This window comes from Poeciliopsis prolifica, unplaced genomic scaffold (assembly GCF_027474105.1).
Source record: "Poeciliopsis prolifica strain line A6 unplaced genomic scaffold, Auburn_PproV2 SCAFFOLD080, whole genome shotgun sequence".
NCBI classification, from domain to species: domain Eukaryota; kingdom Metazoa; phylum Chordata; class Actinopteri; order Cyprinodontiformes; family Poeciliidae; genus Poeciliopsis; species Poeciliopsis prolifica.
In genome coordinates, this window is record NW_026562455.1 from 546,920 (window position 1) to 655,000 (window position 108,081).

The 108,081-nt window shown below is 39.5% G+C and overlaps 5 protein-coding genes across 12 annotated transcripts; 4 read left to right on the forward strand and 1 right to left on the reverse strand.

Moving 5' to 3' along the window:
- The first annotated feature begins 4,423 nt into the window (after positions 1–4,423).
- Positions 4,424–12,375, forward strand: s100v2 (S100 calcium binding protein V2). Its single transcript, XM_055021950.1, has 3 exons — positions 4,424–4,547; positions 8,905–9,036; positions 11,679–12,375. Exons 1-3 carry the CDS (start codon positions 4,539–4,541, stop codon positions 11,844–11,846), a joined length of 309 nt encoding a protein of 102 aa, XP_054877925.1. The 5' UTR covers positions 4,424–4,538; the 3' UTR covers positions 11,847–12,375.
- Positions 12,376–19,026: 6,651 nt separating this feature from the next.
- On the forward strand, positions 19,027–40,790 carry sema4ab (sema domain, immunoglobulin domain (Ig), transmembrane domain (TM) and short cytoplasmic domain, (semaphorin) 4Ab). Of its 8 annotated transcripts, none has more exons than XM_055021940.1 (18): positions 19,027–19,220; positions 19,946–20,021; positions 21,545–21,580; positions 22,161–22,235; positions 23,602–23,819; positions 25,521–25,681; positions 27,441–27,500; positions 28,126–28,224; positions 28,626–28,719; positions 29,331–29,489; positions 31,575–31,702; positions 32,811–32,992; positions 34,746–34,890; positions 35,821–36,010; positions 36,130–36,245; positions 37,230–37,393; positions 38,594–38,688; positions 39,411–40,790. In XM_055021940.1, exons 5-18 carry the CDS (start codon positions 23,708–23,710, stop codon positions 40,202–40,204), a joined length of 2,499 nt encoding a protein of 832 aa, XP_054877915.1. In that variant the 5' UTR covers positions 19,027–19,220; positions 19,946–20,021; positions 21,545–21,580; positions 22,161–22,235; positions 23,602–23,707; the 3' UTR covers positions 40,205–40,790. The 8 variants fall into 8 exon arrangements, with proteins under 8 accessions (XP_054877915.1, XP_054877912.1, XP_054877919.1 ...); XM_055021937.1 differs by having other exon boundaries at positions 21,545–21,576; positions 22,028–22,235; XM_055021944.1 differs by having other exon boundaries at positions 21,545–21,576; positions 22,028–22,235; positions 29,331–29,453.
- Positions 40,791–46,359: 5,569 nt separating this feature from the next.
- Positions 46,360–50,434, forward strand: LOC129352780 (fibroblast growth factor 4-like). Its single transcript, XM_055021904.1, has 3 exons — positions 46,360–46,648; positions 47,996–48,099; positions 50,258–50,434. Exons 1-3 carry the CDS (start codon positions 46,360–46,362, stop codon positions 50,432–50,434), a joined length of 570 nt encoding a protein of 189 aa, XP_054877879.1.
- A 3,057-nt stretch (positions 50,435–53,491) lies between these two features.
- ssr2 (signal sequence receptor, beta) lies at positions 53,492–56,669 on the forward strand. Its single transcript, XM_055021962.1, has 6 exons — positions 53,492–53,583; positions 53,946–54,107; positions 55,304–55,402; positions 55,905–56,013; positions 56,101–56,178; positions 56,291–56,669. The coding sequence occupies exons 2-6, from the start codon at positions 53,947–53,949 to the stop codon at positions 56,399–56,401; spliced, it is 558 nt and encodes a 185-aa protein (XP_054877937.1). The 5' UTR covers positions 53,492–53,583; position 53,946; the 3' UTR covers positions 56,402–56,669.
- Positions 56,670–88,568: 31,899 nt separating this feature from the next.
- si:dkey-240h12.4 (death-associated protein kinase 2) lies at positions 88,569–106,477 on the reverse strand. Its single transcript, XM_055021933.1, has 12 exons — positions 106,316–106,477; positions 102,578–102,672; positions 97,635–97,856; positions 97,272–97,410; positions 97,072–97,201; positions 95,589–95,637; positions 95,391–95,417; positions 92,459–92,611; positions 91,548–91,593; positions 91,356–91,445; positions 90,180–90,266; positions 88,569–89,106 (listed from the first exon to the last, which is right to left on the reverse strand). The coding sequence occupies exons 2-12, from the start codon at positions 102,637–102,639 to the stop codon at positions 89,026–89,028; spliced, it is 1,086 nt and encodes a 361-aa protein (XP_054877908.1). The 5' UTR covers positions 102,640–102,672; positions 106,316–106,477; the 3' UTR covers positions 88,569–89,025.
- Positions 106,478–108,081: the final 1,604 nt, after the last annotated feature.

Consider the following 108,081-nt stretch of genomic DNA (forward strand, 5'->3'; position numbering starts at 1 on the left):
ACTCAAATGAAACAACACGGAGTGATAGCTGCTCATAAATAGACTGAGGCTGGTGCTGGCATATACAGTTAGGGCCAGAAATATTTGGACAGTGACACAGGTTTTGTTATTTTAGCTGTTGACAAAAATAGTTCAGAAATACAATTTATATATAATATGGGCTGAAAGTGCACACTCCCAGCTGCAATATGAGAGTTTCCACATCCAAATCGGAGAAAGGGTTTAGGAATCATAGCTCTGTAATGCAGAGCCTCCTCTTTTTCAAGGGACCAAAAGTAATTGGACAATGGACTCTAAAGGCTGCAAGTAACTCAAAAGGCCTTTCCCTCGTTAACCTGTAATCAAGTAAGTAGTTAAAAGGTCTGGGGTTGTTTCCAGGTGTGTGGTTTTGCATTTGGAAGCTGTTGCTGTGACCAGACAACATGCGGTCAAAGGAGCTCTCAATTGAGGTGAAGCAGAACATCCTGAGGCTGAAAAAAAGGAAAAAATCCATCAGAGAGATAGCAGACATGCTTGGAGTAGCAAAATCAACAGTCTGGTACATTCTGAGGAAAAGGAATTGACTGGTGAGCTTGGGAACTCAAAAAGGCCTGGGCGTCCACGGAAGACAACAGTGGTGGATGATCGCCGCATACTTTCTTTGGTGAAGAAGAACCCGTTCACAACATCAACTGAAGTCCAGAACACTCTCAGGGAAGTAGGTGTATCTGTCTCTAAGTCAACAGTAAAGAGAAGACTCCATGAAAGCAAATACAAAGGGTTCACATGTAGATGCAAACCATTCATCAATTCCAAAAATAGACAGGCCAGAGTTAAATTTGCCCAAAAACACCTCAAGAAGCCAGCCCAGTTCTGGAAAAGTATTCTATGGACAGATGAGACAAAGATCAACCTGTTGGTACAGGTTGATCTTGATCAACCTGTACCAGTGTGTTGATGATGGGAAGAAAAAAGTTTGGAGAAGAAAGGAAACGGCACATGATCCAAGGCACACCACATCCTCTGTAAAACATGGTGGAGGCAACGTGATGGCATGGGCATGCATGGCTTTCAATGGCACTGGGTCACTTGTGTTTATTGATGACATAACAGCAGACAAGAGTAGCCGGATGAATTCTGAAGTGTACCGGGATATACTGTCAGCCCAGATTCAGCCAAATGCTGCAAAGTTGATCGGACGACGCTTCACAGTACAGATGGATAATGACCCCAAGCATACAGCCAAAGCTACCCAGGAGTTCATGAGAGCAAAAAGGTGGAATATTCTGCAATGGTCAAGTCAATCACCAGATCTTAACCCAATTGAGCATGCATTTCACTTGCTCAAATCCAGACTTCAGACGGAAAGACCCACTAACAAGCAAGACCTGAAGGCTGCGGCTGTAGAGGCCTGGCAAAGCATTAAGAAGGAGGAAACCCAGCGTTTGGTGATGTCCATGGGTTCCAGACTTAAGGCAGTGATTGCCTCCAAAGGATTCGCAACAAAATATTGAGAAAAAACTTTTTTGTTTGGGTTATGTTTATATGTCCAATTACTTTTGAGCTCCTAAAATGTGGAGTGTTTGTAAACAAATGTGTACAATTCCTACATTTTCTATCACATATTTTTGTTCAACCCTTTAAATTAAACGTTACAATCTGCACTTGAATTCTGTTGTAGAGGTTTCATTTCAAATCCAATGCGGTGGCATGCAGAGCCCGACTCACAAATATTGTGTTACTGTCCAAATATTTCTGGCCCTAACTGTATGACTGCAGAATGAGCCTAGAATTGGAGGTAAGAGCGCCACCTGGAGGGCAAGAAAGGCAACTGAGATGATCTAATAATAGTGTTGAAAAAAGTTCAAATTCATGACATTACACATAAATTTGAAGCATTTTCAAATTTTATTTATTGCTTATGCCTTGAGATCCATACAAAAGGATATTTGAAACAGGAATATCAGGGTTCTGAAATGGAGGTCCAAATCTGTGCACTCAGTATTTGGTTTGGGCTCCTTTTGCATGACCTGCTGCATTAATGCACCGCGGCATGGAGGAGATCAGCTTGTGGCTACGCAAAGGTGTGATGAACTGCCTCATTCGGTTGGCTGCCTTTCATCTTCCTCATGACAACAGCCAAGAGATGTTCTAGAATCTACAAGGTTAAAGGTCAAGGGATTTTATTGGCCAGTCAAGAGCAGGAACTCCATGAAGCAGCTATTGGTGCCTTTGGCAGTATCTGCCAATACCAACTCCTGCAGGAATATAAAATCAGTATCTCCATACAGTCTTGTCAGCAGACAGACTCTGGACTTAAGCCAGCCCAGTGGACCAGAACCAGCTGATGACATGGCGACCCAAACCATCCCTGACTGTGGAAGCTTCACACTAGACTCTAAGCAACACAGACTCTGTGCTTCTTCCTCCAGATTCTGAGATCTTGATCTTCAAAGAAAATTCCAAATATACTTTACTTTAAAATGATGATTTATCCTTATGGAGAACACATTTCAATTGCTTTAGAGTCCAGTGGAAGTGTGCTCTGCATTATTGTATCCAAAACTTTGCATTGCACTTGATCATTGAAACTGTCAATTCACTATTAATCTGAACAGCACATGAAGTTTGGAGCTCCGTCGCTGCTGACCTCTGGGCACCGCAGCATCCTCTGCTCCCGCTCCCTGGTTTTCTTCTTCTACCACTGAATGGCTCAGATGATGTTTTTCTCAAATAATTCCATTTTGTTATGATCCCACTAACTTCTGACAGAAATTACTGGGCAGGTGGCATCCCATCATGGTATCCCTGTTGGGATTCGCTGACATCCTGAGTGCCATTTATTCACAAATGTTGGTCTCATTCAACCAGCATGTAGACACACAGTCAGGACTGAAATGTTTCTATTATGCCTCACAGCTCAATGAAGCATAGCAGTAGCAATTTTTGACAAGTCGTACCTAAACATTGTAATTGGAATTTTTGTAGAAGACATTTTTGTAACAGGAATTGTCATTTGCTGTGTATAAAGTGTAGAATTTTTGGAACACAAATTAAAGTGAATTTGATTAGATTAGCACTAACACTTTGATGTTAGTGCTGTCAGGAAAGAAAAGAAAAAATTATCAGAATGTTTGGTTTGAGTTTCACAAATTTAGTTGAGTTGGTACAACTAAACTATTTGAGATTTGCTTTAGGCTCCTTTCAGTTTTTAAACTTAATTCAGAAATTTGCCCAAATTTATGGATTAATATCCATCCAGATTAAATAAATTCTGGATGGATGATTGATTTTATTCTAATCAATAAAATAGTCAGAATGTTTTATTGGTTACATTCTGTCTGTTTTATGATGGGCTGTAATACACTGTAGAGATTCACAAACTAAATGAACCTAGTCGTCAGCAGGTCATTGTGAAACATTGTCTGAATCAAATTTCCCACCTTTGCACTTACTTCTGAAACACGCCCTGCCATATTGACACGTTTTAACTCATCCTAGGGCCAGGTTACTGTTTACAAGACAAATATGACACTTGAGCTCTGCAAACATCAGTGGTCATTGCTGTCAGTATCCTGTTCTTCAAGACACTGAATTCATAAAAGTCAGACAGAATCTTAAAAACATAATTTTAATCTTTAATTTTGTCTCTTCACAAAATAAGAAAATTTTGTCTCTTCACAAAATAAGAAGATGTGAATTTTTTGATTCACATCAAAAAATCTGATGTGAAATAATAAAGATTATTAGTCACATCTTTATGAACTCATAACTTTGGTCATGAGGTTGATATCTTGGTGCAAAGCCCACATATTCCTTGGTATGAACTGTAATGAGGCAGGCAGGCTGCTACATTCTTGCTGCCAAATTACTTTTCAGTTTAACATCAAATACTCTGACTCCTCGTTGAACTTGGGCTGTGATGGTCAAACCCTTTGGTCATCTAAAGTCAATAAAAGTCAGCACAGCGCCACCTGTTTGTACAGAGAGCAGAGTGAGCTGTGTGAACGAAGTTAGAAAAGCAGACAGAAAGAATGTGGTCTGGCTAGTTCCCTTCTCTCTGTTTTCTGTCTCGGCCTGTCTCCATCTCCTTTTTTATGAGAAAACCTGCAAGCTCAACTTTTAGACATTAGGAAAGCAGTTGGAATGAATTTGGCTCTGTAAAATTGATCAAGATGTATGTCAAACAGTAAGAAGAGAAGGGAAATACCATCCCAAACTTGCAGGCAGTTTTTATGTAAAAAATCCAAAGTCTTCACTAAAGACTTCCAGATGTTGACTGAGTCATGTTGACTGAGAGATGTGGCTGGGATAATTCCTGAAACAGATTTCTAAGTTTACCTTAAGCACATTGATGCATGAGATTATGATTGATAGATTGGAAGGTGCATGCATTTGGTTGCATTGTTGTGTCAGAGGTGTAACCTGGCGGCGTTGCGACAGCTCCCAGCTCCTCCTACCTGCATAGGGAGGATCCAAAAGAGCTGCCAACTGGTGACAGACGCGGTGCTCCACTGACACACAGCAGACTCTACAGGAAGACACTCCGAACAGCCGACATGCCTGGGGTAAGAAACCCAACTATTCGATCACTGCCTGCAAGTTCGCGCTGCATGAAGCTGCTGCTGTTGCTGCTGCTGCTTGTATTCTGTATCAGGGTCTTTGGTGAAGGGGGACGTTGTAACTTCCACACATCTCGGCTCTTTGTCGGATGAACTCGCTGAAAACAGAAGTAGAGAAGCTTTTCAGCGCTGCGGTTTATTGAACTCTTTAAAAGTTTGAAGTCAGCCCAACTTGACAAAGTTTATTTCCAAACTTTTGTTCCGAGTAAAAACTTTCCAGATGTGTGTGTGTGTGTGTGTGTGTGTGTGTGTGTGTGTGTGTGTGTGTGTGTGTGTGTGTGTGTGTGTGTGTGTGTGTGTGTGTGTGTGTGTGTGTGTGTGTGTGTGTGTGTGTGTGGAGCCAGCGGCCCCTCCCTAGGAAGAGGCGACGCAGCGTCAGCCGCTCCTGTAACAACGCGATCCATGCAAATCTTCGTCAGTAATGTGGCCGCTCTGCTGTCCATGGCGGCAGCTTCAGGAATGTTCGTTACTCGGTCGACTTGGAAGCAGGATGTGAATGTAAGGCAGCTCTGTAGGAACCCAGCGGGGCGTATTGCAGGCCTTGAGCGAGCATGACGCACAACGCGGCGCGGCGCAGCGGCGCAGCGGCGCAGCGCAGCTCCTTCCATCGCAGGGCGTCATGCGAGCTGTTTGAAATCAGTAACGACCATTTCTGAACCGATCAAGGAGAAAATCCGAAGATTTTGGGTTTCGAAGTGTTTTCTTCTCCCTGCTGGAGCATCATTTTTTGACTTAAGAATGTCTTTATTTTGAGATTCAGGGCGATTACGCCCTGAATCTTAAAATAAATCACAGAAAACAAACCATGTAAGATTGCAAACTGTATTACATAAAGCTTAAAATAAACTTTGTCAAAAGTCTTCTAATATCTGAATGTCTGAATCACAGAAGTTCACGGAGCGTTGTTCCAGACAACAGACATGGATCTGGGTGTGGCGGACATTAAATGCGATCTGGTTGACCAAACTGATTCACTCAAAATGTTGAGAAGCTGCGTCAAAATAAAGAACATAAGAACATTTTTCTAAAAGGGGTTTGGATTAAGGCAATGGATGTCTGTGCGGAATAAAGGCAGAAATGTGAAACTTTGCCAAAGAAATGCTTCAACAAAAAGCCTGAAATAAAACCAGAAGGTTTGACTGTTAGAAGTTCATGTAACAAGAGCGACTGGAATGTTGTTGTCATTCCTCTGGTTTCTCTTACCTTGAGAAAGAAAATCAGTTATAGAAATGTTTAACATGTTAAAGATGAAAACAAATAAAGTTACTCTGTTTAATTTAGTAATACAGCTCATTTAGTTGGTATCTAATTAGTTTAATTTTAATGTAAAGAGACCTAACAGAAAAAATTCAGTGAGTTAAAACAAATTTTTATGTCAGTAAGTCAAAAAAAGAAAACAGGATTTATCACTTATTTGGAAATTGATCTCTAGGACTGCATTATATTATAAAATTTTGCAATAGTGATTATTTTTTTGATAAATTCCAACAACAATATCAGTCACAACATATGTCTGATTTCTTCTTTCCTCTCCTTCTTACTTATCTTTCTATCACTCTTGAGGCTGTTTGCATATTTAGTAATGGTATTTGTGTCAAGTGTGAGCAACTGCTGATATGAGACAAATATTACATCAATGTGAAAAATGCAAGTTCATAACACCAATAATACCCAATGATTCTGCAGCCAAACAGAATCCTGGGCTTTTGAGAAACTAATTCCATTTTCTCTGCAGCGTTTATGTAGGATTCATGAGTGTAGTCACTCCTTTGTTGCCTGGGTGGATAGTATTGGCTCACTGTGGATGACCAAGGTCAAGAGGAGTATATGTAATAGCATACTGTATGGATCTTTCTGCCCTGTGACTGTACATGTAGCTGTGGGGTCAGAGATCAGAAGGGGATGAAACATCTATTTTACTCAATGACAAGCAGTTCAGTTCTAATATTTTATGTGATGTGTTTTATTTCAAAATTTGTAGGTGATAACACAACTCTTCAAAATAAAATTGAACAACTTCTACTATATTTTTATATGTGAGCAAACGTACAAAAACAGCAAGGACTCAAACAATTATTGGTCGGGTGTGTGCTCTTTGAAGCTCCTTCTAGAAATGGACCACAGATGAAAGTGGAAACAGTTGCTTTCTTCTCCTTAACTTCAGTGGAGACATTTTTTTCTTCTGTGTAATTTAAACATGTGATCAGTCAGTCGGGGTAAAAACTTCATCTAATTTTGGGCATTATGTGACACCAGTGACCCATCAGAGCCTTTAGGTGTTAAAAAGGTCAAATAAGCTTAGCAGTGTTCATGTTATAATAAAAGCTGGTAGTTATTTTGTGTTGGCCAAGAAATTTGAATTCTGTTCAAATTTTGTCGACTCTGAGTGTTCTGTTTCTATTCACTTGATTAAATTAAATAGTGGTGTGCATTCAAATAGACAATTTGATCAGTCAGTTGTTTGGATTTGTATCCATTTGACTTGTTTCTTCCCTAAAAAGCTTGGTCAGCAACCAAGTAGAATGATATTGGTGTAATTTTGTAAATAGGCAACAGTTAATTAACTTTAAAGCTAATCAAATAAATGGAACTCCTGCAACGTTGGATTGATTAAGCCAGTGATGTCCAAACTCAGTCCTCAAGAGCCGGCATCCTTAAGAATGCCGGCTTCTCTCCCTGGTGGGGAGAGAACTAAAACATAGTTTTGACATTCTCAGCATGTCAATGTTCTTCTTAAGCCTTTTAATGAGCCATCATTAAAAGGTACTTTAAACCAGGAAGAGAACTAAAACAGGATGCCAGCCCTCGAGGACCGACTTTAGACACCACTGAGTTAAACAATATATAAAGTCAAAAAATAGACACTGGCTCCTGTGTCCCAGTTACCTTATAGGATAGAAAAGAGTTTAAGACTCTTAGCTGTTTAGTTAAGCTAGTCCAAAACACTGGAAAAAGTTGAAAGGTTATGTAAATGCAACAATTACTGGGAAACATTTAGGAATGTAAGAGCATTTGTAAGACATTGTTTCAAACCATAAACTTGTCCTGTTCAGATATGGCTGAACTACCAGGAACCTCAGTAAACTGAGTTCTTATCTCTGTGTGTCTGTATGCGTGACTCCAAGGAACATCTATAATTTTAGCATCCTTCTTTAACTGTTCATTCATTCATTCAACAATTCATTCAGTGTGTTCAACTTATCTGGTCATGGGAGTGACAGATCCAGGAGAACCCTAACCCTAATCCAGACAGTCTGTCCAGATTATTCTGGGTGGTTCCGAGGGGTTCCCAGACCCAGAGGACTCCAAGTTCCTTTAGTAAGTGTTTAGTCACATCACCAATGCAGGTGTTAAAAGTCAAACAATAATTACAAACTGAGGAAACATTCTAGGACACTCATTCATCTATAGCTCTCTTAAAGGAAAAAAGACCTCCTCACTGTTTGGTACTTTCTCTTAATGTATCTGAGGTTAAATGATTATGCTTCATGGCTCTATGCAACCACACCAGTATGTTCAATAACAGGTGTGTGTAATATTATTTAAGATCAGATCAGTAGGATCGTCAAGCTCTTGAAACTAATCAAAGGTAGCATTAAAACAAAGATTAGCTTCAGCCTTAGTGGGTATTCCATAGCTAATGAAAGCAGTGTAGCTAATGTCCAATTGATAGCAATTAGACATTAGCTAATCAACATGATCAGATGAGACAACTAAATGCACATGTATTCACAGAATGCTGGCTAACATCAGATCAGCTGACTGTCATTTAGCAGGAATGTTTCTGACATTTCAAACAACTATTGTTTGTCCTCGTCTCTGCTCTAGTGGTTTCTGCTCTTCCTCATGTATCCAACAAAAGTTTGAAATAATGACAGCAGCTGGTAAAGATCTACAGGCTTTATGCTATTTATTGTTTATTTGTGTCCTCAGAGACAGTTGTCATGGGAAACAACCTTATTTTCCTGTCTCAGCTTGAATTGTGTCAAATGTTTTATTGGTGTAAATGTTTTATTGGTGTAAATGTTTTATTGGTGTAAATGTTTTATTGGAGCCTTGCAGTGGCCTGTTTTGTAAACTTGATTAACAACTGGTTTTAGTCTGATTATTCTAATAATAAAAGCCAGAGAATATGTTGATTACTTCCAATACTATGATGAATTTTTAAAAAAAGTCAAATCAATCTATTTCACAAACATTTGAAGGGTTTTGAGTTACTGTGACAGTCGTTTCTGTTCACTTACAAATTGTTGTTAAAGCTAAACATAATTAATCTTTTCATTTGATCTCTTTTTCTGCTTAGTATTCAGAGTTGGAGAAAGCCATTAACACTCTGGTCAGCCAGTTCCACTCGGCGTCAGCAGACAACAGTCCAACACTGAAAACAGAAGAGTTCAAAGGTCTTTTGTCCTCCAACATGCCAAACCTGGTGAAGGTAAAACTGCCATCAGCGTGCATGTGCCTCTCCATGTGCCAGATCTGCTGTTGAATGCAACACCTGGGTGTGGCCGCCCGCCTCACCTTACTCAGCTCATATAAAGGCTCAGCAGAATTAGACAGGCAACAGCAAATGAAGACACAGACTCACTCTTCAATCTTCAATTTTCTTATACAAGCAGGAACTTAGTTTATTTTACACATATTCTTTCTTTGATGTGAACATTTAATACAGATAAAAGAAAACTCCAGAAATCATTCTCTTAATGAGAGAATAATTCTCTTTCATTAGACCTGCATTATTGTCAGGTATTATAACTAGGGTAGCACAATATTAGAAAAATGTGTCAAACATGTCACAGTCTCCATGAACTTTAATATTGTCAGCCACTAAAAGTGTATATTGTTGTAGCCATTAAAGCCAATTAGTGCCCATTAGGCAACATACTGATAGCTATATGCAGCCATATGACATATATGACAGTTATTAGTGTAGCATGCCACCAAAAACTGAGTCCAGGCAGCCCTTTGTGATTGGCTATATTGATATTGTAACTATAATTCAATGCATCCCCACTAAACTCTAATTAGCAGGGATACACAATGAAAAATTACATTGTGCATCCATCCATCAAAATTACACTGGATATTGCTGATATCAATATCCAGTATCAATCTCAAAAGGTCTACAACCAATATTATAGAAATGTTTGTGCTATATCTAATAGTGCAAAAAAAGACGGACACACTTCTGATGTTTATCTGCTTCAGCTAAACTTCCCACAATCCTTCGCTGCACCACTTGTTGCATGACCAGACAAATATCACATGACCAACCTCCTCTACCATCCCTCCAGAAACAAGATGGAAATAAATACTGATGGTTAATATTGGTCCAGTTTTATTTTTTGGACTGATACTGATATGTTCAGATGACTAATATTGGCTGATACTGATGTTGGTGCATCCATACTAATACACAGCGTTCTAACTTGTTCCTGAATTTACCTCAGTAAAAACATTTGCTGTTGCATTGTTGAAGTACAACTTGTTAACTCTTGTTAGTTTTAAATATGCCATATAGATAAACATGTTATGTTTCTGTATTTTAAACAGGAAGAAGTGAAGGAAGCTACATTTTAGAACCATCTTAGACTGTTTGCAAAAAGCAGTCCCCTTCTTAAGAAGGTTTCTGTTTTGAAACACTGAACATAAAAACCATTTCATCAGTTGTAAATGCAAGCAGAAAATTTAGGTAATTCTCCAAGCTCTTGTTTCAGACAGGAGAGGGAGTACTATCTTATCTTCTGTTGCTGGATCATTCTTCTCTTTCAAATAAAAAAAACATTATATATATATATATATATATATATATATATATATATATATATATATATATATATATATATATATTTATCCCAGTAGTCATGTGACTCCATGAGATTCCACCATCTCCTTTTCCTTGTGTTATTTACCAGAGACGATTCCTGTATTGAAGTTAAAGTTGATGGTGGTGTTTAGATGAACACTGAAATGTTTTGTACCTTTTGTTAAACTGTTGTATGTGCAGTGGTTTTCATATTAAATCTTTTAGTGATGAGTACCACCACATAAATGTCTAAATGAAACTGGAGAGAAACAAAGGGTTTTTTTTATTAAACAATTTTAACAGCCAAATTTAAGAATAGTCAGCTTTGCTAATGTTTACATCCATTGAAACCTGAGCAGGCCCCTTTTTGGCTCTTAAACAACGTTGTCTTATTAAACAACACTGAATCTCTAACTGTGTTCTGTGGAATCTGGTTCCAAGCGGTCAGTAGCAGATTCTGGACTCATCCTGAATCCTGGGAGCTGCAGCAGGGCCCTCAGGTCCGGCTTAGTAAGACTTTCCCACAGGACCAAGATGGCAGAAATCTGGAGAATCCAGAAACATAAATTGTAACTTTATGTGTTCCTCTTGACTTTAATAGTATGCATTCATTTTGATGATGATAATGACAGAGAACGTGCTACATGAAGGCCAGGCCTTTAAAAAGATACACAACATCCTTTCTGTTTCTCTTGGTTTCTACTGTTATCCTGCTGTCAAAGACACACTCAGCAGGGATAATAAAAAAAATTGTGACATTTCTCACCAGATTCCAGTAACAACACGAGTCATCTACACATATAAGAAAGCCACACAAGTTAGCCTAGAAATTAAGTGACATGTGAGAAGGTGTAATAAATAGTTAATCATTTTTGGGCAAATGAAAGCTTGTGAAATAGGCCTAGAGAGCCGATACACCGGCTATCCTGTTTAGTATGGCTGATTTTGTCCTAATTAATGATATGTAAAAATGTTTGTCACTGCTAAGATAATGGGGAAGAAGAGTGATGGAAAACCAAAGTGCTTTAAGTTGAAAGAATTTGCAGAAAACTTACCCAAAAGTCAGGATCGCCTCTGAAGAGCTTCTGAAAGGCCCAGTACTAGCAGCTTCATTAGTGTGATTGAAAAAACAGCAAACTCAGCTACCTGCTTTTCACACTCACTCCATAACACTCCATTGCTGAAGAAAAAGCATACTGGTTTGCTTTTATGCTGCAAATCTCTGATTGATGGATTAATAATCAAATCTTCACTTTATTCTGTTCATACAGGGCATCAACACAGAACAGGGACTGGGAGAGATTCTGCGGAAGATGGGTGTAGCAGATGGAGAGGGCATCTCTTTCAAACACTTCTGGAGCTTAATCGAGTCAGTCGCCTCCAACCAGCATAATGTCCTCAGTCAGGCAGGTTCATCCTGCAACTGCATCCTCCTGTGAAGGGCAGGCTTTCAGCTCGTCAGCAAGTTTTCAGTCTGGAGTTCAAAAATGGATCTGTCTTTCATACTTTCATTTTAAGCAATATAACAAATGTCCAATATTATTTCTAACACAACATATTTTCCAACCCCAACCATGGAAGGGGTTAGTTATAAAATCATGTTATCATGTCGTAATTATCATTCCCCTGTCACTGTCATGGAATCACATGTTTTTTAGATAAAATACAACTGGAAAGTATACTTCATTAAACAATATTTTAGTAATCCCCAGATTTTTATGTTGTTCATCTGCTGGAGGTGAACAACGTCTGAAGAAAAAAACGTGTGCATCTGCCAGCTAGCCCATCATGCTCAAGATTAACATTGACAGATAACACAACCATGTCATTTTTTAAGTTCAAAAAACGTAACAATAAAAAACTGAAAATTATATGTGTATTATTACATTGTTTTAGCATAAATGTTAACATATCTAGCCACACAAATTGAAACTCTTCTTTGTTTAAAAATAAAAACATTTATTTCAACTTCTTGTGAATTGACTCTTTATTCACCTGTATAGAAAGTCACAGAGAACGCAGAGAATTTTTTTGGAATTCTTTGCGTCCGATCAGTGAACTCACACTCTATACTTCATTAGATGAACAGGCATTTCAAATGTTTATAAGACTTGTACAAATACCGGGGTTCTTTAATCAATATATATGACATATGTTCGGTAAGTTGCAGAGTGAGTTAACCAGACAGACGTTAGAGTCTAATATCTGGGTTTTAATAAAACCAAGGTGGGGTTAAAACTCTCCTGGTAGAACAATGAAAGCAGCAAAGGCCCTCTTTGTGGCCACACCCGTCCTGCTGAATGGGTGCCAGGGGCATTCCACCATGGCAGTTTCATTTCCATATCATGAGCAATTCTGTACCTCACCAGCAGTTAGTTTCTCCTGCCCTCAGTCGGCTTTCTTCAAACTCTGCTTGCTGTTCCACCCTGAACGCTTTACTGGGCCGTCTCTGCACAGCAGAGCCACAGGCCCATCTGTAACTCTGCACTACTGTTGGAGAAATTGTGATATAATTAATCAAATATTCTCATTGATCTTTATAATGTATCTTTATTTTATACTTTCCTTTAAGTTAATCTCATTATAGGATTAAGAATGTTTCTGTTTTGTTGAGTTGCTGGAATGCTGTAAAACTGTTACTGTGAAGATTTACTACCTATTCTGTTTGATGTGTCCAGAACGAGATTATCACGTACAAGATAATTGTGTTGCATAGAAGGAGTGACAAACACAATACACATTCTCAAGGTACTGTCTTTGCATCTCCTGAGGTTACAGTTGTTTGTTGTCTCTGGGGTTGTAAAGTTCAGTTCCTGAGACTTTGGGTTATATGTAAACGACCCATTCTTCCTATCAGGCTGGATGTCGCCCTGGCCATCCGAGGTGACAGACTCGTTGCTTTAAAGATAAAGAAACACAGATCCCTAACACTTAGTTAGGAAATGAGAACTGGCACTGTAGCTGTTTAATGAATTGTTTTCCCCTCCCATTAAAACTACAGTGTCCTTGTGATTAGGGATCCTGAAAACAATAAAAGGAGAGGAGCGGACAAATGTGCTTCAGAGCAGTAGGAGATTGTAACTGGAGCACATCTCTGTCCGAGTAGCAAGAATACTGACTCTTTTGTCTTTTCTGTCTTTGTTAAATATGTTCAACAGGTGTTAACCCTAACACCTACCATTTCCCACCAGAGTTTCTCTGTCTCATGAATATGTGACTTCAGTTCTGCTTCCTCCTAGCTAGTTAACAGCTATCTCATTTCCATATTTGTGGTTCCTGAGAAATCAGCCCCTCATTCCCCAGTCTGAAGAAATTCAAAAACAGCTGCAAGACAAAAAAATAAATAAATTCTATGTATCAATCTAGAAGTCATTATGAAGTTATTTCTCAGGCCTTCCACTGCACTACAATGATCCCAAGCAGAGAACATGAGTGTCTGGCCCACTACAGTTACTGGATGCAACCAAAGTGCACCGTTTGGGGTTCTCTGGGTTCTCTGGGTTCTTAGTTCTGATTTTTCTTTTTTATCCGTTCTTATTGTGATTAGTGATTGCTTTAAGTTAACTTAAAGCTAACTTTAAGTTAAGTCAACTTAAAGCACTAAAACAGAGAGATGATTTTCTGTTTTACTTCTGTCCTTTTCTAGTTTATTCCTTCAGCTTCGTTGTTCATTGTTACAGTTAGATCATATTTTTAGTTCCCATTTGAGTGCTCTCCTTCATTCCTTCTTTCTTTCTCTCTCCTCAGTTTGCCTTCTGCTCTCTCTCTCTTCCCACCTGTGACCAGTTAGGCAAACATCCCAGGTTTATTGTTCCATCTAGTATTTACGCACCTCTCCTGCTTTCGCTCCTTGCTGGTTCCTCATGAACGTCCCGTCATGCCTTTTCTTTTATGTGGTTCCTGTTGGTTTTTATGTTTTTAATGCACTCATGTCTTTATGAAACCAGGAGAATTCATTTTAATAATACAAAAGTACTTACACCAAAAAATGATCAAAACAAAACTTGATTCCCAGTGTTTATTCTTTAAAGACTGCAGTAAAATAATTCCAAAGCCTGTGATAAACATGTCATCATAAATATGCTAACTACTAATCTCCTACGAATTCAGAAGCCATAACAGAAGTTTAATGATAAAGGTGTTTATTTAATGCAGACAGTGGCAGACATCTTAGTACCAGCTGGGTTATAATTCACATTGAATCTAAGCCAAACATATTAAAACTGTGTATTTTAGCTCTCATAGAACAAGGGAGTGCATCCTCTCTTGAGTTTCTTGCCTTCAGGTGTACCACGAAAGTAATCCAGATAAGATGAAAACACATACTTGTTCATGACTTTAATCTTGCCAAATATTTCCAACTCAGTTTGGTCATTGTGATTAACAGCATCCATCATTTGCTTTGATTTAATGTACAGAGAATTTTCCTTTGCAACAACTTGATCCAGCCAGATCCGTCTGTTCTGTGGTGCCAGTTCATAGTTGTCAATAGTGCAACCATAGAATCCTCTCTTCAGGTGGTCAGGCCAGGGCTGATCAGTAATCATGGGGTGGTCATCACCAACAAACGCTGTGCACAGGGCACTGTCAGTCCCTCGAGTGTGTCCCACTTCACAGCCGATAACACTCATCAGAAAAAGTGAGAAGGTTCGGAAATTGCGTACTGATGCTGAAAAAACTGCTGCCATAAAGTAACGACCCCACCTTTCACAGTTATAGGTACACTGCTGGAACTGAAATGTCTGGCGGCAGAAGTCAGTAAATTTGGATGCTTTAAGGCCTTGCTGCAGCTCCAGCAGGGAGGATTCCCCTTGCTGGTCACCAAAAGTCTGACGAAATAGTTCAATTTCAGCTTCATTGTCAGTCCTCATGAACTTTCCTACCAGACTTGCACTCAAGTTTTTTCCATGTATTTTATAAATGCAGTCATTTAGAACATAATACTGTTCTGAGGCCACTTCCTCTCTAGCACTATAGCGGATCTCCACAAGAAGGTCTTGTATGTTGGAGATATGTTTAAGGACAATGCTGTTCTCTTCTGTCACTTCAAGCCAAACAGCTTTCAGATGGTCGTTTTTGGGGATATAATCTGGAGCGCGTCTTTTTTCATTTTCCTCAAAGAACAAACTCCAAGTGAGCCCCTCCAAGCAGTCAATAGAAGGGTACTTTTTGCGCAGCTCCATTGGGACAAACATTTGAGGATATCTTGGCCACTCTAGACTTTTAAAATACAGAACATTTCCTTTATAATTTGGAAATACTGAACCTGCACAGCCAAATGTTTGCCTTGTCAACAGGTCACTTGTTGGGCTGAGTTCAGCAATGACTCTATTGCTGTAGTCATGGGACCTCCAGACACCCCCTTGTCCACTCATTATCCCCCCATCAGAGGAGACTGATATGAGTGTCTTGTGTAGGTGCAGCTTTGTTGCCACATTCAGCGATTGGAGACCTCGAAGCAGCTTCAGGGCAAAGTTCTGGTTATTTCCAAGGTTGCAGCTGATTAGACTGATGGTGTCAATCAGATCAATGAGGGTGTCTGTCTTCAGGCTGGATACCAATCTGGCAATTTCCTCTGCACCATAACCAGACAAGCAGAGTTCTCCTGTGGAAGCCTCTCTACCATGGCCAACAAGTACAATATCACTTCTAATTTTAAGCAAATGACCTCCTCTTAGCATATGCAGTACTCCCTTGTGGTACTTCATCAAAGTGGATGAATATGGATTCCTCTCAAACAGAGAAGTAGCTGATTCAATCACAGCAGGGTCTTCCTCCATTATAATGATAGTCTGGTGGCTGGAAATATGGCCATCTTCCCTAAAGGTCACATGAGATTTGTTAGACAGCCACCTTGTGTTTAATGTTTTGTTTCATTCACAAAATCTATACTTATATGTTGAATGGACTTTGATACAAAGTGGTACTGTTTAAAAATGCAAATCAGTATTTGCATTTTTAAACAGTGCCACTGTTTTACCAGATATTTCCAGATTTAAATTTAAAAAAGACTAGCACTGTCTCATAGCTTACCTGTCTCGGGGGATGAAGCTTGGGTGTGTTCTCTCAAGTTTCCAATCTGAAATTATACATTTAGATGTGTAGTAAAGTATCTTCTTTTTCAGTTTATGGTAAAAAGATGTCAGAAAAGGAAAATGGAACAAAACCTCAGCTGAAATTAAATGTGAAAGAACATAGTGTTCACATCGAGCGTATTTGTGGGGGAAAAAAAACTTTATTTCTGCTCAAAATGATCTGTTACACCAAGTTTAAAAAAACCATAATGACATCTTCTGTTTTACTTTCAGATAGTTAATATTTGCATACCAGTTGTGGTTAGAGCTAAAACACTTAATCGCTCCACATTTTCAGACACCATTTTGAATGTGCAGTTCTGCTCAGGAGCGCCAGAGGTCCTCATTTTGTCAAACTTAAATTGTTGGTCACTCTACTGTTTGGACGAACCGGAGAGGAGCTGCTCAGTCACCTGTGAGTGGAAATCATTTGGCTGTTTCCATGGTCAACGTGTCATTTTTGGTGTAATGTTAAGTCAAAGAGATTTTTTTTCTCATTGTCAACCTGATCAAATTCCTTATAGTAGGATTTTTTTTTTTCGGTAGGAAACATAAAGCTTTAGTGAAAGCACTTTAGACTGCTGTCATGTTCTTTTATATTTTTAAAAGATAATTAAAGTTGTTTAGAATCAATTTATGATAGATTGGAACCAACTACTGCTGTGAGTCTGTGAGGCTTTTTTAAGGATATTATTTAAGGACTGAGATCATTTTGTGATACAGCAGAAGGACGACGACTCTATGTCGTCCTTCAGGTAAGCAATGAGTTATTTTCCTCTCATTTAACTTTAACACACTGTTGTGGTTATAGTGCATGGCAAACAACATTGAAGAATAAGCAGTCCATATGCCTTCATAAATCAGTCTTTATAGGACACATGTGTGATATGTGTTGTGTGACCTTGTATTTGATACATTGAAAGCCCCATTTTCCCAAAAAATATTATTTTGAGAAGACATAACATAGTATTTCAAGGCCCAACAACTAGATCCTGAAAGAAGAAGCAGTGTTTCTACATCAGGCGTTGGTTAAGGTTTAAATTGAATTCAGGGTCAGGGTTAAGCACGTACTGATAACATAATAGAATGCCTGAGTTAGGCTGTAGAAATTAAGAAAAAAAATTAATTGGGATCAGTGCTAAGTATACTTCTTACGTCCAGAGCGTTTGCACTAATCAACTAACACTGGCAGGTGAAAACACAGCATGGTTCCAAAAATGACCTCCATTTACATTTACGGTAAATGTGAATTGATCAAAGGTTTCCTCATGAAGTCATTTTGTTATTGGTTACTCTCATGTTTGCAAAGTCTACATTTTCTAAAAGATTTTATCAAATGATCCAAGCAAAAGCAAATATGAAAAATCAAAACAAATCCACATTTTGTTTATTCAGAAAGTAAAAAGAATCTTACCAGCACTCCACCCCTTAGCTAAAGACAGCAGAACAATAACGGCACAAAATCCATAGAGTTGCATCATGGCACTAGCAAAATGTGCAGCAAAGCTGGTCAGTCACAATGAATTCATAAGGCAGAGAATCTTCAGGTCATGTTGCAATGTAAATTTGGTTAGATATGAATGTAAATGACCAGGTGGCTGTTCATCAGTTAATGTAAAAAAGCTGCCTATTTGCTTATAACATGGCTCTATTTCATGATAGCTCATTTGTTACTTAATGTTTGCGTTTGATTTTGTGATCATGAATATCAAATGATATTGGAGGTTTGAGAAAATTTGTAATCTACAATGATGAAATATTACTGTCTTATTGTCTATTATTATGTCATTAAACTTTATCTGATGGTTTTAAGAAGTTATGAGTATGACAAATTATGTGCAGAGAAAGTGATACATTGGATTCCACTATTTCATTAAATGATATTTTTCTTGGACAATCTATGTACTTAGTAATTAATGAACACAATTAGCTGATGGAAATCTTCTCCACACACACTTTATGCCTCCCTGCCATCGACTGGGCCCTGAAAGAAGAAGCAGTGTTTCTGGGTCAGGGAAGCAGCACTTTCCCTGGGTTAGGGCCATATTTCTAGTGAACATGGGTCACTAGAAATTTGCACATAAAAAGCTGTATGTTGCATCAAAGATTTCAAAATAAATTTGGAATGACAAGGTTATTAGGGTTGCCCTAATAACCTTGTCACAAACTGGCAACCTGTCCAGTGACTGATAGAGACATTGAGCCTCCCAGTTTCAGTCCAGTGTTCCCAATACCAGCACCCTGCCATCTTGCGAGAATAAGCACATAAATGTAAAAGATGGATGAATTTTTAAAGTTATTATGATCCTTGATTCTTTGAACAATTTTTATGACACAGTTTTGTTTTTCTAGTCAGCGGTCTTTCACAAACACCATAGAGGGATTCGTAGTTTTGCTCAATGCCAACCATGAGTCAGCATTTTCATGTTTGACACTAGAAGGGACACAGCCTGTAACCACAAGGCTGTTTCCAGGTCACTGCTAATCCTCTCCAAGCTTCTTTTCTCCTTATTAGCCATCTTACACACTCCATTCCTCACTGCACTCACTGTAAAACTCCTCAAAGTTTTATTCCTTGCAGTGGTTCTTTCCTCATACTGCTGTGTGAACCTTCATTTGGAACCTATTCTGGAATTTCATAGGAGCCATAACTGGGAGCCATGCAGGTGAAAGTGATACGTTGACATTGGGATGAAGTTGAATGGAGAAGTGGCGTTACCTTTGAAAAGAACCAAGAAGGTACTGTCTTCCAACAAAGACCTTTTGTTAGTCGAACACCAACAGAGAGCTGTGCAGAATGGTTTCATCAGCTCCATTACAACAACTCATTTGTGTGTGGAGATAATGAAGGAGGTGAAAATTTAAAGAAACTGCGGAGATATTGTGTGGAGGAAGTCAAATTAATAATTCTTCAGACAACTTTGCAGGAAACAAGCTACTCAACACAAGGTACTCACACATTCAGTTTGTGACCAATTTAAAAACATTGTAACATGTCCTGGACTTAGAAACAAATCAGTACCGAGTAGGTGCTCGTTCTAAGTCTCTATTTATTTTTTTTAATTTTGAGATCTTCAGTTGCATGTCAGCATACATTAGACATGTTTACTGACATGCTGGTCTCAAAGACATACAGAAAAGAAAACCTATAGTTTTTTTATTACTGTACTTTTCCCAAGCTTTCTATTTCTAAGTAAAATCCTCCTAACTCTCCTCATGTCAGGCTACTTTTGACAGAACTTTAACAAAAATGTAAATATTTAAATTAAAATAGCGTTAACTGGGTTTCCTTGATTTCTTAATGCATTTCTTTTTAGATCGGAATAAGATACTTACAGAGACTTACAATTCATGCAAACCTCTGTCATTAGACATGACTTGATTTGCACTGGAGGTAAAGGCGTTGCTATCCTGGCAGGTAAAAGGTGAGAACATTGTTTGACGAGATGTGTTTCCCCAAATAGCAAAAGACCCTAACAGGAAGAGAAAGGCAGCTGTGGTCAAGAGCCCTAAACAACTGACTGAGTCATCTGTTGGACTGTAAGTATTTTAAGAGTTTCTCACCCTTTAATTTCATCCGAGTTCAACTACTTAATCCTGCCAGGGTTTTCATTATGTTGGGGGTTGTTTAGTACACACTTACACTTAGTGAGATTTAGAGTGCTAATTAACATGCGCAGTTTAAGGCTGTGGAAGGATTCCACATCAAGCATGTAGAGAACATGGAAGTACAGAAAGATCTGCAAAAATCTGTCACCTTGAGTCCTGCTTAACCTCTCCATGTTGTCATAGCATTGTCCCACATTATTTTTAGCATCAACCTTACATTACTTAAACTAATATTAATAGTAAAAACAATATCTGTAGCTTACAATGGAAATTGGTCCCATAGAACTATTATGTTTTTGTTTTTTGTGATTTTGTTTTCACGCTTTTGTTGATTCACACTGAGAGATTCATTATCGCCCATCACCATCTAGAACTTACTCCTATTTAGTAGCCGTGAAGAAACCGTCGCATACCCACACACCTTCTGCCTGATGCCACATGTTGATGTGTCCCTGGGGATGGAAAGAACCACATACTTTCATCACTGTAATCAAGTACAATTTGTATGTACTTTTTATCAGTTACTTGTAATTATAATCTGTATTGGTTGAAGCTGAAAACAGAGGATCAGGTTCTTAGTTTAGAGTTAGTTATTTAAAACTGTTTAAGTACTTTTTACTGTTATTTGATTATCAATCTACACTCTTAATTTTACTTGTATTTAAGTAAAATCTTCAAGTGACTGTATTTTAACTTGAGTGCATTATTTTTGTACTCTTTCCACCTCTGAGCAAACATTTAGCGCTCATGACATTTTTTCCTTCAGGAATACTTTTTTTTTATGAAGGTGTCTTTTCTTTTACCTCTGTCAATGCTTTGATATGAAACAGCTTATTGCACATAGTGGCAGAAATATTTTGTGGTTACCACCAGGTTTCAGCTGGTTTCTTTGCTTTCTCTTCCTTTTTGTACATCCCTTTCAGAAAAAAATTGATGTGATTTAGATCTTTTTTCAACACTAAATTCTTTCTGAAGAACCCCAGGAAGGCTCTTTTTGTACCTTACATGAAGAGAGATAGATAATAGCCAGCAAAATAACAAGCAAAACACAATCATAAGTCTGTAACGATGTGTTACTGTTTGTGAGACAAAACTGTCAATAATTTATTACCTTGCTCAACTTCTTGGTTTATTGGCCCATTCCGTGCACAGCTGTGCCTCTGGACTGCAGTGAGAATAGCATGATGTCAGACATCACACCGAGATGAAGGAGAGGAGAGAGGTCGAGGGCAAGAGAAACAAAAAAGTCTGTGGTGTGTCTGCAGCAGTTTTTTTCTACTATTACTGCAGAGGTTTCTTAGAATGTCCTGCCAAAGGGCAAAATATAAAGTGTTCCATTAAATATCTTGTTGTCAAACTATACAAAATCAATAACTTTTTGATGCATAAATTTGACCTGTGAAATTTTCTTGAAAGTAATATTAAAATGTCGTATTGTCTGTCTCGTCTTTCAGGTATCGAAACAGACAGACGGACAGACAGACGGGTAGGTAGGTAGGTAGGTAGGTAGGTAGATAGATAGATAGATAGATAGATAGATAGATAGATAGATAGATAGATAGATAGATAGATAGATAGATAGATAGATAGATAGATAGATAGATAGATAGATAGATAGATAGATAGATAGATAGATAGATAGATAGATAGATAGATAGATAGATAGATAGATAGATAGATAGATAGATAGATAGATAGATAGATAGATAGATAGATAGATAGATAGATTGTGTACACTGAACTTATTGAAAACTAGCGTCAGTTGGAATTAATTGAAAGTATATTTTGTGAAATACATTGAAATGACATTTGTTATAATTTGTGTAAGTAAACTAAACTGAATTGAATAATTCGTTCACAAATGCAATGTTTGGATTTGTAGAAAAAACGCAGCTGAACATCCAATAGCAGGTCTTGATTCCGTCCTCCTCCTGCAGCACGTTCTCAACAACTTCCGGTTTTCCAGCCGCTGTCGTAGCTATCAGCAACTGCAGATACTTTGTGCTCACCGTGGGTAGTTTCGGGCAGATTGACCAGGAGATCCGCTCTGCGGTTTGCTTATGGCTGCAGGTTAACCTCGCAGGATCAGCCAGACAGCAGGAGGCAGCGATGGAGAAGAGAAGAAAAGAGAAGAGAAGAACCACAGTAAGACCAGGCTGAACTACTGAAACATACAGAATGTCACAGCGTTGTTTTGCAATAATAATCATAACAACAATAATTATTATTATTATCATTATAATAAAGGTACAGAAACCACACGGAATCAAATGAGCAGATGTTGTTGGTGTGAAGTTTAAAGGTAGCACTTTGCGCTTAAGGCCTTCAGACTGTGAAGCAACACAGTGATCATCTCAACTCACGTGTTTTAGCAGCTTAACACACTTTATAGAAACGCACAACAATAAATCCTTGTGCTGAGCTCACTGCTTCTAACACTGGACAAGTTTACAGAAAACTTTGTTCCACAGAGTGTTATCTAAAACATCCGCTAGGGGGCGCTCCAGCTCGCTCTGACCAGACAGCCCTACCTGTATTTAAAATAGAATAGAAACATCCTTTATTGAAACTTGGGGAAAATTCTGAGCAACAGCAGCGAAGTGAGCCAGGCAATCAAAGTAAAGTCGTGTGACTCAATATTTAAAAACAGAATAGAAAAAAAACAAGGGCAAAATTTTAACATAAATACTGTGTAGATTGTGAGAAACCTTCATTTTTATTATCACACAAGAAACAGAGAAAGAGTCCTCATACACCACAGTTGCCCAGATGCTGCAAAGCAAGCTGATGCTGCTGCTTGTTTTCCAACTACACGCATATTTTATTAGAATAACATGGCATTTCAAATGTTACCCTGGACTCTGTTTCAGGAGGAATCATCTTGAATGACCATGAAAACCAACTTAAAATGAGAATTTATTAAAGCCAAATAAGTGATCATATGGTTTTGAAAAGACAGAGAAACAACTTACCATTTCAGTGTTGGTCCATCATTATGCTTCTTTATGGCTAACACAGGTTAGCAGCTTCTGGTTTCTTTTCTAGGTCTCTTTTTATCCACCCTCCTCATTTGCATAATGAGGCAGAAATGCATAAAGAAAAGTAATAGAAAATGAGACATGGTAAGAAGAAGAAACACTTGTATAAGAAAAAACAAAAAAATTACCTAATTTTATGCTTTTACTTTTTATTTTGTAAGTTTTGTAATGTCTCTGGAGTGAAATTCCCAACATTCATTTGAAGGTTGTGCCTTTATTCCTGACAAGCAAGTCCAGATGTGAGACAAACTTGTTAACTATTGTATTAAAGACTGCAGGTAAATAAAGCAGCAGCATTAACAGTCATTTTGTAATAATCATGAATAATTATTAAACACAGAGCTTCTGTGCTTCTTCTAAGTTGATTTTACTGATAAGAACATTTTGAACATCATTTTAAACACTATAATAAACAGTAACAATTTAGTAAACAAAACAGCAAATTATGTGTTGTGTCTCTGATTCTGTTGCAGGTCTGAAGATGATTTGAGATTCCAGTATAGCTTCATTTCCTCCCTGCTAAGAATCTGAGGGTGTGTGTGATGGTCATCTAACCCAGTGCTCGCCTTCTGACTGTCCATGTCATCAGAGCCAATGGGCTGTCACTGCCTGCTGCGTCTCTCTGTAACCCTCCTGGCTTTGCTGAGCCCATGCCTGACCAGGCTGACTCCCAGAGTCTCCTTCCCAATGGGTGAGTGAAGCCTCGTCTTTGTGTCCCACATGATTGATGGTCTGATACTGGAAGACAGCGAACGCTTTACCCTTCACCATCAGGAATGAAGCACTGTGCCTCTACGTGAAGTGAAGAGCCGAACAGAGAAGCTGTGTTAGGCACAAACAGTTTAGGGCGGCGTTATTATGTTGAAATGACTTTTTGGAGCTTTGCATCAAGTTATTCCCTCAACAAAATGGAGTGTTCCCTCATTCTTTCATGCATGTTTGAGAAATTGTAGCTGTGCAAAAGTCTGGACCAATTAGCAAAAACCTGGTTGAACTACTCAGAATACAAGCTACTTCTCTGTGCAATGCTGGTAAACACATTAAAGTGTTAATAGAGAAACAATTCTGTGACGACTTCCTGAAACGCAGACTGTTTCGGAAACAGTCTGCGTTTTTAAAGAGATAAGAGCCCAAGTTTAAGGTTTTAAATTAAGATCATTTTAGTTATAAAATCTATTTACGAAGAACTATATAACTGAAACCTACCACTTTCAGAAAATGGAAATCATTGGAATTATGATGGTGAATAGGACAACATTTATCACCTGATACTTAGATTTTAAAAAGCCCAAATCTGCTTTGAGTTAATTTGTTAAACCTGACTTAACAAATTAAAGAGAATGACCCACATCCTGGTCTTATTGCAGAAAACAGGGTGAATATTTTTTCATCTGAGCCCAAAATAATTTACAAGCAGTATTTATTTCTTTTAATAATGTGAACAACTCATTCTACAATGATTTAAACAACCATGCTTTCAGACAAACAACCTAACTTCTTTAAAATTATTGTATAATTTGTTTATCGTTGAGCACCAAAAAAATACTGTAAATTTTTTGTGGTTTTAAACATTTTCTTGTCCAGTGAGTACTTTTGACTTGACAATTTTGGTCCATGTTACAAAATGTTTGGACGCCACTGATGTAGATGAGTTAAATGGACCTTTTAGTGGTTTCATTAAATTAATTGATGATGTTCCATCCAGTAAAACATAGGCTGAATGATAGAGTGTAGTAAACTAGTTACAGTATAAGGGATGAAACAATGTGACAGAATACAGAACTCAAAATGTGTGCAAAATGTCAAAACATTTAGTTTTTCTCTGGAGGCGAGTCTGTACATCAGGATGACATGTATTTCTGTTATATTGATTTCAATATTCCTCATTTTTTTGTTGTTTTTTTCTTTCTTTATAATCACACAACTATCCTGAGCTTTTGTGTCACAGCCATCAGCAATGTTCATCAGGTCTGGACATTGAAGGCAGTTTGTCCATCTAACTGGCCAAGTATATCGCTGAGATGTAGAGCATAAATGCATGACACATCAATTCTAGCAGTTTACCAAATATTGTTCCAAAACTGTTCTTAGTGACACTTACATTGCGATGAGGATTCATTCAATATGCTGTGTAGAAAACTAGCTAAGATTCCATTTTTAAAAGTTTTCCTGCATACCAAGCTGTTGATTTATTGTTCAGTAACTTTGCATCCATCATTTTTAGTCTTTCTTCATCTCATTGATGCTTTTCTGACTTCTCTGACATGATAAACTTCAATATCATGGAAGGTTTTGTTTGGTCTTCTGTCCAGTAAGAGGCCCCATCTGTTGACACCTTAAGCTCTTTTATTCTGTTCTTAACTGAGATGTGTTGCTCTGTGTTAAATGACAGGTAGCCCAGGGAGACGTCTCACCAGCTTCAGCAGCCATGACCTCAGTAACACCACAACCCTGCTTCTCAGTGAGGATGGAGAAAAGCTGTATGTAGGAGCTCGTGATGCGGTGTTAGCGCTGGATGTTGGTCATAAAGACAGTGTCCTTCTGAGGAGCAAGGTGAGGGAATCAACAAAAAGTTCTTGAGGCCGATGTAATGATGTACTTGTGTTTTATAGCCTAACATTTTTTGTGTTTTTTGTTTTGTATTTGTGGCTGCCTCTTGGCCAGGACTCTCTGGAAAAGAGATTTATAATCTCAATTATTTTTCATCCTGGTAAAATATAGATTAAATGAAATAAGATGATCCCTGTTTGTCTGCTGACCGTTGCAAGAACTTATTACTGCCTCTAGTTTTGATGTAGAAAAGTGAAATTGAGGCTGGAAAGTTTCACTCTGTCTCCATATGAATCTCCAACTTAAGTGAGAAGTAAAGAGCCCTATTCTGCAGAAAATGAGAGAAATGTAATTTTTGAATGCCGAGATGGTTTTCATTTACATCCTCTGTGAAAGAAAAAAAAACTGAACTGAACTGTTTATAGTTACCCCAAACACCACTGTCTGGGCCATGAAATATAAAAACAGTTTTACTCAGTTTTTTGTTGGTGTTTTTTTTTCTCCAGGATTTCAAGTTGAGCGGTAACTATATCTGAGCAGGTAGATAAGGAGTGTCTAAAGTGCAATCTAGGGGCCATTTGCGGCCCACCAAAATAGGTAATTGATGCAGATGGGGAATTTTCTTTTCTTTAATTAGACCAAAATTAAGACTGACAAATTCCATTTTTCTACAATGGAATTTATTAAGTACAACACAAAGTATTTGTTTTTAACAACCATGCTTTCTGTTTAATTTGATGGTGAATAGGACAACATTTATCACCTGATACTTAGATTTTAAAAAGCCCAAATCTGCTTTGAGTTAATTTGTTAAACCTGACTTAACAAATTAAAGAGAATGACCCACATCCTGTCTTATTGCAGAAAACAGGGTGAATATTTTTTCATCTGAGCCCAAAAAATTTACAAGCAGTATTTATTTCTTTTAATAATTGTGAACAACTCATTCTACAATGATTTAAACAACCATGCTTTCTGACAAACAAGCTAACTTCTTTAAAATTATTGTATAATTTGTTTATCGTTGAGCACCGAAAAAAATACTGTAAATTTTTTGTGGTTTTAAACATTTTCTTGTCCAGTGAGTACTTTTGACTTGACAATTTTGGTCCATGTTACAAAATGTTTGGACGCCACTGATGTGAGAGAGTTAAATGGACCTTTTAGTGGTTTCATTAAATTAATTGATGATGTTCCATCCAGTAAAACATAGGCTGAACCCCATGTTCAGTTTCCTTTGGGAGTCACAATTTCACCATGCAAAGTCCCACTACAGTTCATGACAAAACAGTGAACCAAAGGCTGAGCTGTTTGCAATGTAACAATGCCAAACACTGGTCACTAATATCACTATGTCATGCAATGCCGCAACATATAAAGAACAACAGGTCAGTGGTGATTAGAGGCCATCCGTTCACCTGAAGCCGAAGCCTCTGGTAATCTGACTCAGTCCTCATCAGCAGTTCGGAGCAGAAACTAAACACTGAGCTGTTTGATACCGAAGGTTCTGGATGGTTTAGGATAATCTGAGATGCTTCAGGTTCTGTTCTTTGAGTTTTTTATTTTAACTGATTTGCTTCTGAGAATTTCTGAAAATGTATGTTTTCTTTTTGTTACTCTTACATTATAGGATCATTGTTGCAGGGAAGCAGCCTTTTCCCTTTTTCCTAAACCAGCAGTGACATAATAATTGTTGCCTTTTGTTGCACTCTCTGGTGATTGATGTGGATATTACACTCATATTGAATCTTGTTTTTTGTAGCTGGACTGGAGCCCTTCAGAAAAAGACCTAGAAGAGTGTTCCATGAAGGGCAAGAAAATGGCAAGTGTTGATTTGCAGTTATGCACAAAATTCCAGTATGGACTATTAACTTTCCGTTTTCATTTAATCCCAAGGTATCAATGATTAAAAACACATTTAAATGATTACAGTGACAGTGTAATTATATCATTCATGTCATTCTCTCCATTCCAAAAAATTACTGACATAAAATATCATCATAATTTTTGAAATCATGACAGTCATATATTTAAATAAAAGTGTGTTAATAGATATAAATGTAACAGATGTGTGTGAGAAAATTAAAATCTCTTCATATTTTCATTCTGACCTTGCATTCTGAAAATGTTATTCCATCAGAGTCCACTGTCGTGACTTCAATAGACTATTTTCACTGTCATTTAAAATCTACAGCTGCAAAAATCATCCAGGCTCATCAACCTGCATACAGGGCTTATATTTTCACTGCACAGGCTCTTTACTGTTTTAATGTGTTCCACAAATTAAAACATCTCATGGCACCCAAATGGCTAGTGCCGTTTGACCATCGCTATAGTAACAGATATAGTGGAGCTCTCATAAGGTTCTGACTGATGGGTTAGTTATCAGTGGGAAATTGGTTTTACAGAATCATCTCAACTCTAACTTTTCTGTTTGGATTTTTAAGGCGGACTGTCCCAATTTCATCCGAGTTCTGCAGTTCTTAAACAGCACTTCCATGTACGCGTGTGGAACATTCGCCTTTAGTCCACGCTGCACATATATTGTAAGTTTTTATGCTGCCATATCTCTGCTGTGACATCAATTCATTTTATTCAGTTACAATGAAGGACAAACCTCTGCAGCTGTTTTCAGATGATTGGATTTGTAACACCATGAGTTTAGAATGTTGACATTTTCACAACATAACATTTTCTGATGCATTGAATTTTGTGTTTTCATATGCAGGTCAGCCATAGTTACCAAAATTACACGAATATGCTTGAACTATTTCACTCCATGTATAATAAGACCATTCTAATACAAGAGTTTTGCTTTTGGAGATCAGTGACATTTTCACAATATTGTGAATGAAGGAAACACGTCCATGTGCAAGATCATCACACCACGATGTCACTTGGATTTCTTAAAATCCTTTAGCTGATGACTTTTGACTTTTGTGACCAGAACTCACAGACGCTCACAATGAGTCTCAACACTGATGAAGGGAGAGGTCGCTGCCCTTATGACCCCTACCAGCGCAACACTGCTATTATTGTGGGTAAGGCAATGCTGCAACTGCTTCACTCTTAGACATTTAACATAAAATCTATCAGTCATTTTTATGGTCTCTACTAAACAGAGCAGACTCTACTCACCTTCTAAAGATGTGTGTGTGTGTTGGAGGTTTTATTGTTTCAACGTTAGTGTTCACTCGCTCCTTTTTCTTTATTCAGACCTCAAGAAATGAACAAATTTAACAAAGAAATCCAGCCTATCATCTACTGTTTTTATTTTACTTTACAGTTGTTAGAAGACAGCACACTAAGTTAGACCTGAGTTAAATCATGTCTTCTTTTATTTATTTTACCAGAAAATGAAGAATATATTTTGCTGAAAGACACAGAGAAAATCAGTTTCTCAGTTTTGTTGACATTGATACCGAATCTGCCTTTAAAATGAAAACAAATCATCAGCTTTTCTCTGACACACTTTGATATAGTAAAGTTGACTGCTTTCCAAAAATATTGAAACTCTAAAGTCAATGAAACCATGCTGCAAGAAAATACGTCTTTTCCTGGTAACTGATGCAAAAATAGTCTATCCTGTAAGAAAAGCATAACATAAAAATGAATCTGGTGTTGGCTACTGTGTATTGTGTGTGCTACTCAGGGGGAGAGCTTTACACCGGCACAGTGGCGGATTACAGAGGGAATCGACCAGTCATCTCCCGACACCTAAGTGAAGGCAGCCGGGTGGACCTTAAATTGGATGACACATTAGGATGGCTGGAGGGTGTGTGCACTGACTCTCATCCTGACACATTTCAAAGTAATGCAGTTGTACTCCGGCTCACTGATAAGTAAATACACTTTGGCTTAACCTTCCAGGATGCTGCTTTGTTGTTATGTGCCAAGTCTAAAGCCAGCTTAGACAGTTTGCAGCTGATGATAGTCTGTGGAATGCTGTTCATTCCAATGGTCTGGAGCAACAGCTTCAACATGTTGCTGATCTGGGTCCAGTCTGCAGCATACACAGGCAAAGGCGTGAAGAAATCCTACTGTACTTTCACAGATTTTTATTGAGTAAAAAAGATGCACATCTGTTCCATCATTTAAAAGGCCAAAGTCAAAGTTCTCAACCTGATCTGTCAGAATTTGTTTAGGTCACAGTTAATGTTTTTTCCTGTCCCACTTTTTACAAAAGGCTGCAGCTGCTTTAACTGTTTCATTATTCTGGTGCCTCAGCATTAGACACTAACAGCATGTTTAGTGTTTGGCTGCCTTTTGCCAATACAGAGCCCCTCTGACTCTGTGTCTCTATGGGGTAGACTTCTGATATAAGGATTTTTGTAGCTAGTTCTCATGCTAATATTTAGAAGTTATGGAAGAAGATAACTAATATTCTTCACCATTTGTTTGGGATCTTTTTGGGGGCAGAACTCTTTCTTCCATTTACTTGACCTGCTATCACTACTTAGCTTTTCTTTCCTTTGGTGGTGGAACTTCAGTGTGTTACAATGGCCAGAGAAAGCAAGTTGATGCATTCTGGTGTTCCTATTGAGTCATTAGAGAAACTCTGTTTTCTGAGCTCAAATGATAATCTGATAATATGTTTATGTTTGGGATTCTGACTTTTTGTCCAAACTGTTTTTCCCTGTTTCATGAGGGTCAATCAATCAATCAATCAATCAATCAATCAATCAATCAATCAATCAATCAATCAATCAATCAATCAATCAATCAATCAATCAATCAATCAATCAATCAATCAAATTTTATTTGTATAGCACATTTCAGCAGCAAGGCATTTCAAAGTGCTTTACATCATAAACACAAAAACACAATGTCATGCAACATAGAATCAACAACACATTGTTCCATCATTACATTTTTAATTGATTACGTTTCAAATCAAACTCTAAACAGGTGTGTTTTTAGTCGAGATTTAAAGGAAGTCAGGGTTTCAGCTTTTTTACAGTTTTCTGGAAGTTTGTTCCAAATTTTTGGTGCATAGATGCTGAAAGCTGCTTCTCCTCTTTTGGTTCTGGTTCTGGGGATGCAGAGCAGAACCAGAACCAGAACCTGAGAGTCTGGAAGGTTGATACAACAACAGCAGATCTTTGATGTATTGTGGTGCTAAACCGTTCAGTGATTTATAAACTAACAACAGTATTTTAAAGTCTATTCTTTGAGCTACAGGGAGCCAGTGGAGGGACTTTAAAACTGCTGTTATGTCTCTATCTTCCTGGTTTTAGTGAGAACAGGAGCAGCAGCTTCTGGATCAGCTTTGATTGATTTGTTGGACAGGCCTGTGAAGACGCTGTTGCAATAATCAATGTGACTGAAGATAAACGCATGGATGAGTTTCTCTAGATCTGGCTGAGACATTAGTCCTCTAATCCTGGAGATGTTCTTCAGGTGATAGAAGGCCGACTTTGTAATCGTCTTTATGTGGCTCGCAAGGTTCAGGCCCGAGTCCGAGGTCATAATAAACGCCCTATTGGGGTTCAAAACACGACAGATTGAAATCATTATGCTTTTAAGCATGAATGTTGTTCTGTTTTTGTAGGCAGTGAGAATATTTTGGGTTTTAGATGCGTTTATGAGGTTCTTTGCAGTGAGAGAATCTGAGCGTAAAATTTGTTGAATTTTGAATCTTCTGTTTTCCTCTTTGCAGTAAACATATTGAGTGTTGTCAGAATTAGAGTTTCTGCCGGAATTATTCTCTAACTTTCTCCATCTCTTAAGCAGCTGCTGGTTTGCTCATTGAAAAGATTAAACAAAAGTGTAACATTAATTTATTTTCCAGAAGTGTTTTAAAATTGTCCCTTAATGAGAACATTTAACATTGAAGAAGAATATTTTCTTCTTCTACATTTGCATACATTGACCTTTTGTATCCTCTTTCCTGCAGATCCAACCTTCATCAGCTCCAAGTTCATTCCACATGAGGAAAAAATCTACTTTTTCTTCAGTGAAGTGGGCAGAGAGTATAACTTCGTAGATAAGTTCATTGTCTCTCGTGTTTCTCAGATCTGCCTGGTAAGTTCAAAGGACTTAGATCATCATGTAAAAGAGCATAAAAGAAAAAAGCAGGAGAAAGGCAGCTAAAAACTCATCCAAAAGTTGCAAAATAGTGAAGATGGAAACACTGAACTCTGACCTTGGGCAACAACACACAGATAATCACAGTGATCACCCAAGTTAGGAGCAAAGAGAGTTGGAAACTTTTGAAACTACTTTGAATAGTTACCTGGTCATGTTGTACTGTTTGATAACTAGATCAACTGGAATGGATGTGTGACTGAATTGTAATGATTTGTTTTTGTGAAGTGCCTTGAGTGCATAGCATTTGCTACATAAATAAACTGAAGTGAATTGAGTTGTGGTAGCTAAGTGTTCAGCTAGAATTTAAATCGATAAAGAGAAAATTTCCGTGGTGATTAATCCAGCAACCAGCAGGCAGTTTAACACCTGCGTATGGCTGTAGAAGCATTCTGCCATTTTTCATACATATGAAGCACTTCTGAACATACAGCCAAGTTTAGAAAAAAAGCACACAGTCTTTGAAGTCTATAGTTTCACTTACCTGGACATAATGAAAAATATCAGAAATAAATCAAATCTAACTTGAAGTAAAGAATGTACTGCCATTGCTTATTGAGTGAAAATTAAATATGAAGCTAAAATGATCATAAAACTAGATTCACTCTTGATGCTTGTATGACAGCAGCCAGGTGGAGCTGATCAAATCCACTTGATCAGGATCTGTAAAAGCTGGAATAAATGCTGTTTGCTCCTCTGGAACACACAGACATGTGTGTTAACATGAAATTATAATGGAAAGACAGCAGGAATAACTTCCCATCAGTGTAGTGAACGGTAAAATGTCACCTAACCGTCTGTAAGTCATATGTACACTATGGAAGGTAATTCCCAAATGGAAAACATTTATTCAGCTCTCAGTCTGATTCTTCCTCATCTAAATGAAATCCAAAAGTAAATGTATTTTGGGATCATATCTAAGCCAAAGCTTAGATATGATCACAATCCAAACATAAAGCACGGTGGCGGGGTGTTAATGATTTGGCTGTGAAATGCTCAGTAGTCTGAATCAACTTTTTCAAGTGTTTTTCCTGTGACCCGTCAGAGTGACGTCGGAGGTCAGCGCACTCTGCAGAGACGATGGACCACGTTTGCCAAAGCTCAGCTTTTGTGCCAAGATGGCAGCGAGCTCCCTTACAATGTGATCCAGGATATTGACGTGCTTCCACCAGCAGAGGGCGCTTCAGTGGATGACACACTGTTTTACGGCATCTTCACCTCTCAGTGGTCAGTGATGCAGGTTCTCTGGCTCCAGGACTGTTTCCCTGGTTACTCCAGGATTGTGGACGGGGCTTCAGGTGGATTTGGTTTAATCTGGTCGACATCCACAAATTAGAGCAGGGGTGCTCGATACGTCGATCGCGATCTACCGGTCGATCGCGGGGAGGTTTTGAGTCGATCTCTGCAGCGGGTGACAAACTGAAGACCTCCAGGATGCTGAGAGCAGCACTTCCTCTTCTGACAGGCTTATCAAAAATATTCACTAAGATCCAAAACGTTTGTAGCTTCATTAAATAATATTAAAGCCTGGAAGCCTGATATCGTAACGGACTGAACGTTTTAACGTAATCTTTGCTCGGCTTGCGGGCGCAGGCAGTTGCCACGGCAACAGATGTGCTTAACGATAAAGAGAGAAAGAGAGTAAAAAGGTGCGAGTGGTTCTGAGTTGATCACCTGTTCAGGTTATTCTACTTTGTTTACCTTCGCTGTGGTTCATCACAGCCGCTGGAGTTTCTGAACGTTCAATAAACGACAAACTTGGACTAATGACCTCGTTCGTTTGCAGTAAACGTCACAACCAACATCAAATAGGACACATATATGTGATTAAATTTTAACAAACAAATGGCTTCCACAATAATTATGTCAAATTACATTAAGATTTGCCTTTACCTCTGCAGAGCTCTTTGGTTCCTCCCATCAGTCTGCAGTTTCGCATATTGACGTCATCAAACCAAATTTCAGATCTACCATAACTGACTGACAGCTGCTGGCCTCAGGTTCACAACCAGCTTCTGACTGAGAAACCAGTAACCTGATCCCAGTGTCAGAATCTCACTGAGGAAGAAACTGCATTAAGCTTTTTATAACTTTATCATTTCTGATATAACTGATGTATATTTGCATAGAAAATTAGTCAATAGGGTTTCATTTATAATTTGTATGTCTTCATGTCATGAGGTAGATCTCAGCCGGCTGGTGAGAGAAAAAGTAGATCTTGGTCTCAGAAGGTTTGACAGCCCTGCAGTAGAGCATCAATTTAATACCCGTTTCAATAGAAGATGATGCAAAAACATCATCCTACTCTTTTAAATTAGTCACTCTGTTAGGCTTTCTGAGTAATTTCAGCTGAGCCACATCAGTTTCAGTAATACAGCAGAAAAGTTTGACATTTGACCTTTGTTTGGAATAAACCAGTTTCTACTTCTTTTTAAAAGGTTTTATTGGCTCTTTATTTGACAGTAAATTGGGTAATCAGAGATAGGGGAAGACATGCAGCAACCGTCACCAGGCTGGGAATCTAATTTGCGACAGCTGTGTCGAGGGCTAAGGGTTGTACTTAACCCCTGCACCACCTCAGTACCCCAGCTTCCAAAAAATGTTTGTTTTTAACCAGTGACCTCACATCATGTCATCAACACCCCATTTATCTTTTAACCCTCCTCAAAAGGCTTACAAGGCCTTTAAGTCTTTTAAGGCCTTTTAAGGCTTAAAGACCTTAAAAGGCTTGAAGGCCTTTTAAGCCACTTTGGGATCAATTTTACACATTGTGCTCTAAAATATATTTTATAATGCAAGATTTTAAATAATTCTCACTGGAGATTCTTAAAAAGTAGATGCCAATGAGGGAAAGTTTGACATCTTTATCAAACTCAGACTTTGCCTTTGTACAAATTTTTATTTAGGAGCTTCTCAAAGATGATTTCTACAGACATCATCATTGTTATTTATTTATTAATAGTTGTTTTCTATAACACAGGACTGTGAGCTCTGGAAGGTCAGCGGTGTGTTCCTTCACTCTGACTGAGATCAAATCCGTTTTCTCTGGGAACTACAAAGTCCTGAACCGAGACACGTTACAGTGGAGCGCAAGAGTCCAAGAGAAGGTGGCAAACCCAGGAGAGGTAAAACAAATCACACCGAGAATCTGATCAATTACTCTTGGCATTTCTTTATTCTTTGAAAATGGAAAACTCACAGGGTAATTTGCATATAAAATGAAAAATGTAAGTCTTGAAGAGCTGTCTTAATTCCAACCTGCAGCACCTTCAGGTTCTTGCAGTGGAAATGCACCTTTGCAGGAACCAGGGTAGTTTTTTTCCCACATCCCAGTTTTATGTCACACATCACATAAAAGTGGGTAGAAATCTTCCCTAACTACAGGTGGAGCTTCGTAATGGAGGGCTGCGAAACATTTCTCACTGGTTTCATCCTCTTAGTATTTTGTTTCTTCCATTTCCAAGTTTAATATTGTATTAGTTATACTTTCTGTTAACTTTAAATAACTCAGCATGAGTGCTGTGTTTTTATACTGTTACAATGTTTTGCAAATTCAGCATTTCAACTAAAATGTATTACTCAGTGTTTGCAATTTAGTACATTGAGAACACAAGCCACTCTATGTAGAAATAAAGGCAGTATGGACTGCAGCATCTCCATGGAGACAGAGAGTTGTGCTCTCATTAAAGCCTTTAAGAGTTTTATCTGGTCAAGTTAAATTAGTTTTTAGCATTTATGTTCTCAGATTAACGTCACTTCAATGTGCAGGGCTGAGTTCAGGCTGGACTGGAGTGGACACACTGCTACTGTGTGAAGACGATGTTCCTACGATACACAACAATATGTAACTCATAGACTTCATAAAGATCTGTGGATTATTCCAAACACATACACAGAGCTCAACCACTCCCAAATTGCCACTGCCATTATATGTAAATTCAGATCCTTAGAAGCAGAAGTGAAGTGGTAATGTTAATTCTCAGGTTGCAATTGAATACAATGATTATGATCCTTATTAAAATCTGCGTCAAAATTTGTTTTTGTGTGTCTGTTAGTGTGGCCTGCACAATGCCTCAGATAACGCACTGCGCTTTGTGAAAGAAAACTTCCTGGCAGAGGACAGCGTGCGTCCGGCTGGAAGACGCCTGACCTTGGTGTCTCGTGAGCACACCTACAGCCACCTGACAGTTCAGAGAGTCCAGGCTGCCAATAAAAAGCTCTACACTGTCCTGTTTCTGCTAACAGGTGAGCCATGAGTCACGACATATTGTTTCCCACTGCCAGAGGAAAATGTTTAAAAGTTTACCGTCATTTCTCTAAGGGTTTGTTTCAGAACACGATTTGTTGCCCTTACTGTCTTCCAGAGTCTGGTCACTTACACAAAGCAGTGCTGCTCCAACAGGGGCCCTACATCACAGAGGAGGTTCAGGTTTTTAAGTCTCCTCAGCCAATCAGGAGCCTGAAGCTGTCTATCCCAAAGGTACAAACTGAGGCACATTCAGTTTTATGTTCAGATTTTTTTCTCATCTATTTTTGGTCATAGACTTTAGCTAGATCCTGTTGAACATCTATAATGTTCACCTCACAGGTCAAAAATATGACCTGTTTGTTTAATAAGAACTTATTGTGTTAATACAGGGTATGCTGTTCATGCACTTTTAAATGCATCACTCATAATGCATTCAAAAGTGCTTAAAAAGTAGTCCATTCAAGTCCCAGCCTAAAGGACCTGAATGGACTGACAGCTACAGTCTCCATGGTGGTGAGACAGCCAGAAGACAGTCAGTTAATATTGCATAAATCCAAATAGACCAACCGAGTGATTGCATTGATGTGAAACTGAAATGACATTCTGCAGGTTGTTTATGGATATCATAATGGAAGAATGTGGCATTCTGATTTCTGACTCTCAGAAAATGAAAATTCCAGTTAACATTGACATTACCTATGGCTGGGCAATAAATCCTCTTTATCGATTAATCAAATTTTCTGTTTATGACGATTTTATTTTTTTTACTAATGCGCTCCTTTTGTTTCAGAGTGATGTCAGCCCACCCATGTCCGCCATCTTGTTTTACAAGCATGTTTTACAGCTTATTTTTAAGCTAAGTTTATGGAGTCTACCTCATGTCTTGAGGTCCATGTAATGAGTCTGTTTGGGTTGCATTGACCATCAGACAATGATCACTTCTGAATGGAGCACATTTACTGATTCTCTGAATTACATGAGTGATGCATCAAATAACTTATTTTTTTAAGTTGGTTGTTTTTCATAGTGTCCTTCTCTAGCAGCTGTTTGCTCAGTGCTTGTTTCAAGGACTTGCACTTATGTTACATGAAGGATCAGTGGCTCTATACATGTTGAAACAGTGACTGGTCACACCAGGTTTGCAGAAACATGACTGACATTATTACTTTGTGGAACAAATGTTGCACTGATTGATTACTCATTGTGTTAATACAGGGTATGCTATATGTTGGAACATCAGAGGGGGTGGTGAGGATTCCAACTGCTAACTGCTCCTACTACTGGACCTGTGCCCAGTGTGTTCTTTCCCGGGATCCTTTCTGTGGTTGGGATGCAGCCAGCAGGGCCTGTGTGGAGGTCTCTGTCGCCCAGACCGCGCTGTGAGTCCCACGCTGCCACCATGAACATGGGCTGTCAGTAGTATGTACTGTTAGGTGATATAGGGAACAACATTTTTACAGCAATTTCATATCAAATTCATTATGTGCTGTATGATGGTAAAGACATGGTAACCATGGAGATTCTATTTCTGGGTAGATAGACTTGTTTTATATGAACATGTAACCTTTACCTAATTCCTCCACAGCACCATTAGAATTAAAAAAAAAAAGATTCAGCCCCAGAGCTTGCTTTAGCCGACAGTCATGACATTCTCTATCTTGACAGGACTTACAAAAAAGTCTCTTGGAGCCATGGCCTCTCGCCAACTTCCCATAGGAAGTCAACTATTTTGGATCAAAGCCGCCATTTTGTGTGTTTTACACATGTTGTATCTGAGAGAACTCCTCCTTCAGCTTTTGGGATCCAGGCTTTGCAATCACTCAGCACATTGGAGACATTGAAGGTCAAAAATTATCAAATGCTTTTGGCTACATCAAAGCATGTGGATGTGGCTAAGTCTCAAATCTGACCATTTGCCATAAAACATTAAGGTAGAATAACTTCCACACAAGTCCCAGCTGCCGGAGACTTTATGTCTGTCATAACCAACCAGCACTGATCACATTCACATGGTCAATTGGTGACATCACCTTAGTCCCACTCCCTTTGAACAACAAGTCACCAGTTTTCCTACTAGTTCTCTTCCTTTTACTCCATGATTTATAAAGATTTGAACCTATGTTCAATGACAATATGAAGCTCAACACTGGCTGCTGGCTGGAGAATCTATGTGGGCACGACTGAATGACTCCAAATCACACATCCATCATCTGATTCGCACCGTACTGGATATGAGTGACCTTTGTTAACCTCTAAAGATGTCAGTGGGATTATATTGGAAGTTGACTCCTGTGCTTCCCACCCCCAGGTTATTTGAACAACAATATCTCCCTGAATATACTAACTCATCTCCACCAGGTTTTTGGTGCATCATCAGGAAGCACTGTGCAACACATTGGTGTGCAGAACCCAGTGGACCGGTGCATGAACTGCGCTTGAGCATTAATGACAGCATATGGGTGGTGTAGCTGGGGCTCCCGTGGTTGCAACAAGAGTGGAGCAGCGCTGAGCTGCAAAGGCTGTTTGGAGCTTTAATTCTGTTAAACATCCACTTGTTGACTGTACTGTCCTCTCTTTAGAAGCCAGGACATAGATGGAGGAAATGTTGAAGAAGCCTGTAACAGTGTTTTATTAACACACAAAACTAAATTTGGACCAAGTAAGATGCCCACAGGTAAGATGCCCACAGGTAAGATGCCCACAGGTATGTGTCACGCTATGAAACAACCAAGTGGCATCTTTGTTCTGGAAATGTGTTCACTGAGATATTTTATGAAACGCAAAACAGTTTGAAATACTTAATGAGAATCCTTTAATCGTGTATGTATGTATGTATTATTATTATTATTTGAAAGTAGGGGGCAGCAGGTCAGTTCATTAGTTCTTACTGTAAGAGTAAGAACTAATGAAATTGGTCTCTAAAATGTACTGGCAACCAGTGAAGGGAAGCTAAGCCTGCAGTAATGTGTAATCTTCTTCTGGTTCCCCTTAAGTCTTGCTGCAGCATTTTGCACAATCTGAATTTGTTTAATTTAGTCAAACAAACTAAAACAACAATGTTTCAACAATATAGATATGTATTGATAAAAGCAAGGGTAAGTTTAACTTTTAACAACTTCAACAGGTGTTTATGTAATGTTCTCCATTACATAAACACCTGTACAGTTGTTTTACATAAATCTGTTGTCGCTTATTAAATCTTTGTACAAAACCATAATAACGGCAAAGATTTTAAACCTTTCTGTGTTTTAAATGAGGGTATTTTATGCGTTAGCCTGCCAGCAGTAATAAATAGCAATAATGCATTCAATCTATGGTCATATTTGTGTTCATCACCAGTCAGTCTGCAGGTTTTCTCTGCTCTGATCCATGACTAAGCTCCAGCCTGTTTGTCAGCCTCGTGTCCTGCAGGTGAGCTGATCTCTGTGTCTCTGAACGACGTGGTGCGGCTGCACTGTCCTGCAGCGTCACAGCTGTCCCACCAGCTGTGGGAGCGTCCAAACAGCCGCCTGTCCTCAGACCTCTACCTCCACCTGCAAGATGGGAGCCTCAGCTTTGTGGCCACCCCAACCACCCTGGGCCACTACCTCTGTCTGTCCACAGAGAACGGCTACCGACAGACCATGGCCATTTATCATATCAAGCAGAAGAGCAGCCCCATGGCTCAGACTCCAACCAGCTCCACCAGGAGCCACACGCGTGCCCAGCCCACCAGGGAGGGACCTAAAGCGACAGAATCCAGACCAACAGGGACAAAACCCTCACTGTCTCTGGGAAACACTCCAGTCACCACTCAGCAGCTTGATAGAAATGTAACTTTGTGGTTGAAAGAATATGAAAATCTGGAAACAAAATTCCGTGATGGGAACCCGCTGCTGTCAGCCCACTGCCCCAGCTACCTGAAGGAGCTGGTGGTGGTCTCTGTTCTGCTGGTGCTGTGCCTCAGTCTGCTCATCACAGTCTCTCTGTATGTTCTCAGACAGCAGTGGCGGAGACAGACTGCATCTGGAATGGTAACTCCAAGCAGGAGCTCTGACCGGAGGACCAGTGAGGAGCAGGAGGCCTTGAGGGAGAATGAGTTTGGGAGCAAAGCCAATGGTCAGGCGCCCTCTGGTGGACATGCCAGTGGCTTTGTTTGTAATGGGAACCTTACAGACTCCACCCAGAACTTGCCAAACACTCCTTTCTGAGCAGCAGCCAAAGAGTCTTTTGAGCTCCTACAGAGCAGAGCACCATGGAGGGAGAATGTTCCAGTAGCAGGGTTCATTTGGTGAGCGCTGCACAGGAACAGTACAGGGTAAAGTTTGACTTCCTGAGTGTTTTGAAGCCTGAGTGCTGCACAAGTGGCTGCCCCACTTGTGCTTTTTCAAGGGAACTTGATCTTTTCCGATACAAATGAATGGTAGTTGGATCGAGCTAAGTCTTTAAACCACATCTGAGATCTGACTGTTAGCTCAAGTCTAATGACACAGGTAAAAACTGTTTTATGAACTGTTAGCAGTTCAACTGTAGGTCAGTAGCTGTTAGAATGCTGCTGAGGTAACAGGGATGTGATGGTAGATGGAGCAGTTGTGATCAGACGGTGTTCCACACCTCACTGATGTGCCTTGGATGCATTTTTAAAGATGTTCAGGTGGAGTTCTTATCACTTTATCTGATTTTCTTTTCATCACATCCTGGACTTTTTTATCTGAGTGATATTCCTAAACTCCTGTTCTGATGACAGAACAGGATTCATCAATAAACCATCAATAAACCTGCTCATCAAAAAACCAACTGCTCTGGCAAAGGAGTGTTTTTGATGCATTCGTCCCAGTGGATCCTGTACAGTCATATCTGTAGAAGAAGAAAGAATCATAAAATAGGATATGTTGTCATGGAAAAAAAAACTTTCCAAGCACTGCTCAGGTAGAATCACTCACTCAGGTTTATTCATGCATTGTGCACAATACAGAGAGCTCATGAGACAAGTTTTTATACAATGATAAGGAAGGAAAATAAGGGGCAAGACGGTCTGGTCCTTATGCAACTGTGGAAAACAACCTTCCAACCTCGTACATGTAAGTCAAATAGTTCTTTTGGTGAGACATACTTCTTTAGAACAAATCTACAAAATATAAAATTGCATCTTCATATGACATGACTAGCAGATACGACCTTATTGTAATTATTCCAGGACAATGTGTAGGAGAAGCATTCTTCTAATCTGTCCTTCATTAATATTCCAATAACTTTTTCTTTGTGCTTCATTTTTTATTGCAAAACGAACTAAGAAAAACTTAAACCAACACTGAGTCACACGAAGAAATATCCATTCAATGCCTACAGAGTTCAGTTGAGTTGATCTCATGTGACATGTGGTGCGTCATCAAACTGTTCCTGCAGTTCATTGTGAGATTCAGGAAGAGAAGGCAACATGGAGGCACACAGCTGAGGATTAGTCACTCTCAGCATATCAGAGCACAGTCTAGCTTTTACCAGTTCTACCTCCTTGTACAATACTTAGTGACAGTTCTTACTAAACTAGCCATTTAAATGCACATAGCTACTAGAATGCTCATTGACTAATAACAACTGTCAATTAATTTCAAAAATACTTTAAAAATCTCAGAGGGAAAATAAATGCAGCATTTTGGTGCAGTCACTGGAGGAAGTAAAAGGCCCAGCATGGTCAGGCTGGAGTCAAACTGCTGGCATGTGCTCACCTGGTTTATAATGTTTGTTTTTGTACATACCCTTCAAGGTCCACAGTGAACCCTCCCCCTGCAGAGAATGTCATGGTGATTTGGCATATGTGTAATTCACAAGCGTACAATAAACACAGGGAGTCTGGAAGGGAGGAACAACTGCTGCGAATTTACAACTTCAGAAGAGGAAGAAAAATGGCTGAGCAATAAATCAATGATATCTGACACAATAGACATGTGATCAGTGTTAATAGGGAAAACATCTGATAAAATATTCATCATATACAAGATACAGTGAATTCTTATCCAGATCCACACAGCATTCTGGGGGATTTAGGGATACCCAGCGAATCAAGGTTGGTGGCATGAACAAACTTACTCACTCTTTGGTTACTTAGCAACAACTTGGTAAGAAAGTTGCACAGCAGCAGTATCAAGTTTTGCACTCAGAACTGCTTAGAAATAAAAAACATTGTGGAATGAAAACTGCATTAAACAGTTAAAGTCACTTTTTAATGCACCAGTTTGGCAATATTTCAGATATTTAAAGCAAAAACTAATCAATAATTACATCAACAATTACTGATATAGCTGATATGAAACATTCTGATACTGTATTTTCCAGATGTTATCCACTGTAATATCTGGAAAATAGGCTGCTACTTTTTCAAACACTTTGAACACAGCAATGTAGCTAATACACATTTTTACCATTGAGTTTCATGCTCTTCCTGCATAATGCAAGAGCAAATTTGTCTCGAGACAAAAGTGACACAGAGCACCAAAGAGAGACAGAGGAAGTGAATGTTAGACTGTTCAATTTCAACAGAGGAAAACGGCAAAATGGTTTTGGTGCGCAGGATTGAGATAAAGATGGTGATCAATGATTTTTCTGGGAGGCTACAGAATTTTATTATGTTTTTTATTAAGCAGCCATATTCTGACCATTGTTTGGAAGATATATTTATAATATGTATTTGTGTGTGTAACCAGAACCTATTTATTTTAAAAGGTAAAAAAGACATTTTTCTGTATAAATAACCATAACAATGTGGACACCTATACATGTACTTCTGTTTTCTTTTCAGTTAGTGGGAGCAGCTGACATTCATGTGGGCTCAGTTGTCCAGAAACAACAGAACTTTCTCTCCTTATATCTTCCTTAATGTTGCATGATTTGGGAGTTCACTCTGCAACGATCGTTTTTTTAAAGCAGTACATTTAACATATTTCATAAACTATTTTGTTAAGATCTTGTTTTGGAAATTCATAATTTTTTTAATGATGCTTTTACAAAAGCTGAAAAGGAAATACATCTCTCACTATTTACTTTAATAGACCTTGGTCATTTTGTATTAGAGGATTCATATGAATCCTTAAAATCCTTGAAAATGTTTGAATTCCAATTAGGTATTTTCAGTGTTTGAAACTGGAAGAATAGGAAGTCTGAGGGTGAAGCTGCCACCCTCTCGACCTGACCCAGATAAGTGGACCCTCTCGACCTGACCCGGATAAGTGGACCCTCTCGACCTGACCCAGATAAGTGGACGGACGGTAAATGTAAATCATTTACCATTCTTTGCTTATTTGTTGAAATTTCCTCTATTATCTACATTAATTAGATTTGTGTTGCTGTTGTTCAGTCCAGAACAACAGCACTGCAGCTCTGTCCTGCTGCCTATTTCCATCCATCCATCCATCCATCCATCCATCCATTTTCTTCTGCTTATCAGGGATCAGGTCATGGGGGTAGCGTCTTAAGTATTTGCCAGATTACTAATCTAGCAGAAACAGTTCATCCACCGACAGTTTCTAATTACACTGTGCTAAAAAAATGGTTAAACCTAATGTCCACTGTGATAGTGGAAATGCGGTAAACAAATAGTTTATCCACGTTTGGATGTTCACATCAATCCATTCTGATGTCAGGGCAATTACCTCATTTTTCTGAAAAAGAACCACTGCTTGCAGTTCATTGTGGGTTTTGTGCTCCTGAAAGTCCACATTCTAAAATCACCTCCAATGAAAACATCTTTAAACAAATTAAGACACTCTTCAAACAACATTGAGTCATACCAAGAAATCTTCACCTTATATCCACATTATTCACAGTTCAGTTCACAGTGACACCAGGTGTTACATGTTTATATCATGTGACACTTGGTGCGTCACCAAGCTGTTCATACAATTTATTGTAAGGCTCAGGAAAAGAACCAAACAAAGAGGTTATGACGAACAGTTGAGAATTAGTCACACTGGACATTATCAGCTGATATTTACTAAATCCCACAAAATGATGTTGATCTTATGGGTTATTTGATTCCTTTGGTCGGGTTTCTCTCTTTCGTTTTGTCAAAGATTATAGGGAAAAAAAGCTTTTAAGACTTAATTGTAAATTAGTAAGTTCAATTTTGTGACTACAATGTATAAATATTACAAGGCAAGAATTCAACAAGACATACGGAGAGTTGGGTAACTAGTTACATTTGCTCAATTATATTTATTTAAGTAACTTTTTGGAGAGAAAAAAAATTATATATGTGTGTGTGTGTGTGTGTGTGTGTGTGTGTGTGTGTGTGTGTGTGTGTGTGTGTGTGTGTGTGTGTGTGTGTGTGTGTGTGTGTGTGTGTGTGTGTGTGTAAAATTATAGGAGTATTTTAACTGTGCTGTACTTTTTTATTTTACTTGAGTGTTTTTATTATGAAGTACTTTAGTAAATTTTCTGGATTCTCCTCCCACTGAATGAAAAAATAAGAAATTCATCAAGACACCCACCTACCGTTTATGTTAAAGTTTCATATCTCTTATTTAGAAAGAAACTGATTTGGGAAAATGTTCTTTTGACTCATTTTGTAATTTTTGTTACTTATGTGAATTATTTTTATTTTGGTCCCTAACATACTAAAATTTCCACTTGACTTTATATTTTGGTCTGTCTGATGATATATTTTTTAAATGCTAAATGATTGATTATCTGATCAGTTATTCAATATTTGAGTAGACCTTTTACCAATTACATCTTCACTCTTGCTTGAGTAATTTCTAGAAAAGCTACTTTTTACTTTTACTTGAGTAAAAATATGTTGACTTAGTGCTGCTCTTACAGTTTTTGGATTCTCTTTCCACCTCTGTATACATGCCATGGTTTATTGAGCCAGGAGAGAATTTTCCCCTCAGAAATTCATATCAATTAACATTCAGCTGACATCTTTATTTATTTTTTATTTTTAAAGTCCTTTTAGACAATGTGTGTGTGAAGTGGTGCTATGTCACAAAACTGCCTTAAAACTCGAGGCAGTTCGAGAGGGAAATAAATTGCATGCTCAACTCAGAAGAAGCAATTTGACAAAAGAATCTCATCAAAAATAACAAAAAATATGTCAGGCAAAATATGTGGATTGTAAACAACAATAGAGAGGTAACATCTAACTTTATGTAAACTTTTAAACACACAAAAATTGATGAGTCAAAATTACTAAAGCGATAAGGTAATGTTATTTGAACAACTAAGGTTTTTTTTTGTTCTAGCTCAGACATAAATATCAAAAGAACAAAACGTGGGTTTTAGTACAGCAGGTCACTAACCTTGCAATAGTGCACTTACATGGTAAGATTATAAGCATTTCACTCTTTCAAATATGTTCTTTTATTCTCTGAGCTTTGGGACAGAAGCTTAACAAAGCAGTACATCTGTTCTGATAAATGTCAACAGCATAATGAAATTTAATGAAATCATTTTAATCACAAAGTTTGTTCTACTTGCACATATAATAGTAATTGTTAGTTTCATCTGATCATTACGTAATGCCAGCGCATATGTGCTGTTGATGTTGGTTAACCCCTTAGCCAGCAGCTGAACGCCTGCATTCCATTTTTACTTCTGCTACACTTTAGAGCATCCTGCACGGTTTCTGTCATAACATATGTAACATTGTGATCATTATAATGATGCATAAAAAAATATAATTTATTGTGAATCATTATCATGTTTAATTTATTTAAAGTTAAGGATTCAGACCTGATTGGGGACTTGCCTGTTTGATCTTTGGACTTGACCTGGACATTTAAAGTCTGATTGGGACTTGACTCAAGACTTGGGTAGAGACTTAAGCCTAACTTGTGACTTGCAAAGCAATGACTTGGTCCCACCTGTGCTATTTATATTTACAAACAGATGATGCAATTGGTTTCAAATGGCGCAAGAGGAGCACCTGGGTTTATGCCATTAGCAGTTGATGTGTTTTTCATCATTACTTTTCCTATTTTAAATGCTTGCGTGTCTGTGTTTGTTTTCTGTCACTACATGTTCTATGTATTTTCACTCTGTGCTTCTACAGCACCTGTGACTCACAGATAAACAACACAGCAGGCAGTATGTGATGTAATGCAGCATGCATATAAGTCCGCATGGTTACTTAGTGTATGACTGTCTGAGGATAAAGCAAAACCAGAAAACACCATACAAATGAAAAACCACATGCAATCACATGGATGTTTAGGGATGTTTCAGTATGCACTCTATAAGTGATTTTCACCATTTAGAAGTCCAGAATTGTAAGAATTTTTTTAGAATATATGCTGGTTTTTATCTCTATTTTTGCCTATAAGTGAAAAACTTAGGCAAGACCTGAGTTGTTTTTACCACTGGCATATAGAGTATGTCATTTCCAAAGTCCAAGATCTCTTTTTTCCTGTATGGGATCTTCTTGAGCAGCTTATATGCCACTGTTACACTCAGCAGGACAAAACAGAGCATTCGCAATGCCAGATCATTGGTGCACAGCAGCAGCTTCACTTTGAACAAAAGAGAAGATGCAGAAAGAGATGGACAGTATCTGCTGGGAATAAAAAGACTTAGAAGACTTTACTGTAACGTGGGCATCGGCTTCCATATTCAGGTCCTACCAAATGGAAAAATAACAGGAGTACACAATGAAAACAAGTACAGTAAGTATTTTTAAACATTTCATGATAAAATAAAGATTAATGTAAGGAATTTGTCAGATAATTTATACATTCTGAATGAATTGATATTTAACATTTTTCATTTTTACATTAATGTGATTTATTTAATTGCAAAACAATTAATTGATTACAGTTGTGATGTTATTTAGAATGAAGGAAATTTGAAATATGTCTCCATATTGGACCGCTTTGTGTCAAGGTGTGGGACAATCTTGAATGTAAACAAACAAAGGAGATCATTTTAGATTTCAGGAGGAACAGGGTTACATCACATCCATCATTGGAAAGGAAGTGGAGGTGGTTAAAGAATAGAAATACCTCAGTGTTCATCTCGACAACAATCTGAACTGGAGACCCAACAGTGAAGTGTCTGTAAGAAGAGACAGAGCAGTCTGGACTTACTGAGGAAGCTGAGATCCTTCACAGTTTGTAGTAAGATGCTTCAGATTGTCTGTAAGTCTGTTGTTGAGTTTCATCTCTTCTGCTGCCACCTGTTGAGGCAGAAGCATCAGAACCAGGGCCCTGAAAAAGCACAGCAACCTGATAAAGACAGTTGGTTTTGTTCTGGTTCTGCTCTGGTTCTGTTCTGGGAATGACTGTAGAGCCTCTGGAGATGATAGTGCAGAAAAGAATTCTTCATAAAATAAAGAAAATTATCGACAGCTCTGACCATCCTCCTTATGAGACTGTCTTATAAAATGGAGTATCTTCACTAGGGACTTCTTCAAATTCATTCCAATAATGACTGCTACAGGAGTTGTTTTCTGCACACAGACTTCACTATCTGCAATAATTCTTTAATTAAATGAGCTACAAAAATATTTCATTTCCTTTTTCATCCCTTAGTTTTTTAATTGTTTATGACATGTTGGTGAAAATAATAAAATTTAAATATATGTCATATAAGTCTTCTCGAGCAAAATGTTTACACAAGTTGTAATAATGTGTGAGGCATATATCTCATGAAGAATCCTTTAAAATAAAATGCATTTTCAGATGTAGTAGATGTGCTTGGTGTATTTTGTAGCTTTCTGTTTAGTAACTCATCAATGAAACTAAAACTTGATGCAGACCCATGCCATCTAATGTTGCAGATTTCAACACCAATCAACATTAATATGTTATCTGTTGCTCTCTGTGGTCAATTTGCTTAAGTTCATTAGTGTACTTCTGCTCATTTTCACAATAATTATGCTGTGAGGTCAATATTTGAGGGACAGAAAATATCACAAACAACTGTTCTTTGTCTTTATTCCAACTTGGGAGTAAGAATTATTTCTGTTCACATTGGGTTTCTCTGTAATCTTTAACTGCTGTTCTTCCCTCCAGGCCTTTTAGAAATTTCTCCAGTGGAAAGAGGAGTTGTGACTTTATATGGGGTCAGAAGTGGTCTGTTCATTGCCATGAGTGACAAGGGGAAACTTTATGGTTCGGTAAGATATGCCCTTCTCTGCTTAACTATAGAGGTTTTGATTTAGAGTATTTGGTGTAAAATATTACTTTAATGTGTAATAAATCAGGCATTGGCAGACCATTAACAGTATGGTATAATTTGTTATCAAGATCCCACTCTTTTGTTTGTTAATTGTTTTTTTTATTTAAAAAAAAAAACAACAACAGATCTTTTAATGGAACAAATAGTTTTTGGCTTTGAAAGTTTAATTGTAATTACATTACATTACATTACAATTACTGTAATTGTAATGTAATTATAAAGATTTATAAATAAAGCTTTATAAACTTTATTTATAAAGCACTTTAAAACAACTACAGTTGATACAAAGTGCTGTACAAAAAATAAAACTAAAAACAAATGAAAACTCATACAGTTTAAAACAAACAAACATACAACGTAAAACTAGATCTCGCTGGAGTTGAAAGCCAAGTAAAACAGATGGGTTTTAAGACAAGCTTTAAAAGCAGCACTCTGGACAGCGGGCCACAACATCTTTGCCAGCGATAAAAGTTTTTCTACATGCCTCTTGCTCTGACTTCAGTTGCTTAATATTTGGAAGAATGTACAACATGAACTGAATGGCTTCATTCACTTCCTCCAATGCCATTCTAAACTACAACCTTCTACAGGCACATGATATTTTAAAAATAGCACAGAAAATCAACATCTTTCTTCACAAGCCCTCCTTCTGTTTGCTGAGTGGTTGACATTCAACCAGAGAAATTGACTTCATAGGAAGAAATCTCAGATGGAGCACTGAAAGGAGATGAGAAATAAGTGGAATTGCTGAGGAAGGCGATGGCCAGGGGAGCTATGCTTCCCTTCTCCATCACACCTGAAACAAATAGTTAAGATTTCAAACTAATTTTGCATCTACCCCTATACACAGATTTAGAAACTTTTACAGGGATCATTTGGAATAGTGGTTATAAAGAGTAGTATAAATTTTAATGATTGTTACATTATTATATCATTTTCATTACTATATCACTATAGCAAATGGTCTGTCAACACTAATGTATGCATTCTGTGGTTTCTGATTAAAATGATTACGTATTAGTGCTTGATTTCCAGATTGGGAGAGACAAGGATGGATAAAATCAGAAATTAATACATCAGAGGAAGCGCTCGTGTCAGACGTGTAGGAGATAAAGGCAGAGAAGTCAGACTGAGATGGTTTGGACATGGACAGAGGAGAGACAGTGAATACAGCAGGGTACTGAGGTTGGACCTCCCAGGAAAGAGACCCAGAGGAAGACCAAAGAGGAGATTTATGGATGAAGTGAAAGAGAACATGAAGGTAGTTGTTGTGAGAGAAGAAGATTTGGAAGACATGGAGACGGCTGACTCACTGTGGCGACACTTAAAGGGAAAAAATTGAAAAGAAAAGAAGAAGAAGTGCTTGGTTCCCAGTTAGCACCTGATAAGTTATTAACTTTGTTGATACTTTGCTCATAAGTAAACTCATAACAAAAACTGAAAACTTATTGTTAAACAGAAATATGTGTCTGAATAGAACATATCTGGCCCTATAATGCAAGAGATGGTACTCTGTCATCTCTGTATCGGTTCTTCCTCTGGCATATTTTATCTCACAATCAACACTTCTAGATAAATATACCGCAGGTTCATTTGAGAAGAAGCATTTTAGAACTAGTGAAATAAAATATATAATACAAATAAGACCAACTGAACAATCTTGACTTAATTACTCTGTTTAATGTTTTCTCAGTTTTATGACAAACGTCAAACAGCAATTCTTAGCACCCACACTGCCCCTGATTCTTTCGTCACATGAAGCCGCCTGAATTATGGAGAAAAATTGTAATACAGTTCTGACAGGTCTTGGTTAAATTCATGGTGGAAAAGTTGTTAATAAGGCTTGACTGTTAACCCTCAGAAAATGTCAACTAGCGACTAAGCCAGATCCCAACAGAGCATTTGTAATATTTGTCATATTTTAAATGTCTCAGATGGACATTCCTTTGGAATTCCTTTTCTTTGCCATGCAATTAAATATTTACATTGTGCGTTGAAGATTTATTTTTTCCACTTTTTAAAATAAAAAAGTGAATGATAAGCAAAAACAAGTTGGAAAGTTGATTGTTGTTTTCTGTGGCTCTCTCTTTACTTAGGGAAGCTACAGAGATGACTGCAAGTTCAAGGAGAACCTCCTGGCCAACAACTATAATGTCTATGAATCAGCTTCCCATCCTGGAATGTTCATTGCCCTCAGCAAGATTGGGAAAACCAAAAGAGGCAACCGTGTGACGCCCACAATGACTATGACACACTTTCTCCCCAGAACATAGTGTTTCTAAGCTAACTTTAAGGCACAGATCTTCCAAGAGAACAGTTTGATCATAGATGGAGATTCTCTACAATCTAAAATGTACCAGGACATAAACATATTGTTCACTGTGAATGATTAAAGTTATTTATTGACAAGGATTGGATTCACATTCCAGAAGCAATGAGAATTTTATTTGAAATACTCAAGGTTAAAAAAAAAATCACATGTAGCATTAACAAAGTAGTTGAACTATGTGACAAATCTTTTTTTGATCTGTCTTTGGCTCACCAGACTGCAATTGAGTTCTCCAGAAAATACAAGACAAAATGAAAGTGTGAGCTCAGTCACAGCACTGGTTTCAGAACACACTTCTTCCTGATTCCGTTTTCACACCAGCAGCATGTGCTTCTGGGTCACTAGCTGGAGAAAGCAGTGGAACAAAGATGTCAAATCCCCAGTGCAGTGGGATTCAAAGACAGTGGCCACGTGGAATGAAAATGATTTCACAATCAAGGTCCACAATTTTTAACAAAAGTCCTGTTTACCATCCACAATAACTTGTGATCTATTGCTGCACAACATCAACCAGAGGATCACATTTGTGTTTCTGATGGGCAAAGTTTCCATCTGTTTTTTTTTTCTTTTTCAGCCTAATTCAGTTTAAAACCTCGATTTAAGTAGTCTTACAAAATTTCTAAGGAAACCCAAAAGATTCCACCGAGTTATTGACTTGCAGCATTGGTTGAGCACATAGCAACAATTGCTTGCATTCTGTCACTGAATTTGCAGCGATCCCTCATACCGAACATGTATGAAGCGATAGTGGAGAGGAAAAATTCCCCCTTTAATAGAAAGACACCTACAACAGAAGCAGAACCAGGTTCAGCACAAGAATCCATCTGCGGTGGCTGACGGGGGTTTGAGAAGACAGAGCAGAATGCACAAGAAGAGACAGATGAAGTGATGAAGGATTACTTTTGATGTTCATGAAAGTGAAAAGTTAACAGGAGGAGAGGGACAAGGATTAGGTGATGGCAGCATTACCTCAGCCATTGTCGTCCTCCGGGAAAATATAACAGCCAAATGGAGTACCAGACCAAGTGTAGCTTCTGTGGAGAGAAAAATAACAGAGAAAACAAAATGTTAACAGGTGAAATAATAGCAAATGATGCAACTGGAGAAGAGCAGAAGAAGAGAAGGAGAAAAAGTTTGGTTTAATATTGTATATTAGATCTATGTATTGTGCTCTAATAGATTAAATCAATGGAAGCATAACCACAGAAGTAGCTTAGGATAACCTGAGCAAGTCTTACTACAAGCTTTATCAAAAAGGAACATTTACAGTTTGGTTATTGAAAAAACAAACTCCAATGGAATATTGAGTGATGGAGAAACAAAGCACAATATTTTTACAAAGAACTGTAAAAGTACAAATAAGCAGACAAAAATGTGATCTAGTGAAAGCAAAAGTGCCACATCAACATTTTACTTGGGTAAAAGGAAGTAAGTACTTGCTTTTAAAATACTGTTGAATGTATGCAATGGTCTAGAAATATGATTAAGTGTGCTTGTAAGTATATTTTTTTAATAAATCAATAGTATGCCAATTTAATGAACAATGCTGCAAATAATTCATGTTTTTATTGTGTTTGCCTTCTGTGACACAGTTCACACTACTTGTGATTCTGTGCATCAAAATTTCAGTGATGACCTGCAGAGTTAAATACTGCTAAGCAAAATAAGAAAGAGTAATGATGACACCTCTGGAAGTTTTTATTTAACCCAAAACATAACCAGTGTGTTATTTTAACTGCAGTAAGCATATTCAAGTAAATATGGTCTGCCTGAGAAAGGGACATTAGACACAAATGACCACAGAATGGGCACTGATCATTTCCACTGATATTTCAACTCCACTTTATCATTAACTCCATAGATGGTCACACCCAACTGTAGAATGAAAAAAATTGTGAAAAACATTTAGTTTCTGACACCATTTTCAAAACTTCAACATGAGAGTTGCTTTTTGAAGTCATCAAACCACTGCTAAAAAAGAACAATCTGGACAAATCACTACTGCAGAATTACAGGCCGACCTCTGACCTCCCAGTCATCAGCAAAGTTATTGAAAAATCTGTTTGTAAACAATTAAATAGTTTCCTCATGATGACCAACTGCTTTAACTCTTTCCAATCTGGTTTTTGTGCTCACCACAGCACGGAGACTGGCCTAGTCAAAGTATTCAATGATATCCATATAAATACGGACAGAGCTGAACCACAGTGCTGGTTCTGTTGGACCTCAGTGCAGCTTTTGACATATTACTGAATCGACTGGAGAGTTGGGTCGGACTCTCCGGTTCGGTTCTCGACTGGTTTGAATCTTACATAAAGAACAGGGATTTCTTTGTTTCAATGGGAAACTTCTCATCAAAAAGGTCAAAGGTCACATGTGGGGTACCCCAAGGTTCAATCTTAGGACCCCTCTTATTTAATATTTATATTCTCCCACTAGCTCAGGTCATAACAGGAAATAATATTAGCTACCATAACTATGCAGATGATACTCAGCTCTACATTATGATGTCACCAGGTGACTCTGAACCCATCCAATCACTGAATAAATGCTTCAAACAGATAAAACTTAAGTTATAAGTTTATACTGGAATTTTATTGAAAGGAGCTATTTAGAGCTTTAAATTTTTGCAAAAGTGTAGCAGAGATTTGGTCAGTGGCACTAAACCAAAGTCATAGGTAACATTTTAAGTTTATGGGTCTCAACAGTTTGTCTCCTGAGAAAAACACGTTTGATGTGCATTACAACTAGTCATTTTTGGTCCTGCAGCTTGAACGCATTAAAAACCTTTTAAACCACATTACATTTTACTGTAACTTTGCTGAGCTCCCAAAATTGTTCCTAAGAAATTCCCCTGTTCATGGTCTCTCACAATAATGGGATAGGATTTACTCCCAAGCATAATTAGTTCAGGAAATGTAGTCTTTCCAATTCGCTTGCGCATTTCCACCGCCTACACAGCAGAGGCGCTGCAGCCTGCACCGGTAATTTTCTTCACGAAGCAACACGTCATGACTGACGCAACACGTCATGACTGAGCTCAGTCTGTGCCACGCTCGCTACTTCGCTTCTGCTGGAGGAAAAACACTCACGGTAACAGTCTGTCTTTAAGTTGTTTGGGTTGTTTTGTAGGTTACAAACTAAAATGTTTGCTAAACTAATCTGTATTTAGCAATATAATTAGTTTATGTAAAGAATGGGTGGTTTAATGCTTATGGTTGTTCCCACACTGGTTGGTCCACGTAAGCATTTCACTGTGATGTTTAAGACGTCTAATATAAGATTTAGAGTTTGCTGTTTTGTCTGGGAATATAGCAGCAAATATAGCTTCTTTTTTTAAATCAAATATTCCAGCTTTTCGTTTTCCATTTTCCCTGCGCAATCTGTTAAACAATCATTCTAGTCTGTTGTTTCTAAGCTACCCTGATGCTTCAATAGAAAGTGTCTTTCTCCAGGATGACCATGATGCTGCGTGTGTGCGTGCTGCTGGTGGTTCTCGCGCTGACTGCCGCAGAGGAGGGCGCACGGCTTCTGGCCTCCAAGTCTCTGCTAAACCGCTACGCTGTGGAGGGCCGAGACCTCACCCTGCAGTACAACATCTACAATGTGGGCTCCAGGTCAGTGCACGGTTATTGCTAGACATAGAACCGCTCTGCGGTGAAGCTTTGACGATTTTAGTATTCTTCTCTCTCATTAAGGTGAATTCAAATACTCATGTAGGCCTCCAAAACAATCGGCTAGTACTAGAACAAACCAGGGCTGAACAATGATTGAAGAACCACTGCTTGAAGAAAGTGTCCTCTAAAAACTAGCAGTTGGTTTGGGAATTGATTTTGAGTCCATGTTCAGAGGTCCAACTAGCTCATCTTTGATAATGCCAGCCCATACCATTACCCTGCCTCCACCTTGCTGGTGTCTGATGCAAAGTGGAGCTTTGTGCCCATTAGGGTCCATCCATCTGGTCTGTCATGGGTCACTTCTTCTCACCAGTCCATAAAACCTTTGACAACTCTGTCTTCAGAGCTGTCTTTGCCCAGTTTTGACATTTCAACAATGTGTCTTGTTCAGTGGTGGTCAGGTTTCAGCCTCCTATGCCTTGGCCATGTCTCTGAGTTCTGAACATCTTGTACTTCTGGAACTCCAGGTAGGTTGCAGTTCTGGGAGATGATGGGTTCCTGGTAGCTGATTCCTCTCAAATCCATAAAATCAACTACAGTCTCGTTCCGGTCATGTCAAAAGTGCTGGAGAAAATTATTGTAGAACTACTGTTGTATTTAAAAAGTAACGGTCTGCATCCTCTTCACTTTGACTTCAGACATAATCATTCCAGAGACTGCGATAAGTCTGCTGCTTGAAAAGGCTAAACAGTCACTTAAAGGGATAAATTACGGGTGAAGTTTTTCTTAACTTACAAAGGACTTTGATACGGTGAATCACAATTTACTAATCTCAAAGCTTTCATTAATTTGTCAGAACGATCATTGTCTTGTTTTCAGTCATATTGGAAAGATTGTGAACAATGTGTTGTCATTAGTAAATCTGTCTTCTGCAAAATTGAAACAAGGATTTCACAAATTTTATGGATGAGATATGGAACTAATAAGGGACATTATTGTTATCATATTACTGTTGTGACTATTAAATACATCTGAGCCAGCTCTTATAAAGTTCTAACTACATTTAACATTAGATTTCACTGAACCTTTATTGCCCCCAACCCTTAAAGATGCTCTTAAGGAATCTCCTGGTTTATTGCCCCCCAATAGTGAAATGGGATTTTCTCCCTTGTGTGTCCCTCTTCTTGTCTCCTTAGTGCTGCCCTGGAAGTGGAACTTTCTGATGATTCCTTTCCTCCTGAAGACTTTGGAATTGTGTCGGGAATGTTGAATGTTAAATGGGACAGGATTGCACCGTATCCTTGAACTGAATTGCTGTTTGTTGCTGCTTGTACAGGTATTTATATTTAATCACAATCCTGTGATTTTATGTGTTTTAGAAACATGGGAACTTGTGGAATAGCAGTTTGATATTGTTTTTGGTGGTAATAAACTAATGTAAACACCCACATAAAACTTTGTTTGACAAAGCTGTTAAAATGCTTTGCTTGGTTTTACACCAGTGACATTTTGATTGAGTTTAATGATTATGATTATCACCAGGTGTAAGAAAAGGAAGCATATCTGCCTTCAGAAAACGTTCTAAGTTACTTTGTGTTTTTCTGCCATTCATTCTTCACCAAATATGTTGAGGGAGGGTCAAACATGAGTAAACTTCAGAAGACAGCATTACTATGTAGAAAAAATGTTTGCTCTTTTTTTTTTATCTGTCCTTACAGACGTCAGAGAGGTTTGTGGTGTAAATCACATGGATGTTCTCTTCATTATGTCAGTTTTCAATTTAACTACAGAAATCAGAGCGAGCAACGTGTCTCATACGGTGGTGTTACGCCCTCTAAAGGCAGGGTACTTTAACTTCACCTCAGCTTCTGTCAGCTACGTAGCCCAGGAAGGAGGACAGGTTGTGGTAAGATCAGATGTCCTTGTGGTGTGGTATGGTGAAAAAAACTATGTTAAATACGAGTTTTATTTATTTGGTTGTTTATTTGTGAAGGTGGGTTACACCAGTGCCCCTGGCCAGGGGGGCATCTTGGCCCAGAGGGAGTTTGACCGGCGTTTCTCTCCTCACTATGTAAGCTGAGCTGGAATTCTTTCCTTGTTAGAAAATATACTGGGCATGTTACTTCTTTGCAATTTTATGCAACATATTTTGTTTGTATTTAACTTGTTTGTGCTTCCGTTAGCTGGACTGGGCTGCCTTTGGTGTGATGACTCTGCCTTCTATTGGAATCCCTCTGCTCCTCTGGTACTCCAGTAAGAGGAAATATGACTCGCCAAAAGCCAAGAAGAACTGAGGACCAGTTCCTGGTTTTGAGGGAGAGGATGTGGGGACCCGTGCCGTACCTAAATGGACAGTACCAAGGAAAATAACAGCAGTACGTCAGAAAAAGAAGCCTAAGAAGAAAAGGAGGGAGAGGAAATGAACAAATTTCCAAAAAGCACCACATCTGTGGTTGCTACTTATCCAGCTATATAAAATCGTGTAATTGTTGATTTTTGTAATCTGAATTTAATGTAAGAATTCCAGAAAGTTCAATTACAGATATTTGTTTTTTCTTCTAATGGTGCCTCTTGTTTCTGCTCATCAACCTCAAAATAAGATTCAGTTCCAAAGTAGTTTGGCCATCATAATGTTCAGATGGCTTTGAATTGTTGGCTTTCTTTGTTCAGGCTTATAGCAATATAAAAAGCTCTTTGTTGAGCAAAAGTTTTTTTTATTTGGGATTGCCATTTATAATATTTTTAACCAGTATGGTGACATTGGGGCAGACTTACTCTACTAAGGAGAGGATCTTCAAAATTTTTCCCGGGACAAGATGAGTTTTTCATTTTATCAGCAGTCTGCTGTTATCTTATGTGAAATAAATTTTTTGAAAGTTTTGGAAAAGGAAAACTGAATTTACATGTTCAAGATTTTCATTATGTGACCACCAAGCAAGGGAAGTAAAGCGATTAAACAATACATACAGAAATACATTGACATGGTTAAAGCATTCACATTTATTTTTCACTCTTGCTGGTTATTCTCTTATTTTCTTGATTTGGATCAAAATGAACTGAAGGGGTGTAAATAAACATGTAGAATAGCATTTCTTGCAGTGCAAGAACATAAAACATGAACACTGAACCAAAACTACAACTGAAGTGTACATACAGTTTTTATGACATAAGTGAATTTGCACTCCCCAAACCCACACACACCTTCAAATCTAACATTTCCTGTCAAATGTTTGCAGTCCTCTTTTCTAATATATTAGTTTTCAGAGGTCAAAATCTTCAGAGCAAAAGCAGCACAAGCAAAAATCTTCCTGCAGAAATGTAGCTGAGTTGATTAACAACAAATTTGTGTGTGTGTGGCTGGTTGACCTTTCATGACCTCTGGAAACATCTTTAAACAAGTTTTCCTCCACAAATGTTTGACTTAAATTTAGTTAGATTTGAAGAAGGTGGAGAGACCAAGTGCACTCAGGTGTTTCTGTGGCAGTGATTGGGATGGACCACTGATGGATCACTATCTGCACAACATGACTTCAGATTCACCAAGCAGAAGCTGCAGGTCTAGACACAGAAAGAAAGAGAGCCTAGTACAATGCACACCAGATAAGGGCTGGAGCATTGGACTGGGTTGGAATGAATAAGCAGAAGATTGAATGTAGTTTTATTTTTTGAAGTTGCATTTAACTAGGAATAAAAACACATTAACCTAAAAAGCACTGAATTCAGCTGCAGTTGTACGTTTGGACTCTTGGAGGAGCCATTTCTTTGTTTTATTTTGCTCTTTCATAAGATTGTGCTTTAGCACAATGTTTGCATGAATACAGTTAAAAGAAGTTTACTTTGTGTTTGTTGCTATTTTTATTCCATCTATATAAACTGCTCACATCTTGTGTCCAGAAACACGAGATGTGAAAAAGTGTAATGTGGTGTGTAGTGTGTAGTGTAGTGTGTAGTGTATGTAGTGTAGTGTAGACTAACACTAAAACATGGAAGGGAGGCTTTCTTTGCAGATGTCATAAACAAAAACATCAATAATGCTCGAACTTTATTTGCAACAGTTGACAGGCTCACAAACCCTCCTGTGACGTTTCCACCTGAATTCCAATCTAATGTTGCCTGTAATACGTTTTCTGATTTCTTTTCAGAGAAAATCCAAAAAATCAGAGGATTAATCTGCACATCAACTCCAAAGCCAGAACCATTGCTGAACCAAAACAAAACAAATACAGAAAAAATGACCCATTTTCAACTACTTCATTATAAAACCCTAGAAGGAATTATAAGTCAATTAAGTTCAAGCTCCTGCTGTCTGGATGTCCTTCCCACACATTTCTTTAAGAAAGTCCTGCCTGTTATTGCTGCTGATCTGATCCAAATCGTAAACTCATCGCTTACATCAGGTGTTTTCCCCCAGGCTTTGAAAACAGCAGTCATCAAACCACTGTTAAAAAAGAACAACCTGGACAAATCACTATTGCAGAATTACAGGCCGACCTCTGACCTCACATTCATCAGCAAAGTTATTGAAAAACCTGTGTGTAAACAATTAAATAGTTTCCTCATGATGACCAACTGCTTTGACACTTTCCAGTCTGGTTTTCGTGCTCACCACAGCACAGAGACTGGCCTAGTCAAAGTATTCAATGATATCCATATAAATACGGACTGTGGGAGAACCACAGTGCTGGTTCTGTTGGACCTCAGTGCAGCTTTTGACACTGTTGACCATGACATATTACTGAATCGACTTGAAAGTTGGGTTGGACTCTATGGTTCGGTGCTCGACTGGTTTGAATCCTACATAAAGAACAGGGATTTCTTTGTTTCAATTGGAAACTTCTCATCAAAGAGGTCAAAGGTCACATGTGGGGTACCCCAAGGTTCAATCTTAGGACCCCTCTTATTTAATATTTATATTCTCCCACTAGCTCAGGTCATAACAGGAAATAATATTAGCTACCACAACTATGCGGATGACACACAGCTCTACATTATGATGTCACCAGGTGACTCTGAACCCATCCAATCACTGAATAAATGCTTAGAGCAGATAAATGTGTGGATGTGCCAAAACTTTCTCCAACTGAACAAAAATAAAACTGAAGTCATTATTTTTGGACCTAAAGAGGAACGATCTAGAGCTATAGATCTAGAGTCAATGCACAGCTTCAGTTATTACAACTAAAACCTAGCGATCAGGCCCGAAACCTGGGAGTAGTGATGGACTCGGACTTGAACCTCCAGAGCCACATAAAGACGATTACAAAGTCGGCCTTCTATCACCTGAAGAACATCTCCAGGATTAGAGGACTAATGTCTCAGCCAGATCTAGAGAAACTCATTCATGCGTTTATCTTTAGTCTCATTGATTATTGTAACAGTGTCTTCACAGGCCTGTCCAACAAATCAATCAAAGCTGATCCAGAAGCTGCTGCTCCTGTTCTCACTAAAACCAGGAAGATAGAGACATAACAGCAGTTTTAAAGTCCCTCCACTGGCTCCCTGTAGCTCAAAGAATAGACTTTAAAATACTGTTGTTAGTTTATAAATCACTGAACGGTTTAGCACCACAATACATCAAAGATCTGCTGTTGTTGTATCAACCTTCCTGACTCTCAGGTTCTGGTTCTGGTTCTGCTCTGCATCCCCAGAACCAGAACTAAAAGAGGAGAAACAGCTTTCAGCATCTATGCACCAAAAATTTGGAACAAACTTCCAGAAAACTGTAGAACAGCCGAAACCCTGACTTCCTTTAAATCTCAAGTAAAAACGCACCTGTTTAGAGTTGCATTTGAAATGTAATATGTATGGATTTGATTTTGTGGATATGTACGTAATTATTATAATTTTTTTTTTTTTTTTTTTTCCTGTTGTGGGCAACGGGGCCCGGCGAATACTCGTGGTTAAACGGACGGCGGAGTCCGGCGGTAACAGGCGCTTAAATTCCGTGTCAAAGGGAAGGGGGAAGAAAAAGAAAAAAGAGGGGAAAAAAAAAACTTGGTATTTTATTCTATGTTGCATGCCTTTGTGTTTTGTGTTTATGATGTAAAGCACTTTGAAATGCCTTGTAGCTGAAATGTGCTATACAAATAAAATTGATTGATGATTGATTGTGTAATGTGGTGTAGTGTGTAGAGTGTAGTGTAGTGTGTAGTGTGTAGTGTGGTGTAGTGTGGTGTGTAGTGTGGTGTAGTGTAGTGTGGTGTGTAGTGTGGTTTGTAGTGTAGTGTGTAGTGTAGTGTGTAGTGTATGTAGTGTAGTGTGTAGTGTGGTGTGTAGTGTGTAGTGTGGTGTGTAGTGTGGTGTGTAGTGTATGTAGTGTAGTGTGTAGTGTGGTGTGTAGTTTGTAGTGTAGTGTGGTGTGTAGTGTGTAGTGTGGTGTAGTGTGGTGTGTAGTGTGGTGTAGTGTAGTGTGGTGTGTAGTGTGGTTTGTTGTGTAGTGTGGTGTGTAGTGTGTAGTGTGGTGTGTAGTGTGGTGTGTAGTGTATGTAGTGTAGTGTGTAGTGTGGTGTGTAGTGTAGTGTGTAGTGTGGTGTAGTGTGTAGTGTGGTGTGTAGTGTGGTGTGTAGTGTAGTGTGTAGTGTGGTGTAGTGTGTAGTGTGGTGTGTGGTGTGTGGTGTGTAGTGTGTTGTAGTGTGTAGTGTGGTGTGTAGTGTAGTGTGTAGTGTGGTGTGTAGTGTAGTGTGTAGTGTGGTGTAGTGTGGTGTGTAGTGTGGTGTGTAGTGTAGTGTGTAGTGTGGTGTGTAGTGTAGTGTGTAGTGTGGTGTGTAGTGTATGTAGTGTAGTGTGTAGTGTGGTGTGTAGTGTGTAGTGTGGTGTAGTGTGTAGTGTGGTGTGTAGTGTGGTGTGTAGTGTATGTAGTGTAGTGTGTAGTGTGGTGTGTAGTGTAGTGTGTAGTGTGGTGTAGTGTGTAGTGTGGTGTAGTGTGTAGTGTGGTGTGTAGTGTAGTGTGTAGAGTAGTGTGTAGTGTAGTGTGTAGTGTGGTGTAGTGTGTAGTGTAGTGTGTAGTGTGGTGTGTGGTGTGTAGTGTGTTGTAGTGTGTAGTGTAGTGTGTAGTGTGGTGTGTAGTGTGGTGTAGTGTGTAGTGTGGTGTGTAGTGTGTAGAGTAGTGTGTAGTGTATAGTGTGGTGTAGTGTGTAGTGTAGTGTGTAGTGTAGTGTGTAGTGTATAGTGTGGTGTGTAGTGTGTAGTGTAGTCTGTAGTGTAGTGTGTTGTGTAGTGTGTAGTGTGTAGTGTGTAGTGTAGTGTGTAGTGTAGTGTGTAGTGTAGTGTGTAGTGTAGTGTGTTGTGTAGTGTGTAGTGTGTAGTGTAGTGTGTAGTGTAGTGTGTAGTGTAGTGTGTTGTGTAGTGTGTAGTGTAGTGTGTAGTGTAGTGTGTAGTGTAGTCTGTAGTGTAGTGTGTTGTGTAGTGTGTAGTGTAGTGTGTAGTGTAGTGTGTAGTGTGTAGTGTAGTGTAGTGTGTAGTGTGTAGTGTAGTGTGTAGTGTAGTGTGTTGTGTAGTGTGTAGTGTAGTGTGTAGTGTAGTGTGTTGTGTAGTGTGTAGTGTAGTGTGTAGTGTAGTGTGTAGTGTGTAGTGTGTGTGTAGTGTGTAGTGTGGTGGTGTGTGTGTAGTGTGGTGTAGTGTGTAGTGTGGTGTGTAGTGTAGTGTAGTGTAGTGTGTAGTGTAGTGTGTAGTGTGGTGTGTGGTGTGTAGTGTGGTGTAGTGTGTAGTGTGGTGTGTAGTGTAGTGTGTAGTGTAGTGTGTAGTGTAGTGTGTAGTGTATGTAGTGTAGTGTGTAGTGTGGTGTGTAGTGTGTAGTGTGGTGTGTAGTGTGGTGTGTAGTGTATGTAGTGTAGTGTGTAGTGTGGTGTGTAGTGTGGTGTAGTGTAGTGTGGTGTGTAGTGTAGTGTAGTGTAGTGTGGTGTGTAGTGTGGTGTAGTGTAGTGTGGTTTGTAGTGTAGTGTGTAGTGTGGTGTGTAGTGTATGTAGTGTAGTGTGTAGTGTGGTGTGTAGTGTGTAGTGTGGTGTGTAGTGTGGTGTGTAGTGTATGTAGTGTAGTGTGTAGTGTGGTGTGTAGTGTAGTGTGTAGTGTGGTGTAGTGTGTAGTGTGGTGTGTAGTGTGGTGTAGTGTGTAGTGTGGTGTGTAGTGTGGTGTGTAGTGTAGTGTGTAGTGTGGTGTAGTGTGTAGTGTGGTGTGTGGTGTGTGGTGTGTAGTGTGTTGTAGTGTGTAGTGTGGTGTGTAGTGTAGTGTGTAGTGTGGTGTAGTGTGGTGTGTAGTGTGGTGTGTAGTGTAGTGTGTAGTGTGGTGTGTAGTGTAGTGTGTAGTGTGGTGTGTAGTGTATGTAGTGTAGTGTGTAGTGTGGTGTGTAGTGTGTAGTGTGGTGTAGTGTGTAGTGTGGTGTGTAGTGTGGTGTGTAGTGTGGTGTGTAGTGTGTAGTGTGGTGTAGTGTGTAGTGTGGTGTGTAGTGTGGTGTGTAGTGTGGTGTGTAGTGTGTAGTGTGGTGTAGTGTGTAGTGTGGTGTGTAGTGTATGTAGTGTAGTGTGTAGTGTGGTGTGTAGTGTAGTGTGTAGTGTGGTGTAGTGTGTAGTGTGGTGTAGTGTGTAGTGTGGTGTGTAGTATAGTGTGTAGAGTAGTGTGTAGTGTAGTGTGTAGTGTGGTGTAGTGTGTAGTGTAGTGTGTAGTGTGGTGTGTGGTGTGTAGTGTGTTGTAGTGTGTAGTGTAGTGTGTAGTGTGGTGTGTAGTGTGGTGTAGTGTGTAGTGTGGTGTGTAGTGTGTAGAGTAGTGTGTAGTGTATAGTGTGGTGTAGTGTGTAGTGTAGTGTGTAGTGTAGTGTGTAGTGTATAGTGTGGTGTGTAGTGTGTAGTGTAGTCTGTAGTGTAGTGTGTTGTGTAGTGTGTAGTGTGTAGTGTGTAGTGTAGTGTGTAGTGTAGTGTGTAGTGTAGTCTGTAGTGTAGTGTGTTGTGTAGTGTGTAGTGTAGTGTGTAGTGTAGTGTGTAGTGTAGTGTGTTGTGTGGTGTGTAGTGTAGTGTGTAGTGTAGTGTGTAGTGTAGTGTGTAGTGTAGTGTGTTGTGTAGTGTGTAGTGTAGTGTGTAGTGTAGTCTGTAGTGTAGTGTGTTGTGTAGTGTGTAGTGTAGTGTGTAGTGTAGTGTGTAGTGTGTAGTGTAGTGTAGTGTGTAGTGTGTAGTGTAGTGTGTAGTGTAGTGTGTTGTGTAGTGTGTAGTGTAGTGTGTAGTGTAGTGTGTTGTGTAGTGTGTAGTGTAGTGTGTAGTGTAGTGTGTAGTGTGTGTAGTGTGGTGTGTGGTGTGTAGTGTGGTGTAGTGTGTAGTGTGGTGTGTAGTGTAGTGTGTAGAGTAGTGTGTAGTGTGGTGTGTAGTGTGGTGTGTGGTGTGTAGTGTGGTGTAGTGTGTAGTGTGGTGTGTAGTGTAGTGTGTAGAGTAGTGTGTAGTGTAGTGTGTAGTGTAGTGTGGTGTAGTGTGGTGTGTAGTGTGGTGTAGTGTGTAGTGTGGTGTGTAGTGTAGTGTGTAGTGTAGTCTGTAGTGTAGTGTGTAGTGTGGTGTGTAGTGTAGTGTGTTGTGTAGTGTGTAGTGTGTAGTGTGTAGTGTAGTGTAGTGTGTAGTGTAGAGTGTAGTGTAGTCTGTAGTGTAGTGTGTAGTGTGTAATGTAGTGTGTAGTGGAGTGTGTAGTGTAGTCTGTAGTGTGTAGTGTAGTGTGTAGTGTAGTGTGTAGTGTAGTGTGTAGTGTAGTCTGTAGTGTGTAGTGTAGTGTGTAGTGTGTAGTGTGTAGTGTAGTCTGTAGTGTAGTGTGTAGTGTAGTCTGTAGTGTAGTGTGTAGTGTAGTGTGTAGTGTAGTGTGTAGTGTAGTCTGTAGTGTAGTGTGTAGTGTAGTCTGTAGTGTAGTGTGTAGTGTAGTGTGTAGTGTATAGTGTAGTGTAGTGTGTAGTGTAGTCTGTAGTGTGTAGTGTAGTGTGTAGTGTAGTGTGTAGTGTAGTGTGTAGTGTAGTGTGTAGTGTAGTGTGTAGTGTGTAGTGTGTAGTGTGTAGTGTGTAGTGTAGTGTGTAGTGTAGTCTGTAGTGTGTAGTGTAGTCTGTAGTGTAGTGTGTAGTGTAGTCTGTAGTGTAGTCTGTAGTGTAGTGTGTAGTGTAGTCTGTAGTGTAGTGTGTAGTGTAGTCTGTAGTGTAGTGTGTAGTGTAGTCTGTAGTGTAGTGTGTAGTGTGTAGTGTAGTCTGTAGTGTAGTGTGTAGTGTAGTGTGTAGTGTAGTCTGTAGTGTGTAGTGTAGTCTGTAGTGTAGTGTGTAGTGTAGTCTGTAGTGTAGTGTGTAGTGTAGTCTGTAGTGTAGTTTGTAGTGTAGTGTGTAGTGTAGTGTGTAGTGTAGTCTGTAGTGTAGTGTGTAGTGTAGTGTGTTGTGTAGTGTGTAGTGTAGTGTGTAGTGTAGTGTGTAGTGTGTAGTGTAGTCTGTAGTGTGTAGTGTGTAGTGTAGTCTGTAGTGTAGTGTGTAGTGTAGTGTGTAGTGTAGTGTGTAGTGTAGTCTGTAGTGTAGTGTGTAGTGTAGTCTGTAGTGTAGTGTGTAGTGTAGTGTGTAGTGTAGTGTGTAGTGTAGTCTGTAGTGTAGTCTGTAGTGTGTAGTGTAGTGTGTAGTGTAGTGTGTTGTGTAGTGTGTAGTGTAGTGTGTAGTGTAGTCTGTAGTGTGTAGTGTAGTGTGTAGTGTGTAGTGTAGTGTGTAGTGTAGTCTGTAGTGTGTAGTGTAGTCTGTAGTGTAGTGTGTAGTGTAGTGTTTAGTGTAGTCTGTAGTGTAGTGTGTAGTGTAGTCTGTAGTGTAGTCTGTAGTGTAGTGTGTAGTGTAGTCTGTAGTGTAGTGTGTAGTGTAGTCTGTAGTGTAGTCTGTAGTGTGTAGTGTAGTGTGTAGTGTAGTGTGTAGTGTAGTGTGTAGTGTAGTCTGTAGTGTGTAGTGTAGTCTGTAGTGTAGTGTGTAGTGTAGTCTGTAGTGTAGTGTGTAGTGTAGTCTGTAGTGTAGTCTGTAGTGTAGTGTGTAGTGTAGTCTGTAGTGTAGTGTGTAGTGTAGTCTGTAGTGTAGTGTGTTGTGTAGTGTGTAGTGTAGTGTGTAGTGTGGTGTAGTGTGGTGTGTAGTGTGGTGTAGTGTGTAGTGTGGTGTGTAGTGTAGTGTGTAGAGTAGTGTGTAGTGTGTAGTGTGGTGTAGTGTATAGTGTGGTGTAGTGTGTAGTGTAGTGTGTAGTGTAGTGTGTAGTGTATAGTGTGGTGTGTAGTGTAGTGTGTAGTGTAGTCTGTAGTGTAGTGTGTAGTGTGTAGTGTAGTGTGTAGTGTAGTGTGTAGTGTAGTGTGTAGTGTGGTGTGTAGTGTAGTGTGTAGTGTAGTGTGTAGTGTAGTCTGTAGTGTAGTGTGTAGTGTAGTCTGTAGTGTAGTGTGTAGTGTAGTGTGTAGTGTATAGTGTAGTGTAGTGTGTAGTGTAGTGTGTATTGTGTAGTGTAGTGTGTAGTGTAGTGTGTTGTGTAGTGTGTAGTGTAGTGTGTAGTGTAGTGTGTAGTGTGTAGTGTGTAGTGTAGTGTGTAGTGTGTAGTGTAGTGTGTAGTGTAGTGTGTAGTGTGTAGTGTAGTCTGTAGTGTAGTGTGTAGTGTAGTCTGTAGTGTAGTCTGTAGTGTAGTGTGTAGTGTAGTCTGTAGTGTAGTGTGTAGTGTAGTCTGTAGTGTAGTGTGTAGTGTAGTCTGTAGTGTAGTCTGTAGTGTGTAGTGTAGTCTGTAGTGTAGTGTGTAGTGTAGTGTGTAGTGTAGTGTGTAGTGTGTAGTGTAGTCTGTAGTGTAGTGTGTAGTGTAGTCTGTAGTGTAGTGTGTAGTGTAGTCTGTAGTGTAGTCTGTAGTGTAGTGTGTAGTGTAGTGTGTAGTGTAGTCTGTAGTGTGTAGTGTAGTGTGTAGTGTAGTGTGTTGTGTAGTGTGTAGTGTAGTCTGTAGTGTAGTCTGTAGTGTGTAGTGTAGTCTGTAGTGTGTAGTGTAGTCTGTAGTGTAGTGTGTAGTGTAGTGTTTAGTGTAGTCTGTAGTGTAGTGTGTAGTGTAGTCTGTAGTGTAGTCTGTAGTGTAGTGTGTAGTGTAGTCTGTAGTGTAGTGTGTAGTGTAGTGTGTAGTGTAGTCTGTAGTGTGTAGTGTAGTGTGTAGTGTAGTGTGTAGTGTAGTCTGTAGTGTAGTGTGTAGTGTGTAGTGTAGTCTGTAGTGTAGTGTGTAGTGTAGTCTGTAGTGTAGTGTGTAGTGTAGTCTGTAGTGTAGTCTGTAGTGTAGTGTGTAGTGTAGTCTGTAGTGTAGTGTGTAGTGTGTAGTGTAGTCTGTAGTGTAGTGTGTTGTGTAGTGTGTAGTGTAGTGTGTAGTGTGGTGTAGTGTGTAGTGTGGTGTGTAGTGTAGTGTGTAGAGTAGTGTGTAGTGTGTAGTGTGGTGTAGTGTATAGTGTGGTGTAGTGTGTAGTGTAGTGTGTAGTGTAGTGTGTAGTGTATAGTGTGGTGTGTAGTGTAGTGTGTAGTGTAGTCTGTAGTGTAGTGTGTAGTGTGTAGTGTAGTGTGTAGTGTAGTGTGTAGTGTAGTGTGTAGTGTTGTGTGTAGTGTAGTGTGTAGTGTAGTGTGTAGTGTAGTGTGTAGTGTAGTGTGTAGTGTAGTCTGTAGTGTAGTGTGTAGTGTAGTGTGTAGTGTATAGTGTAGTGTAGTGTGTAGTGTAGTCTGTAGTGTGTAGTGTAGTGTGTAGTGTAGTGTGTTGTGTAGTGTGTAGTGTAGTGTGTAGTGTAGTCTGTAGTGTGTAGTGTGTAGTGTAGTGTGTAGTGTAGTGTGTAGTGTAGTGTGTAGTGTAGTCTGTAGTGTGTAGTGTAGTCTGTAGTGTAGTGTGTAGTGTAGTCTGTAGTGTAGTCTGTAGTGTAGTGTGTAGTGTAGTCTGTAGTGTAGTGTGTAGTGTAGTCTGTAGTGTAGTGTGTAGTGTAGTCTGTAGTGTAGTCTGTAGTGTGTAGTGTAGTCTGTAGTGTAGTGTGTAGTGTAGTGTGTAGTGTAGTGTGTAGTGTGTAGTGTAGTCTGTAGTGTAGTGTGTAGTGTAGTCTGTAGTGTAGTGTGTAGTGTAGTCTGTAGTGTAGTCTGTAGTGTAGTGTGTAGTGTAGTGTGTAGTGTAGTCTGTAGTGTGTAGTGTAGTCTGTAGTGTAGTGTGTTGTGTAGTGTGTAGTGTAGTCTGTAGTGTAGTCTGTAGTGTGTAGTGTAGTCTGTAGTGTGTAGTGTGTAGTGTAGTCTGTAGTGTAGTGTGTAGTGTAGTGTGTAGTGTAGTGTGTAGTGTAGTCTGTAGTGTAGTGTGTAGTGTAGTCTGTAGTGTAGTGTGTAGTGTAGTGTGTAGTGTAGTGTGTAGTGTAGTCTGTAGTGTAGTCTGTAGTGTGTAGTGTAGTGTGTAGTGTAGTGTGTTGTGTAGTGTGTAGTGTAGTGTGTAGTGTAGTCTGTAGTGTGTAGTGTGTAGTGTAGTGTGTAGTTTGTAGTGTGTAGTGTAGTCTGTAGTGTGTAGTGTAGTGTGTAGTGTTGTGTAGTGTAGTCTGTAGTGTAGTCTGTAGTGTAGTGTGTAGTGTAGTCTGTAGTGTAGTCTGTAGTGTAGTGTGTAGTGTAGTCTGTCGTGTAGTGTGTAGTGTAGTCTGTAGTGTAGTCTGTAGTGTGTAGTGTAGTGTGTAGTGTAGTGTGTAGTGTAGTCTGTAGTGTAGTGTGTAGTGTAGTCTGTAGTGTAGTCTGTAGTGTAGTGTGTAGTGTAGTGTGTAGTGTAGTCTGTAGTGTGTAGTGTAGTGTGTAGTGTAGTGTGTTGTGTAGTGTAGTGTGTAGTGTGGTGTAGTGTGGTGTGTAGTGTGGTGTAGTGTGTAGTGTGGTGTGTAGTGTAGTGTGTAGAGTAGTGTGTAGTGTGTAGTGTGGTGTAGTGTATAGTGTGGTGTAGTGTGTAGTGTAGTGTGTAGTGTAGTGTGTAGTGTGTAGTGTAGTGTGTAGTGTAGTGTGTAGTGTAGTCTGTAGTGTTGTGTAGTGTAGTGTGTAGTGTAGAGTGTAGTGTAGTCTGTAGTGTAGTGTGGTGTAGTGTGGTGTAGTGTGGTGTGTAGTGTGGTGTAGTGTGTAGTGTGGTGTGTAGTGTGGTGTAGTGTGTAGTGTGGTCTGTAGTGTAGTGTGTAGTGTAGTGTGTAGTGTAGTGTGTAGTGTAGAGTGTAGTGTAGTGTGTAGTGTGTAGTGTAGTGTGTAGTGTAGTGTGTAGTGTGTAGTGTAGTGTAGTGTAGTGTGTAGTGTAGTGTGTAGTGTAGTCTGTAGTGTGTAGTGTAGTGTGTAGTGTAGTGTAGAGTGTAGTGTAGTGTGTAGTGTGTAGTGTAGTGTGTAGTGTAGTCTGTAGTGTAGTCTGTAGTGTAGTGTGTAGTGTGTAGTGTGTAGTGTAGTGTAGTGTGTAGTGTAGAGTGTAGTGTAGTCTGTAGTGTAGTCTGTAGTGTGTAGTGTAGTGTGTAGTGTAGTGTGTTGTGTAGTGTGTAGTGTAGTCTGTAGTGTAGTCTGTAGTGTGTAGTGTAGTGTGTAGTGTAGTGTAGTGTGTAGTGTAGTGTGTAGTGTAGTGTGTAGTGTAGTGTGTAGTGTAGTGTGTAGTGTAGTGTGTAGTGTGTAGTGTAGTGTGTAGTGTAGTGTGTAGTGTAGTGTGTAGTGTAGTGTGTTGTGTGGTGTGTAGTGTGGTGTGTAGTGTAGTGTGTAGTGTGGTGTAGTGTAGTGTGTAGAGTAGTGTGTAGTGTAGTGTTTGTGTAGTGTGTAGTGTGGTGTGTAGTGTAGTGTGTAGTGTGTGTAGTGTAGTGTGTAGAGTAGTGTGTAGTGTGTAGTGTGGTGTGTAGTGTGGTGTGTAGTGTAGTGTAGTGTGTAGTGTAATGTGTAGAGTGTAGTGTGGTGTGTAGTGTAGTGTGTAGAGTAGTGTGGTGTAGTGTAGTGTGTAGTGTAGTGTAGTGTGTAGTGTGGTGTGTAGTGTATGTAGTGTAGTGTGTAGTGTGGTGTGTAGTGTGTAGTGTGGTGTAGTGTGTAGTGTGGTGTGTAGTGTGGTGTGTAGTGTGGTGTGTAGTGTGTAGTGTGGTGTAGTGTGTAGTGTAGTGTGTAGTGTGTAGTGTGGTGTAGTGTGTAGTGTGGTGTGTAGTGTGGTGTGTAGTGTAGTGTGTAGTGTGGTGTAGTGTGTAGTGTGGTGTGTGGTGTGTAGTGTGTTGTAGTGTGTGGTGTGTAGTGTAGTGTGTAGTGTGGTGTGTAGTATAGTGTAGTGTGTAGTGTGTAGTGTAGTGTGTAGTGTGGTGTAGTGTGGTGTGTAGTGTGGTGTAGTGTGTAGTGTGGTGTGTAGTGTGGTGTGTAGAGTAGTGTGTAGTGTGGTGTAGTGTGTAGTGTGGTGTAGTGTGTAGTGTAGTGTGTAGTGTAGTGTGTAGTGTATAGTGTGGTGTGTAGTGTAGTGTGTGTAGTCTGTAGTGTAGTGTGTAGTGTGTAGTGTAGTGTTTAGTGTAGTGTGTAGTGTAGTCTGTAGTGTTGTGTGTAGTGTAGTGTGTAGTGTAGAGTGTAGTGTAGTGTGTAGTGTAGTGTGTTGTGTAGTGTGTAGTGTAGTGTGTAGTGTAGTGTGGTGTAGTGTGGTGTAGTGTGGTGTGTAGTGTGGTGTAGTGTGTAGTGTGGTGTGTAGTGTGGTGTAGTGTGTAGTGTGGTCTGTAGTGTAGTGTGTAGTGTAGTCTGTAGTGTAGTGTGTAGTGTGGTCTGTAGTGTAGTGTGTAGTGTAGTGTGTAGTGTGTAGTGTAGTGTAGTGTGTAGTGTAGAGTGTAGTGTAGTCTGTAGTGTAGTCTGTAGTGTGTAGTGTAGTGTGTGTAGTGTGTTGTGTAGTGTGTAGTGTAGTCTGTAGTGTAGTGTGTAGTGTGTAGTGTAGTGTAGTGTGTAGTGTAGTGTGTAGTGTAGTGTGTAGTGTAGTCTGTAGTGTGTAGTGTAGTGTAGTGTAGTGTAGTGTGTAGTGTAGTGTGTAGTGTAGTGTGTAGTGTAGAGTGTAGTGTAGTGTGTAGTGTGTAGTGTAGTGTGTAGTGTAGTGTGTAGTGTGTAGTGTAGTGTGTAGTGTAGTGTGTAGTGTAGTGTGTAGTGTAGTCTGTAGTGTAGTCTGTAGTGTGTAGTGTGTAGTGTAGTGTAGTGTGTAGTGTAGAGTGTAGTGTAGTGTGTAGTGTAGTCTGTAGTGTGTAGTGTAGTGTGTAGTGTAGTGTGTTGTGTAGTGTGTAGTGTAGTCTGTAGTGTAGTCTGTAGTGTGTAGTGTAGTGTGTAGTGTAGTGTAGTGTGTAGTGTAGTGTGTAGTGTAGTGTGTAGTGTAGTGTGTAGTGTGTAGTGTAGTGTGTAGTGTAGTCTGTAGTGTGTAGTGTAGTGTGTAGTGTAGTGTAGTGTGTAGTGTAGTGTGTAGTGTAGTGTGTAGTGTAGTGTGTTGTGTAGTGTGTAGTGTGGTGTGTAGTGTAGTGTGTAGTGTGGTGTGTAGTGTAGTGTGTAGAGTAGTGTGTAGTGTAGTGTGTTGTGTAGTGTGTAGTGTGGTGTGTAGTGTAGTGTGTAGTGTGGTGTGTAGTGTAGTGTGTAGAGTAGTGTGTAGTGTGTAGTGTGGTGTAGTGTGTAGTGTAATGTGTAGAGTGTAGTGTGGTGTGTAGTGTAGTGTGTAGAGTAGTGTGGTGTAGTGTGGTGTGTAGTGTAGTGTGTAGTGTAGTGTGTAGTGTGGTGTAGTGTGTAGTGTGGTGTGTAGTGTAGTGTGTAGTGTAGTGTGTAGTGTAGTGTGTTGTGTAGTGTGTAGTGTGGTGTGTAGTGTAGTGTGTAGTGTGGTGTGTAGTGTAGTGTGTAGAGTAGTGTGTAGTGTGTAGTGTGGTGTGTAGTGTAGTGTGTAGTGTGGTGTGTAGTAGGTGTAGTGTGTAGTGTAATGTGTAGAGTGTAGTGTGGTGTGTAGTGTGGTGTGTAGTGTAGTGTGTAGTGTAGTGTGTAGTGTGGTGTAGTGTGTAGTGTGGTGTGTAGTGTAGTGTGTGTGGTGGTAGTGTAGTGTGTAGAGTAGTGTGTAGTGTGGTGTGTAGTGTAGTGTGTAGTGTGGTGTGTAGTGTAGTGTGTGTGTGGTGTGTAGTGTAGTGTGTAGTGTGGTGTGTAGTGTAGTGTGTAGTGTGGTGTGTAGTGTGGTGTGTAGTGTAGTGTGTAGAGTAGTGTGTAGTGGTGTGTAGTGTAGTGTGTAGTGTGTAGTGTAGTGTGTAGTGTAGTGTGTAGTGTGGTGTGTATGTAGTGTGTAGTGTGGTGTGTAGTGTAGTGTAGAGTAGTGTGTAGTGTGGTGTGTAGTGTAGTGTGTAGTGTGGTGTGTAGTGTAGTGTGTAGTGTGGTGTGTAGTGTAGTGTGTAGAGTAGTGTGTAGTGTGGTGTAGTGTGTAGTGTGGTGTGTAGTGTAGTGTGTAGAGTAGTGTGTAGTGTGTAGTGTGGTGTGTAGTGTGGTGTGTAGTGTAGTGTGTAGAGTAGTGTGTAGTGTGTAGTGTGGTGTGTAGTGTGGTGTGTAGTGTAGTGTGTAGAGTAGTGTGTAGTGTGGTGTGTAGTGTGTAGTGTAAATGTAGAGTGTAGTGTGGTGTAGTGTGTAGTGTGGTGTAGTGTAGTGTGTAGAGTAGTGTGTGTGTGTAGTGTGGTGTGTGTAGTGTAGTGTGTAGAGTAGTGTGTAGTGTGGTGTGCAGTGTAGTGTGTATGTGTAGTGTGTGTTGTAGTTTGTGTGTATTGTAGTGTAGTGTGTAGTGTAGTGTGTTGTGTAGTCTGTAGTGTGTAGTGTGTAGTTTAGTGTGTAGTGTAGTGTGTAGTCTGTAGTGTAGTGTGTAGTGTAGTCTGTAGTGTGTAGTGTGTAGTGTGTAGTGTAGTCTGTAGTGTAGTGTGTGTAGTCTGTAGTGTAGTGTGTAGTGTAGTCTGTAGGGTAGTCTGTAGTGTAGTGTGTAGTGTAGTGTGTAGTGTAGTCTGTAGGTAGTGGTGTAGTGTAGTGTGTAGTGTAGTGTGTAGTGTAGTCTGTAGTGTAGTCTGTAGTGTAGTGTGTAGTGTAGTGTGTAGTGTAGTGTGTAGTGTAGTGTGTAGTGTAGTGTGTAGTGTGGTGTGTAGTGTATGTAGTGTAGTGTGGTGTGTAGTGTGTAGTGTGTAGTGTGGTGTGTAGTGTGGTGTGTATGTATGTAGTGTAGTGTAGTGTGGTGTGTAGTGTAGTGTGTAGTGTGGTGTGTAGTGTAGTGTGTAGTGTAGTGTGTAGTGTGGTGTGTAGTGTAGTGTAGTGTGTAGTGTGGTGTGTAGTGTGTAGTGTGGTGTAGTGTGTAGTGTGGTGTGTAGTGTGGTGTGTAGTGTAGTGTGTAGTGTGGTGTAGTGTGTAGTGTGGTGTGTAGTGTATGTAGTGTAGTGTGTAGTGTGTGTGTAGTGTGGTGTAGTGTGGTGTGTAGTGTAGTGTAGTGTGTAGAGTAGTGTGTAGTGTGTAGTGTGGTGTGTAGTGTATGTAGTGTAGTGTGTAGTGTGGTGTAGTGTGTAGTGTGGGTGTAGTGTGTAGTGTGGTGTAGTGTGTAGTGTGGTGTAGTGTGTATTGTATGTGGTGTAGTGTGTAGTGTGGTGTGTAGTGTAGTGTGTAGTGTGGTGTGTAGTGTAGTGTGTAGTGTGGTGTGTAGTGTATGTAGTGTAGTGTGTAGTGTGGTGTGTAGTGTGTAGTGTGGTGTAGTGTGTAGTGTGTGTGTAGTGTGGTGTGTAGTGTATGTAGTGTAGTGTGTGTGTGGTGTAGTGTATAGTGTGGTGTGTGTAGTGTAGTGTGTAGTGTAGTGTGTAGTGTATAGTGTGGTGTGTAGTGTGTAGTGTAGTGTGTAGTGTAGTCTGTAGTGTAGTGTGTAGTGTGGTGTGTAGTGTAGTGTGTAGTGTGTAGTGTAGTGTGGTGTAGTGTGGTGTAGTGTGTAGTGTGGTGTGTAGTGTAGTGTGTAGAGTAGTGTGTAGTGTAGTGTGTAGTGTAGTGTGTAGTGTGTAGTGTGGTGTGTAGTGTGGTGTAGTGTGTAGTGTGGTGTGTAGTGTAGTGTGTAGAGTAGTGTGTAGTGTAGTGTGTAGTGTAGTGTGTAGTGGTGTAGTGTGTAGTGTGGTCTGTAGTGTAGTGTGTAGTGTAGTCTGTAGTGTAGTGTGTGTGTGGTGTGTAGTGTAGTGTGTAGTGTAGTGTGTAGTGTGTAGTGTAGTGTAGTGTGTAGAGTGTAGTGTGGTGTGTGTGTAGTGTAGTGTAGTGTGTAGTGTGGTGTAGTGTAGTGTGTGTGTAGTGTAGTGTGTAGTGTGTAGTGTAGTGTGTAGTGTGTAGTGTGGTGTGTAGTGTAGTGTGTAGTGTGGTGTGTAGTGTAGTGTGTGTGTAGTGTGTAGTGTGTAGTGTGGTGTGTAGTGTAGTGTGTAGTCTGTGTGTAGTAGTTGTGTAGTGTGTATGTAATGTAGAGTGTAGTGTGGTGTGAAGTGTAGTGTGTAGAGTAGTGTGGTGTAGTGTGGTGTGTAGTGTAGTGTGTAGTGTGTGTGTAGTGTGGTGTAGTGTGTAGTGTGGTTGTGTAGTGTAGTGTGTAGTGTGTGTGTAGTGTAGTGTGTAGTAGTGTAGTGTGGTGTGTAGTGTAGTGTGTAGTGTGGTGTGTAGTGTAGTGTGTAGTGTGGTGTGTAGTGTAGTGTGTAGAGTAGTGTGTAGTGTGGTGTGTAGTGTAGTGTGTAGTGTGGTGTGTAGTGTGGTGGTAGTGTGTGTAGAGTAGTGTGTAGTGTGGTGTGTAGTGTAGTGTGTAGTGTTGTGTGTAGTGTGTAGTGTAGTGTGTAGTGTGGTGTGTAGTGTAGTGTGTGTGTAGTGTGTAGTGTGGTGTGCAGTGTAGTGTGTAGTGTGGTGTGTGTGTAGTGTGTGTGTGTGTAGTGTGTGTTGTGTGGTGTGTAGTGTGTGTGTAGTGTGGTGTAGTGGTGTGTAGTTGTGTAGTGTAGTGTGGTGTGTAGTGTGTGTGTAGTAGTGTGTGGTGTAGTGTGGTGTGTAGTGTGGTGTGTGTGTAGTGTGTGTAGTGTAGTGTGTGTAGTGTGTGTGTAGTGGTGGTAGTGTATGTAGTGTGAGTATGTGTGTGTAGTGTGGTGTGTAGTGTGTAGTGTATGTGTAGTGTGTAGTGTGTAGTGTGTAGTGTGTGTGTGTGTCTGTGTAGGTGTAGTGTGTGTGTGTGGTGTGTGTGTAGTGTGTAGAGTAGTGTGTAGTGTGGTGTGCGTGTAGTGTAGTGTGTATGTGTGTGTAGTGTAGTGTGTAGTGTGTCAGTGTGTAGTGTACGTGTGTAGTGTAGTCTGTAGTGTGTAGTGTGTAGATTAGTGTGTAGTAGTGTGTGTAGTGTAGTGGTGTAGTGTAGTCTGTGTGTGTAGTGTGTAGTGTGTAGTGTAGTCTGTAGTGTAGTGTGTAGTGTAGTCTGTAGTGTAGTGTAGTAGTGTGTAGTGTGTAGTGTGTAGTGTAGTGTGTGTAGTGTGTAGTGTAGTCTGTAGGGTAGTCTGTAGTGTATGTGTAGTGTAGTGTGTAGTGTAGTCTGTAGGGTAGTGTGTAGTGTAGTGTAGTGTGTAGTGTAGTCTGTAGTGTAGTGTGTAGTGTGTGTGTAGTGTAGTGTGTAGTGTAGTGTGTAGTGTAGTGTGTAGTGTGGTGTGTAGTGTATGTAGTGTAGTGTGTAGTGTAGTGTGGTGTGTAGTGTGTAGTGTGTAGTGTGTGTGTAGTGTAGTGTGTAGTGTAGTGTAGTGTGGTGTGTAGTGTAGTGTAGTGTGTAGTGTGGTGTGTAGTGTGTAGTGTGGTGTAGTGTGTAGTGTGGTGTGTAGTGTGGTGTGTAGTGTAGTGTGTAGTGTGGTGTAGTGTGTAGTGTGGTGTAGTGTATGTAGTGTAGTGTGTAGTGTGGTGTGTAGTGTGGTGTAGTGTGGTGTGTAGTGTAGTGTAGTGTAGTGTGTAGAGTAGTGTGTAGTGTGTAGTGTGGTGTGTAGTGTATGTAGTGTAGTGTGTAGTGTGGTGTAGTGTGTAGTGTGGTGTGTAGTGTGTAGTGTGGTGTAGTGTGTAGTGTGGTGTAGTGTGTAGTGTGGTGTAGTGTGTAGTGTAGTGTGTAGTGTAGTGTGTAGTGTGGTGTGTAGTGTATGTAGTGTAGTGTGTAGTGTGGTGTGTAGTGTGTAGTGTGGTGTAGTGTGTAGTGTGGTGTGTAGTGTGTGTGTAGTGTGTAGTGTAGTGTGTAGTGTGGTGTAGTGTATAGTGTGGTGTAGTGTGTAGTGTAGTGTAGTGTGTAGTGTAGTGTGGTGTGTAGTGTGTAGTGTAGTGTGTAGTGTAGTCTGTAGTGTAGTGTGTAGTGTGGTGTGTAGTGTAGTGTGTAGTGTGTAGTGTAGTGTGTAGTGGTGTAGTGTGGTGTAGTGTGTAGTGTGGTGTGTAGTGTAGTGTGTAGAGTAGTGTGTAGTGTAGTGTGTAGTGTAGTGTGTAGTGTGGTGTAGTGTGGTGTGTAGTGTGGGTAGTGTGTAGTGTGGTGTGTAGTGTGTGTAGTGTGTAGAGTAGTGTGTAGTGTGTAGTGTAGTGTGTAGTGTGGTGTAGTGTGGTGTAGTGTGTAGTGTGGTGTGTAGTGTAGTGTGTAGAGTAGTGTGTAGTGTAGTGTGTAGTGTAGTGTGTAGTGTGGTGTAGTGTGTAGTGTGGTCTGTAGTGTAGTGTGTAGTGTAGTGTGTAGTGTAGTGTGTAGTGTAGAGTGTAGTGTAGTCTGTAGTGTAGTCTGTAGTGTAGTGTAGTGTAGTGTGTTGTGTAGTGTGTAGTGTAGTGTGTAGTGTGGTCTGTAGTGTAGTGTGTAGTGTAGTGTGTAGAGTAGTGTGTAGTGTAGTCTGTAGTGTAGTGTGTAGTGTGGTGTGTAGTGTAGTGTGTAGTGTAGTGTGTAGTGTGTAGTGTAGTGTAGTGTAGAGTGTAGTGTAGTGTGTAGTGTAGTCTGTAGTGTAGTGTGTAGTGTAGTGTGTTGTGTAGTGTGTAGTGTGGTGTGTAGTGTAGTGTGTAGTGTGTAGTGTAGTGTAGTGTGTAGTGTGGTGTGTAGTGTATGTAGTGTAGTGTGTAGTGTGGTGTGTAGTGTGTAGTGTGGTTTAGTGTGTAGTGTGGTGTGTAGTGTGGTGTGTAGTGTATGTAGTGTAGTGTGTAGTGTAGTGTGGTGTAGTGTGTAGTGTGGTGTGTAGTGTGGGTGTAGTGGGTTGTGTAGTGTGTAGTGTAATGTGTAGAGTGTAGTGTGGTGTGTAGTGTAGTGTGTAGAGTAGTGTGGTGTAGTGTGGTGTGTAGTGTAGTGTGTAGTGTAGTGTGTAGTGTGGTGTAGTGTGTAGTGTGGTGTGTAGTGTAGTGTGTAGTGTGGTGTGTAGTGTAGTGTGTAGAGTAGTGTGTAGTGTGGTGTGTAGTGTAGTGTGTAGTGTGGTGTGTAGTGTAGTGTGTAGAGTAGTGTGTAGTGTGGTGTGTAGTGTAGTGTGTAGTGTGGTGTGTAGTGTGGTGTGTAGTGTAGTGTGTAGAGTAGTGTGTAGTGTGGTGTGTAGTGTAGTGTGTAGTGTGGTGTGTAGTGTAGTGTGTAGTGTAGTGTGTAGTGTGGTGTGTAGTGTAGTGTGTAGAGTAGTGTGTAGTGTGGTGTGTAGTGTAGTGTGTAGTGTGGTGTGTAGTGTAGTGTGTAGTGTGGTGTGTAGTGTAGTGTGTAGAGTAGTGTGTAGTGTGGTGTGTAGTGTAGTGTGTAGTGTGGTGTGTAGTGTGGTGTGTAGTGTAGTGTGTAGAGTAGTGTGTAGTGTGGTGTGTAGTGTAGTGTGTAGTGTGGTGTGTAGTGTAGTGTGTAGTGTAGTGTAGTGTGGTGTGTAGTGTAGTGTGTAGAGTAGTGTGTAGTGTGGTGTAGTGTGTAGTGTGGTGTGTAGTGTAGTGTGTAGAGTAGTGTGTAGTGTGTAGTGTGTAGTGTGGTGTGTAGTGTAGTGTGTAGTGTAGTGTGTAGTGTGGTGTGTAGTGTGTAGTGTAGTGTGTAGAGTGTAGTGTGGTGTAGTGTGTAGTGTGGTGTGTAGTGTAGTGTGTAGAGTAGTGTGTAGTGTGTAGTGTGGTGTGTAGTGTAGTGTGTAGAGTAGTGTGTAGTGTGGTGTGTAGTGTAGTGTGTAGTGTGTAGTGTGGTGTAGTGTGTAGTGTAGTGTGTAGTGTAGTGTGTAGTGTAGTGTGTAGTGTAGTGTGTAGTGTAGTCTGTAGTGTGTAGTGTGTAGAGTAGTGTGTAGTGTAGTGTGTAGTGTGTAGTGTAGTGTGTAGTGTAGTGTGTAGTGTGTAGTGTGTAGTGTGTAGTGTAGTCTGTAGTGTAGTGTGTAGTGTAGTGTGTAGTGTAGTCTGTAGTGTAGTGTGTAGTGTAGTGTGTAGTGTAGTGTGTAGTGTAGTCTGTAGTGTAGTCTGTAGTGTAGTGTGTAGTGTAGTGTGTAGTGTAGTGTGTAGTGTAGTGTGTAGTGTATGTAGTGTAGTGTGTAGTGTAGTGTGGTGTGTAGTGTGTAGTGTGTAGTGTGGTGTGTAGTGTAGTGTGTAGTGTAGTGTGTAGTGTGGTGTGTAGTGTAGTGTAGTGTGTAGTGTGGTGTGTAGTGTGGTGTAGTGTGTAGTGTGGTGTGTAGTGTAGTGTGTAGTGTAGTGTGTAGTGGTGTAGTTTGTAGTGTGTGTGTAGTGTATGTAGTGTAGTGTGTAGTGTGGTGTGTAGTGTGGTGTAGTGTGGTGTGTAGTGTAGTGTAGTGTAGTGTGTAGAGTAGTGTGTAGTGTGGTGTGTAGTGTATGTAATGTAGTGTGTAGTGTGGTGTAGTGTGTAGTGTGGTGTGTAGTGTGTGGTGTGGTGTAGTGTGTAGTGTGGTGTAGTGTGTAGTGTGTAGTGTGGTGTAGTGTGTAGTGTGGTGTGTAGTGTAGTGTGTAGTGTGGTGTGTAGTGTAGTGTGTAGTGTGGTGTGTAGTGTATGTGTGTAGTGTGTAGTGGTGTGTAGTGTGTAGTGTGGTGTAGTGTGTAGTGGTGTGTAGTGTGGTGTGTAGTGTATGTAGTGTAGTGTGTAGTGTGTGTAGTGTATAGTGTGGTGTAGTGTGTAGTGTAGTGTGTAGTGTAGTGTGTAGTGTATAGTGTGGTGTGTAGTGTGTAGTGTGTAGTGTAGTCTGTAGTGTAGTGTGTAGTGTGGTGTGTAGTGTAGTGTGTAGTGTGTAGTGTAGTGTGTAGTGTGGTGTAGTGTGGTGTAGTGTGTAGTGTGGTGTGTAGTGTAGTGTGTAGAGTAGTGTGTAGTGTAGTGTGTAGTGTAGTGTGTAGTGTGGTGTGTAGTGTAGTGTGTAGTGTGGTGTGTAGTGTGGTGTAGTGTGTAGTGTGGTGTGTAGTGTAGTGTGTAGAGTAGTGTGTAGTGTAGTGTGTAGTGTAGTGTGTAGTGTGGTGTAGTGTGTAGTGTGGTCTGTAGTGTAGTGTGTAGTGTGGTCTGTAGTGTAGTGTGTAGTGTAGTGTGTAGTGTGTAGTGTAGTGTAGTGTGTAGTGTAGTGTGTAGTGTAGTCTGTAGTGTAGTCTGTAGTGTAGTGTGTAGTGTAGTGTGTGTGTAGTGTGTAGTGTGGTGTGTAGTGTAGTGTGTAGTGTGTAGTGTAGTGTAGTGTGTAGTGTGTGTGTAGTGTATGTAGTGTAGTGTGTAGTGTGGTGTGTAGTGTGTAGTGTGGTGTAGTGTGTAGTGTGGTGTGTAGTGGGTGTAGTGTATGTAGTGTAGTGTGTAGTGTGTAGTGTGGTGTAGTGTGGTGTGTAGTGTGGTGTGTAGTGTATGTAGTGTAGTGTAGTGTGTAGTGTGGTGTAGTGTGTAGTGTGGTGTGTAGTGTGGTGTAGTGTAGTGTGTAGTGTGGTGTAGTGTGTAGTGTGGTGTGGTGTGTGTGTGTGTAGTGTGGTGTGTAGTGTAGTGTGTAGTGTGGTGTGTAGTGTAGTGTAGTGTGTAGTGTGTAGTGTAGTGTGTAGTGTGGTGTAGTGTGGTGTGTAGTGTGGTGTAGTGTGTAGTGTGGTGTAGTGTATAGTGTGGTGTAGTGTGTAGTGTAGTGTGTAGTGTAGTGTGTAGTGTATAGTGTGGTGTAGTGTAGTGTGTAGTGTAGTCTGTAGTGTAGTGTGTAGTGTGTAGTGTAGTGTGTAGTGTAGTGTGTAGTGTAGTCTGTAGTGTTGTGTGTAGTGTAGTGTGTAGTGTAGAGTGTAGTGTAGTGTAGTGTAGTGTGTTGTGTAGTGTGTAGTGTAGTGTAGTGTAGTGTGTAGTGTGGTGTAGTGTGGTGTGTAGTGTGGTGTAGTGTGTAGTGTGATGTGTAGTGTGGTGTAGTGTGTGTAGTGTGGTCTGTAGTGTAGTGTGTAGTGTAGTGTGGTGTAGTGGTAGTGGTGTGTAGTGTAGTGTGTAGTGTGGTGTGTAGTGTATGTAGTGTAGTGTGTAGTGTGGTGTAGTGTGTAGTGTAGTGTGTAGAGTGTAGTGGTGTAGTGTGTAGTGTGGTGTGTAGTGTATGTAGTGTAGTGTGTGTGTAGTGTGTAGTGTGGTGTAGTGTGTAGTGTGGTGTGTAGTGTATGTGGTGTAGTGTGTAGTGTGGTGTAGTGTGTAGTGTGGTGTGTAGTGTGGTGTGTGTAGTGTATGTAGTGTAGTGTGTAGTGTGGTGTGTAGTGTAGTGTGTAGTGTATGTAGTGTAGTGTGTAGTGTGGTGTGTAGTGTATGTAGTGTAGTGTGTAGTGTGGTGTAGTGTGTAGTGTGGTGTGTAGTGTAGTGTGTAGAGTAGTGTATGTGTAGTGTAGTGTGTAGTGTGGTGTGTAGTGTAGTGTGTAGTGTAGTGTGTAGTGTGGTGTAGTGTGTAGTGTGGTGTGTAGTGTAGTGTGTAGTGTAGTGTAGTGTAGTGTGTAGTGTGTAGTGTAGTGTGTAGTGTGTAGTGTAGTGTGTAGTGTAGTGTGTAGTGTAGTTGTAGTGTGTAGTGTAGTGTGTAGTGTAGTGTAGTGTGTAGTGTAGTGTGTAGTGTGTAGTGTAGTGTGTAGTGTAGTGTGTAGTGTAGTTGTAGTGTGTAGTGTAGTGTGTAGTGTGTAGTGTGTAGTGTAGTGTGTAGTGTAGTGTGTAGTGTAGTGTGTAGTGTGTAGTGTAGTGTGTAGTGTAGTGTAGTGTGTAGTGTAGTGTGTAGTGTAGTGTGTAGTGTAGTGTGTAGTGTAGTGTAGTGTGTAGTGTAGTGTGTAGTGTGTAGTGTAGTGTGTAGTGTAGTGTAGTGTGTAGTGTAGTGTGTAGTGTGTAGTGTAGTGTGTAGTGTGTAGTGTAGTGTAGTGTGTAGTGTAGTGTGTAGTGTAGTGTGTAGTGTGTAGTGTAGTGTGTAGTGTAGTGTGTAGTGTAGTGTGTAGTGTGTAGTGTAGTGTGTAGTGTAGTGTGTAGTGTAGTGTAGTGTGTAGTGTAGTGTGTAGTGTAGTGTGTAGTGTAGTGTAGTGTGTAGTGTAGTGTGTAGTGTAGTGTGTAGTGTGTAGTGTGTAGTGTAGTGTGTAGTGTAGTGTGTAGTGTGTAGTGTAGTGTAGTGTGTAGTGTGTAGTGTGTGTAGTGTAGTGTGTAGTGTAGTGTAGTGTGTAGTGTAGTGTGTAGTGTAGTGTGTAGTGTAGTGTAGTGTGTAGTGTAGTGTGTAGTGTAGTGTAGTGTAGTGTGTAGTGTAGTGTAGTGTGTAGTGTGTAGTGTAGTGTGTAGTGTAGTGTAGTGTGTAGTGTAGTGTGTAGTGTAGTGTGTAGTGTGTAGTGTGTGTAGTGTAGTGTAGTGTGTAGTGTAGTGTGTAGTGTAGTGTAGTGTGTAGTGTAGTGTAGTGTAGTGTAGTGTGTAGTGTGTAGTGTAGTGTGTAGTGTAGTGTGTATTGTGTAGTGTAGTGTGTAGTGTAGTGTGTAGTGTAGTGTGTAGTGTAGTGTAGTGTGTAGTGTAGTGTGTAGTGTAGTGTGTAGTGTGTAGTGTGTAGTGTAGTGTGTAGTGTAGTGTGTAGTGTAGTGTAGTGTGTAGTGTAGTGTAGTGTAGTGTAGTGTGTAGTGTAGTGTGTAGTGTAGTTTGTAGTGTAGTGTAGTGTGTAGTGTAGTGTAGTGTGTAGTGTAGTGTATTGTAGTGTAGTGTGTAGTGTAGTGTGTAGTGTAGTGTAGTGTGTAGTGTGTAGTGTAGTGTAGTGTGTAGTGTAGTGTGTAGTGTAGTGTGTAGTGTGTAGTGTAGTGTGTAGTGTAGTGTGTAGTGTAGTGTAGTGTGTAGTGTAGTGTGTAGTGTAGTGTGTAGTGTGTAGTGTAGTGTGTAGTGTAGTGTGTAGTGTGTAGTGTAGTGTAGTGTGTATTGTAGTGTGTAGTGTGTAGTGTAGTGTAGTGTAGTGTAGTGTGTAGTGTAGTGTAGTGTGTAGTGTAGTGTGTAGTGTAGTGTGTAGTGTAGTGTGTAGTGTAGTGTGTAGTGTAGTGTAGTGTGTAGTGTAGTGTGTAGTGTGTAGTGTAGTGTAGTGTGTAGTGTAGTGTGTAGTGTAGTGTGTAGTGTAGTGTGTAGTGTAGTGTGTAGTGTAGTGTAGTGTGTAGTGTAGTGTGTAGTGTAGTGTAGTGTGTAGTGTAGTGTGTAGTGTAGTGTGTAGTGTAGTGTAGTGTGTAGTGTAGTGTGTAGTGTAGTGTGTAGTGTAGTGTAGTGTGTAGTGTAGTGTGTAGTGTGTAGTGTAGTGTGTAGTGTAGTGTGTAGTGTAGTGTAGTGTGTAGTGTAGTGTGTAGTGTAGTGTGTAGTGTAGTGTGTAGTGTAGTGTAGTGTGTAGTGTAGTGTGTAGTGTAGTGTGTAGTGTGTAGTGTAGTGTGTAGTGTAGTGTAGTGTGTAGTGTAGTGTGTAGTGTAGTGTAGTGTGTAGTGTAGTGTGTAGTGTAGTGTGTAGTGTGTAGTGTAGTGTGTAGTGTAGTGTGTAGTGTAGTGTAGTGTGTAGTGTAGTGTGTAGTGTAGTGTGTAGTGTGTAGTGTAGTGTAGTGTAGTGTGTAGTGTAGTGTAGTGGTGTGTGTAGTGTAGTGTGTAGTGTAGTGTGTATTGTGTAGTGTAGTGTGTAGTGTGTAGTGTAGTGTGTAGTGTAGTGTAGTGTGTAGTGTAGTGTAGTGTGTAGTGTAGTGTGTAGTGTAGTGTAGTGTGTAGTGTGTAGTGTAGTGTGTAGTGTAGTGTGTAGTGTAGTGTAGTGTGTAGTGTGTAGTGTAGTGTGTAGTGTAGTGTGTAGTGTAGTGTAGTGTGTAGTGTGTAGTGTAGTGTAGTGTGTAGTGTAGTGTGTAGTGTAGTGTGTAGTGTAGTGTGTAGTGTAGTGTAGTGTGTAGTGTAGTGTGTAGTGTGTAGTGTAGTGTGTAGTGTGTAGTGTAGTGTGTAGTGTAGTGTAGTGTGTAGTGTAGTGTGTAGTGTAGTGTGTAGTGTGTAGTGTAGTGTGTAGTGTAGTGTAGTGTGTAGTGTAGTGTGTAGTGTGTAGTGTAGTGTGTAGTGTAGTGTGTAGTGTAGTGTGTATTGTGTAGTGTAGTGTGTAGTGTAGTGTGTAGTGTAGTGTGTAGTGTAGTGTAGTGTGTAGTGTAGTGTGTAGTGTAGTGTGTAGTGTGTAGTGTAGTGTAGTGTGTAGTGTAGTGTGTAGTGTAGTGTAGTGTGTAGTGTGTAGTGTAGTGTAGTGTGTAGTGTAGTGTGTAGTGTAGTGTAGTGTGTAGTGTAGTGTGTAGTGTGTAGTGTAGTGTGTAGTGTAGTGTAGTGTGTAGTGTAGTGTGTAGTGTGTAGTGTAGTGTAGTGTGTAGTGTAGTGTGTAGTGTAGTGTGTAGTGTGTAGTGTAGTGTGTAGTGTAGTGTGTAGTGTAGTGTGTAGTGTGTAGTGTAGTGTGTAGTGTAGTGTGTAGTGTAGTGTGTAGTGTGTAGTGTAGTGTGTAGTGTAGTGTGTAGTGTAGTGTGTAGTGTGTAGTGTAGTGTGTAGTGTAGTGTAGTGTAGTGTGTAGTGTAGTGTGTAGTGTAGTGTGTAGTGTAGTGTAGTGTAGTGTGTAGTGTAGTGTGTAGTGTAGTGTGTAGTGTGTAGTGTAGTGTGTAGTGTAGTGTAGTGTGTAGTGTAGTGTGTAGTGTAGTGTGTAGTTTAGTGTGTAGTGTAGTGTAGTGTGTAGTGTAGTGTAGTGTGTAGTGTAGTGTGTAGTGTAGTGTAGTGTGTAGTGTAGTGTAGTGTGTAGTGTAGTGTGTAGTGTAGTGTAGTGTGTAGTGTAGTGTGTAGTGTAGTGTAGTGTGTATTGTAGTGTGTAGTGTAGTGTAGTGTGTAGTGTGTAGTGTGTAGTGTGTGTAGTGTAGTGTAGTGTGTAGTGTAGTGTGTAGTGTAGTGTGTAGTGTGTAGTGTGTGTAGTGTAGTGTAGTGTAGTGTGTAGTGTAGTGTGTAGTGTGTAGTGTGTGTAGTGTAGTGTAGTGTGTGTAGTGTAGTGTAGTGTGTAGTGTAGTGTGTAGTGTAGTGTAGTGTGTAGTGTGTAGTGTGTGTAGTGTGTAGTGTAGTGTAGTGTGTAGTGTGTAGTGTAGTGTAGTGTGTAGTGTAGTGTAGTGTGTAGTGTAGTGTAGTGTGTAGTGTGTGTAGTGTAGTGTAGTGTGTAGTGTAGTGTGTAGTGTAGTGTAGTGTGTAGTGTGTGTAGTGTAGTGTAGTGTGTAGTGTAGTGTGTAGTGTGTAGTGTGTGTAGTGTAGTGTAGTGTGTAGTGTAGTGTGTAGTGTGTAGTGTGTAGTGTAGTGTGTAGTGTAGTGTGTAGTGTAGTGTGTATTGTGTAGTGTAGTGTGTAGTGTAGTGTGTAGTGTAGTGTGTAGTGTAGTGTAGTGTGTAGTGTAGTGTGTAGTGTAGTGTGTAGTGTGTAGTGTAGTGTAGTGTGTAGTGTAGTGTGTAGTGTAGTGTGTAGTGTAGTGTAGTGTGTAGTGTAGTGTGTAGTGTAGTGTGTAGTGTAGTGTAGTGTGTAGTGTGTAGTGTAGTGTAGTGTGTAGTGTAGTGTGTAGTGTGTAGTGTAGTGTGTAGTGTAGTGTGTAGTGTAGTGTGTATTGTGTAGTGTAGTGTGTAGTGTAGTGTGTAGTGTGTAGTGTAGTGTGTAGTGTAGTGTGTAGTGTAGTGTGTAGTGTAGTGTGTAGTGTGTAGTGTAGTGTAGTGTGTAGTGTGTAGTGTAGTGTGTAGTGTGTAGTGTAGTGTGTAGTGTAGTGTGTAGTGTGTAGTGTAGTGTGTAGTGTAGTGTGTAGTGTAGTGTGTAGTGTAGTGTGTAGTGTGTAGTGTAGTGTAGTGTGTAGTGTAGTGTAGTGTGTAGTGTAGTGTAGTGTGTAGTGTGTGTAGTGTAGTGTAGTGTGTAGTGTGTAGTGTAGTGTGTAGTGTAGTGTAGTGTGTAGTGTGTGTAGTGTAGTGTAGTGTGTAGTGTAGTGTGTAGTGTGTAGTGTGTGTAGTGTAGTGTAGTGTGTAGTGTAGTGTGTAGTGTAGTGTGTAGTGTGTAGTGTGTAGTGTAGTGTGTAGTGTAGTGTGTAGTGTAGTGTGTATTGTGTAGTGTAGTGTGTAGTGTAGTGTGTAGTGTAGTGTGTAGTGTAGTGTAGTGTGTAGTGTAGTGTGTAGTGTAGTGTGTAGTGTAGTGTAGTGTGTAGTGTAGTGTGTAGTGTAGTGTGTAGTGTAGTGTAGTGTGTAGTGTAGTGTGTAGTGTAGTGTGTAGTGTAGTGTAGTGTGTAGTGTGTAGTGTAGTGTAGTGTGTAGTGTAGTGTGTAGTGTGTAGTGTAGTGTGTAGTGTAGTGTGTAGTGTAGTGTGTATTGTGTAGTGTGTGTGTAGTGTAGTGTGTAGTGTGTAGTGTAGTGTGTAGTGTAGTGTGTAGTGTAGTGTGTAGTGTAGTGTAGTGTGTAGTGTAGTGTAGTGTAGTGTGTAGTGTAGTGTGTAGTGTAGTGTAGTGTGTAGTGTAGTGTAGTGTGTAGTGTAGTGTGTAGTGTAGTGTAGTGTGTAGTGTAGTGTGTAGTGTGTAGTGTGTAGTGTAGTGTGTAGTGTAGTGTAGTGTGTAGTGTGTAGTGTAGTGTGTAGTGTAGTGTGTAGTGTAGTGTGTAGTGTAGTGTAGTGTGTAGTGTAGTGTAGTGTGTAGTGTAGTGTGTAGTGTAGTGTGTAGTGTAGTGTGTAGTGTAGTGTGTAGTGTGTAGTGTAGTGTGTAGTGTAGTGTGTAGTGTAGTGTGTAGTGTGTAGTGTAGTGTGTAGTGTAGTGTGTAGTGTAGTGTAGTGTGTAGTGTAGTGTAGTGTGTAGTGTAGTGTGTAGTGTAGTGTGTAGTGTAGTGTGTAGTGTAGTGTAGTGTGTAGTGTAGTGTGTAGTGTAGTGTGTAGTGTAGTGTGTAGTGTAGTGTAGTGTGTAGTGTAGTGTGTAGTGTAGTGTGTAGTGTAGTGTAGTGTGTAGTGTAGTGTGTAGTGTAGTGTGTAGTGTAGTGTGTAGTGTAGTGTAGTGTAGTGTGTAGTGTAGTGTGTAGTGTGTAGTGTAGTGTGTAGTGTAGTGTGTAGTGTAGTGTAGTGTGTAGTGTAGTGTAGTGTGTAGTGTAGTGTGTAGTGTGTGTAGTGTAGTGTGTAGTGTAGTGTAGTGTGTAGTGTAGTGTGTAGTGTAGTGTGTAGTGTAGTGTGTAGTGTGTAGTGTAGTGTGTAGTGTAGTGTGTAGTGTAGTGTAGTGTGTAGTGTAGTGTGTAGTGTGTAGTGTAGTGTGTAGTGTAGTGTGTAGTGTAGTGTGTAGTGTAGTGTAGTGTGTAGTGTAGTGTGTAGTGTGTAGTGTAGTGTGTAGTGTGTAGTGTAGTGTGTAGTGTAGTGTGTAGTGTAGTGTGTAGTGTAGTGTGTAGTGTGTAGTGTAGTGTAGTGTGTAGTGTAGTGTGTAGTGTGTAGTGTAGTGTAGTGTAGTGTGTAGTGTAGTGTGTAGTGTAGTGTAGTGTGTAGTGTAGTGTGTAGTGTGTAGTGTAGTGTGTAGTGTAGTGTGTAGTGTAGTGTAGTGTGTAGTGTAGTGTGTAGTGTGTAGTGTAGTGTGTAGTGTGTAGTGTAGTGTAGTGTGTAGTGTAGTGTGTAGTGTGTAGTGTAGTGTAGTGTAGTGTGTAGTGTAGTGTGTAGTGTAGTGTAGTGTGTAGTGTAGTGTGTAGTGTGTAGTGTAGTGTGTAGTGTAGTGTGTAGTGTAGTGTAGTGTGTAGTGTAGTGTGTAGTGTGTAGTGTAGTGTGTAGTGTAGTGTGTAGTGTAGTGTAGTGTGTAGTGTAGTGTGTAGTGTAGTGTAGTGTGTGTAGTGTGTAGTGTGTAGTGTGTAGTGTAGTGTGTAGTGTAGTGTGTAGTGTAGTGTGTAGTGTAGTGTGTAGTGTGTAGTGTAGTGTAGTGTGTAGTGTAGTGTGTAGTGTGTAGTGTAGTGTAGTGTAGTGTGTAGTGTAGTGTGTAGTGTAGTGTAGTGTAGAGTGTAGTGTGTAGTGTAGTGTAGTGTGTAGTGTAGTGTAGTGTGTAGTGTAGTGTAGTGTGTAGTGTGTATTGTGTAGTGTAGTGTGTAGTGTGTAGTGTGTAGTGTAGTGTGTAGTGTAGTGTGTAGTGTAGTGTGTAGTGTGTAGTGTAGTGTGTAGTGTAGTGTGTAGTGTGTAGTGTAGTGTGTAGTGTGTAGTGTGTAGTGTAGTGTGTAGTGTGTAGTGTGTAGTGTAGTGTGTATTGTGTAGTGTAGTGTGTAGTGTAGTGTGTATTGTGTAGTGTAGTGTGTAGTGTGTAGTGTAGTGTGTAGTGTGTATTGTGTAGTGTAGTGTGTAGTGTGTAGTGTATTGTGTAGTGTAGTGTGTAGTGTGTAGTGTAGTGTGTAGTGTAGTGTGTAGTGTAGTAGCAGAGGAAGCTGAAATCAATAACACAACTGTCTGATTGTCAAGAGCTACAAGAATAAAACACAGCAGTGTGTGCCTGTTTGCATTCAGCATGTGCTGACATGAATGTGAGTGTCCTGTAGAGGAAGGAGGACAAACAGGCATCAACTTCTTTTAAAATAAATTATTTTAATAGATTTTCTGCTGTATGTCCATCTTTCCATCTTCTGCTTATCCAGATTAGGGTCATAGCTGAAGTAAAGAGGTACAGCTGCTGTACCGCTTCCCCCTCTTGAGACACTGGATAGCAAATCACGCTGGAATTGAACCCACAACTTCCTGATTACAGTATGACTGCTCCCCCCACCCATGCTGATGTGGGAGCATGACTGTCAAGGGATTTTATTGAAAAATGTAAACTGTCTAACATGTTGGGGCCTGTGCGGCGCCTCCAGGCTCACCTGGTCCTCCTTCCTCTACAGGACACTCACATTCATGTCAGCACATGCTGAATGCAAACAGGCACACACTGCTGTGTTTTATTCTTGTAGCTCTTGACAATCAGACAGTTGTGTTATTGATTTCAGCTTCCTCTGCTGCCACATAATGTTGTGCTGTTAGGCAAGGCATTTAACCACAAGTTGCCTACTGATTGCTGTATGAACATGTGTGATTGGGTGAATGCTGCTTAATGTGCTTCGAGTGGTCAGGACTGGAAATCAGTAATTTACCAGGATTTACAATGTTTGAGGATGTTAGTGAGAAAATATTAGTTGCCCTCTTTAGTAAGTTGCGTACTTTAGGTGATTAAAAGCTGCAGCATAGCAGCTCTCCAGAACTGGATTGGATGCTATGAGCATTGGCCCTTTGCAGATCTGATATTTGCATACTTCCTGACTGATTACATTAAAACTAACCATAAAACCACATATAAATCCAGTTCAGCATACTTGTTTATGAAATAAATCTTTATAAACAAATCTGTATTTTCCCAAAATAAAGTCACAATACTTACAATTTGTAAGCAAAGGGACTCAGACATGCATATATTTTATTTCTACTTGACATTTTCTGATTATTGGTCACCAAAACCATGCAGTATTTCTCTGAGATGTTCATGGAGATCTTGAGAAGTGAGTCATCTTTGGGTCTGTGACAGTTCCAGTACCAGATGGCCTGTCTTGGCAGCTTGGTTGGCCATCGTCAGCGCCTGTTGGATGCCTCCTTCTCCCATGTGTTTCTTTAATATTTACCAGTCTATGCAAGTAACTACATACAAACTGAGTTCAGTGTCAATTTGACCTGTTTGTTTCTACGCATTAAAGTCAAAATTTATACAGTAATCAGATTCTCTATTAAACTCTTACAAGTTGGTGGCCAGTGCTATGAGTTGTGGGTTAAGCTTTCTACTGTCTGTGTTATTGACATGCTACAGTATTTCAATATATCTCTGTTGCATTCATCTGCTGCCCTGGCAGCTCAACCATTTCTTTCTCTATTTTTTTCCATCTTCTGTCCTTTTTAAAAGGAGGAAATCACTACATTTGGCTTCTGATGTTCCCCCTGCACCCATTTATCTTAAGGATCATTTCTGCCTGGATGATATGGCTGGTTGGCCTCTGTGAAAATCCCTTTAGGAATATGATATAATGCAAACACATCACAATGTGGAAATTGTGACACAAGTAAAAAAAAAAAAAAGTAAATCAATAATTTTAAGGAATTTCTTGAGTAAACCATGAACTTAATTGCATTTAATAAACAACACACAGACAAGCAGATATTGGTGGTGCTGTACTGGCGGTGGAAGTGGAGATCCAGGTCACACTGTGTTAAAGGCTGGGTGCAGCATTACACTTGATACAAAGACACACCAAACATCAACAACATTAAATCTTTCACAAACAATAGAACAAAATGAGTTTGAGCTTCGTTGAAGACATACTAAGATTTTTAAGGCACATTATATTGATACATATTTTACAAATCCACCGAAATGCATTAAAACAAATACAAAAAAGTGTTTCAGAAACAAAAAGGCTCCGGCTTGGACGCCATGAGAACCAGTGAGTTCAGTTCGTTTGGGAGGCCCGATTTACTTGATCAGAGCAACGACATGTTTGACCTCAGGAATCCTGAGGTCAAACAGGATCCTGAGGTCAGCAGCATGGGCTCACAGCACATGTCTGAACAGTTCTATGAACTGCTGCTGAGTCTGCGGCGCAGCAGAGAGGCAGGCTTGCTCTCTGTTTCCTCTGTGTCACTTTCACATTGTCTCTGCAGAAAAATAACCATTTTATAATATTGTTAGGAACACTGACAGAAGATACAAGCACACATGAAAAGCTTTAGTCCAAAATGATCTCCTTTGTTAAATTTTTCAGATCACTGCATTTTCTGGAATTTTTTGTTGAATGTTGGTTTCATTCAACTAAAATGAACCCAAAGCCAAAAATCCAGTAAAAACAAGCAAAAATCCAGAGGAAACACAATGCTACAGCTAAAAATCTATATGTATAGCACAGTGACTAAAAGGTAATCTAGGACCGAGCAATACATGACCTTGACCTAATGACCTAGTAAAGTAGCAGAACAGAGACGGCTCTCGTGCTGAGCTGATGTTAGTGTTTGCTTTAATGTGTTTATTCCTAAACATTTCTTAACTGACTTGTGTCACTAAAAGCCTGCAAGACCCATTCAGATTTTCTCTCTAAAGTAATCTTTATGATGATGCAGAGGGAAGATGATTTTACGTTACATGGGCCTGACCATTGACCATTAAGTCACCCAGTCCTCAGGGGTTGACTTTGAGTATTTCTTGTCATCCAAGCATGAGTCAAGAAAAAGTCAGAGCTTAAATCACAGCTGTGTGTGTGCTGCATGGGAACATGATCACAGTGAAAGTCCAAATTCTGGTTGAGTGAAGGATGTAACTCTACTTTAACATAATGTCATTTAAGTTTTATATCACACATTTTCTGGATTTTTTTTATGTTGAAAGTGGTTCTATTCAAATTAAACCAGTATAAATGAGAAAAATCAGCTGAAACATTGTATTGTATTTTCCTAATAAAATGTTTTTTGTTTCTTTTTGACTGAATACATTTACAATACCAAGAAAGAATTAAATACTTATTTCCTCTAACACTTTTGACACACTTTGAAATATTATGATGGAATGTATTTACTGTATAACAAAAATAAAAAGGGACAAGAAATTAAGTAACTTGTGACAACTTGCTAATGTCACATCACTGGAATTTGACCATTTCGTAGTTTAGAAATGGTCAACAAAGCTGTTATTAGTCTGATCAGTGGAATCAGACTTGAGAATAGGTTTTAATTCCCACCTGCAGTGGATCTGGACTGGAGCTGCTTGTACATGGTAGCCTCAGACTGACCAGCCGGTTACACATCAACACCATGTTGTAGGACATCTGAAGAACGGATAGAACTTAGACTTAAAGCATGTTCAAAAATCATGTACAGCATATTGTATTAGTTTCATTGTATTATATAAAGTATTCTTCAAAATAAAAGAACTGTTTGGTTTGCAAATCAGGAACTTATTCAGCATTAGGTAGGTGGTCCTTATGCTTGATAATCACTGTCAAAGCAATATTTTTCCGTCATCCGATGCTTATTGCCCCAAATACGCCTGAACTACGTGAGAACAGCGACTCTCTGTAATTAGGTTGAACAGTTTTCCCCAGGTGCTACTGCTTTAAGTGTGACAGTGAATTATTATGCATGTTTTCATTTTATTAGTCTGTCATTGTGCCATACACCTCATATAGTGTATGAGGTTCAGACACACTTAGAGTGTGTCTGAAGGAGAGAAGAGTGTTATCAACTGATGCTGACTTCACTTCACTTTGGTTGTGTTCCTTCATAAGTGTAAAATCCTTCATTGCAGGACTTGGGTGGCATCCATTTTGAAGAACTGTAGATAGATATAATAAAAAAAAAACTGTCCACCAACCACTTAGCTCTTAGAGGGTAACTGCAGAGCATCTGACAAAGTTGCAGATCCAATTAAGAAGTGCAAAAGACAATGCTGCTCAGATATTTCCCACATGAAATTGTAAGCAACAACCAGTGCTAAGGCAACACCTTTCACCCTTCTCCTACTACTGCCTGAAACTTTGCTGCAAACCACACCCACCCATAATCACACTGCAGAAATGCTTAGTCTCAGAAACAAACGGTCCCTTCCCTTTGTCGTTGGCCACACCTTTAAATAAATACCCTGAAAACTCTTAGTTTTGCTTCCCTCGCATACTCTACAGTGTAGAAACTTTCAAAAAAATTTAGTGTTCATTGGGAATACTTCCAGTTTTGGTTCTGTGATTATTTCAAAAAGAGACTTGGTGACAGTAGGGAGCTGACTGTTAAAAAGGCTCAGGAGCTACGCCTAGTCATCCTGTATTCTCTTTGCTTTATTGTAGAAAACACTTGGGGCGGGGACGGGTCTTTAAAGATTAACATTTTCATATCATGATTCATATGAAGATCTTCAAACACACCTTCCATTTCCTTTTGGCGTTAAATTTCTTAAAGCTCCTCATATTGATTGAGGATCGGTTCCTTTTGTCCACCTGTGTGCGAGTGATGGGCTAAAACAGACCAACAAGGGACATGTCAATGACTGGGAACTCCCAACGTTGTCATTTTAATACAGTAAATGTGCAATCTGAGAAAGAAAGAGTTGCTGCAACCTTTATCCATGGATGTTCAAGACATTCTTCAGCTGTCATTCTTTCACTGCAACATACAATAACATAAAATCATAGTTAGATAGACGAATGAAAGATGTTTCAACAATTGCCCTGATCTCCACAGTATTAAAATGTGCTACAGCGCTTAAGTGCTGAAATTAATGTAGCAAGCAAATATTGTACATATTTGTATATCAGGGTGTTAATGTGATTTAATTTGTCTTTTGATGATTAATCTGAGCCCTTCAAAGCGGAGGGACGATCTAACATTCGATTGTTAGAATGAAACAAATTTGGAGCTTCAGGAAAAAACGATTTATTTGAACTCTCTTCTTGGTGAAGACATGGTGTTTAAGAAAGGGTTTAGACTGGTGGCCATTTAAAGCTCTAAAGCAGTTTCTGTTTGAATGCAGTTAACAAATCTATTGATATTTTTCTACCATTATTTATTCATGACTAGAGCAAAGTTCAAATGGTACAATTTCTTTGTGCTCCTTTTTGACCTTCTTGTGTAGCAATACTATTGGCACTGCTTATTGTTATTATTATTGTTGTTGTTATTATTATTAATGTAGCTTACATCCATTGTTATCCTCAAATGCAGGTATATGTATTACATTCATTAAAAGGTAAAGGTCAAAAACCAACTAAAAGCTGATATGGAGTAATAATGAATGACAAAATTTGAACAAACTGTATGGTTGTACAAGAGGTCTAATTTAAAATATCATTCAAAAGATGGAATCCATCAAACTAATGAGAACATTTAAATGAACCTTTGAATTTGATTTGTGTTAAGAATTTAAAACTAGAGTTCCAGATGATTTATTTACATTGTTACTGCTGTTAAAGTTTAGTTTCTATGACATTTTATGCATTCACAAGATAGATACTGTATCTATGTTACATACTTGGAATTTTTAATCAAAAGTTTCATGATGAAATCTTTGGCCATGGAGCTGGTCGTGTTGAAGTAATGCTTATTAAACTGATAATTGGTAGCAATGACGTTCTTCAGAGTCTCTTCATCAGTCTCACCTTGGAATGGAGACAAACCACTCAATCTAAGGAGAGAAAGCACAGGATTAGAGAGACTACATTGTGTGCAGATCCCTGTTCATTCATTCAAAGTGTTTCTGCCTTTTCATTTAAGTGGATCTTCTTTGGTTACATAATGTGATTTACAGGGCTTGAATCTCAGAGTAAATATTGGACTAATTTCTTTCTGAAGGAAAACGAGTCAATAACTTAAGAACAGAGTCAGTAAAGTTAATCATTTTGTCTATTGTCCAGTAAAGGATACCTGAACTGGGGTGCATACACATAGTTCTATAAACCTGAACAGTTTTTGGCCTAAGCCATTTTTGCCTTTTGGGTGCACATCCTTGTTGTATCCTTCACAATCCTTTATAGAGACCCATGATATTGTGAAGGTTTACCAGAGTTATTCTTTAGACTTGCACTGCTTTTTTATTCCGTCATGATTCATATTTTGTTCTTTTTTTTTTTTTTTTTTTTTTGTAGGTTGGAGTCCTTGTCAAATAGTATTTTGACTAAAGTACCAAAGGGTTGGAGGCCCAGTTGATATTTCTCAGCTAAATTCCCAGGTTGGAGGCCTTGTCAGAACAACTTAACTAAATTCCCAGAGGGTGTAGAATCCCAGTTGGTTCAACTAAAATCTACAAGAGAGGTGTTTTTAGAGTCCCTCATTTTATGAGGACTTCCCATAAGGAAGAATCCTCGCACTGATAGAAAATTGTTTGTTGCTGCGGTTTTTATTGCCATGTCATTGCTGTTGTGTGTGTGTGTGCATACAAGAGTGAGTGGTGCTCATCTCTCTCTGTGAGTAAAACTTTCTGTCCTCGGAATTAGAATCCTAAGTGAAGAACCGGACTGAGGCTAGTCTTTAAGTTGCATGACTTTGTGTTTTGTGTTTTTGATGTAAAGCACTTTTAAATGCCTTGTTGCTGAAATGTGCTATACAAATAAAATTTGATTTGATTTGATTACTTTGATTTTGGTGTTTGCATTTTACTGAGCTATTTTTGAGACTAATGCTGTTCCATACCCAGCTCATTGAGTCAGTTCTTTCTTGTGTTGCTTTCTGAGCATATTGCTCTCCATTTTTATTTTAAGGTTATTCTCTTTTATGGTTTAGTATGGTTTTGTTCACAAAATATCTTGTTGGAGATTCATCAGATCCATTTGATTTGTTAAAAACAGATGGTGTGTGTTTATGAGTCATTTTCCCTCAGATCCAGAGTTTGGTCCTTCCCTAACAGTGAAAAGCCAGTTAGTTTAATTTCCTCATCAGGTCCTTCAATTGTCCACTTCCTGACCTCACTTCCTGTTGCCTCAGTTGCATATCATTATTGTTCTGTTTGCTTCATGTAGCACTATTGTAAGTTCTTCCTTACTAATCATGGGACAGCTGCTTTTATGTCTGCACTTGGGCCGACTGCACCTCAGAACTTTTTACTCTTTTGGTTTGTTACTTTACCATTTAAGGACTTGTTAATTAACTCTGAGCTGGGAGTCATCATGATAAATCCAGCCTGACACACCTAAACTAAAGAGATAAATCTGTCACAATCAATGACCCATTTTGATGTCTTTTCCCTTTTTTACACGTTCCTATCCAGCAGTTTATAGGAGAAACCCAAAAGATTAATTGTCACAACTATATCATTACAGTTTCATCAAAAGAAGGGAAGAGATGTGGGATATTGGGCAAAAAGTTAAAAGGGGCAGAGGAGGATAAAGATAGAGAAAAGGAAGAACTATAGAGAGTATACAGGAAATACAAGTCTGTTTCTAAGCCTGCAGAAAAGATAAAAAGAACAGAGAATCAAGAAACTGCAGTGACAAACACCACATGCATTTATAACAGCCATGTCAGTGGAAAGCACACGGTGGTACTAATTCATGAAAGACATACAACAACCCAAGAAAGTGTATCTGTGAACACCTGAATCCATACAGCTGCTACATGTGTGTATGACCAATTTCTTTAAAAATACAAAAGATAACTGAACATAGTTCAGCCCTGATATGCTACTGACTAAAACCCTAGCAGATGATCAGCTAAATCTCATGGATCTGTCAGGTCTCACTATTCTGGAATTTTTTCCTATTTCAAATACTGGTGATCACCTGGAAATGCTGAAAAACAAACTTTGAAACCCCTTCAAGAAGGAATCAAGGCAGATTTAAAATATTACAGAAATGTCTGAATAGTTATTAAGAATATTTGCAGAATATTGTATAAATGTATTTATTTTTCCTTTTGACTTGACAAACTATTCTTCTTTTTATCTTTTATTTTTAATTTGATTTTAATTTGATACCAAAAGCAGAACTAGATACAACCATTTATTAAACTACACAAAGTTAGAGACTCATAACATATATCTTATAACCTTCAACACAACTAACATGATTTGCAGATTTCTATATAGAAATCCGGTTGGTATGTTTCATTAAGACGTTGTGCATTCAGTGTGTTATTACAATGGAATCAATTTTAAATTTTTCAAAACAAGAGATAAAGTTTTGGTAACCCACGACTTGTTTTAACTTCACACTTGTTGAAAAAGGTTTGGACACCTCTGCTTTATGCATTTTCTCCTGTCGAGCTACTATTGAATAAATGCCACTAGTGTCATTAAAACCCTCAAAAGATAAAGACCAGGCGAACCCTATATAAGCCAGGAATTAGCATCCAATCTAATGATATGGAGACATCAACAGACTGTGCAATGAAAAAAAGATGGAATACAAGTAGGCATGCAATGTACAGTATTCATGTCTTACAAGTGAGCCAATAAAATGATATCAACTCACAGTATATAGGTAATTACTCCAATGCTCCTGAAGAGAAACACAAAATGCCGTCAGTGGTTTGGAGTTCAGTCACTTCACAGTAATAGTAGTAATAACAGAATGGCTAAACCTTTTCACAACTATATTTCAAATGTAACAAAGATCCAGGTTTACACTAGCAGACGGTCTGATCATGTTTAAAAGGTGTTGAATTCTCACCACATGTCTGCTGCTGTGCTGAGAGGCTCGTCGCTTATCATCTCAGGCGCTAAAACATAAATAGGATCTCAGTTAAAATGGTGAACATTGAAGTCTGAAAACTAATTTTTATGCATCAAGAAGACTGAAAGACCTCATGTGTTCACTAAACAGTTTTAATCATGATAGACTTATTTGTTTCTTCTTTCTTGTGCTTGTTTCTTCTTTTTTGTAATTTATTGCAGCCTGGTGGTGAAATTAATGTTCCACTTTGGTGGACAAAAGATCGCATACTTTATTTTTGCAATCTATTAGTATGATATTTATCTGCTTTTCCTGCTGCTCCAGTGCAGAGTGCTCTGTGCTCCCTTGCAAGTTGCTACTTGTACATATTATACAAGCACCTAAATGGGTGGTTTCTTCTTTTTTTCAGTATGTATGTCTAGAAATTCTGATGCATGCTGCTTTCTAAAGCAAAAACAAGAAAAAAAAAGTAATGAAAAACTGATGCTGTGAAGCTCAGTCAAACGCTTGGGACTGAAACAAACAGCAACTGGATTAACTTGAACTGTAATAAATTAGTCTTCAGATTGACTTTTACTGTTCTAAGTGAGCTGAAGTTATGTGATCAAATTAAGGGAATGAATGTGATTAAATGTAATTAACTGTTTCATGTGACTGGATGCTGGATGTGGGTTTTCTATGCTTTTATTTAACACAGTCACAATTTTTACAATTTTACATCATATCCCTGACTGATGTTATTAAACATAATTGAAAAAATTAAAGTCTAAAACAATTAGTAGGAAACAAAATGAATTTCAGAAATCAAACACTGGTCCAAAAGCAATACTTCAAAAGTCTTCCATAAAAATGGCTAATCCACTGGTGTGCTATTTGCAGACTGGTAAATGACCTGTACTTGTATAGCACTTCATTTAGTCCAGAGATACTTCACAATACAGTCATCCGTCCATGCACATGATGCCAAGCTACAGTGTAGGCACAGCTGTTCTGGGGCAGAGCGTCCTCTGACCAAACCCAGAGCAGGGTTCCCCCACAGTATTATAAGCCTGGCGGGCCGCCGAGACTGCATGCGTCTCTCCTGCGCATTTCGTCAGAGCAGAAACATTCCTGACAGAAGGTTTATAGTTGATGCTTAGAACAGGGAATGAAGCTGAGAGTGCACCAGTCACACTGCTGATTGGCCGCATAGCTCGCTGTCATAGCTACGGCTCTGAAGTTTGTTTCTCACTCAAACTGGATGTTTTATAAGGTGTTCTTACAGAAAAGAAGGCAGTCTGAAAGAGACAAGGTTGGCATGTAGCGGCGCTACCTGTTGGGCCCACTGACCGCCAACAGCAGCCAAGGTGGACAATTCATCTTGCCAAAGGACACAATGCCAGAGGTGAACAGAGTAGAAATTGAAAAGGGTTGAACTCCACCCACCATCACCACTATCATGTGGTCATCATTCCATAAAATCTTTTTTTATTCTCCTTACCAATGTACTGGGGAGTGCCACTTGTGCTTTTGTACTCCTCTCCTTGGCAAAAACGGTGAGCCAAGCCAAAGTCAATGAGCTTAATGTTGGGGTGCGGGGAACCTTTGTCCGACAGCATGATGTTTTCAGGCTAAATTTGGAGTAGAACACATTTTTGTTATTTGACATTGTACTGAAAAGAAATGCCATATTGATGTTACCTTTAAGTCGAAATGGGCAATATTGCTCTTGTGCATAAACTTCAGTCCTTCCAGGATTTGCTTTAGAAACTCAATGGCTTCACATTCCAATAGGTTCTCCTTCTCAGCAATGAAGTCAAACAACTCTCCTCCACTAACACTAAAATGTTCAAAAGAAGATTGTTACTATCTACATATACATATATATATATATATATATATATATATATATATATATATATATATATATATATATATATATATATATATATATATATATATATATATATATATATATATATATACACACACACAGTGGTATGACTCCTGTATTTATTTCTGTTTTAAATTAAACTTTTAAACAATTGATAGAAAAACACTTACAGCTCCAGGATGACCACCACCTCTGATCGACTCTCAAAGACGTCTTTGAGGGCCACAATATTTGGGTGGTGTAATATCTGTAGGATCTCCACCTCTCGCTCCACGCTGGACCTGTCCAGACCCAGACGGCTGCAGGCCGTTTTTCGAATCTTTAGGAACTTGCCAGCCCAGTAAGTCCTTGATGTCCTCTCACAGACTTTTCGAACCTGACCAAAATGCCCACTAAATGGGCCAAGTGTAGATTTAACAATCCAATCATAAATATTCTGGATTCAATGCAGCTTTGACAGTTCTAATACTAATCTATTATGCTATGAAAGAAAATCACTTAGCTCATATTATGTTGTATTGTATTTTAAATGTACCTGCTAATGTTCTACCTGCAGTGATCATCTGAGTATGAATGTAGCTGAACTGCAGAAGGATGCTGAAGCTCTCCCATACTTCATCCAAAACCCAACAACACATGGTGACATGACAATGGTCACAAACATGGTAACGTTTGTGACCATGTGTTTTTCACACAGAGCACAAACCACTTGGAAAGACCCCTCCTACATATAATGACCCCTCCCACTTCATTATATGTCAAGTTCCTGTTAATGACAAAATGGAAAGAGAGCACCACCTTTCTGCAGACAGACTCTTCTGTGGACAACGACTGCCATCTCCAGTCACAAGATTTTAGCCATTTGACCATCTTTGTTTGTAGTTTGTGAAGAATCATATAAATGTACACATTTCTAAATCGCATCTGATAAATGTTTCTCAAAAGTGTTCATGTCCCCTGCAGATACAAAAATCTGCAAAATACTAACATTGCTGCTTGAGTGCATCAGCAAAAAAACACATCAACAAACTTCTGACCAATCACATCCCCCAGAACTCTGGGCGAGATAATTCCACCCAGGTCTGGTGTCAAGAAGGGGAGAAGGATGCCTCCCAGTGAAAAAGATGATGCAATTTTCAACTATGTCAATAAGAGTCAATTCTGATGCTTCAGGTGAAGCCTTTAGAAGCCTCAGCGCCCACAGGTATGCAGATCAGAAGGGTGACAATGGAAATGAAATTAGGTACAAAAATCTCATGCAAAAGGGTTGTAAAATCAATACAATGTTCAGTTGAACATTTCAGAATTCAGTCCAAATTGACAGGCCTGTTATTACCATTATGAGCTCTTCATGATTTCCTCATATTCTTTGCCTGACACTATCCAGACCATAACCTTCCTGCTCAATTCAAATCTTGATTCACAAACTGTCTGGACTTTCTTCCATTCACTTGGTCTCCTCTGGTAGAATTTCAACCAGGCCAATCAGCAGACAGAAGGAAAAGTTGTGAACAATGAAGATGGTTTTCTGTGTTGTTTTAGAATTGTAGTCCGTCAGTTTTAGCGATGCCAGTTTAGGACGTGAACAAAGTCATTCAGTCCATGTTGGCCACGCTTCCAAATATTGAATTAACCATTGGCTCCTCTCTCCTCGCAGTGGAGGATGGTTGTTTACAAATTCCAGTTAACTTCATAGAATCAAACTGCCACATTACATAAGTCACTGCAAAATGTTGGTGATTTGGGTAAACCTTCAAACTTCAGATTCCTTTTGTCCTTTTGTACTGTAGGATAAGGACTGGTTTATAGGCTGACACATAAATGATCTGTGATTGGACAATAATTTAAAGAAGTGAGAATCAAATAACATTTCTGGTCTTCTGAAATATATGATGATGAAAATGGTCTATCTGGAAAGGTAAACAATGAATTTCAGAGTTATAAATGAATTAAGAGATTGGTGGTCCAGTAATTATGCAATAACAATGTTTCAGTAAGATAAATGTATGTCTTTATAAATGCCACAAAACCAGCTACTTGTTCCTGTTACCACATCATTTATGAGTTTAAGGTTCATGGAACTAAACCCAAACTTTTGGTGTCTTAACAAAAGGGGAAATGTAAATGCAGGGCAGGCTGATCAGAACTGGAGGTCAAATGGCAGGAAAAAAACACAACTAAAACTGAACTCCAAGGTGTGACTTTCTGATCACACCACATGGTTTCAACTCAATACCATTCTGGGCTTTGTGGAAGAATATCAGTATTGACTGAAAAACACAAAAAGACCAGGCTTTAAGAGACCAAAGATGAATTCTGGCATGCTAGGAGAAGGTCCTTTGAGATAACACTGAAGCTTTTAGGCAAATCGTTTTGATCCAATGTATACAGAAGGAAAAATGAGTCTAGCTCCAGGAAGCAATCATTTCCTGGAACTAAACAATCAAAACGATCTCAAGTGAAACATGCAGTCCAGTGTCAGAAAGCTAAGTTTTGTTCACAGCTGAATAGGTCCTTCAACATGACAATAGACCAAAGCACACATCTAAAACAGGGCTGGTAATTACAGTCCTGCCCCTCCAGACCAGGACTGCCCTGCTCTAAAAACACTCAATCAGATCTTCTCAGATAGCCTGCCATGAGCCTTAACTCTCCTATTTGAACATTGATTAGAATATTTGTAACAAGTACAGTGGAAATCTGCTCTTTAAAATTTGAAATAGGTCCAGCCGTCTGCTAAGGAGTGGACCAAACCACCTAGACACCAATGCAGAATCTCTTTGGGAAGTTCAAAGATCAGCTGTTTGCAGTACCAATGGCCAGTGGGTTCATACCTTGGCAGCACTGAGAAACCTGTTTGTGTGCCTTGTGTGGCTCCATCCAGAATCAACATGAGGCTAAATATGACTACAGTCTCTAAGAGTTTGATCTATTAGGTTTCTTCTCTGTTGAAGCAGCTGCTAGTTTTTGTAAGTGAGCAACAAACCAGGTTAACAGAGTCTTTATGATCAAGTGTTTAGTTCGACTAGCTTAGTTCATCCTGAATGACCTTCATCCAAGGCAGTTACAGTTAGGGCCAGAAATATTTGGACAGTAACACAATATTTGTGAGTTGGGCTCTGCATGCCACCGCATTGGATTTGAAATGAAACCTCTACAACAGAATTCAAGTGCAGATTGTAACGTTTAATTTAAAGGGTTGAACAAAAATATCTGATAGAAAATGTAGGAATTGTACACATTTGTTTACAAACACTCCACATTTTAGGAGCTCAAAAGTAATTGGACATATAAACATAACCCAAACAAAAAAGTTTTTTCTCAATATTTTGTTGCGAATCCTTTGGAGGCAATCACTGCCTTAAGTCTGGAACCCATGGACATCACCAAACGCTGGGTTTCCTCCTTCTTAATGCTTTGCCAGGCCTCTACAGCCGCAGCCTTCAGGTCTTGCTTGTTAGTGGGTCTTTCCGTCTGAAGTCTGGATTTGAGCAAGTGAAATGCATGCTCAATTGGGTTAAGATCTGGTGATTGACTTGACCATTGCAGAATATTCCACCTTTTTGCTCTCATGAACTCCTGGGTAGCTTTGGCTGTATGCTTGGGGTCATTATCCATCTGTACTGTGAAGCGTCGTCCGATCAACTTTGCAGCATTTGGCTGAATCTGGGCTGACAGTATATCCCGGTACACTTCAGAATTCATCCGGCTACTCTTGTCTGCTGTTATGTCATCAACAAACACAAGTGACCCAGTGCCATTGAAAGCCATGCATGCCCATGCCATCACGTTGCCTCCACCATGTTTTACAGAGGATGTGGTGTGCCTTGGATCATGTGCCGTTCCCTTTCTTCTCCAAACTTTTTTCTTCCCATCATTCTGGTACAGGTTGATCTTTGTCTCATCTGTCCATAGAATACTTTTCCAGAACTGGGCTGGCTTCTTGAGGTGTTTTTGGGCAAATTTAACTCTGGCCTGTCTATTTTTGGAATTGATGAATGGTTTGCATCTACATGTGAACCCTTTGTATTTGCTTTCATGGAGTCTTCTCTTTACTGTTGACTTAGAGACAGATACACCTACTTCCCTGAGAGTGTTCTGGACCTCAGTTGATATTGTGAACGGGTTCTTCTTCACCAAAGAAAGTATGCGGCGATCATCCACCACTGTTGTCTTCCGTGGACGCCCAGGCCTTTTTGAGTTCCCAAGCTCACCAGTCAATTCCTTTTTCCTCAGAATGTACCCGACTGTTGATTTTGCTACTCCAAGCATGTCTGCTATCTCTCTGATGGATTTTTTCCTTTTTTTCAGCCTCAGGATGTTCTGCTTCACCTCAATTGAGAGCTCCTTTGACCGCATGTTGTCTGGTCACAGCAACAGCTTCCAAATGCAAAACCACACACCTGGAAACAACCCCAGACCTTTTAACTACTTACTTGATTACAGGTTAACGAGGGAAAGGCCTTTTGAGTTACTTGCAGCCTTTAGAGTCCATTGTCCAATTACTTTTGGTCCTTTGAAAAAGAGGAGGCTCTGCATTACAGAGCTATGATTCCTAAACCCTTTCTCCGATTTGGATGTGGAAACTCTCATATTGCAGCTGGGAGTGTGCACTTTCAGCCCATACTATATATAAATTGTATTTCTGAACATATTTTTGTCAACAGCTAAAATAACAAAACCTGTGTCACTGTCCAAATATTTCTGGGCCTAACTGTAGTTGTATTGCTGCCTTGGCCTACAGAAGCACATACTGACTGATTCTCCTTATCAAAACCATAGAAATACTAAGTTAGCATGAAACAGCACTCCTGAAGAACTACAGAAGTAAGATGTGTTTATTTTAGACTTTGTAAATGTAGTGCTTTCAAAGTCAAATAAAACTCAACTTTACTCCTTTTATCTGCATATTCATAATGAATTTCTGCTCAAACACAGGACATTACAAGAAATGCAGTTTATCACTAAGTTGTACAAGCTTGTTCATTTGACATTAATTAAACCAATCTCTAAAGGCCCAGATTGTTCCTAATACTTGATGCACATTTATCTATACTAACTGCTTGTCAGTAAATCTACCCAACATTAAAGCACACAGTGTGTATAACATTACCTGCCCAAAACTTCCTCAATCTCATAGAAGTCTTCCACATTCTCCGGCTTGAACAGGGCCATGTTAATTTGCTTCACATGGATCTTCTTTGTCCACTGCAGAAAGTAAAACAGTTCATTTTAGGTTTGTAGAGATCCATGTTACACAAAATATTATGTTGTTCACTAAATCATGCACTGTCAATTGTAAATTGTAAATTGGGGTAAATTGTCAACTCAACAATTTACGCCATGACCTATAAATCAGCCAGCCTCAGCCCCAGTTTCATTCATTTTGGAAGATCGGCGATATTTGAAGCCTCTTGTCCCCTTCTGCTCTGCTGTGAGAGTTTTGACTGACAGACTGACCCACCAAGTCAGGTCAGGTTTATTTGTCCAGCACATTTCAGCAACAAGGAAGTTCAAAGTGCTTTACACCATAAAAACACAAAAATACAAAGTCATAGAGCACAGTCAACAACAGAAGGATTACAAATTGTCAAGTGCCATCTTTACCGCTTGCAATGTTTATTAATCTTTAATTTATTATGTTTCAAATGCAAATCTAAGCAGATGGGTTATTAGTCTAGATTTAAAGGAACTCAGTGTTTCAGTTGTTTGCAGGTTGTTGGTTTTTTTGCATCATTTTTATTAAACATTCATCATCGAGCCTCTGATTCTGCCACTCCTGCATTCGGGTTCTACTTTTAGAGCACACGTTATGACATTGTGACACTTCTTGGCAACATTGTATATGTGTGCTGCAGTTTAATGAACATGTGTTTGTATAACCTATAATGCAAATGAAACCTGCACATGTTAATATGAAACTGCAATGTTGAACTGATATTATATGTAAAATGCAGATTGGGGAAAACAATATTTTCTGCACTTCTTGTGTTGAAATGTTTGTACAGTTGCTAGTACTGTATGTTAAACAAAGATATATTTGTTGCACTCATTTTGAATTGAAATATTTGTGCAGTTGAATAATAACATGTTTTCTCTCATTTAGTAGATTCATGCAACATGCAAACATGTCATGAACTAGAGCCTATTTTTAAGTTAACAAAAAATCTTTGCTTTATATCCATTTAAAAAATGCTAAATATTTCCACCTGTCATCCAGCTTTCCTATTACCTAATAAGAATATCAGATTATTTAATATTTTTGTTTTAGTGGCAATGAAAGACTCTCCGATAAGAAGTCCAGAACAGAAAGAGCCTCCATCTTCTGAGGAGACTCATGTCTCAGTGTGTCCAAGAAACTGTTAAAAACATCTGACACTGTAGTGGCATTTCAAGTGTTTTATGCTGCGGTTCTGAGGGGGTGTAGGAACACCGAGAGGGACAGAAAGAGTGAGTGAGGAAAGCCAGTTCTGTCTCAGCTACTTATATGCGCTGCACAAGAGCTGGGAATAAGAAGCACCAGTGGTGCAAATTTGTTGGAGAAATTGTGATATTATTAATCAATTATTTGTTATTCTCATTGATCTTTATAAAGTATCTTTATTTTATGCTTTCCTTTAAGTTAATCTCATTATAAAATTAAGAATGTTTCTTGTATTGTTGATTTACTCTGATTTCTTTCTCAGAAGGCCTCACTGACAGAGAGCAGAGACAACAATCTTCCTGCAGGTTTATCTCTTGGTGAAGAGCTCTGCTTCGGTTGAGTTGCTGGCCTCCAATAAAATCATCATTGCTAAGATCACTACATATTTTATTAATCTTTGTGCCTTGAAGGCACAAAGATTTAGTGTCTTTTCTCTTTGGAATGTATGTTTAACAGGTGTTAACCCTAACAAAATTGTAATGAACTGTCGAAACATGAGGCTGAGGAAAGGCAGAATACCAACTAGGATTTAGTTTTGGGTTTTGTTGTTTCAGTAACGGTCTTCTAATTGTTTCATGAACGAAGTGCCTGAAGACTCCTGCCCGTGTCCTCTATTGTGTTGTCTACAGCTTTCGAAAAATACAAAGAAACTCATGCCAAAAAAGGAATTGCAGTAAGAAAGTACTTCCTCATTAGGTGAGTTAGGTCAGCAAACCCTGAGCTGTATTTCCCTTTCTACATGTAATGAGCTGAGCGAAGTAAAGGATGTTTCAGTCACAAGTTGTGTTTTTGATTTCAAGTCAGGGGCCTATATTTCTTCTGTAATTTGAAGTGCAGAACAATATAAACACCTTCATTATTTTTCAGCTGAACAAACAACTGTCTAGTAATGTGTAGCTTTTCATTTTTGTCAATTTTCTGTACTATAAAAAAGCCAGCTGCCCTTGTATCATGTGGAAGTTTTTTAAGGCAACATTTTTATTTGAACAAAAACGCTTATTCAATAAGAAATTAGAACAAGTCATATTCAGTAACTATGTCACAACTTGCCATTGGCCCCTGGAACTTGGAATCCCTCCAACAAAAAAAAGTTCCAGGCCCACTGGACCCACTGCACCCATTGGACCCACTGCGCCCACTGCACCCACTGCACCCACTGGACCCACTGCACCCACTGGACCCACTGCGCCCACTGCACCCACTGCACACACTGGACCCACTGCACCCACTGCACCCACTGGACCCACTGCACCCACTGCACACACTGGACCCACTGCACCCACTGGACCCACTGCGCCCACTGCACCCACTGCACACACTGGACCCACTGCACCCACTGCACACACTGGACCCACTGCACCCACTGGACCCACTGCACCCACTGCACACACTGGACCCACTGCACACACTGGACCCATTGTGCCCACTGCACACACTGGACCCACTGCACCCACTGGACCCACTGCACACACTGGACCCACTGCACACACTGCACCCACTGCACACACTTGACCCACTGCACCCACTGCACCCACTGCACCCACTGCACCCACTGGACCCACTGCACCCACTGCACACACTGGACCCACTGCGCCCACTGCACACACTGGACCCACTGCACACACTGGACCCACTGGACCCACTGCACACACTGCACACACTGGACCCACTGCACCCACTGCACACACTGGGCCCACTGCACCAACTGGACCCACTGGACCCACTGCGCCCACTGCACACACTTGACCCACTGCACACACTTGACCCACTGCACACACTGGACCCACTGCACACACTTGACCCACTGCACACACTGGACCCACTGCACCCACTGGACCCACTGCACCCACTGCACACACTGGACCCACTGGACCCACTGCACACACTGGACCCACTGGACCCACTGCACACACTGGACCCACTGCACCCACTGCACACACTGGACCCACTGGACCCACTGCACACACTTGACCCACTGGACCCACTGTGCCCACTGCACACACTGGACCCACTGGATCCACTGTGCCCACTGCACACACTGGACACACTGGACCCACTGTGCCCACTGCACACACTGGACCCACTGGACCCACTGGACCCACTGGGCCTACTGCACCCAGGTCCAAACGAATAGAACTTAGAACTATTACTATTTTATAGAGTAAATAATCTTAATAGTCAAAAATTTATCAACATACAACCTGGATGTCAACCAATTTACCCTTAAATGTTTATTAAAAGAGTAGTCATAATGTTTTGCAATTTTTTGACTCAACATGTTGAAATGTTTCCGTTCCCAGCCCAAACCCTCTGAGTGGAATGTCATCAAAATTAAAGCGACAAACAGGAGCAGCTTCGTGTGAAACATCGCGGGAACTAAATGTATGATCAATAAAGCAAATGAATATTGATCATAATCGTACTCACAGTCTCAGCCCCCGTTGTTCCTGCTCCAATGTTCCGCTGAAAGAACTACCATCCCATGTATGATGGGAAGCTCCCACCCAGCGGCTGGTCCCGAACCGAACCGAACCCAACCGAACCAGAGCGCTGACTGCAGGGTGTAGGAGGAATGCGGAAAACGCAACTCTTCTTTTGGGCTTTAGTGGCTCTTGATAACCGACGCGCTGCTGCATTAGCTCCACCAGTTGGTAGCAAAGGACAGCAGATCCAGAAAACCTCTCAGAGAAAACAGGACTTTCTCTTAGCGACATGTTGATGATGCCTTCAAATATCAATTGTGCTAAGGAGATGAACAAACAACTGTCTAGTAATGTGTAGCTTTTCATTTTTGTCAATTTTCTGTACTATAAAAAAGCCAGCTGCCCTTGTATCATGTGGAAGTTTTTTAAGATTGTGTTTCTTGCAGAAACACAATCAGTCAGAAAAAAAATCTATCTATCTATCTATCTATCTATCTATCTATCTATCTATCTATCTATCTATCTATCTATCTATCTATCTATCTATCTATCTATCTATCTATCTATATCTATCATCTATCTATCTATCTATCTATCATCTATCTATCTATCTATCTATCATCTATCTATCTATCTATCTATCTATCTATCTATCTATCTATCTATCTATCATCTATCTATCTATCTATCTATCATCTATCTATCTATCTATCTATCTATCATCTATCTATCTATCTATCTATCTATCTATCTATCTATCTATCTATCTATCTATCATCTATCTATCTATCTATCTATCTATCTATCTATCTATCTATCTATCTATCTATCTATCTATCTATCATCTATCTATCTATCTATCTATCTATCTATCTATCTATCTATCTATCTATCTATCTATCATCTATCTATCTATCTATCTATCATCTATCTATCTATCTATCTATCTATCTATCTATCATCTATCTATCTATCTATCTATCATCTATCTATCTATCTATCTATCATCTATCTATCTATCTATCATCTATCTATCTATCATCTATCTATCTATCATCTATCTATCTATCTATCTATCATCTATCTATCTATCTATCTATCTATCTATCATCTATCTATCTATCTATCTATCATCTATCTATCTATCTATCTATCTATCATCTATCTATCTATCATCTATCTATCTATCTATCATCTATCTATCTATCTATCTATCTATCTATCTATCTATCATCTATCTATCTATCTATCATCTATCTATCTATCTATCATCTATCTATCTATCTATCTATCTATCATCTATCTATCTATCTATCTATCTATCTATCTATCATCTATCTATCTATCTATCATCTATCTATCTATCTATCTATCTATCTATCTATCTATCTATCTATCTATCTATCATCTATCTATCTATCTATCTATCTATCTATCATCTATCTATCTATCTATCATCTATCTATCTATCATCTATCTATCTATCTATCTATCTATCATCTATCTATCTATCTATCTATCATCTATCTATCTATCATCTATCTATCTATCATCTATCTATCTATCATCTATCTATCTATCTATCTATCATCTATCTATCTATCTATCTATCTATCTATCTATCTATCTATCTATCTATCTATCTATCTATCTATCTATCTATCTATCTATCTATCTATTTATCTATCTATATCTATCTATCATCTATCTATCTATCTATCTATCTATCATCTATCTACCTATCTATCTATCTATCTATCTATCTATTTA

Excerpts from the sequence above, each read along its gene's own strand:
- ssr2 (XM_055021962.1), top strand. The coding sequence starts at position 53,947 with ATGACCATGATGCTGCGTGTGTGCGTGCTGCTGGTGGTTCTCGCGCTG. Across the intron at positions 55,403-55,904 it reads AAATGGGACAGGATTGCACC|AGCGAGCAACGTGTCTCATA; the intron begins GTATCCTTGAAC and ends TACAGAAATCAG. Across the intron at positions 56,179-56,290 it reads GGCGTTTCTCTCCTCACTAT|CTGGACTGGGCTGCCTTTGG; the intron begins GTAAGCTGAGCT and ends TGCTTCCGTTAG.
- s100v2 (XM_055021950.1), top strand. Across the intron at positions 9,037-11,678 it reads ACATGCCAAACCTGGTGAAG|GGCATCAACACAGAACAGGG; the intron begins GTAAAACTGCCA and ends CTGTTCATACAG.
- LOC129352780 (XM_055021904.1), top strand. The coding sequence starts at position 46,360 with ATGTCATTTCCAAAGTCCAAGATCTCTTTTTTCCTGTATGGGATCTTC. Across the intron at positions 46,649-47,995 it reads ACACAATGAAAACAAGTACA|GCCTTTTAGAAATTTCTCCA; the intron begins GTAAGTATTTTT and ends TCTTCCCTCCAG. Across the intron at positions 48,100-50,257 it reads AGGGGAAACTTTATGGTTCG|GGAAGCTACAGAGATGACTG; the intron begins GTAAGATATGCC and ends CTCTTTACTTAG.
- sema4ab (XM_055021940.1), top strand. The coding sequence starts at position 23,708 with ATGTCATCAGAGCCAATGGGCTGTCACTGCCTGCTGCGTCTCTCTGTA. Across the intron at positions 25,682-27,440 it reads GTGTCCTTCTGAGGAGCAAG|CTGGACTGGAGCCCTTCAGA; the intron begins GTGAGGGAATCA and ends TGTTTTTTGTAG. Across the intron at positions 28,720-29,330 it reads CAACACTGCTATTATTGTGG|GGGGAGAGCTTTACACCGGC; the intron begins GTAAGGCAATGC and ends TGTGCTACTCAG.
- si:dkey-240h12.4 (XM_055021933.1), bottom strand. The coding sequence starts at position 102,639 with ATGGCCCTGTTCAAGCCGGAGAATGTGGAAGACTTCTATGAGATTGAG. Across the intron at positions 97,857-102,577 it reads ATTGAGGAAGTTTTGGGCAG|TGGGCATTTTGGTCAGGTTC; the intron begins GTAATGTTATAC and ends TGGCCCATTTAG. Across the intron at positions 91,594-92,458 it reads CTTTTGATTAAAAATTCCAA|TGAAAGAATGACAGCTGAAG; the intron begins GTATGTAACATA and ends TGTATGTTGCAG.